The 121,896-nt window shown below is 43.1% G+C and overlaps 9 protein-coding genes and 1 non-coding gene across 14 annotated transcripts; 7 read left to right on the forward strand and 3 right to left on the reverse strand.

The window, feature by feature from the left end:
- Positions 1 to 2,442: 2,442 nt before the first annotated feature.
- ddx39ab (DEAD (Asp-Glu-Ala-Asp) box polypeptide 39Ab) lies at positions 2,443 to 8,979 on the forward strand. The gene is made up of 10 exons (XM_003443071.4): positions 2,443 to 2,598; positions 3,462 to 3,678; positions 4,019 to 4,146; positions 6,456 to 6,732; positions 6,857 to 6,975; positions 7,111 to 7,242; positions 7,399 to 7,508; positions 7,708 to 7,852; positions 7,989 to 8,136; positions 8,470 to 8,979. The coding sequence occupies exons 2-10, from the start codon at positions 3,471 to 3,473 to the stop codon at positions 8,484 to 8,486; spliced, it is 1,284 nt and encodes a 427-aa protein (XP_003443119.1). The 5' UTR covers positions 2,443 to 2,598; positions 3,462 to 3,470; the 3' UTR covers positions 8,487 to 8,979.
- Positions 8,870 to 18,409, reverse strand: si:ch211-106h11.3 (protein CYR61). The gene is made up of 5 exons (XM_003443166.4): positions 17,904 to 18,409; positions 16,391 to 16,604; positions 15,277 to 15,720; positions 14,632 to 14,810; positions 8,870 to 11,962 (listed from the first exon to the last, which is right to left on the reverse strand). The coding sequence occupies exons 1-5, from the start codon at positions 17,952 to 17,954 to the stop codon at positions 11,657 to 11,659; spliced, it is 1,194 nt and encodes a 397-aa protein (XP_003443214.1). The 5' UTR covers positions 17,955 to 18,409; the 3' UTR covers positions 8,870 to 11,656.
- An 8,616-nt stretch (positions 18,410 to 27,025) lies between these two features.
- Positions 27,026 to 32,558, forward strand: txn2 (thioredoxin 2). The gene is made up of 4 exons (XM_003443072.5): positions 27,026 to 27,180; positions 29,790 to 30,067; positions 32,043 to 32,166; positions 32,304 to 32,558. Exons 2-4 carry the CDS (start codon positions 29,790 to 29,792, stop codon positions 32,418 to 32,420), a joined length of 519 nt encoding a protein of 172 aa, XP_003443120.3. The 5' UTR covers positions 27,026 to 27,180; the 3' UTR covers positions 32,421 to 32,558.
- A 9,018-nt stretch (positions 32,559 to 41,576) lies between these two features.
- Positions 41,577 to 70,750, forward strand: LOC100707073 (myosin-9). Of its 2 annotated transcripts, XM_003443073.5 has the most exons (41): positions 41,577 to 41,733; positions 52,178 to 52,509; positions 54,354 to 54,510; positions 55,519 to 55,546; positions 55,640 to 55,733; positions 56,334 to 56,354; positions 57,520 to 57,612; positions 57,705 to 57,768; positions 57,890 to 57,988; positions 58,151 to 58,294; positions 58,399 to 58,494; positions 58,580 to 58,851; positions 59,058 to 59,231; positions 59,314 to 59,487; positions 59,584 to 59,698; positions 60,805 to 60,992; positions 61,342 to 61,463; positions 61,560 to 61,629; positions 61,722 to 61,882; positions 62,019 to 62,127; positions 62,236 to 62,367; positions 62,720 to 62,926; positions 63,020 to 63,157; positions 63,272 to 63,395; positions 63,506 to 63,677; positions 63,793 to 64,005; positions 64,107 to 64,251; positions 64,331 to 64,537; positions 64,700 to 64,804; positions 65,279 to 65,431; positions 65,581 to 65,829; positions 65,927 to 66,139; positions 66,242 to 66,454; positions 66,837 to 66,998; positions 67,083 to 67,211; positions 67,306 to 67,394; positions 67,493 to 67,616; positions 67,729 to 67,937; positions 68,134 to 68,242; positions 68,480 to 68,652; positions 69,115 to 70,750. In XM_003443073.5, the coding sequence occupies exons 2-41, from the start codon at positions 52,183 to 52,185 to the stop codon at positions 69,230 to 69,232; spliced, it is 5,892 nt and encodes a 1,963-aa protein (XP_003443121.1). In that variant the 5' UTR covers positions 41,577 to 41,733; positions 52,178 to 52,182; the 3' UTR covers positions 69,233 to 70,750. The 2 variants fall into 2 exon arrangements, with proteins under 2 accessions (XP_003443121.1, XP_005468556.1); XM_005468499.4 differs by lacking the exon at positions 56,334 to 56,354.
- A 749-nt stretch (positions 70,751 to 71,499) lies between these two features.
- On the forward strand, positions 71,500 to 76,685 carry slc25a38a (solute carrier family 25 member 38a). The gene is given in 9 exon segments (XM_003443167.5): positions 71,500 to 71,755; positions 73,167 to 73,276; positions 73,755 to 73,879; positions 74,076 to 74,160; positions 74,278 to 74,407; positions 74,410 to 74,456; positions 75,213 to 75,381; positions 75,492 to 75,652; positions 75,770 to 76,685. Coding segments are annotated over 8 exon segments (855 nt in total). The 5' UTR covers positions 71,500 to 71,755; positions 73,167 to 73,261; the 3' UTR covers positions 75,893 to 76,685.
- Positions 76,686 to 78,521: 1,836 nt separating this feature from the next.
- Positions 78,522 to 81,358, forward strand: rpsa (ribosomal protein SA). The gene is made up of 8 exons (XM_003443074.4): positions 78,522 to 78,661; positions 79,451 to 79,621; positions 79,733 to 79,851; positions 80,091 to 80,336; positions 80,594 to 80,722; positions 80,832 to 80,994; positions 81,084 to 81,119; positions 81,212 to 81,358. Exons 2-8 carry the CDS (start codon positions 79,489 to 79,491, stop codon positions 81,307 to 81,309), a joined length of 924 nt encoding a protein of 307 aa, XP_003443122.3. The 5' UTR covers positions 78,522 to 78,661; positions 79,451 to 79,488; the 3' UTR covers positions 81,310 to 81,358.
- LOC112846816 (small nucleolar RNA SNORA62/SNORA6 family) lies at positions 79,886 to 80,024 on the forward strand. Its single transcript, XR_003219988.1, has one exon. It is a non-coding gene; the product is annotated as a small nucleolar RNA SNORA62/SNORA6 family (small nucleolar RNA).
- A 3,356-nt stretch (positions 81,359 to 84,714) lies between the features above and the next one.
- Positions 84,715 to 98,697, forward strand: ubn2b (ubinuclein 2b). The gene is made up of 18 exons (XM_019358221.2): positions 84,715 to 85,748; positions 85,781 to 85,926; positions 86,511 to 86,639; positions 88,486 to 88,587; positions 89,034 to 89,165; positions 89,283 to 89,389; positions 89,898 to 90,387; positions 90,537 to 90,607; positions 90,698 to 90,827; positions 91,833 to 91,939; positions 92,021 to 92,131; positions 92,736 to 92,879; positions 93,045 to 93,095; positions 93,180 to 93,222; positions 94,243 to 95,529; positions 96,790 to 96,997; positions 97,494 to 97,562; positions 97,818 to 98,697. Exons 1-18 carry the CDS (start codon positions 85,616 to 85,618, stop codon positions 97,862 to 97,864), a joined length of 3,507 nt encoding a protein of 1,168 aa, XP_019213766.1. The 5' UTR covers positions 84,715 to 85,615; the 3' UTR covers positions 97,865 to 98,697.
- Positions 98,698 to 99,617: 920 nt separating this feature from the next.
- trir (telomerase RNA component interacting RNase) lies at positions 99,618 to 101,595 on the reverse strand. The gene is made up of 3 exons (XM_005468495.4): positions 100,654 to 101,595; positions 100,211 to 100,282; positions 99,618 to 100,136 (listed from the first exon to the last, which is right to left on the reverse strand). The coding sequence occupies exons 1-3, from the start codon at positions 100,951 to 100,953 to the stop codon at positions 100,029 to 100,031; spliced, it is 480 nt and encodes a 159-aa protein (XP_005468552.1). The 5' UTR covers positions 100,954 to 101,595; the 3' UTR covers positions 99,618 to 100,028.
- A 1,117-nt stretch (positions 101,596 to 102,712) lies between these two features.
- Positions 102,713 to 120,804, reverse strand: hook2 (hook microtubule-tethering protein 2). 4 transcript variants are annotated; one of them, XM_005468494.4, is made up of 23 exons: positions 120,581 to 120,804; positions 118,374 to 118,456; positions 117,823 to 117,895; positions 117,636 to 117,686; positions 117,416 to 117,548; positions 114,899 to 114,966; positions 114,510 to 114,575; positions 114,298 to 114,378; positions 111,124 to 111,290; positions 110,744 to 110,884; positions 109,645 to 109,846; positions 109,384 to 109,494; positions 108,830 to 108,917; positions 107,367 to 107,433; positions 106,874 to 107,011; positions 106,007 to 106,094; positions 105,564 to 105,569; positions 105,352 to 105,386; positions 105,171 to 105,253; positions 104,983 to 105,086; positions 104,695 to 104,796; positions 104,534 to 104,605; positions 102,713 to 104,426 (listed from the first exon to the last, which is right to left on the reverse strand). In XM_005468494.4, exons 1-23 carry the CDS (start codon positions 120,623 to 120,625, stop codon positions 104,298 to 104,300), a joined length of 2,133 nt encoding a protein of 710 aa, XP_005468551.1. In that variant the 5' UTR covers positions 120,626 to 120,804; the 3' UTR covers positions 102,713 to 104,297. The 4 variants fall into 4 exon arrangements, with proteins under 4 accessions (XP_005468551.1, XP_003443217.1, XP_019213764.1 ...); XM_003443169.5 differs by lacking the exon at positions 105,564 to 105,569; XM_019358219.2 differs by lacking the exons at positions 117,416 to 117,548; positions 117,636 to 117,686; positions 117,823 to 117,895; positions 118,374 to 118,456; positions 120,581 to 120,804 and adding an exon at positions 115,563 to 115,620.
- Positions 120,805 to 121,896: the final 1,092 nt, after the last annotated feature.

Consider the following 121,896-nt stretch of genomic DNA (forward strand, 5'->3'; position numbering starts at 1 on the left):
AGGATTAAAAATTATTGTATGTACAGAATGATTATTTACACAGAACTATACAGTAGTGCAGTTAAGATAAGTGAGATATGTGGATAATTTCTACAGAGGCTATATAAAGTGCTAGTGGTTGTGAGTGGTGGTTCAGTCCATGTTATTATTGTGTGTTTGAGGGTACGGTTGTCCATTGTGTGTGTGGGTGTAGGTGGTTGTGGGTGTGTGTATGTTCAGTCCATGAGTTTAACGTGGGTCAGATGTCAGGAGGCAGAGTTCAGGAGTCTGACAGCTGTGGGGAAGAAGCTGTTCCGGTACCTGGTGGTCTTAGTCCGGAGGCTCCTGTAGCGCCTCCCAGAGGGCAGGAGGGTGAAGAGTCCATGTGATGGGTGACTGGGGTCTTTGATGATCTTCCCAGCCCTTTTCAGACACCGCTTCCTGTAGATGTCCTTTATGGCAGGAAGTGGTGCTCCGGCGATGCGCTGGGCAGTTTTCACGACCCTCTGCAACACCTTCCAGTCCGAGGCAGAGCAGTTCCCGTACCAGACTGTTATACAGTTGGTCAGGATGCACTCGATGGTGCAGCAATAGAAGTTCACCAGGATGTCTGAGGACAGGTGGTTCTTCCTCAGAGGCCTCAAGAAGAAGAGGCGCTGGTGAGCCTTCTTGACCAGCTTGGAGCAGTTGGTCGTCCAGATGAGATCCTCGGAGATGTGGACACCCAGGAACTTGAAGCTGCTCACACTCTCCACAGCCGTCCCCTTAATGTGGATGGGTGGATGTGGGTCAGCATTCCTCCTGTAGTCCACGATGAGCTCCTTGGTCTTCTCAGTGTTAAGCAGCAGGTTGTTTCTGTTGCACCACTCAGCCAGACGATCCACCTCCTCCCTGTAGGCGGTCTCATCGTTGTCACTGATGAGGCCAATCACCGTGGTGTCATCTGCAAACTTAATGATGGTGTTGGAACCATCAGCAGGTCTGCAGTCATGGGTGAAGAGGGAGTAGAGGAAAGGGCTCATCACACAGCCTTGTGGTACACCGGTGTTCATTGTGATTGTTGATGAGCAGCGGTTGTCCAGCCGGACATGTTGGGGGCGGTTGGTCAGGAAGTCCAGTAACCATTTGCAGATGAGGGAACTGATGCCCAGGTCTGTCAGTTTCCTGATGAGTTGTGAGGGGTGGATTGTATTGAATGCTGAACTGAAGTCTATAAACAGCATTCTGGCGTAGGTGTTGTTGTTGTCCAGGTGTGAGAGGACAGAGTGCAGTGTGATGGAGACTGCATCCTCTGTGCTCCTGTTCTGGCGGTATGCGAATTGGTGGGGGTCCAGGGTGGGGGGGGAGACAGGATTTGAAGTGTGCTAGGACCAGCTGCTCTAAGCACTTAGTGATGATGGGGGTGAGTGCTACTGGGCGGTAGTCATTGAGGCTAGATGGGTTGGAGTTTTTGGGTATCTGGACGATGGAGGTGGATTTGAAGCAGGCCGGTACCACAGCGTGGGCAAAGGACAGGTTGAATATGTCTGTCAGGACTCCTGCAAGCTCCCCAGAACACGCTCTGAGAACACGCCCGGGGATGCCATCAGGACCTGCAGCCTTGTGGACATTGATCCTGCTCAGCACCGCTTTAAAGAACACTACTTGTCATTCTGTATCTGTAGTTTTCCTGTTAAAGAATCTGTAGTTTTCCTGTTAAAGAATGTGTGATTTTATAGACGACAGAGCAATAAAATTTATTATTTTGTAAAGATTTCTGCAGATCTGCAGATACTTCCTGATTGCTTCCTGTACAAAAGTATTTATTAAGCATTATGAAAGCTGAGACCTGATGCCAGTGTATCCATGTCTAGTTGGAAATGCTGCTACTTCTCGTTATTAATACAGTTATTATTAGTCCTTGGCTCCCCGTTTGTTATTCGTAATTATGATTTTAATAAAAGGTTATAAGCGTTAATGATGCTTCAACGACGTTAATGCTGGACCACACTGTGTCCATTGTGACCACTAGAGGGCACTAAAGCCTTTTAATTCTCAGTGTTTAATGTTTCCAGAATTAAAGCTTGATTTAGACTTGTGCAAGGAAACGTAGAAATCACAGTTACATATACTTTTATTGATGGAGTCCGAATTTCTTCACACTGTTAATATCACATCCTGGAGAGGAGTTTTGCCTCGCGCGACTTAAATTTCTACATTTCATACAATTTTAACGATTTCTGTGAAACAAAAACAAACAAAATTGAACCAATCTGAATCAATTCCAGGAAGCTGTTTTATATTTAAGGTCACAGGCCTGCATTATCATACGCAAACACATCACGGTTAATTTTATACTTATATTGCAGCAAAACGTGACTGTATTGATTTATTTCCCATGTCCCTCCCGAGCTCCCCTACGGAGAGCAGCTACAACCGTGTCCCGCTTTTTTCAACTGCGACGGACTGCGGCACACTTTCTGTCCAATCACAGGCTGCTTTTCACAGAGGTCGCCTAAACGGGCCAATGATATCGACCCGCTTTAGCCGAGGCGGAACTTCCGGTTGGTGGTATAAACCAACTGAGGCCTCTCCATGCGGTTGTGATCTATCGGGGCAGTCGAAGCTAACACTGAAACGGTAGGAATTCTTGAACTACTTCATTGTCCCGCTTGGGCGGCTTTCCGCGTCTCGTTTCACCCACAGAAGCTTGTAAATTATATTTATTTAATTTGGGCTGAAGTAGTGTTTGCTATCGCTAAAAATAACCTTTCGTTGTTTGTTTCAGGGGGCGGTGTTACTTAGCGTTTTGTAGCCTAGCATTTGATAGCCTAGCAAAGCAATCGCCACTTAGATTTCCGTATTTACACGAAATATGCCGCCTTTTTGTCGTTCATATAACACTCCCGTTACAGTTACGAAAAGATCGCCTGCCTATGCTGTTGGGAATATTTAGTTGGTCGTAGCGGATCAGTTGTTGTCGTGTAGAGGATTAGCTTGCCACGTTAGCAATGGTTATGCAACACAATGGCTTTCTAGTGTTGTATGCGCTTAGAAGCTAACCGGTTTGGTCTATTTGACATCGTCGGTTACGGTTTTGACCTTGTTTGTTATATTGAGTGTACGTGGTCGTAGAGAATAGTTTCTGTTTACAAAACACTACAGCGTATTCATATTTAGGCCCGCTTTGTTGCGTTTTCTTAATTGCTTAGCATTTCTTAATCACAGGCTTACTCTTTAAAATGGAGTTCGAGTTATACACAATAAAGCTAATGTTTGGAGTCACGTTTATCACCAACCACGATTTTCATAGTTGCACAAAGTCAAAAACGCCTTGTAATGATAGAATAAAAAACGACTTTTTAAATGTATTAAAATATGTCCAACAAGTGGGCTCGAATAAGAACCTCGCTTCATATAATCTAAGCAAAGCGCGCCTTCTCTTACAGACACAGATGAAAGATAGTGATCATTAATACTCAGCTGTATTTTCTTTGTTCCAGACAAATACAATGGCTGAGAATGACGTTGACAACGAGCTCCTTGATTATGAAGAGGATGAGGAGCCTCAAGGAGCCCCCGAGAGTGCAACCCCAGCAGGCAAGAAGGAGGTGAAAGGTTCCTATGTTTCCATCCACAGCTCTGGCTTCAGGGATTTTCTTCTGAAGCCGGAGCTTCTCCGGGCCATCATTGACTGTGGTTTTGAGCATCCATCTGAAGGTGAGACGCATTCAACTGTTCTGGTACCTTTTGTTAAATGGGACTAGCGGGGAACTGGCAATGGAGTTTGTTTATGGCATACTCTTACACTACACTGGTAGCACCAGTCAGAAGTTGTAAGTCTGCATATTTTTAAACAGTGCTCACCTTATCTTGCTTACCTACATTAAGAGTTTTTGAGTAGCTTGACTTGCTTTGTGTGTCTAAAAAAAATGCACCACTCCCAGCAGGACTGCCACTCCTCTTGTGCTCTTTATAGCAACTCAAAGTAATTGATTTGCAGGTAATAATAAGACTGTACTTAACATTAATATTTGTGTTGTGTCGTTTAAAAACACAGTGCAGCATGAATGCATCCCACAAGCTATCCTGGGCATGGACATTCTGTGCCAAGCCAAATCTGGTATGGGCAAGACGGCTGTGTTTGTGTTGGCGACCCTGCAACAGATCGAACCCGTTGACGGACAGGTTAGTATGTGTGTTTAACATGCTTTGACTGTGTAGTAAATTAATTGTTTACATGGGTTGGGTTCAATAAAAGAAACAAAGAAGTGCCTTCAATGTTGAGCTTTTCATTTATTGGCTATGAATGTTATTAGTCTGGTAATTAATGAACAAGCCAATAAAGGCTGATAGAGGTCCAAATGTTTTTGTTGTTTTGTTTTTTAACTTAGCTGAAGTCAGAGCCAGCTGTGAGACAGCACAAACAAGATTGATCAAAATCAGTCTTAGTCAAAGCTAGGGAATGCCAACAGAATCAATACCCATGGTACCATTTTGATACCAGGATTTTTGAGATGTAGTAGTGCTCGTCTTTCTTTGCTACCACAGTCAGCTTATGCAAGGAGGCAGAAATTCTTCCAAAACTGAAGGAGGCAGGATGTGGTTACAGGTATTCTATTGTCCTTATAAGAACCAGAAAAATTGAAAGCTACAGCTTAAAGAACAGGTGAAAGATGGAAACTTGTGCCTAACTGCCACAAACCTCTGCTCCGTCTCTTTTGTAAGAAAGGCAGAGTCTGCTGTGAACCTGCTTTGCATTCAGGTGGCTGCAAAATCTGAGATAATTGATTAGCAAGAGGCGATATGCAAACAATGTTTGGATTTCCAATTTAGCAAGGCACCTGAAAGACAGGTATCCAGAGCTATTCATAAAGTTCAAGTTGAGGAAGTTTAAGTTAACAATGACAACATCCAAAGTTTTGTCCTACTTATCCAGAATCACAGATTACTGCTTTTTTTGTTTGAGACTCTCCATTGTAAAATAACCTTGAAATGTTTGTGCTCACTTAATATAACTGTAACACGAGTTACAGTCACTGCTAGTAAGACTAATGGGCTACTCGGCAGCCATCCTACCATTTCAGTCTGCGTCTTGTCAGTAAAATAATGTCAACATTTAAATACATGATCAGAATTCTAAAACGTTTTAGTAACAGTTTAAGTACCTGGCATCAGCCAGTCATTTTGTTTCGCTATCCAGCTGTGTGATTCTACTGGTATTGGTACAAACTAATGAATTTCTGGGATCATGATGTTCCTTATTAAAATGCAAACAACAGATTTCATAGGTGACTTATAACCAGCAGATTTCTTTGTTGGGAGATGCAGTTTTGAGGACAACAATAAAATGTTTAAACTGTGTACCATATTGTAAGTGCAAAACAAGGAACGCACTATTGTAAAAAGCATTCTGTGTAGTGCTGTCACAAATTGATTCATAATAACTTTCAAAACTACTGGAATATGTTTTAGTATCAGCAGCGACGGGTAAATCGTTGGAAATCCAGCTTTGCATTCTGTGCCACTTAAGGAAGCAGGGAGTCGCATTCAGTTATGGGAAGTGAATAAAATTTAGTTTTGTTTTTTTGTTTGTTTAAATTTTGTTACTTTTTATTCAGTTGTGTTATTAAATTTGACAGGCCTAGAGTGCTTGGTGTTCACTGGGTTTTTCATTTCAGATTTAAGTAGATTACGTATTCACTTTCAGTGTCACACTTCCCGCCCATCTCATCTGCACAGTGCACCTCGACCCTGCTTTTATTAAAAATAGATTCAGCTTGTATTTTTAGTGCTGCAGAGCAGAGAGTTGCTTCTGCGACACTTCTGCCACGTGGTAGTGCAACATCATCTGAAGTGTGATGCCTGAATTATGCTTTAGCGGGAAATCTACGGCGTAAGAAGCAACGCTGCACCAAAACCTTCCACATAACCTCATAAGAGAAATGTTACTACATGTTGGGTTGTCTGCGTTACGTGTAGGGTTAAGAGGGGTTTCCAGTTAATATGTAAATTTTCTGTTAAAGCATAATTCAGGCATACGGGTCGATTAGCTTCGGTGTTCATGTCGGTGCTGGAACGCAGCGCAGCCGATCCTGGTGGAATTCGGGGATTTGAGAGGATAGATGCACTGAAGTTAGTTATGTAACATATCATCAGTTTATTCGATTATAAGCGATATTTTCATGTTGTGCTTGTTGTTATGTAGAAATTCTACACCAAAGAGTTGATAGATGGCTGAGTTCTGGCTTATAGAGTTGTAGAACTTCAAGTCTAAGGGGTTGTAGCTACAGTGGACTTCCACAGTGGCAGTGTGGGATGTAATTTTCTTCCAAGGACAGATGCTTCAATGATCATAAAATACTAAAAATGTAACATGAACATTAAATGCATCTTGTCGTTTGTAATGTAAAACTGTTAATTTTAAACAAATTATTCTGCCTACCTTTGACTTTTTGATAGATTTTTGGATTTAATCTGCGTTTCCTTGTCTCCAGGTGTCTGTATTAGTCATGTGTCACACACGAGAGCTGGCCTTCCAGATCAGCAAAGAGTACGAGCGTTTCTCCAAGTACATGCCCACCATAAAAGCAGCAGTATTCTTTGGTGGCCTGCCTATCAAGAAAGACGAGGACGTCCTGAAGAAGAACTGCCCTCACATCGTTGTCGGAACTCCCGGCCGTATCCTCGCCCTGATCCGGAACAAGACGCTCAGTCTGAAGAATGTCAAGCATTTTGTCCTGGATGAGTGTGACAAAATGCTGGAGCAGCTAGGTGACTTTTCTTTGTTTTTGTCTTCCCAGTTTTCACCAAGTCAGCAGTAAAACTGCAGTATTCAGTCAGAATCTTACCTTAGTCACTTTTTCACTCTTTACCTTTTTCTTTCTTCACGTGGCAGACATGAGGCGTGACGTTCAGGACATCTTCCGGATCACACCGCATGAGAAGCAGGTCATGATGTTCAGTGCAACACTGAGTAAGGAAATCCGACCAGTGTGCCGCAAGTTCATGCAAGATGTAAGTAAGCAGCGGAGGGCTGCTTCACTTCTGAATGTCTGTTCTTTTTTTATGAGACAGCGAATCTCCACCACTTTCGGTCTGTACTGAAAACTGCTGCACTGAAGTTTTACTTACCTGCTATGTCATGTACAGCCCATGGAGGTGTTTGTGGATGACGAGACCAAACTTACACTCCACGGCCTGCAACAGTACTACTGCAAGCTGAAGGACAGCGAGAAAAACCGCAAGCTATTTGACCTGCTTGATGTGTTGGAGTTCAATCAGGTGAGTGAACATGCATCTTTACATTGTTGCAAGCAAATATTTGTATTCAAAATGTCCCAAATACTCATTGAAAGTTCTAATAGAAATGGCATCAGAGGTCTAACTTGGTGTTTCCTGTTGGTGACCTGCGTGTTAATGCCTGTGTGTTGCCTCTAGGTGGTGATCTTCGTCAAGTCAGTTCAGCGCTGCGTCGCTCTGTCCCAGCTGCTGGTGGAGCAAAATTTCCCTGCCATTGCCATCCACAGGGGAATGGTTCAGGAGGAAAGGTGACTTATAAACTCTCAACTCGTAAACATGCTCTGCTGAGCTTCAAATGTGTCATGTATTTGCGAGAGCAGGAGGCCTCATCCTTCAACTCAACGCATTACTGTCTTCAAAGAGTGCTTCAGATCAGCGAATGTCTGCAGCAGCTGTGTTGATAATCCTCTTGCTGGTTCTGTCCTTCCCCTTCTTACCCTCTCTCAGGCTGTCTCGCTATCAGCAATTCAAAGACTTCCAGCGGCGGATCCTGGTGGCCACCAACCTTTTTGGCCGAGGGATGGACATTGAGCGAGTGAATATCGTCTTCAACTACGACATGCCAGAAGATTCTGACACCTATTTGCACAGGGTGAGAAATGCATTTCTGAGCCCCTCTCCTTTTTCATATGCTGGAAAGTTGGCTGTCTTATTTGCTCACCATGTGAATGCTCGTGGTAGTCCATGTTGCAGTTTGGACTTACTCTTACCTTCTCTGCGCCCCTCAGGTTGCCCGTGCTGGTAGGTTTGGGACCAAAGGCCTGGCTATAACCTTTGTGTCAGACGAGACTGATGCCAAGACTCTGAACGATGTGCAGGACCGCTTTGAAGTCAATGTGGCCGAGCTGCCAGATGAGATTGACATCTCATCTTACAGTAAGTGTTTTTCTTATTTCTGAATGCCTCATTAAAAGCATACGGGTGTCTTTAATAACATTAGAACCACTGTGATCTGTGGATTAAAGAGTTTTTCAGCACTTTATTATTAAATCATAGCGTTAATGCTGAAGCGTTCCCCACAGAAAATTGTGGTAAACCTTTACTCAGCAACAAGACGCAACAGTTGGTGCCGTCAGTTTAACTGAAGCGCTCCTCAAATCCTTCACATATTTAACCTGTTGCTGAAACGTCGGTATGCTCAGCTGTTGCTCATCGTTCTGATATTTTACATGCTCAACTCGTCTCTCCTCTTCCTCTCTCCCTCTGTAGTCGAGCAGTCCAGATGAGTCCTCCGGCCAAACGGCAGTCTGCTCTTCGTGGATCTCGTCTTGTATTTGGAAGTAGACGTACTTCACTGTTGATTTGGATGCTCTGCATTTCCTATGTTCACCAAACATTTATTTTTATTGTCAGTTTTTAGGGGGGTTTGGTTTTAATTTGTCTTTGTTTTGCTTAATGGAATTAAAACTTTTTATAAAATGTCATTTTACTGTTGTGGTCACTTATGAGGATGCGGTCTCTGCTCAGTTTTCATTGGTTTCATTTTCAGCAGAGACAGAGCTTCAGGGAAACCTTCAGAGGAACATGTGATAGGAGTCTGTGCTTTTTCTTTATGTCCAAGCAAGATTTGTATAGATGTTGTTTTCCTTCCCAGTACAAAAAAAGTGGCTGTTTGGATGGTAATCAAAAAGTTGTGAAGACACAAATTAGGCTCAAAAGGCAGCTCTTTCTATGAATTTTTAACTGAATATTCTCCAATAAATGAAGTCACCACATGAACTGGTAGTGATGAATTTGCAGATTTTGACAAGGCAAAACATGTCACTGTTTAACTGTATTTCTTGGTATTTTGTTTTAAATATTAAAAATCAAAAAGTGTTAAACAAGTGGAAATCTGCTTAGATGATTTAGCAACAATTCAATATTGGATAAACATCACTGTGCGGAGTCATGCAATTTTTATTGCTGCACAGTTGATCTCTTAAGTGCAGTTGGGCAGACCCCAATTTATTTTCCCATTAAGGTAACTTTTCTTTAGTGCTAATTAGTGACTGGTGTACATGTGTGACTGCATGAAATGCCTGCTAAATGTTAACATAGTATGGATTGTTGCAGGGCTGCTAGCATAGCTGTGAAATTGCAGATATTCTTGGCTGCTCCCTTATTCCCCAAGGGGGCGCCACAGCAGCTGGATATGTATGTTTGATCTGGCTCAATTTAAACCTTGTGCATTTATCTGCATGTTAGGTGGATGTGTTGAGCGCTACACCATAGAGTTGCTGTATAATTTGCCCTACATGATTAAAAAGAAACCCTCTAGTTTAAATGTTCAACAGTGATTGTCAGAGAAATTTATTCAAGGAAAAAAAAAAAGCAAAACGATGATGAACTCATTCCAGCTCTTAAAGTCAACTGTCTGTAAACTAACCAGATTCCAAGAAGAGTTAATCATGAGGAACACTTTTTTTTTTTAAAGCATAAGATCTTAAGCATGACCCATTACAGAAAATTACAGACTTATTAATGTACACTACTAGTTATACAGTCATCATGCTTTCAAAATTGGCACTTAATGCTCATAAAAGATCTGAACCCTGCCTCGTCCAGTGCTAAACTATACATGGACTACTTCAGTATAATGATTGGCCCTTATACAGCAGATAGAACTACAAAGGTAACAATGTGTCTGTACATAGCTGCACTATAGTTTCCCTCAATAAAACTAAAGATACAATATCAAAACCACAGCATCTTCATGGGCAAAATAGCAATGGAAAACACAAAAGACACTTCTTAGCAAATTTAAAGTTTAAAAAGAACCCCTGATAAGGTTTTGGGGCAGCAGATGTTTTGTAGTTGAGATGGTAGGGGGGAAAACGATTCACCTCAGGGCAAAAATGTGTAATTTATGGCACAAACGACTAAAGTACATTGGTGCTTCCACTGAGATGAAGTTACCACTGCATACAGTAATTTTAAAAAAAGGCAGTTTGTGATTTTAACTCATCTGTATGATCAAGGTTGCTGTAAGGTGCTCAAACGTCAACCCAAACACCAAGTCGGGTGGATAATCATAATAAAGGGCTAAGCCATCCATAACGTACAACCTGAAGATAGACTTGACAGTATTAGTGTCCTTAGAGGTAGGCTCCTGCTGACATGCAGCTGTAGACCTCAACCCCCGGAAAAAAGAAAAAAAATACATAAAGCTCTTCTCACAGTCGTGTGAAACGACTGAACAGCTTTTCAACAGCATTTCTCAGAAACAGGACGCACTTTAACACGAAGAGGCTGCTCAGTTACGAGACAGATTAGACGACAGAGCAGTTCCACCTTCAAATCACAAATAACACATTTACCGTGGCACACGCAGCTTTCCAAATTTCATTTATAAAACAAACCAGAGAGTGGACGATTGTCTCCTACTGCCATCATGAGCCAGGATTGTACCTGGCGCAAAATTAGGCGGTCGACTTGTTGGCGACAGAATCCCAGGTGTGTTCTTCTGGTGCTCGCAAAATGTCTCAGTTTCTTGTGAAGGCAAGGTGAGGGGATCAGTCCAGCTGCGTAAACAACTTTTGACATGTTTTCCCACTAATGCCTCCAACCACCAAGTTCAACTCCAACTTGAACCATTGTATATACCTAATCTCCTCCTTTATCATTCGTTGCTTGTCATTAGATATGGCTTTCTGACCACCTCTGACCCCGGGGTCAAGTCCTGGCAGTTCCTTACCCTCTCTTGGGTCTCAGCAGTTTTGTCCATCTGATATTGTTGTTCTGCCACATAGATGCTCCAAGAATAGCAGCGCCACCTTTCCCGGTGGCAGGCCGCTGTGTCATGTCTGTCTCAACAATAAATACCAGAGAATAAATACCATAAAATGACCCAAACCACATTCCCGTCAAAACATCCGAAACGAACTTCCATCTTCTACCAACGCCATTCTATCCTCATTTAGTCTACCAGTTGTCATATACTGGAGTGCGCAGACGTGATTCCAGCTGGTTTGTCAAATCCACACCGTGAATCCATCGGCAAAGGAAAATGAGTAACACGCACACACAGAAAGAGATCATGCATGTCTGTGTTTCTCAGCTGTTCCCAAACACAGTTCTAGGGAACTTTTGAAGCTGGGCACCAACATGGTGGTGCTTACACCCATGTTTTACACAAAGATTTATTCACAGTTTAAAGTCTGGAAAGTCCAGAAACAGCTTTTTATCTACACTAAAGCAGGGCCTGGTCACTTTTGCGGTTTCCACATTGTGAGGTACGCCCAGTCCGAGCCACATTCCTCTTTTCCGCATTCATCCTCAAATGTTTCGGTGTGTGCTCCGCTCATGGATCCACTAAGGACAGCTACTCTATAATAGGTACTGCTGGGGCGGGGGTGAGATGGGGGAGTTAATGTCTGTTTTTATGAAGGAATGTAGGTTTGGCAGGGTAACGCCGCTAGTCCTTGAATTTGTGCGTGTCCCCATAGAGCCACAGCTGTGGGGGCATTAAGGCCTCATTGAGATGGTTGCACTCGTCGCTGCACTTGCACGACTGGATGAACATCACGGACCTGCTGAAGCGTTCGCCGTCAGAGCAAGCAAAGGTCACGTTAGCTGTGCGGGTGCGACGTGGCGAGCAGCAGCGGCCGTCCCTGCATACTCCACAGTAGTTGGGCCGATACAGGCGAGTGCTCCTACAGCCGGCATACGACAGACGATGTGGCTCTGGGGCCTTATGGGTGCGAGAGCACTTCCTTCCTTTCTGTGGACGGAGAAAGAAGAAAGAAGCAATTCAGTTTTTCCAGTGAAAAGGCTTCACCGGGTGTCTACAGCCGTGCACGCAGGGCTGTGAGGCTGTACTGTTCACCATCCTGCTTTAGCCTGTCACAAGGGGAATGTTTTCCAGTGAAAAGTAAATGAACTGATGTTGATGGCACTGAAATAAAGTAGTGCCCAAATTTTAAACTTGATGTTGATCCTGCTATAATGTCACCAAAAAGATTATAATCACAGACTGTATATAAAAGGTGGACATGTATATAAACGATAGCAGTTAGCAAACAGAGCAAGAGGGTTCCTGGTTCAAACCCCAGTCTGCATGTTGTCTCTGTGCATCTTCACCGTCCAGGTGCAATTGCTCCAAAAATTGGCCACAGATGTGAGGAAGATAAAGTAGATAGAACATAAGCTTTTTTTAAGCACGTCTCAGTGCAATCCTAACATTTTCCACAGCTGTTCAATCACATCTCCCCCAAAAACACTTCCTTTGTTTTGTTTTGTACTTTTGCAGCATTTTTCTATGTTCTTGGTGTTTTCTTAAGTTGCACTGCATTTGACCTCTCAGGGCAACTGTACACTTGATCTCTGAGCTCCCTAAACACTTTCTTGCTGAATTTTTGGTCTTAATTACCAACTTGAGGTCTTATCGTTTTATAAATTATGATCAAAATAGCTAATAAAGAATGGTATGCTTCATTGTGGGCCTACCTTGTGATTGTCAAGTGGTTATTGTGTGAGCATGCAGTGTTTTTAGTCAGACCCTCCAATCACTAATTAATGACTAATAGAGTGATGTTCACCTTTTATATACAGTCTATGATTCTAATTTACCCTGAATGTGTACCAAACCTTACAGCAATCCAATCCAATGTTTTATCCAGAACTAAAAGAAAAACCTCATATTTCGCATGTCAGGAATAGTCAGGGGAACCTCTGGGGAACATGAATAACCGCATAAATTCACCTTACACACTACCTTTACTAGGTCTAAAGGTTGTCGGGATATTTAGAGAATTTGACTCTCTGGGTGAGCCATAAAATCTGCTAAGTGTTTCTTTGGCACAGGAGGCATGGGTGTGGTGTGTAGCCAGTTTAAAACTGTGCTTTATGGCTTCACATTTGCTTGGTGTACCACAGAGCAGCATCAAGCAACTTGTTATTCATCGCTCATGACGTGAAAAACAAAGTTAATGCTGTTAAGTGCGGAGACGGGCTGAAGCGAAATAAAAGGTCAGAACAGCAGATGAGCGCCGGAGAGAATAGCGTGCCAGAGATAGTTAAGGATTGACACTTGTTCCCATTAACACCCACAGCAGCTCTGCAAACACTGGGAGAGCTCAGAGAAACAGGTGCACAACAAGCCAATCAGCTTCATGAGTGGCTCGAGGCAGGGGGCAAAATGTTTCTGAGAGTGTTTTGTTTGAAATGTGAGAGAGCAACAGAGTGGGCGAAGTGCTCTTTAAATCACACAGCATAGTGCAGCTGTCGGCCGCGGTGTCACGTCAGTGAAGGAGACAGAGTTATTCCTCTGTCGCAGCAGCAAAAAGTTCTCCAATTCACACTTATGTAGTCAAAGTTCAAACTTGAACATGAAGCCAGTAAAAAGTGCAGCATTTTTGGTTTCTTTTACTTTGTATTTGTATAAAGAAACTGCTCTATGGGGTTTTTACACAGTTCGCTCACCTTTCCAGTCATTTCCATCTTAAATTCTGTGTTTACAATTAAAAGCCCCTGTTTTTCATATTAATACGAGAGTTAAAGTGTCTGACCTGTAGCAAAATGTTTAAAGTTGTGCCTTTTACTTTTTAGTAGTCATATTTAGTAGTAATTTAGTAGTAATTAAGCAAAATAGGCTTATTATATTTGGATAGATCAAAGTGATGACGACATGAGCTGTACCATGTACAGGATGGGGCCGTTACCAATTACTTTTTTATTATAAGTTATACGTTCCTAATGTCCTCTAATGACTCCAAAGTGTTGGTAATTAAGTATGTTGGCTGGTGCTCTGCATCTTCAGAGGTTGTGATGAAGCTACAGGATGTGTTGTAGACTACTTCTTGGCGTTGAGCACTTGCCATTTAACCAGGTGAGGCTTGCTGATCTCAGCCCTGTTGAAATTTTAGTTTTACAATTCGGTTCCAGTAAAGCAGGATTTCATTAGAGCGTTTTATGATCTTTAAACTGAGCCAGGCTGTTCTCTCTAGTTTCATTCTAGTTTTCATATTTACTGTATGAAGACATTTACTGTATTGAGAGTGTTGTGTTGTCAATCATCACAACCAGCCGTCTGGCAGGATATGTGAAATGGTATTTTCAAAACGTTCAAACTAATTAGCTACACTTTGACATACTCTGATCTACAACAGAGCTGAAGCCACAGGTCTCGTTCCACTTTGTTTTCATCCCACACAGCAACAGGACTTTGAATAGACAGAATGGATCAGAAAGGGGCTCCAGCAACAGAGGGATTTGAGGGGAGGGGGCTTTATACATGCCATGATATTAATACCAAACTGCCCCTCGAGAGATGCTTCTTTCCTGAATCTTATTTAGTGTGGTGGCTGGAAGTCTGTGGCTGGGGGTCATGAGAAGAAGGTCTGCCTTTATAAGGATCTTTAAAGCATCCAAACACACTCATGCATTCCTCACCTTGACCGGGATGGACATGGAGCTGCAGGGCCGAATGTTGCACAGGCGCGTCTCCTTGATCATCTTACAGTGAGCATTGTCATTTGTAATGCGAGAAGAAACGCCCATCCCACAGCTCCGGGAACACTCGGACCAGGAAGTGGTCTGAACCACGCACTCATCACTTGTCTGCTTCCAGGCTACGAGAGATGAAAGAAAGGACACGTGAGGGAGAGCGATGATGGGAAATATTGAGAGAGAGCCAGAGAGAAGCCAGGTCAGCAGGAGTTAAGCAGGGGGAGTGAAGTGGCTACTGGGAAGTTTGAGGGAAAAGCAGAGGTACACAGATGCACAGCACACTGGCCTTATTCACTGCACAGGCAACACTGACGCACAGAGAGGGTGATTACAGAGCGGGGAAAGCTGGGTGACGGAGGCATGTGCTGTGAGAGAGCAGTGTGTGTGCGAGAGAGCACCTCTGGTGTGCAAGGAGCCAGTGGAAAACAAGCTTCACATAAATGCCAAAACACATGCATGGACGCCGGGGAGACGGCTCACAGCGAGGCCGTTTGTGCATCAGAGGACTGAAGTGAATAAAGCGTAAACAGGACACTTTACTGTGTAGCAGAAACAGGCGCACTCCACAGCAGGTCGCCAGCTCCTCACCTGCCAGGTGCTTGTTTCCACGTGGCTTGCCCCACTTGCGTCCGGCTTCCACCAGTTCGTTGCCAAGGGTATCCTTCTCCTTTTTGTGTTTGTAAGTGTAAAACTTCCGGTAAGGCTTTGGAAAAGCCTTCGGGTAGGGATACATTGGGTAGGGAATGAACGGAGGGTACGGAGGGTAAGCGGGAGGCTGGGGTCGGCGATATACCGGGGGCATGACTGTGGTTCCCTTGTGGCAGTCGATGCTGAGGCAGCACTGGCCGGGCACCTTGACCAGCTGCGGGGCAGGGCAGGAAGGCGACGCCAGGGGCACGTGGCTGGGGCAAAGAGGCACGCACCCTACCGCTCCATCGATGCAAGTGCATTGGTGCTTGCAACCAGCTCGGAAGTTCTCGCCGTTTTGATAAATCCGACCACTGTATTCACAGGAGCGGCCCTCGGCCTTTGCTGAGAGGAAGAGAGAAGACAGGTGAGCTGGTCAGAACGCTTTTAGGAGCACACACTTAGTCTTTAGACATCAAATAGCAAGACTTTTATGTGACTGTGTATTTAATGTGTGTGGTGGACAGATAAAAGGAGAGAGGGGACAGACGCACCATCTCCACATTTAAGAAGCAAACACTATTCTTAGACCAGAAAGGGAACGTTGACTTGTTTACAACGTCCTTTCCCTTAATACTCTGAGTGGGACTCCCCACACAACACCCCGGATACCCCCGTCCCCCTTTATATAGCAACACCCCCAAATAAACACACATATAAAAATGCCACTGTCTGTGCATGTGTGTTTGTGTGTTTCATGGGCCTGTTTGTGTACACACTGCAGCGCTTATATAAATACCGGGGCTGGCCGGGTTTCAGTCACAGGCTCATGAAGGTGCTCTGTTTTTTGAAACGTGGCACAGGCTTCAAACCTCAAGCCCCTATCAAAGAGAAACCCCAGCCGCCCTGGCTCAGAAGCCAGATTCCCCACCCTGAAGTTACACATTGCCTTACTTCAACCCCCAAAGCTGTGTCTGATCTAAAGCAGGGGTAAAAAAAAATTAAAAAAAAAATCACCACTTCTCAACCCTTTCCACCCCCACCACCCCTGCTCTGCCACCTCTGTGATGCATACCCCTGCAGATGCCATGGGTTCGGCCCACATCATTGCCATAATTGCACTCCAGTCCTTTATGGTGGTCGCAAGGGCGCCCCTCATGGCAGTCTTGGTTTAGCTGGGCAGCGCACACCTTGCAGCAGCCGCATCCGTCTGGGACTGAACTTACCCCTGGGGGGCAAGATGGGGGCACTGCTGGGCACTCGCACACTACTGGACACTCAGCAGTCACCTGCAGGAAGGGACAGAGTAATTTAACCTTTTGCACCAAAAGGAATAAAGAGAAAAATCACACTGGAACCAGGCAGGACAACAGATTGACTCAAGTTACCCAGATCACAGAAACTCCTCAACGTGTATGTATGAGTGTGTGTGTGTGTGTGTGTGTGTGTGTGTGTGTGTGTGTGTGTGTGGCTTAAAACACTGCCTGAATACTCGGCACTGTCCTGAGCCCCACAGGGGTATCTGTAGCCCTCTGTCGCCTTCCGCTTGGCATTCGCCTGGCAAGAGGGGATGAAAGGTACGTTCACTGACCCCCACCTCCCAGCTTCTACATCTTTTGTTTCTGACCCCCTTCTGTGTCCACACACACACAAGCCACTCTCACCACTCCCAGCATTTATTGGGATCACACAGCCTGTGGATCACAGGGAGCTGTCAGTCTGACTGTCCGCAGTCAGATCACCTACAGTGATCCCTTCCTGACTCCGCCGCCACTCTCTTAACCCGGGCCAAATTCTGGTGTGCCAGAACCAGCACTGGCACTGCTTTCACTCAATACTGAGGTTCCTGGGAGGGTTTAAAATTACATTACACAAAGACTGAACAACAACTCGTGAATCGCCGTACATAACATGGTAAGTTAAAGCATCTCCCAGCCAAAAGTCACATAATATTCCTGGAGATATTTATAGAGTTGAACGACTTCATATCGAAGTGTATTTTTATACCCATTGGATAAAATTACTGTGGCATAATTTTAGACCTACAGTTGGATGGAAGCCGGTGTACACATAGTAGGGTTTATTACCTTTACTTGTCAGATAATTTAACTAAACTGTGAAGAGAGTGTAACCAATTACATTTATATAGTTTGCTTATATTTGTCCTTTACTTGAATATGCTTCGGACATTAGTTATAGAACAAATGATGATTTTCACATTATAAAATATATCATAAGATACGAGGCACTGTAATGGAAATAAACTGCCAAACAAATCGTAAAATAACTCAATTGACTTTACATGGGACCTCTTGAAACGCCGCTCAAAACCTCTTATTGCTCCTCAAGCCTCACTTCGGAAACCAGCCAACCAGAAAGCACAGTAGCCGCCGTATTAATAAGCGATGATGATCTTAACAGTGCTGGGAGCCACTGGGCCATTATTATTTTGGCACGCAGCGCTAACAGCAGTATGGAGGGCAGACCCTGACAGCACGAGAGCAGCTCAGATCTGCCGTTACAATACGGGCACGTGAGACCTTAGAGCTCGTGCGTTTGCATGAAGGGAGAACACTTCACGTACTCACCGAAGCGACTGTGGCCACTTGTAAGGCAGCAAATAATAACAGCGTCCCCATGCTGTCAGCGTGCTCACATGGAAGACGGGAGAGTGTTTAAAAACAGCGCTCTGTGTGACAGGAAAAGCCCAAATCCTTCAAGGGAACAATAGCTTTGGTCCACAGCAGTAAAATCCGACTCGCAAAAAATATATATATTTATATATCCTCACACGTCTTCCATCAATCTCTCAAGTTCTCACAGACCAAAAGTTTGAGCCTTGTTTTTATATCGGTCCCGTTCTTTTTATGGCAACCACGCCCACCCCCAGCCCTCCTTTAACCAATTAGGACGCAGGCGCGCGGCCAAGGTTGGAAAAAAAGAAAAACGGGGTGGGAGGGCGTTGGAAGGAGGCGGGGCTTAGAGCGCCAACACAGAACTGGGTTTGGCGGCGGGAGGGGGCGTGGCCAGCCATGAATGCACTCATTCATAAAAATTCAGAATTACTACATTCCAAAGAGGAGCTGGCTCTGTGGTGTTTATTTATTTATGTTCGAGCGAAAATAATATTTTCGATGCTTTAAAGTCCTTTTCACACGCAAGCCTCTGTCCGGCTGCCGCTTTGTGAGGAGTAAAATAAATATACGCAGCTGCTCGTCTGCGCTACATTAATACTGGGAGCAGCCATGGAAAACAGCTAGGAATTTCCTTCTGCCACTTTATAAAAATACTATTAGACAAGAGTTGGGCAGATCAAATGCAAACACATGGAGAACAGAGTGTTCCTAGGAGCTGGGTATACGTGTATAACAGAGTGTGAGGGATGCCCGAAAATCATTGAAATAATCTGTGTAATTCATCAGTTCCCATTTAGACCTCGTGTCTCTCACACACAACCACATGCACCAGCAAGTACCCATAAAAACCAGTTCTGTACCCATGAAAACCAGTTTTCATCAAAGAGTGTTAGTTAGGAGGTGATATGTGCCTGGATAATCTCCGTGTCATCTCGACAGACATACACACAGGAAAACCAGCCATTCTCAGCACCTGAACATCTGGGTAACCCACTCAGGGATTTGCACTGCTGTTGTCTTTAGAAGCACTGCAGACATTTTCCACATTAGTGCATTCTCAGACATGAAACTGTGCACTGGATACACAACTGCATGGAGTAGGTTGCTAGATGAAAGGTGTGAGAGGGGTTTGTTGTTCTCTACAATGATTGTTAAGCAAACCTGTGGTCATTTGCGCCAGCGGGAGAAGAAATTGTCCCCTTACCTCTTTGTGCTAATAGTATAAATATGATACTCAATTATCGATTGATATCTGAAACACCTTTCCAAGGAGTCAAAAGCCAAATAGATGAAAGCCAAACGTTATTATTGTGAACTGTAAATAAACGATGTACGACATCACCGTGGTTATCAAAGTCCGATTGTGATGCCTCAAGATTTCGATGTTGCTATTTTGTTGTTTTGAAACAGGACATCACAAGAAATAGGTGGAGCAATAGAACCACTGCATGCCTTTCCTCTGGACATGCTGTAGCTCAGGATGTGGAGCAGATATCTACTAATTTGAAGGAGGTTGGTTTGATTCCCAAATATACTTTTTTGCATTTTCAAGTTTTCTCGGGCAAGATGATGAACCTTGAGTTGCCTGGATGCATCTGTGTTTACAAATGTTATGCCACGTTCCAAATACATCGGAAGACAGGAATGACGTCAACTGAGGAAAAACAGGATTTGTTTTGGTTCTTAGGAAGGTGAAGCCATTTAGGTGTCACTAGCAATACAGCATAATACTTACTCTTTTTTTCCACCTAAAAAACCCTCGTGCAGCACAGTCATAGATAGATCCTGGTCAGTGCTGTGCGTACAGCTCATTTAGTCTGTCACACATACACAACAGTGACAGTACAGTAGTAGAACAGTAAAAATTTCCAGTGTTACTATTGTTTGTACTCAGTGCCGCCATCTTGGATTGTTAACTCTGTGTTGCTGGGGCTGATCCGACTTTCCAAGTGGGAAATCGAGTTGAGGGAATGTTCCAGATTCAAATTTCAATTGGGAACTTATTCAGGAATAAACTAGTAGACGAGGTGTTTAAGTATCAAAAAGGCATGAAAAAGGCAAGGTATTTATATATGTGTCTGTTTGTGTGTGATCAGATGAACAAGGCTTGTAGTAAAAATCACTCTGAGTCCTCAGGTTGAGTAGAAAAGTACTGTTTAAGTACCAGCCCATTTACTTATACTGCAGAAACTAGGCTCGCCCTAAAGTATACCCTACTTTATTATTATGTCTTTATTTTAGTCTAAAAAGGACCATAGTTCAAAAAGTTCACATCATGATGTATTCAAAAATATTTGAAAGTACCAAGTTAGAACACTTACTCATCAGGAAAGTGTTTACTGCACTTTTAGATCAAGTGCGAAGTAAGGTCATGTTTTCTATAGACTCCCACAATTTTGGACTTTTTTGCAGCCAGATGGGTTGCCCCCTGCTGGCCAGTAGAAATAATGCAGCTTCAAAGCACACGCTTGCTCTTAGCTTATCCTTTTAGACACTGTTATACACACTCTATATGATTATAAACGCATAAAACTCTCATCTAAAAAACAACATTTCAGTACTCAAGCATCAATTAAGGTAGATTTTAAATATTGCATGCACCCCCTTGTGCAAGTGTGCTTACATTTGCATGTCAGCAGCTCGTTCCACAAAGCAGGAGCGCACACCGTCATACATTAAACATATGCACAGTGTGTCCTCACTCGCACAGAGGCCTACACAGAAAACGAAAATTATGTATTCACCAAACCTCCATCCTCTTCCCACACAATCCATCTCTCTCTGTCAGGGCACGGAGGTGATGTAACAGGCCCGTGTAAACAAGCCCAGCATGGTGAGAGAAAATGAAGAGAGGAAAAAAAACACGGGATTTTGCTGAAGCTTCTGTGTGTGCACCGACCCTCACAAACACGCACACACGCACATATGCGCTGCAGTCTGAGAAACAGAGTTGTTGTCCTTAATTTTTAGGTTCCATTGACTCATCAGAGAATCTGTACTTTCCACTTTGTCTCATCTGCAGCAGATGTAATAAACAAAATTGCTGGGTCTCTTGGAGATGGAAGGTATAGTCACCAAAGCAAGTGGTGACCTTTGTATTCTGAGCTCAACGGTGAACGTCAGCCCATAAACCCACCCAAACTGCTACAAGAGTTGGCTGAAAAAGCTCCCTGTCGCTGCTATTAAAAAAGGGAAGGTGCAAAAGGACAGGAGGGTAATAAGGAAAAGAGAAAAAAAGGCAAGCCATGGCAGGTGAGAAACACATCAAACCTTCAAAAACAACTCAGTGGAAATAAATGACAGACAGGGTGTGTGTATGTGAGACAGAGAGAGAGGTGTAAGGCACATGGAAGGGGCCAAGGAAATATTAAACAGTGAGAAATAAAAGATAGAACAGGATAATAGTGTGAGGTCAGTGGAACAAAAGCAGCTCGCTTTTCACACGTGATTCTTTGCTGCAGAGAACGAAACGCCATGAGCCGGGAAGAAAAGCGGTGGTTTTAGTGGCGGGGGAGAGGGGGGACTTTCTGTGTCTGTGAGAAAGCGTGTGTTTATACACAGAGGGGAATGGAAGTGGAGGAGGAGGACGAGGAGGGAGGAAGACAGGTGTGGAGTGTTTGTTTAGGAGAGCTCCTGCCACACCTGCCACGACACTCCTCTTACTCTTTCAGTGGCGCAGCCAACTCACAGAATTGTGGACATACACACAGAGAAATTCGAGATACAGCTGGTGCTCAGGGTGTAGCCAAAGGTGTCTGATCTCAATAACACGGTAAACTGAGTATTACAGGGGCTCTTTTATGCTCTTTTCCTGCGGAATATTTTTTATTTTCATATATATCTCAAACTGGGCCTTGATGCCTTCTTTTCATCCTCAGTCTGAAACAAGCCTTTTTTTAGTGCCTCTACCTTTTAGGCTACCCTCCCTTTGCCAACTTCCTTCTGATTGGCTGTCTGTTTCAAACAGAAGGTTTAAACCACAGGTGGGTGGAGCTCCTTGCCAGCATGTCAGTTTGATACCCCGACTCTTTTACTGCAGAACATGTTGTTATTACACATGCAAAATAATGATTTGGCATAGTCTTGCTGAAATAAGCAAAGCCTTCTCTGAAAAGAGACACGCTGAATGGCAAATGGACTGATTCTATCACCTTATCCACGAGGAGTCACCAAAGCGCACAGCTCCACATATTTTATTTGGCATATTTTAAAATTGGGCACCCTTTCAGAAGTTAGAGCGGAGCTTTCCTACTCTAACCCCCTGAGACCCGAGTTCTTATTCGGGATGTTATTTGGGATCACTTGGGACTGATAAGTTTAACCCATATGAGCCCAGACCCATTTTTACTGCCCGGAAAACTATGGGAGAGTCAATTTTGAAACTTTAACAGAAACTTTCCTCAATGTGCAAAGGGGCGATGACACCTGTGTCACCATGGCTTCTTATCATATGGGGGCAATCGGTTTATTTTTCAGCATAACACATTAAAGTTATGATTTTATTTAGCAAAGTATCAAACACTTTATTGAGCATGAGTGATGTATAAGGTGCATTCAAAACACTTGCACACACTTGTGAGGACACACTGCCAGGGGATCAAACTACCAACCAGCTAGCAGACGACCTATCTACTGAGGCTGGATAGCAGCTCCAAAACCTTCTATATACTCTTCAGTGTTCACATTGTCTTCACACAACAGCAAGTTACCCATGCCAACTGAATGCGCCCTCTCCTCTTTAGCCTGTGACTGATGGACCGCTCTCAGAACTAAGCCAGTCCATTTGGCTGAACTGAGTCCAGAGTAGGCAGCAGTGCTTCTGGATCTTGCTCATATACTGTATATTAGTTTTATTAATCTTGAGAACCCTGTTTCTTTTTTAAAAACTGTAACAGAAATAGGGTTCTCTTTGGGAAAAGTCAAAGAAATTTGAATTTTTATTTGCCGTCCCTTGGTAATTTGAGGCATTTCTCTGTTGCCACAGACGGATTTAGGATAACTGACAAAAAAAAGGAAAGAAAAAAAAAGGGACCAAGGGTACAGACTGTTCCAAAACAGGAGAAAAGGGAAAGAAAAACAAGCATAGAGCGAGGTTAGGAGAGTGCCAGTTAGCAAGGATGAGAAGGGGGCAAGGAATTTAAGTCCCAAAGTTATTTTTAAACTAAGGACAGGAACTCTACTGTTGACTCCCCAAACACAGAATCATAGATCAGTATAGGAGCAGAGCTGGGAAAAGAAGACAGGGAGCTTATATACACAAACACATAGACACACACACATACACACACGCTTCATGCATCTGTCAAGTGCGTCATCCCATATGTGCGTGTACATCCAGGCACATGCATCCTCTAAGCACAGGCCTGCCACCGTTTGGCATACTTTATGGTCTCGCAGCCACACTCACACCAGGATGTGTACGCGTCGTCCCGTAAACACGGCGCACAGCTCGGTTTAAAGATAGTTGCACGCTCAAACTTTTGGTGACAAATGAGAAAGCGTTCGTTTGAACTTCTTTTGGTGCCATGTCATTGCTGCATATGTGTATACAGCACATGTACCATGCATCTGATCTAACTGACCATAATTAAGAAATGGTGTATAGGCAGAGAATCCCAATTACAGGCCGGCGGCGAGAGCGTTTAAAGTTTGATGGCTCGTCAGCTGTAGAATATGTGACTGTTCACAGAGGATACGGTCTCACACTAACTGAGATAAACAGAAGGTCATCAAGTGGAATAATCTTTGTGGTGCAATCTGCTCAATAACAGGCTTTATACTGTGTGCTTTTCCAGGCTGTTATTATCAAGTAAAGACATTGGGATTTATGGGAAGCGAGCTGGGACAAAACTCACACACAAAGGCGGGAGGGGAGCGTTCTGTGTACGCAAAGGGCACACACCCTGCCATTCATGTGTGCTTTGTCAGGGGGCTGTTATGAAAGCCCGGCTCCATCGGCGGCTGTTGTATTCCCTCGACTGCTGGCTTGTGCAGATAGGAGAGGGAATAAACAGCCACGAGAGGAGGAGAATGGTCAGGTGCACCGTCACTGGGTCCACGGCACAGTCCACTGAAGGTCACAGGAATATCACTTCCCTCCTGACCTTTAGCCCACCGAGGTCAAACTTAGCACACACTCCTGGTTTTTCTGAAGTGGAGGAGGGTATCACAGGAAACTGGGTCTCTTTTACCTGTTTGTATCGTAATGATAGCACCCATCAACTACCTAAAGCAGGGGTCACGCCCTCCACTCTGGATCCTCGCACGTGCATCCTACCCCTCACCTCCAAGGTGTCACAGAAAGCAGCCTTGTTCTGGTCGTCTCCTCCTTTCTACCAGGACCCCCTCAAAAATCCCAGCAATCCCTGCAATTTCCGGTGCAATGTTTATTTGGCAGGAAGAGAGGGCTTGTGGGGTGGGTTGGGGGGGTGAAAAAAGAGCCTCACTCACAAACAGTCTGGGTTGGTTGAGAGTAAACATGTGCAGGCGGGGTGTGTGTGTGAAACGAGCGGTAAGCAGGACTGAGGCTCATGTGTTCTGGTCCTGACACACAGAGCAACGCTCTGTTTCATGCCCCAACCGCCTCAACCTGATCAACATCCCACCCCGGCTACTACGAACAGCACCCTCTGCTGGAGAAATGGACACATGACGTTAAAAGAAAACTTGAGATCAAACAAACTAAGAGCCTAAAATGTCTTTCTCTGAATAAGATATATAGGGAAAAAAAAATCCAGATCCATACATGAGCAGGGCCTCTAGTCCAGGGGTGTCAAGCATAAGGCCCTGGGGCCAGAATCGGCCCAGCAAACACTCTAACTGACAGCTTTGAAAAATAAATAGGAAGGCATCAATTTTTAACTTTTTTACTGTATATTCATTGCTTTTACAGTTTTTCCTACTGATAAAGACTTCCTCCGTGCCCATTTATTAGAAACCAAAGTAATGAAGTAAATGATAAGCAGTTAAAACACAGAAAAGTTCCTGTTTTTTATCACTATAAATGTCTACTTTTTACAATAAGTCCATAGAGGAAATAAAAAACACACCATAACTTCCTCTGCAGTTTTATACATTTATTTATCTATGATGATAGATTTCTTTTGTTTACTACAGCACTATTTCGTTATCATATAGAAAAACTGAGACAGTACTTTTGAAACTGCACTTTATGTTTTTCTAAATGTGTACTTCAACATCTTTACTGTGACAGAGAGGGCAGTTTCACATTTTCAGCCCACTTAAGATCAAAGTGGCTTCTTGTTGGTGAGTGCTACGCAGTGATGATGTCATCCATACACACTCCACAGAGGCCTACAGTTACTATAAATATCAGAATGACCCGTATATTAAATTTTACCCTTTGAGGTTTTAACATGAGACCGAGGATGATCTCAACAAACTTAAAATTTAAACAGATTTACATTCAGTTATACACTCAGAAAGCTCTGCAGGCTGGTAACAGGAACATTTATTATCAGCAGATACATTCACCCTGGGGAAAAATGTGTGTGTGGGAGACCATCAGGGCCAAGCTGGGTCTAGATTCCTGGGTGCAGTAGTTTGTAGAAAACTTCTCCCTTTCATCACATCTGTCCTGTTCCAGATGTTCTGTTGACTCACTGAGACATCATGTCAGAAACATCTGACATTGCATGATATATTTCTGCTTCTCTCCTCTCCTCTTTCTCCTCTTTTGCTGCATCTTTCCTTTGACCGCAGGCTCCTCTGATGTCTGAAGTGGGGTCACCAGTCTGGCCCACCAGACTGGTGACCCCACTGGTTGTTGTTGTTGCAGATGGACTGTCCTGATGTGCAGTTTGTCTTTGAGGGCATTCTAAAACTAGAGAAAACATTTATGTTTAAACCCCTGATCTGTGGAGATCTGAGTGCACTTCAGGCTCAATGGCATCCAGTTGTGTGGTGCTGGACTGAACCTCTGAGCACATCGCTGTTTGCACATGGTTTCCTGGCATATGTTTGACACCTGCAACTGGCTACCTGAAGCTTCAGGGATGTGTGCATTTGCAGGCAGCACGGCTCCAGAGCTGCAGAATAAAGAGTGGAGCAGTTTGTGCAGGGCTAGGCTGGCTAAGAGCCCAGGCGGTTGATGTTGCAAAACAGCGCTGGAGATCCGAGAGCTGAAGACAGCCCGGCTTTCCTGTCAGTGCTTTTGTTCAAACAGGCCCGTAGACAGATCAGTCTACATCCTTGATCTGTCTACATCCTTGATCAGATCAGGAAAACCCTCCACTGAAAGAAAAAAAGGTGTCCACCTGGAGGAAGTGTGGCTTTTGATGTGATAAAATGTGAAAAATAAAGGAAGGTGAAGCATGGACGTGTCCGCTATATAAAACTAAAGGAATGATGATGCTTCTCAGCAGAAATGGCTCACAGGAGCAAAGCTTCTCCACAAAGGTTTTAATCTAAAACTATATTTTCCTGCTCATTGTCTCATTGTGTGGATATTTTGGGAAGCCTTGGAGAGACTTAGAGTCAGGTCTGTGTAAATAAGCCACTGGAATCTGACTGTGTACTTAGCTTAGCAGAGTGATTAGAAACAAGGGAAACCATTTGCCCATGTCTGACAGACTTCATCCAACAACACCACCATGGTGCAGTGATTTGTACTGATGTCTCACAGCAAGATGGTCTTTTTTATATGGAGTCTGCATATTCGCCCCCGGCTTACATGGGTTCTCACTGGGTACTCTAGTTTCCTCCCACAGTCCAAAGACATGCATGGATGAGGCTGGTTGGCAACTCTTGAATGGTGGCAGGGGGTGAATGGTTATCTGCCTCTCTGTGTTAGCTCTGCAATAGTACAATAGTGGAAGAAGATTGCTGGACAACACACAGTAGGGTTAGATGGGGGTTATGCACTATCTGTCTTTGAGTTCCAGCAGCAGCATTTATTTTTAAGGTCAGTAATAGACTAGCCTTTTGTTTTCATTGTACCTGTATGAATATGTAAATACATACAATACTTATATAACCTACTATAAACTACAACTAAAACTAGCTGTCAGGTTAATATAGAGTAGATAAAAGTATGCTACGCTGATAATCCAACCCTGTGCTTCCAAACCTGGCCAGCCGGTGGCGCCACTCACTGATCTCTGTCGGCTGAAAAGCCGCACGTTCCCTTTTTTTTCTGCGGCACCAAAACGGAAGCACTTCATTGGTCCGCGAGGCCAAGATCAAGACCAGCGCCGACAGAAGAAGCGAGGTAAGCTGTGAAAATGCGGGCGCGTGTTTTAATGTGTGTGACATTTGAGAACGTGTTGTTCTCAAAGTGTCCGGTTTCGGTGTTCGCGTGCTGCTTAACGCGAGGAGGCAGCGGCGGGGGAAGGTTTAGGAGGAAGAGGAGGAGAAGTAGGAGGAGGAGGACGAAGAGGGCAAACTCATACGTAACGTAGATTAATGGAGCACGCGAGCTGCCGGTAGATAAGCGGCAAACACAAGATGTTAGGCCGAGAAAACGGCTCAGAGAGCTGCAGGGGAGTGGGCCGTTCTCAGTGGGGAAATTCTGAATACTTAAAGCTTTTTATCCATCGTGGGATTAAGAAAGTGTTTCTCAACAAGGCAACATGGCTGAGTGTGTTCTGCCAATAAACTCGTTTGTTCACGTCACTCGTTATATGACGCTCACGAGCCCTAATCACGTTAATTAGCGCTGATTCTTCATTAAACAGCTCGTGCTCGAGAGCTTAAACCGTGTGAGACTAGAAGTTTTTCACTGAGTGACTCAAAACAATGTTAGCTGTGAGTGTATTATAGAGGATACTCTAAGTGATTATTTTTCCCGCACACAGCACGTGACGGTTGCAGGTTTTTTCTGCAAAAAAGGAGAAAAGATGTCATAATCATCTAAACCTGAGGTAGGGAACCCCAGGCTTCAAGGGCCGCTGTCCTGCAGGTTTTAAATGTCCTTGATCCATCACAGCTGATTTAAATGGCTAAATTACCTCCTCAACATGCCTTGAAGTTCTCCGCAGGCCTGGTAATGAATTAATCGTTTGATTCATTTGTGTTGACCCAGGGTGAGATCTAAAATCTGCAGGGGCTCTCGAGGCCTGGAGTTCCCTACCCCTGATCTAAACCCAAGTGGACCTCAGCCCTTGTTCTTGGGCCAACAGCTGAGATCCTAATGATATTTAATTAAATAATACTGAATCTAAAATCCTCCAGAAAGTAGCATTACACACGCTCTATCTACTGACTTTTTTAAAATATAATTTTCCTTAAAAGCAGTCCAAATGATTATTCCTTGACCTTTTTTCTCCAACTTGCCTGACAGATGTGTCAGTTGTGTACGAATACAAATCAGTCCAGCATTTGTTGCCTCCTATCCCATCTATCCAGACAGCTCATTTGCTTAAACCACACAGACCATTTCCAGTAGTTCCAGTTTTGGAAATGGGCAATTTGCTGACATAAGAAAAGATTACCTGGTTTAGCCCGATATTATTTATTTTATTTTTTTTACTTATGTGTTAAAAGCAAACCTATTGTGCTTTTTCTGAATTTGTTGGTGAATGCTTATATTCAACATGGCCAAAGTTTCAAATAAAAAGGTCAGTGCATATACAGGTAGTCCCCTGGGAGCCAAAACCTGAGTTCAAACAGCACTGATGACAATATGATGTCAAACAAAGCAGATCATATCACCATTCTCATGTAGAGGGGTGTGTGTGTGTGTGTGTGTGTGTGTGTGTGTGTGTGTGTGTGTGTGTGTGTGTGTGTGTGTGTGTGTGGTGGGGGGGGGGGTTAATGCAACATTGTATTGTGATATTTTGCGTGGCATTATTGCATTGATACAGGAACAGCAAATATTGATAAATGAATTAATAAATTAAAATACTATGAACAAGAAGGCTCACGTCATGAGATGATGAGCCGAGCAAACTCACATTAAATCAGCCCAGCTGATAAACTGTCAAACGCTGGTTACACTTAGCTTTACAAAGATGCCTCCTAATTCAGAGCAAGCTAATGACTCAGTCACACACGCAAAACTAGGACAGCGACCTCCTTACATCTACACCGGTGGCTTTCTGGTGATTGTACTGAATTTTTTCATGTTCTGCAACCTGGTCGTGATTAAATGGTTACCACACAACCACTTTTGATCACAAGGTGATTGCGCAGGTCACCTGATGGGAAGTAACCTTTCTGCAAACAGTTGCAGTCTGATTTGGACTGAGTGCAGTCACTTTGAGAGAGTTGAAGGTTTGGAGATAACTGTTGTCTAATATATAAATACAGATGGACTGCCAACATGTTGCAATCAGTCTGAATGAGTCTTTGTCAGCCAGCAGGGTACACCCTGGACATGTCGCCAGTCTGTCGCAGGCCTAACAAATAGACACAGACAACCATTCACGCATAAATATGATTTAGTTATTTTTTTATTACACTTTATATTTGTTTACCAGATAAACTGGGACTTTATCGACAGTTAAACACTTTATCGACAGTTTATACCAAGTGCAGCATAAGAAAAAAAGGGATCTTAAGCCTATAAAATGGATTATTTAGAATAGTAACTTATGCGAAACTACTTTTGTACAAGTCAAGAATGAAAATATGGAGCTGGAAATAAATATTGTGGGTGTCACCATGTAATTAATTTATCACTAACTATAGTCCTGGAAACTGGTGCCAGTTTGTAAAGCTCAGGCAGGGTTTAAGAGTGGATACGGGATGGGACCTATAGCGTTTTTGGATAGATTTCTTAGTATTTTTTTAAATCTTATAATCTGAAGTGTCTGAAATGCAATATTAATATTATAATAAGTAACACTTATCTTCTGTATCTTTGCCTGTTGTGCAAAGATGGCTCACAGGCTGCTGCTACGAAGACTCTGGACACTGTCTGTGAACGATATCCGCTGCCTCCCCAGGTCCACTGCCTCCGTCGCTTCCTCTTGTTATTCCACATCCCTTCAGTCCACTACAACCCGGGTGTCCTTTCTCTCCCCGTCACGAAGTCTGCCTCGCGCCCTGCCTCACACCTCCCGCCGAGAAGTCTCCTTCAATGTGCAGGACAGCGAGGACTTTACAGAGAGGGTCATCAACAGCGAACTGCCCGTGCTAGTGGACTTTCATGCACAGTGAGTACCTCAGGGACCCCAAGGAGAGTGACTGTATCGATGTATTAAATAATTAAATAAAACTAGGGATAATATAAATGGATGAAAAACAGTCCCACCCTGGCCACCTTGGTGCTAAAGCTCCATGCAGTTATGCAGATACAGATTTGCTTTGCAAATGTAGATAATATTCAGTTCAGTCAAAATATCTGTATCAATGCTGACGTGTGGCTGCCGTTTGTACACGCTTTCCTTGGAAAAGATCTTATTCCACAGCTGCCCTGCCTCTTTAAAACACTGCAGGTGTTACATACAGCATGTGCTGTTAAAAATATATACATGTACAGTGGTGACTTAAACTCTCAAGTCCTGTAAGATTACACGACAGCTGCTCAAAAGTCCACAGTGGACACAGCATGTCTCACAGATAGGAGTGCATTTTCACAGCTGTTAGGTTGTTTGTCATTAATACAGTGCAGCCCACAGGCCTTCTTCACACAAGACATTTTTACTAAATACTAGCTCTATTTCACAGCAGCTACTGAAATAACACTGGGGACTTTTTTTTTCTGCCCTACTTTTCCTTTCCCTTGTAATACGATGCTGTGCAAAGGTTTTGAGTCTCCCTTCATTTCTTTGCATGTTGTTAGGAAAGTGCAAAATGGATGCAGTGCTTTATTGAAACATGCAAATATATATGAAAATACACTATGTGAAACAAAAATAGGGCCATACCAAATACTGACTACCTTTTATACTTCAACACAGTCATCTCAAAGCTTTTCTTTGGGGGGGGCCTTGTCCAGTTATAATGGTGTCAGGGAAGTACACGATGCATTATTACTCATATTTTATCTTTAAAAGGCTGTTAGCTCGGGCTCTGCTGTGTTATTGGCACTTTTCGATTGCATGAGGGTTTTCATGGTTCTAATAACTCTTGGAGGTAGTATCGTCCTTCCTTTGTTTTTGTTTATTGGCTCCAACTACTGTGCAGATAGTAGTTGTGAGCATAAGAGGACCTCAGAGTGACGTAAATGTACGGTGACTGGTCCAGATGTAAGTGTATGTACGTAAACATTGATACAACATTATCTTTGTAATCAGACTCTTATCTTTAGCCTTAAAATGGAACAAAACACTTAGAAGTGCACAAACGGTGAAGTCCGCAGCCAGAACTAGAACAACCAAGTTACAGAAATTGCTGCAGTGAGAATGCATCGTATAGCATCAGGTTTCTGTTAAAGTCACTGAAATGACAGATCCTTCATCCTGGCAGCAGTCACACTGTACCGTACCCACACTGCTGAAAAATGCATGTGTATGTATATTATCATACCCACTGCACCTTGTGTTTTTTGGTGTATGTAGTACACAGCACTTCTACATGGTATAAATTAATCTTGTACTTAATTAATTTCTGTATTTTCAGCATTTTAGCTTTTTTTTTTGCCTTATGTTTTTTAATACTTTCTAATATGTTTGATTCACTTTTTTTTTCTTTTTTTCTGACCCTTGTGCTGCTGTAACAAGAAGGATTAACACAGTCTAGGGCTAGTCCTTCAGTAGAAAGGTCTGTTAAAACAAACTGCAGACCTCATTTAGTTTCTAGGTCATCAGATGGTGGATGTGAGGATGGCACAGTTTTGTTCTCTACCTCAGAAATTCTGAGTTTTATTTATTAATGCTGGCAAAGTGTAACTGTGTGTAAGCACTGGCCCATTTCCATCAGGTTTCCCAGCATGCCATTACAGTGAGCCAGCATGCAATATACCAAGTCCTTGAAACCTGCTCCTCCTACAAGCTTTTATGTGCATTTCTTGCCCTGTGCTTCTCCTAGTATTCAAAGTCTAACTACGCCCTTGCACTGAAATATGTTTATTGGTGTTAACGACATCTGTGCTTTTCATTCTCTGACTAGTTTAATGTGTGCTGTGAGAGAGAGCTCTATTGTTTTGTTGAAAATAATTTACTGTTTGTCTCCTTTTGTTTTTTTTAGGTGGTGTGGCCCCTGTAAGATACTCGGACCAAGGTTGGAGAAAGCTGTTGCAAAACAGAAAGGCCGCGTTGCCATGGCAAAAGTTGACATAGATGACCACACAGACTTGGCCATTGAATATGGGGTGAGACCTAGTTAAAGTATATCTTCATGGTGCTCCTGTCCTCCTGTTTGGTTAATTTCTGCTGTGCTTTATTTTGTTTTATTAATTCAAAGTGTCACTAGTTCTGTCTTACAACGCGTGGCCTTGTCTGCCCTCAGGTCTCTGCTGTTCCCACGGTCATCGCCATGCGGGGAGGTGACGTCGTCGATCACTTTGTGGGGATCAAAGATGACGATGAGCTGGACTCATTTGTCAGCAAAGTCATTGGACAATGAAATCCACCTGTCCTCACCCAGCCATACCCCCACCATCGTCGTTCTCATGCTGTTCTCTCTGATTCTGGCACGGGCGGCGAGCCCTGGGCTGCCATTTTGAGCCTGTTTAGCAATCACTATTAAGTAAACAAAACCTAACCACAGTTACAGCTGGCAGACTCTCAAATGCTCACACCCATCCCTTGACATGTTGCTTTAGCTGTGCATTGTCTCTTCGAGCTCTCTCTCTGTCTCCCTCTTGTGTTTTTTTTGTTACTAGTCAAGCGATGGGTGTGTGCTCCATTTTGCAGCAGTTCCATGTTTTCATAATGTGACTACTCTCGCTAAGCTGGTGTGTAACAGTTTTCTGTAAAAACTCTTAAGTTTGGATGGAAAATAAATGTCCTCTACTGCACTCATTGTGTACAATGTTGGATGAACATTTATAGTTTTAGCGGTGCAGGGAATTTAACTTAACCTGACAATACTGAGGTTGGTGACAAGGTTACGTGTAGTTCCTGCTCATGTCCACACGAGGGCAACGTTTCTCTAACATCACAGAGTCGCACACAGTCATTTTACAGGGTTATGCCTAATACTGTGAGAAAGGAAGGCGCATGTGCTTCTGTGTTTCTCTCCTGGTCCTGACTGTGAAACTGAAGTCGAGCGGGAATTGCGATGAAGATTTTTAGTTTATTACTAAAATGAACTCTGTGTACCAGAAACATGACCAAGTGAAGTAATAAAGGAGTAAAAAGATGTTGTGTATACGGATTGTTTGTGGTTGTGTGTGGGGTTGAGATAGAGACGAAGGCTTGGAGCTGTGCTGTCCCTAATGACACTGATGCAATATCATAGTTTCCCTCCCTCAGCTGGTTTTACAGCACCCACGGGATGCAGTTATAAGCTCCAGATGGATATTTGTGTTGTTTTTACTTAAAGGGGATTAAGTTTTCCTTACCAGGCTAATGGATGAAGTTAAAGTAGCTCTGGATCTCCTTACCTTGCCTATCTGGGAACCTTGGGGCAGTTTTCAAAAAGACGCATCCTTTAAACTCTGAAGTCCAAGTCATCATCAGTGTCTGTCTCAGAATCTTCTCCCCCACAAGTCTCCATAGACTTGACAGTTAAGGGACCAAAAACTATTAATTCTGACATGAATCAAAAACATGAAACATCCTGGATTCATCTCCAGGAGGTGAGACAACCCGAGCCACGGGGAGTCGCAAGCTACAGTTAACCTAGCACCAGTCTCAATCCCAGATAAATGGGAAGGTTGCTTCAGGAGGTGTATTGGTATGAAAATCTGTGCCAAATCAGAAAAGTGGACATGTCCGTCTGCTGCGGAAATAAGGGACCAGCCAAATGTACCTTCTTTAAAGAAGGTGACGCTAAAGTGACGAAGGGCCGGAGTGCTGGAAACAGCAGTTTCCATGGTGTAGGCAGAAGTGGAGCCTCGCTGTGTGGGAGCTGATTTTTAACATTTGTGTTGTTTTTGATCCAGTGCCTGTTTTCAATTTATGTTTCTTGTTTGAAAACAATTACACAATGCTGGAATATATTCCCGACTGGAACATTGTATTTCCTCATTGCCAGGTTCCTCCAAAAGCTTCTCGAAAAACCTACAGTTGATCCAAAACAATGCAGCAAGAGGTGCTAATGGATATTAGCACGAGAGACCACACTTCTATACTGGACTCGGAGTCTCTACACTCCATCATGTACCAATAGGGTGTGGCTTTGTTAGTCCCGTAGTTCTAGAATAGAAGGGGAGGGATGGCTTAGCTTAAAGGTTGGGATCAAGAGATGGACCCCCTCTCTTATTTCAGGATTAGTCTTAAAAGTTAGCTTTTTTGGATAAACGTGTTTTGGGCTGGATCAGGAGATTCTGCTGGGGGACCTGGTATCAGATACTGAGTACCTCTCCTCTCTTTCATTCCCTTTGCATTTATATGACATAATTAAAATCCATAATCCTTCCAATGTCTGTCCTCTGTTTCTCTCCCTTCCTTTCTGTATCTCCAGACATCCATGTTCCTGATCTGTGGATACGGATCCCACTAACCTGTGCCCTCAGGAAGTTAGGAGGATGTTGGATTTTGGGGGTTTTCTCTAATGTTACAGGGTCTTAACTTACTATATAAAGGACTGTTGTTGTGAACTGGAGGATTTCCAGTTGTATTATGCCAGCGTCATCCCCCCCAAATCTCTCTGTGCCTTCTGTCTGAACATGCAGGTGTTACTCATGTTGTTACAATCCAGTCTTTACCGAAATGCCTACACACCACCCTCTACTTAAATTACCTCCCTTCTGTCACCCCCTCAAATCAACAGTGTCTGCCTCCTCGTCTGCGTCTCTAATTCTCACCTTTGCATGTTTTCATTCTTGCACCTGGGCCAGACTACCGTACCGTGCCCAGCCACCTTTCCCTCCTCTGTTGCGGTCGAGATGTTCTCGACATGTGCTGCGACTTGGGAGACGGACTCTGACCCTCGAGCCTGTCACATTCGTGCTGTGCATAAACGATCTACCTCTCTCCAGTCCGAATAAGTGTGAGTTCAGCCTTTGCTTGCTTGTAAGTTGCTATGGTGCCAGGAAAGAAAGTAATAAATAGCTGTTTTATCACTGGATGTGGTTAATGATTAACAGCAGAGTAGTAAGATTAGGCTTGCTTTTATTTATTTATTTATTTATGTAGCATTGCACCTCACAGTGACGAGGGATAGAAAGTAAAATGTCAGTTTCTGTACTCACATAAACACTTTTATTGTGAGGGGTCTGCCCGATAAAGACTGGAGTGCAGGAGTGAGGCAAGTCTGTATCACTAATGAAACATTCAAAGAATCGAGTGCTTCGTGGAAAAGCAGACAGGAGATTACCTGGCCTGCCTAGAAAGACCCTTCTCTCATCATCGTCTCTATCTCTCCTTGTTTGCTCAGCAGAAAACATGCCCAGCCCTGCCCGCTTGCTTTCCCATCCTGGCGTGTCATTACAGAGAGCCCACAGCTGACAGAATCATGGCGAGGGCCTTCATAACTGCTCATTAAAGTCACATCATTTATCATCTGCACTTTCAGCGGGTCCTGGTTTGGATTAGGTCATTGCAAATGAAGCCCAAGGATGTGCTCACCGATAGTTACTCAGTAGCAGCCAGATCAGAGATCAAGTGATTTTCTTTGTATTATTTGAAAAGAAGGAGGGGGAGGAGGAGGGGGTGGAATTCCACTGGCTTTACGTAAGCAGGTGTGAGTAAAGCTAAAGGCCCAGATGTACAAACACAATTGTTGTAAGCTGGATGAAAGACATTCCTGCATAGTTTTTGAGATGTCTGTGAAAGAGCTACAATTTCTGCCGCTTTTTCCCCTTCTGCCTCTGATAATCAGCAACCGGGCCACATGACTTCCTATGCAGTTCCTATACTGTCAGGCTGAGGGAAAGAGGTGACTGAAGAGATGACGACAGCCACCAGAGGTTCAAGACCAACATGTAACCCTACACGTCTTCCGCCATAAACAATAGACCACACCTCCATCCTCTCTCTCTCTTTTTTGCGCTCTCTCTCACTCTCTCTCTCGCTCAACCACCTCTTGTGACCATAAAAGGCAAAAAAAGTCAGGGGAAGCCAGCGGCGGCTGCTGCTGAGTAGACGGCAAGAGGCAGAGTTGCCAGAATTCTTGCAGTGAGTCTGTCCCACTTTAGAGCCCCAAACTGCTAATGTTCGCTCTCTGTTTGTTCGAAATGGCATCGCTTGTCTCTGAGCCAAACGCTTTTGCCCTGTGTGTGCATTTGGGTGAGGTGCTTATAAGAGAAAGAGCCGATCTGGCGCAGGCCTGAGAGCATTCTGTGTTTATAGTAAATACATATCTGTATTTATATGTTAAACACACACCCTCTCCACCTTGTTAGATCTGCGTTCTGTTCCAGACAAAGCAGCCACTGTTGCTGTTTCTCTCACTCCCATCAGTTTTCATTTTCGCTCATGCAATACCTTATGGACTTAGCATGTATTAGGGATGCTGTCTTATCAGCGACGCCAAAAAAGAGGGGGGAGAGAGACGGACAAAGGAAGACGAGCTGTGCCTGTTTTCCCTTTTACTCCACATTCCCTAGTTTTGTGAGTCAACATGTGTCTTATCACTCCTTCCTGTGTACTGATTGCTAGGGAAAAAGGAGGAGGATGGAGGAGCTTGGAACCCAGGGTGAGACTAAAGGCAGAATAAATAGCCACTGGACAGACCGGTGCTTATTATTGTATTATCATAAAAGCTGAGGAAGCTCTTAATTATTCTTTGCGGTTCGTGCTATTCAAATACACACAAACAAACACTTTGTTTAACCATGTCAAGAGGCTGTGTGAACTGAAGCATGCTGGGTACATAGTCTCGGCAGACAAGTAGATGGTGACTAACAAACCACATGGGTTGTAATAAGTGTTGTTGACCGGTTAGAGCTAGAGGATGTGGCTCAGACAGTAGCAATAAAGTGACCCTATTAGAGGTTTCCCAATTTTCTGTCATATATGTGCTGTTAAAATGGCAGATGCTCCTCATAAAAATAGCCAATGAGTTCAATGTACGTGCAAGTAATCCCAGTGACTGCATGAGCGCTGAAGCCCCTCCCACCTGTTGTTCAGACCTTTTGTTTGCAAGCCGCAGCAAATAGGGAGAAAGTCGTCCTTAAAGGGAGGGTGAAAGAGACGCAAACAGCTTGTTTGAAGACATACAAAAAAAGGCATCCTTTACCTCGCCGCACACCCAACCGGTTGTGGCAGATGGCTGCCATTCCCTGAGCCTGGCTGTTGCCGGAGGCTTCTTCCTGTTAAAAGGGAGTTTTTCCTTCCCACTGTCACCAAATACTTGCTCACTGGAGGTTGTTTGATTGTTGGGGTTTTCTCTGTTTTATTTTAGGGTCTTTACATTCCAATAATACAGAGGCGGGGGTTATTGTGATGTGGTGCTATATAAATAAAACTAAGGGCCTGCGTCAACAGCCAGGATAAGTCGATAAGGATTATTTCGAACTGTGATTCTAGTATACTTCAGAAGTGAAAGAGTTGAGTAGGAAATGAGTATAAGAGGTAAATTTGTTTGCTCTATTATTTGACCTACATCTGAGCTTTTGCGTGTACAGACATGTAGGCATGTGTCTTGCTTGAGGGCACAGACACACACACACACACACACACACTGACGCTCACACACACAAATTCACGCAAGCGGTTACAAACCAAGAGTGGTCAGTGAGTTAACATGGCACCCTTTTTAACGTGCCGCCACTGAATGAGTTCCTTTCTTTCTGACTGGATGATATAATGGCCTTACACACCCTGAATTACAGACACACCCTGCTGCTGCTATTACAACCAACTGAAGGGGGGGAAAAAAGAGAGAGAGAATGAGCGAGAGAAAGGGAAGAGGGAGGGAGGGAGATGGTGAGGTCAGAGTTGTCCATATTTGGTAATTCTGCCTATGTTTTAATCCCACATTTATTTAGCTTCCCACTTCTGTTTGCTTCTCTTTTTTTCCCCTTTGGATCCAAGATTCTTATCATATGAGAAGCTGTTGTCATACTACAAAATGTGCTTTGAGCTCAGATCTGTTTGCGTGTCAGAAGCCTGACTCTCTTGCTTATTCCCCTGTTGTCTTCACCTCTGCCCCTCTCCTCTTTTGGTATCTGGTCCCTCTCAAGTAACACGTGACCTTTGACCTCTTAGCTGAAAATTCAGATATTTCCCGTCCATCCTAGTAAAGTAGGGATGTGGGGGCTTATTGATTTTTCCATGCAGACACGCTGAATCGTCAGCATTTCGCTCTCCATACATGTGATACCCAGCTGCTAAAACATATGGGAAAACAAACAGACACATTCCAGTCATAGTGACACGCGGTGAACATAAGTCACACATTGTACTGAAAATGCCATTTTCCTGTGTTTGTCAGCGGATTCTCGTCATGCCTTAGGCCCTGCTGCAATATAAGGCAACTTCTAGGCATAAATGAGCATAATAGTTTGTCTTGTGCAGCGAATGTGTAGTTCAAGTATACCTGCACTGAAATATTTCTATCAGATATGTGTTATCTCTCTTCACAACGCCATCATCTGTTTTGTTTTGCCATCTCTTATCAGGGATTACTTCCAAACAGGAAAAACAGAAAGACTTGTCTTAGTAGAAAAACTTGCTTTAAATCAAAAGTGTGCAGATTGGGTTATAATCCACAGCTCCGCCACTTTAACCTCAAGCACTTGATCATAAATAAGAATCTGTTGTGCTGATTTAGTGGCTTTGCATGAATCACGGTTCAAATAATCCTTATCTATTTTATACTGGGTGTTTGTGCAGACCCTTTAATTCAAGCTGTTTTAGCTCTTCTCCTTTTTATATAGCTTTCGTGTGATTGGTTGCCACATATGAACAGAAGGTCTGAGCACGAGGGGTGTGGCTCATGCAGTGCAGAGCTGCAGTGACACTTTTCAGTGTTTTTGACACTCAGTTTCACTTCAGCTCTTTGTATGTAATAACTTCGCTCTTCGCGGTTAGCTGACGGAGCAACAACAGCACATAGAGTGGCCCACAGACCGGTTGTACCACATACTTTGTACACTGCCTCCATCTGACAATGGAGCTCGCTGCAGGCAGACGGGCAATCCCCGGTCACTACCGCTGAAATGACCATATCAGGGTTATCCGCTCTTATCAATCTTATTATAGTTAAGTGAAACTAAACTAAAAAAATAATCTTCTGAAAAATATTAAAACTATCCATGCATTTATATTCTACTTATTCAGGGTCATGAGGAGCTGGAGTCTATCCCAGCTGTAATTAGGGTGAGAGGCAGGGTCCATCCTGGGCAGATCGCCAGTCTGTTGCAAGATTAACACAGAGACACAGGCAACCATTCACACCTATTGGCATGTTAGGCACCAGTTAACCTAACCTCACTAACTGCATGTCTTTGGACTGTGGGAGCAAGCCAGAGTACCGACGCAGAGGTGGGAAGAACATAGCATACAGAAAGGCCTCGGCCTGATGTTGGTTTCAAACCCAGGACCTTGCAGTGAGGCAACAGTGCTAACCACTGCACCACTGTGTTGCCCATTAAACCTAAATTAAACAATTTTATGAAATTTTGGAAAACTAACAAATATATATATATATATATTGAACATTTTCAAACAATAAAAACTAAACTGAGAGAAGAAACCAAACTGAAATTAAACTAAATTAAATAAAAGTCAAAATGAAATAAAAATCTGAAAGTCATTCAAAAACAGGAAACTATAATAACTCTGGCTCTCACTGACATCATACAGTCAATAATAGAAAAAAAGGGCCTGAAACCGAGTCCTTAGAAAAGTCCAACTCCTGAACTTTTGACTCGCATTACTCGAAGCTTTGGTCATTTTGAGCATCCACCAATGCAGCAGCATATACTGACAGCCAAAGCCTAATAGTCAGGGTCCACAAACAGATTGGTGATAAACTGAAGTGAAAACACAAACCCTTAAAGCAGACAGTGAAGACATCCAATGGCATTTTTATGGGAACACAGAGAAAGTGAAAAAACATTTATTTTCCACCGCTAACGTCTCCCTGCTGGTTGTGGCATGTGCGTTGGTCCTGTGCCTTCAGGGCCCGCTCAGCAAACCGGGCTCAAATCACCCAATTTGAATCCAGGAGGGCTGCTTGAAGTAAACAGGTTCATATTGTACTTTCCATTCTCCGGCGTAGACTTTGGCACTGGTACCATAGGACTTTCATCTCCACATCATTCACCCTTTCCTACCACATTCCTGCTTTCCTGTTCTCCATTCCCCCATTCTCTCTTTATCCTTCATTTCTTTCCACAAAACAACGTTAGAGCCTTTTTTTTAAACAGCGAAATGAAAACAAATGTCAACATGTATTTCTCTCCTTTCACACTAATTAGATCATCACCTGCGGCGGTTCCCATGCAGTGTTAACACGTCTGATCACGAAGCTCGGCTTACTTGTCGGGCGAGTGAAAAGTCACATAACTGTTTTTGAACTTTATCTTACACCGTGTTTGTTCTTCAGATCTAATCTCATATCTGACAGGTGTATGGCTGCATTTCAATAAACTCACTGGGAAAAAACAAAAAACAAAAACTGGAGATCTGTTGGGACTGGCCCAAAGGTGCAGGTGGAATTTTTTAAAAGGGTAATTGCGTTTTGCATCACAAAAATAAATCCACATCACCTGGTTTCTCGCATCTAAGAGCTTGGGAAAGTGTGGATAAAGTTTTTATATTTAAAAAATCCCTCTGGTGGAAGCAGGAGCCAATAAGCTGAAATTGCTTGTATGTAATGGTGACAGGATGACTGAGTTTTTGAAAATTGTTTAACAGTGAAAAATTCAAGGCCCTCTGCAACCATGCTGCCAAAGTGTGGGTCAGCCACTCAGCTGCACACTGGCCTTCCTGACCTCCTTTTAGAGTGGAGACAGCCTGTTTACAGAGAGGAGTGCTCCACTATTAATACATCTTATGTGTTTAAGCAGACAGAGGTGGGTGTAGAGTTTCAACAAACCACTGCCTGAGCTTTCGTTACACCTTAAAAAAGAAAGAGACAGACAGATTAGTAATATGAGTAGCAGGCAAGCCTGCATGTGCATGATTTGTCTGCTATCTGACAGCAGAAACGAAATCAATCACATCTGGAGCCATCTGTGCTAGTTGTTTAGCACAGCGCTCAGGGCAGACTAGACCTCGCTGACACACGAGGGGAGATCCTGAGTGATGCAGTTCATCCTGAGAGTGACTGGTACTTATATGGTCATAAAAATCCTTAGCATGCACATACCTCTCTCATTAAACACAGCTTTATCGGTAACCTCTCTAGTCTCTCCTCCCTCCTCTCAACGCTTTCAAGTTCAGTTTTTTTTTCTTTGTCCCGCCTATTCGCTGTCACCCCTCCGCACTGTTCCGTCTTTAGAAGAAGCTGATTGGACAAAAGTGTCGAGGATTAACAAAGGACGGCGGCCATTGGCCAGGGGGCGGATATGTGACAGCTGGGTCCCGCCTCATCCTGAACCCCACCCCAGGCTCCGGCGGGCCGTTCGCTGACTAAAATTACGCAAACCAAAGACCAGCCAGTGGAAGAGGGAGGGAAAAAGGAAGAGGGGGGGAGAGAGAGAAAAAAAGATAGAAAGAGCGACTGACTGAAGTGGAGGAAGCGAGCTCTGTAGTTTAGCCTGAACTCTTCGAAGCTGCTGCCGACAGGAAGATAAGTTTGTCTCACTGCGACGCTGACTGAGCCACACGGTTGTTGTTAGCCACCCTCTTAAAAAAGGCATCCTGCACCCCAAAAGCAGGTAATTTCTTTCAACTTGAACACTTTTGTCTGCCATGCTTTCTCCATGTACTCGTTTCTAACTCGTGCAATTCGCTTGTCGCCGCAGCAAGTGCAGTGAACCAGGAAGCAGGGCTTTTTTTTTTTTTCTTTTTTTGGCTAGTTCAGCGCTGCAACTAGAGCAAGCTGCTCTGGGTGGAGTGGGACCTCCGTCAGAGTTTTAACCCGAGCTTTATTTAACTTCACAGCACTTTAATATTCAAATAATATACCGACCATAAACTTTTAATACACGAGTGAGTGTGCAGTATGTGAAGCGTAGGTCTCAGTACAGCTTCAGCGTTGTGGCAGCTCGCGAGAAGCTAAAAGTCTTAACGGTAGAGGCAGGAAGTGATTCGCTTGAATGAATGGCACCGTGGAAAGAAAAAAAGAGAGAAAAAAAAGCCGGGGGAGAGTTTGAGCTCAAGAGAAGAGGTGGAAGTTCAGGCTATCCGAACACCGGCTCGGTGTAAGATATGAATGCTTAGTTTGTGGTGGTTGAACTTATCGGTGTGTAGCGGTGGGAGACAGACACAGAGTGTGGCCGGTAATATGTCTGGCTGGCAGGATGACGTCAGTGGATCGCCGAGCTGAGCGTTTCCGCCACTGACCAGCTTTACCCATACTAAACCATATCACCTGCATGTCTGTGCACTGCTACTGCCAACATGGTAGCACCAGGAAGGCTTAAACAACGCTGACAACACGAGGAACACATTTGACTGTGATTTTTGGGAGAGGCATAGAGAAGTAATTTAATGGGAAAACTCATAGGAGCTGGGCTAATATGGATGTTTCAGAAGCTTAACTTGTTCTATGTGATTGTCTGTACTATGTGAAGTACATATTTCTAGATAGATTTATTAATAAAAATATTCTAGTTCACCTGGGAGGCACTTAACATTTATTATCTCTTAAGATAAAAGTCCACTGGCTTTCCAGTAAGGCTAAGGTTTCATTCTTCATACACTCATTGATTGCCTGATATGAAAGCAGTGTTTCCAGTCAGCATTATTCCAGGCCAAGATAGTGAAGAACGAAAATAGAGATGCATGTAAAAAATGCAGTGAATGTTATCCACACAGAGGATCTAAAGTCATTAAGGGGTGAAGCAGAAGGAAGTATTTCGCAGAGGGAGATGGGCATTATGATAAAAGATGTGGTTGTTATGTAGATGAGCCAGATGTTAAGTCAGAGTGGTTCCTGCAGTGCCAGCTTAAAATGACCAGGCTTGTCTTGTAATTACAATGCGGTCCACTCTGATGAACATTAGCCGGGCAGCGTGACTTCTTCCATTTATAAGAGCTGGAAGGGCTCGGTATCAGCTCAGTCTGAGTGCATTTTTATTTGTGCAACCCAGTAACCAAAATTTACCTCAAAAGGCTTTACGATCTGTAAAACATGAGACGCCATGTAATTTTAGAGCCTCGAAAGTCATCACAGGAAACTTTGAGTTCAAGCTCGGGCAAAGTGTGCATGCGTCTGCAGTGGAAATGCTGATCTGCAAGGGCTTCATAACAGTCTTCTGATAACTTCGCAGGACAGAGATTACAAAAAAAGCATCTCTAGTTAGTTCAGGCTCAAAGAGAACATGCATGTTACGGCAACATTTGGGCCAATCACAGATTTTCAGTGTCCCATTCAAATCAGGACCAATCATGTCATACCAGTGTGCATCCTCCTGAGTGATGTGCTTTGTCAGTATCATTTGTTTGCATCCGTTAGATGACGCATAGTTGTTTGCACTCAGGGACTGTGGAACGCACCCTCTCTAGTCATTTAGGCTATGACAAGCACCAAAGTTCAGCATTTTGGGGGAAGGAATGCACAAAGTCTGCATCAAATCAGAATTGGGCATCCCAGCAGCTTTGGCACTCCTCCACCCAAACCTGCTTCTCATTGTAGAAGGTGTTCGTGGTCTCAGAGGGAGGCAGCGTGGCACCTTTTTGCTTTTGAACAGAAATGCTTATTTCATATCAGTTGGTTTCTGCCAAGAAAGTCTTAAACCACAGTGCAAGGTTACTACAGTAACTATGCTTGCAGGCTGAGCAGTGATCAGTATTAGTCATTGTAGTAGCAGAAGAATAGCCACAGCTTGTGCAGAATTCTTCTATAAATGGCATCTCAGGGTGATGTTTCTCCGGATGAGTCTCCCTGAGAGCAGCAGTCATGTGCTGCGATGCTTGAGAAATAAAGTCTGATGCTTGAAGGGTCACATGGGGTGACATGTTGTATGTCATATCCTGTTATTCACAAGAGTCATTTTGGCAAATTAATACATTGTGCAACATCTTCTCTGGAGGCCAGTTCCCCTCTCCCTTTGCCAGTTTCGGTGCTGTTATGGAGCCCCCCTGCAGAGATCGTTACATTCCATCATTCATGTGTCAGCAATGTCCATACTCGAGGCCCTCCTGGGGGGGCGGCAGTTATGTACTGTAGTCCTGACAAAATTGAATGCAGGCCTCTTTTAAAATGTGAACAGGGTGCTGGTGTGTGAGGCTGTTCAGTCTTTTCAGAGTGATACGGTCTGAGGGAACTTGCCTGTGGATGTTTAGATTTCATTGAAGAGTGGATGTCTCAGCTGGGGAAGATTACTTGCAGGCCCCTTGCTTCTGTTGCTCTGTGGAGAGGGCAGTGTGACATTATTTGGCACATCGCAATCTTTTACCCAGTCACAGTGTTCTTTGAAGAAATGTCAGGTATCCCTACTCTGCCTTTATGAACTACATTCGCATGTGCAGTAATTTAGATTGCCAAGAAAAACAGATTGGAATATGTGCTGGGCTTTTTTAGGACTGAGAGTAATGGGGCATAGTTGAATTAATTATGATACCTGTCTGTTGAAAATGATGAGAACAAAAAAAGGTTCTGACTTTTGAAAATGTGACTTTCCTTTGGTTTAGCTTTTATCTTTTCTTGAAATAGTTTCTTAATGTTCAGGAAAATGGTAATGTTGAAATTTGGGTGCGTCTTTCACACAAGATTCACAAATATAAACAAAACATTCCTGTCAGAGGAGATTGCCAAGTTTTTTTTTTGTTTGTTTTTTCATTATCCATAGCAGAGCCAATCATATCCTATGTAGCAGTGTCAGCTGTGAGCGACACTGGCTTAAACTCATTTTTGTGTATTTAAGGCAGTATCAAACATTAACACATTTGAGCCTGTGGAGTCTGAATGCAGTATATCATTAATGCTGGCCTTTAATTCAAGTCATTCAAACTGCTGCTTTCTCCTGAATGTCTCTTCTAATTTAGCTCTGCCTCAGTTAGTGGTTGACCCGACTGCTCTCAAGGATATGCAGACCGTGGGTTTTTTCTTTCTTTCTTTCTTTCTTTCTTTCTTTTTTTTTAAACCGCTCTGTATTTCCTTGTTGTCTCAGTCTTCTTATCAGACCTTTCTCTGTGACCTCTGTTCACAGTGCATGTTCTTCGTTTTACCTCCCCTGTCTCTTTTCCTCTGCTTATTACCCCCCCCCCTCTTCCTCCCTCACAGCACACACCTGTGAGGTTTCAGTAGAACCCAACAATGCCAGGAAATGACTGTGCTCTGACTTAGTCTACATAAACAAAAGACTTGTTGATATTTCAGGTCTTGAAGGACAGACCTTGACTTATGCCTCCTTGTGGCAATGGCTCAGCAGATGGTGCTTCTTTCTGTTCGGTTACACTAATTATGAAGTATTGTTTGATTAGAGATTACAGTCATACAGTTGAGCCTTCTCCAAAATCTTGTCTTGTAAAAACTTTTTCAAAGTTCTAGTTAGCATGCTTTACTTATTCATGTAAATGTACATTTTTTTCTTTAGTGTGAATCAAGAAAAAAGCTGGGTGGAGGTTAAAAGGCCTGAAACAGGGAAGGTGGCTAATCTGCTGTGACTGTAGTAAAGCTCAGTTGCCTTTCTGCATATGACCTAAATGTACTTTGTCCATGGTTGGGTGGGCGTGTGTGACCTACACACCTGGTTTTTTTTTTTTTTTTTTGTAACTGTGAGTAAAAGCAATTGATACTTGGGACGAAGTGAAAGACAGTTTTGCACTATGAACTTTGAAACTTGCTGAGTAATAGGTCTAATATTTGACTCCCGTTGGACAGTTTATTCACATGTTAATCAGAAATTTGACTACATGCCAGCTGTCCAGGTTGTCAGACTGTCATGTGGTTCTCTAAAGACTGTTAATGTGTTGTTTTATGAGATGGGGGTTTTTTTTGTAAAGAAGACAGCTTTGTATTGTCTGAATCTCTCAAAGGGAGTGACCCAAGTAGCGATAACAAGTGATAAGGCTGAGACAAACCACATGGCAATCCACAAAGTAGAAGCAGCAGACGGAGGCTGTCTGCTGGTATACTTGAATGTTTAAGAACATATGAAAAGTGAAGCAATAAAAGTAGATTTCCTTCATTGTGTCTGTCAGAAATCAAATGCGTAGCTGTTCCAGTGCAGCTTTCCTCCTAAGAAAGATTGCTGCTGACAAACAGAAATGTGTATCTTAACTCCCTTCTGCATTCTTTCACTGTCTATTAAAAGGCTTACGTAACGATCTGTGAGCTATCACATAGTCAATACTGTTGGAGTGTTTTTCTAAAAGGGCAGGCGAAGTAACCAGTCGTTTGGGCTGTGGTGTAACAGGGTGGTTGTTTCAAAGATAGCTGTGAAATTTGTTCTGTGACCCTGAAACTGTTGCAGTTGTCAGGCAGATGACCTATTTCAAACGATCTGCCCTATTTGTCATTTAAATCAACATCGAATCTTAACTATTGCTTGGATTGGGTGGAGGTGAAATGGATATATTGGAAACTGATGACTTAAAAGTATCATTGAAATGCTTGACTTGAGGCAGTATGTCGAAAGATCATGTTCCCTCTCCAATTCTTTTTTTTGCACTGTCTCCACCGTAAAAACTTGTGTTGTGATCAAGTGCAAGAAAGTTAACTTAAAGTAAAAGAAGTGCTTGAAAAGGTCAACTAGAATGATGTGTAGTTGTTGAGCTCATAGACTGTATATTAACGATGAACTTGGCAGTGTGATGGCACCTTTTGGTTAGTAAGCCTTGTAGTGTTGCGACTTTACCGTCTTGGTGTTTTAAAATTTGCAAGATTGAGTGGATCTGACTAAGAAACTGAGAGACAATAGTACCTTATCTGTCTACCTACACATGTAGGCCACACCAATAGCATACACTTCTTTATATTTTTATGCTCTATTGTGGTTGTCCATTCATAAACTAAAAAGAAAACGTAAACTACTTACTACGGTAACCAAAGGAGTTGCCCCTTTGCTGACCAGTAGAAAAGTATGTCCATCTTTGGTATACAGTCTATATGCTGAAAAGTGAAGTCACTGTGCAAGTGCATTAAATCTGTACTCTTGTGCTAATGCTCAAAAGGGCCTGACTTCGATCTGTGAAAAGAAGTGCATTAGTTTAGAAGTCTGAGAAGGCAACCTGGTTCTCATTTGACTGACAACATCAGACTTTATGGTCTTAGAAGCTGGTTTTCAGCATTATTTGATCTAGGATAATGTTCATTTTCAAACAATGGTTTAATTTTCAGTAAATATTGAGAAATCACTATTGCATGGGGATTCCACACAAATTCACCTCTCGTTCTTCATTTCTAGTTTAAAAATAATGATATTAAAAAATTGATGGCCAAAATGCACAAGCAAGATCTTTACAACAAAACCTCATAACCAGTAGGTGACATTATGGTGGCTGTGTCTGTCTCTGCATACAGTGTATGGTTGAAAAGGGCCTGCTTGGCACTAATTTAACGACGAGAGGCCTAACCAAACACTCATAGTTCAATTGTTATATCCACTATTTCGCTGTCAGTCAAATCTAATTCAGATGAACACACTTAAACATGACTGTGGTGTCGGCGAAGAAGTTCACTAGCTCATCTGAAAAGGTTGTGGGGGGTCAGACTAAAGTCTGAGGTCATATGATGTTGTAGGGGCCCCTAGCTGCAAGTGGTAGATGGCAGTGGCTAGCTTACAGTGCAGTGAAATTTGATCCTGGTTGGGGCAGGAATGTGAAAAGTAATGTGGAAAGTGATGTAGGTCTGTCATGCAGTGTGGTTATTTTTCCAGCCAGGGCTTAATTTACTCCTCAGTCCTCAGATCTGCACAGCATGGGCTCAAGAAAAGCGCCACCTTTCTTCTCGTCGAAAGACTCGCACACAACAAGTTCCTCAAATGGCAAAATAGTTTTCTCAGCTTGTCATTTCCTTTTTTCTCCTCCCCTCCCTTCTCCCTTGCCCCACCCTTGTGCCAGTTTCAGAGGAGGAGGGTGAAGGAGGTAGAGAGAGTTGACGTGTAAGCCCATAATGAATTTTGACTGACTCGGTACCTTAGCGGCTCCTGTCTGGCACACACTCATGTCATGAGAGGGCAGACTTGCAGTGATCAGCTCAAAGTGCGAGGGGGTCGAATGCAGTAAAGCCACGACAGAAGAGCCATTGATGCAGTAAAAATAGACAAAGTAGTATTTGTTGGAATGAGTAGCATAAACGGATGAAGGGTGTCAACGGGGCAAAACAATGTCCACAGCATGAGAAAGGCAACTGAGGACGAGCAGGCTTGGCTCAGGTTATGCTAGTGGGATGCTGTGATGAGATGCTGTTGGTGGGAGTACAGTGTTATTGACTTTGCTCCCTTTCTATTAATAATCCTGCCAATGTCAGCTCAGCACAGCTGGCTTTATGGGTTCCTTTCAGCTGGAGCAGGAGGGTTTGACTGTACATGGTCAAGTTGTGGTGGAGGTTGTCACGACTCCAGTTTTTATTTTTATTTTTTTTAAATCTTTAACTTGGTGAGGTGGAAAAGAAAGATGGGGTGTTTTTAACTGATGAATCGAGGGTCTCAGTTTTAAAAGGTCTTGGGTTCACCTGCTTTCTAAACGTTACGTTTCCCTTTTCCTTTCCTTGTTCCTCCTGCACTTCTTTCTAAATGTCCTGGCTCCTGCATTACTTCCTCTGTTTGGAACCACACTGGTCTTTGTGATGTAGTTTTGCACACCGGCCTTTGTTCTCGTCCTCGTGTTGTCTTGTGGTTCCTCTTCCTCTTTCAGCCAGATTGTCTAATGGGGTAGAGCTAACTAACTCTGTTGTGATTTTTTTAAATATAATTTTTGAATGGGTTTTCAGTCATTGCTCATAAAACTTTGCCGTGCTGGTTTCAGGATGACTGTCCAAGTATCTGCCACCACGTAATCACTTAATAAGTAATCTGTGTTATGAAAATCTAGATGAGTTGAAGTGGGGCTAAGCAGAATAGATGGTGTTTTCGCAGCCAAGTGTCGCTCCACAGACAGGGATTCAGAGAACGCTTGATTCTTACAGGATTATGGATGCATTGGCAGCAGGGCTTCAAGAATAGGAACCGGGGGGGTTCATGAGCTTTAATGCACAGTGTTTTATCTCAATGTCAAGTCAACATCCAAGACTTACTGTAACTGTTGAGCTCTATGGGGAAAAGCTAGGCTCTAAAATTGGCTGTTCTTTATCCCTCGTCTTCTACCTTCTATATAGAACAGCCCTTGCCAAGCTAGAATAGCTGCTGGGAGTAATTTTAGACCTCATTGCTCTCTGGAGAGCTAGTTTGAAGTATGTCACGGTTATCTGTGTCAGGCATGTGAGTCGGACTATGGCAGACGTCATTGTTAGTTTGGACTTTAGTCCTCCTCTTCTACTGCTTGGCTGATTCTTTTCTTTCTTTTTTTATAGGTGACGATAAACTGACTTTATGTGGTTAGGACAAAAACATTTTGAGTAAGTCAGACATAATGTAACTGGGAATGGACAAATAGGAAAAAAATCTGTGGATTAATTGGTAAGAAAAACAACTGCTTGCAGCAGTTTCCAAACATTAAATGTCTAAACTGCAGTTTCGTATGAAAGACTTCTGGTTAACATTAATTTAAAATGAATAAACTAGCAAGTATTTGATCCTTAAGCAACTTGACTGCAGCAACAGATGGTGTGTGTATTTGTTAAGATTATTTGATACTTTTTATAGTGGCCTGGCAAACATGTCGCCCTGTACCTTTGAATCATAGCAAGCTAAAACAAACCAGAGCGCTGGGTGTGTTCTGTTTCACTTCTTGTTTTTGCCAGACAACAAAGCTACAGGGATTATAATCAGTTATGGCTCGCATACAAACTCTGCACGGGGCCAACTGATCTGAATTTAGAGGGACAAGTAATGGCCAAAAGAAGTTTAAAGGAGTATGGGAGCACTGTCAGAGACGCACTACAAGGAATGAAGAGCTCTCAAAAGTATGGAGCAATGTTTGTGAAACCCCTAAGGGCACACTTGACATGCTAATGTGACAGGAAGAAGCCCTAGAAAATGGGTTTGAGAAAGATGTAAGGGGAGAGGTATATAGGACAGAAATTTGTGGAATGCCTTTGCATGCTGTCTGTCTCTGATAAAGAGTGAGTATGGGAGGAATGTGACCCTGAAAAGACTGGATAAACAAAAGGGGAGGGTGGGTGCTGGTGTTAGGATTGTGCACAGGGAGTCTGAAGGCAGACGAGGAAGCTTGTGGCCAGCTGAGAGAGAAAGCAGGACAAATTTGCCCCACGTTCTGTTAGAGGATGGGGTCTGTAGACCACAGATGAGCTAGTGGGCGTGGTGCGCAGTGATGGACGTCAGCTGTGGTTCAGCCTGACAGAGTGCTGATGGAGGACATGGAGCAGCAGGGGTCATGAGAAGAATGGCTCTGCCTCTGCTTTCTTTCTCAGAGCTCAGGGTTAATGTGCTGGAACAAGCAGCACTTTTGTATCTTAGTACTTTTTTTGGTTTAGGTCCTCCAGAGTCTGTCACATTGAGAACAATTTATGAATGCTTCAGAGTTTAAAGGTTGTGTCCCTCTGGCTGAGAATCTCCACTGTTGTAAAGCAAGAGCAACTATACACAAATTCACTGTACCTCTAAATTTGGGGCTTTAGGGGGAAATGTGTGAGCTGTGAAGTCTGCTGTTGAACTGCTGACAGCTGAAGGAAAATGTACATGGCTTTTTGTAAGGCTCTGGAAATGCAAGACTTGTAAATCAGTGGTGTGTACAAGCAGCATTTTATTATGCTGAGCATGAGTAATTTGAACCTTGTCCCACTGGACCTGCAGTGTGAAATTGCTCTCATCAAACACTTGACTGCCTCTATATATTCATTTAGACACAGGCATGACTACCTGCTGAGCCCGACCTCTGCTGTGTTTTTCTTGACGTTTGCATATGAGTGACGAAGCATATGCAAACTGTCTGTGTGCTCTGCTCCCCTCAGAGGTGAGGGAACACTAGAAAGGACCAAGAACCCTGGTGATGCTGGGAAAATTGGTGTGGGTCTCCCGCTGTGCTGGAATGATAATTGAGATAGTAAAGGCTGGGGTACCGGTGTCGGTGAAAGCAAACTACGTTCGGTTAATTGCTCACAGTGTCTCTGCACTCACTGTTTGGGCGGTTTGGCTGTAGCCTGCTCGCGCCTTTTTTCTTTTCTTTTCTTTTTCTTTTTTTTTGCTTGCCTGCCTTACTGGTTGTACTAGTCTAGTCACTTTCCATATGGGTTAAACCACAGCACTCCCTGTTAGCAAGCTGTTATTTATAAGCGTGTTTAGACTAGGCTGAGCAGAGATTTCAATCTATATGATTAGACCTGATGTTTATCTTTATGCGCTTGTGTGTAATGTGAACTGCAACATTCAGTGTGAATCTCATTTGTTTTGTATTCATTTATAATTCATGAGTTTTATCAAGCTTGGTAGTTCTCCTCCTACTTGATAGTTTTGCAACGCATTAGTGAGAGAGGAGGAATTTTTGGATGGGCCTCAAGGTGCCTACTCAGTATCTATTGGAAAGGGGAAAGTACGAATGACATGTATGTGGGTGGCACCACACAAACATTTAAACTTCCTCTAAATAATAAACCAAAACAATCAAGCAGGAATGTGAAAAGGGACTTTTCCTTTAGTTCCTGCAACCCCTTGATAAGCGCTATAATTCATCAACCAGTTTATCTCTCTAAAATCAAACGAGCACCATGACCAGCCAGTAAAAGACTGTGTACTGGAGCAGTTAGCCAAACTGGAGGCACCCCTGTTGGTACGGCTGTGTCTGTGATCCGGACACGTTTCTTCCCTGCCGCTCGAAATTTGATTAGGTATTCACAGCATTTAGCCTCGGAGTAACAGATCCTTGTTTGACCGGTTTCCTTTATGTCAACGCAGATCCGTATTGCTCTTGTACATTAGTGGTGACCTGTGCATTCCTCAGAGATTACACGTGTAGACAGATGGATACCAAATAGAGAAGGAGTTAAACAGGAAATTACCTTTGAAGATGTGAAACTGCTCATTAAACTCTAGTGTGACACTAATCTCCCTGCACCACTAACGACAAACATTGTTTCTTTTTCTTTCTGTAAAACAGCAACCATGTCGGATGCAGACAAGTTTCTGTATGTGGACCGTAATGTGGTCAACAACCCACTGGCACAAGCTGACTGGGCTTCCAAGAAGCTGGTATGGGTGCCCTCGGAGCGCCTGGGGTTCGAGGCCGGCTCCATCAAGGAGGAGCACGGCGACGAGTGCGTTGTGGAGCTGGCAGACTCTGGAAAGAAGATCCGAGTGAACAAGGATGACATCCAGAAGATGAACCCCCCGAAGTTCAGCAAGGTCGAGGACATGGCTGAGCTCACGTGTCTGAATGAGGCATCCGTGCTGCATAACCTGAAAGAGAGATATTACTCTGGTCTTATATATGTAAGTATGGAGCACTGACCTTCTCTTGCTCTGTTTATTCTGTCTGCTGAAATCTAACATCACAATAATCTACTAGATGTGATTTCTAATTATATTCACCCACATATATTATTAATTTTGGATTCTAGTATAGTAGCTTTGCAAGATTCAAGGCTTAAGCTGCAACTGAAAATGACATTCAATTAAATGATGCACTAATATGTTGATTTTCTAATAAAGAAAATACATTTTCTTCATGTTCACTATTTGACTGCAGACCCATTATGCTCACATCAAACTGTGTTTTAATTCTAGGACTTCTTATGAATCACAGTTCAGAATAGATTATTACACTGGGCTTTGGTGCAGCGCCTGACCTCATCCTGCATGAAGCAAGCTGTTTCAGCTCTTCTTCCTTTGAAGAAAAAAAACAAGCTTTGTTTTGATTGGCTTCCCCTCATAAACAAAAGGTCTGATCAGCAGTTGGGTGTGGCTTTTGCGCCCACAGCCAGAGCTGTGTGCATGAGATCACCATATTAGGGATGGCTGCTATCGCTGACATCATTCAGACCCAAGAGCAGGAGAAAAACCACAAACAAAACCCTCTGAAAACTTTGCTTTTAGCTCGTGGGGATTACTTCCTCATAGACTTGCCTCATAATGTCAAACGTTAACCAGGTTACTATTGTTATAGAAAACAAATGACAGGAAAAAGGAAGAGCATAGCTGTTCCCCACTGGCTTATAGAAAACAACCTACTCTTGAACCCTGTCCAACCTCCTAATTATCTTGTTAAGCTCCAGTGCAATGACAAATCATACACACTGGCTTTTCTTATAAAGAATGTGAGCAGTCTTTTAACATACTAGTGGTATTTCAGCAGTCTTCTCCCTCAGTGTTGTCCCACTTTGTCTCTCTTGTTTGATCTGTGTGTGTATGTGTGTTTCGGAGTCTTGTAAACAGGAAGCTGTAGGGAACAATACAGTCGGGAGTGTGAGAGAGATGAAAAACAGTTTTGGCAGAGATGAACATGGAATGTAAATTATGTTGTAACTGCTCTTGCTGCCCCCATAATGAATGTTATTTACTCCATCTGGGCTGGGAGTGATTTTGGCCTCTTTGACTCTGCGATGTGTGACCCGGTCATATCAACACAGCCCGTTGTACCCCTCCCTCCAGAGACCCAGGCTACGGTCGGTTTGAGTGGCTCCAGGGTCTGTAGTCATGAAATTGACCATCTCTCGGGGGAACGCGGGTGTACAACAGAGGGAAAGATGCCTGGTACAAAGAAATTGGGAGGGCAGCTCAGGAATGCGAAATATTAAAAAAAAAAAAAAAAAAAAAAAAAAAAACAACCCTTCATTTGTTATGATATGAGGAGAGATGACTCCAGATATACAAGATACATGACTTATTAGTTTTATAGAAATGAATAAACAGGGAATTTTAATGTCTGACTCTGAGAAAACATTGTTTTATTGTGTATATGACTTGGCTGGCTTGTCAAATAGCTGTACTTTTTATAATGCCAAGGTCAGTCATCAGTTTAAACTTGCAGCAGGGTGGGTTTAATATTACATAACACAGGAGGATTACAAATAAGAGTTCATGAGAATTTTTAAACTGAAGATGGGAAGTCCTTGTTATCGAGAAGCTGCGGAAGCCCTTTTACTTTAATGCGAACTGGTCATTTATATTAATTTAGTAATGCAGAGGGATGCAAATCTCTGATCACATATACACGTCCTCTCTGTTTGACTTGGACGTTGTAGAAGCAGACAGATAATGATTTTAAGTACAGATTTCTTTCTCCATTTCAGGCGAAGAGCACTTCTTTAATTGTTTAATTCTCATCCACTTTGCAGACATACTCTGGCCTCTTCTGTGTCGTCATAAACCCCTACAAGAACCTGCCCATCTACTCAGAGGAGATCGTTGACATGTACAAGGGCAAAAAGAGGCACGAAATGCCACCCCACATCTACGCCATCACTGACACGGCTTACAGAAGCATGATGCAGGGTAAGACACGGTCCCAGCTGCCTGTCGAGATGAGAATTGTATGACGGCATTTAAAGAAAAGGATGTGGTGGCGATGTGCTATCATGAAAATATATTTAGTTTGCTGTTAAATGTTTGAAACTCTAGAACATTTCCACACCAAAAAATACAGTTCCTGTCTAACATTCCCAGACAGAACATTGTCTGTGAAACTGGTGTTCTGGGTGACACAGCTTTGATCAACACTGGCTGATTGTTTGTATCATTACTTCTTTTAAAAATGAACGCAGGGTATAAGAGTACTCTGTATTTTGGCTCTGCATGGAAGACCCAGGGGACCGCTGGTTGCAGAATGTTGTTGAGACCCTCTGAGAATTGCAGTTTTCCAGCTTGTCCCATCAGAATCTCTCAGCTCAAGCTAATAACATTTCTTGCTCACTCATTGGAAGGATACACATGGGATATAAAATAAATGTTCAACATTTATGAATTGACACCATGTTTGAGCCTGTACAGTAGCTTACAGCCATTATGTTGAGCAAATTTCCTGACAAAGCTCTGCTAATGCAGATTTCCTGTGCCCCCCCCCCAACTCATGCCGTGTCACATAATTATGCAGTGTTTTTGCGACTGCGAATTGCCATCGAGACAGTTCTCGGTGTTTCCTGCATGGCAATTGTATTGTATCTTTTAATTAGTCCACCTCCTGCATGCACCACAGCAGCTGGACATTAAGGCCACTGTTGTGGATATTGTTGCTCACTCCACCCGAGCTACACTCTGTCCCTTCAATGCTTTTCATTTGAGGAGGCAATGCAGTAATTAAAAAGGTTACTTAGACCCAAGCACGTCTTCACTGTCGCAGGAAGCCGGATATTCATTTCCTCTCTGTGGTCAATGAACTTCCTGTCGTATAGACAAAAAAACTGCATGCACTGTAATGATAACGTATGTTCATTTTATAGATGCAGAATTGTTGTTCAGTGGATACATATTCAACATTTTGCACATTTTATTTTTTTTGTGCAGATCGTGAAGACCAGTCCATCCTTTGCACGTAAGTTATAGATGATGAACACATCAACAGAGATCACATTAGTGTTAAATCAGTCCACTGACTATTTTATATTTTTCCTGTTTGTCTCTGTAGAGGCGAGTCTGGTGCTGGTAAGACAGAGAACACGAAGAAGGTCATCCAGTATCTCGCTCACATCGCCTCCTCTCACAAGACCAAAAAAGATCAGGTCAGTCTTGCAGCTGATACTTGCATTCGAACCTTCAGACCTCATTGTTTATCACATTCCTTCATCTCACTTCACTCCCAGCTGTTTTACTCCTGTAAATTCAAGTAATCATCCTTTTCCTCCAAGCACCCTGGATCTACTTATTTTCATTTTAACTGTAATTAGTATGCACACATTATCTGATTGTGAATCAATCATTACATTGTTGCCTTCAAGCTGCTCATTTTCTACAGGAAACAGAGCAAAATTTCTGTGTGGTAAAGCTGCACAGAAAGACCATCAAGGGAAAATGTGTGGCAATGAAAATAACGACCCTGCAGGCACAGAAAACAGTAGTGTACATTCAGGCCCTCCTGTCACACTTCATATAGACCAGAGACCTAACTTAATCTACTATGTGTTTGGCTTTACTTCACTTTTTACTGCAACTTGTCAGTAGAAATAAAACTCTGCCAAGCAGTCAACCATTACATCACACTACTGTTATCTGGCCTGTCAGCGCTGTGATAGATGCTGCTGAAACCCACCCACTGGGGTTTAATGAAAACCGCATCTATCGTCCCTTTTTGAGGTTGTTGTATTTCTCTCTCCCATCAACAGAACAACTTGGTCCTGTCACATGTGAGTTAACCCTCCCCCTTCATTCACTCTTCCTCCCCACCTGCTTCTGTCATCACCGTCCTCCTTCTACCCCGCCCATCCTCTTCTCTCTCCCCCCTCGCTGGACCGCACTATTATGGGAGTCACTTTGTATCAAGGGCAGGGGTTACATGTCTTGCCAGCCAATAGGAAGTATGGAGGAAGTTTGTTTGCAGCTCAGCGGCAGCCGTATGTGTTCCTGTGAAAAATTCAGCCAGACAATGGCAGGATAAAGAGGGCCGGGTCTTTGCTTGAGCTACTTTTGCTATGATGGATGTATTTACATTTGTCTGGTTGAACTTTTCACAGGTTTTGTTGCTACTTTGTACGTGCCCATGATTCCAAAGTCGCTTTTCTTTTTTGCTTGGACAGATATCCTAAGCTGCATACATGTTGTGTAATGACCTCACATGCACTTGAGGAAGTTGTAGTCATTTGGCTGGGGGACACCGTTTGCTTTCATAAAAAGCTAATTGATAGTGATATAATATGAGAACTGGTTAAGATTGACTCAAAATTCAAAGGTTAAATTCAGCATTAAGCATGGTGTATGTGTGGGTTTTGGGTTTTCTTTGAAGGAAAGAGTTATTAAAGTACTGAAATAGAAACTACAACTTGTTTTGTGCTTGCGGTTCACTGGACTCCTCTGCTTTGAATAACAGGTGACGGGTTATTGACAGTCTCAGGGTTTTGGGGTCTTTGTCAGTTTAAACGCTAACATGACGTTGCGTGTTGGGATAAAATGCTTGGGTGTGATGTGTGCTGCTGGTGTATGTGTACGTATGTATGTGGTATCAATCTTATCGCTTTTTTTAAATGTCTTGTTCTCCATGTTGCCGCCTCAGATGTAAGTATGTTATGGGTATATGCAAAACGCCCGCCTCTGCTTTTTTTGTAATCATAAGTAACGTTCTAGTAAATGTCAGATTAGCATGTGATGCTCTCACAATACACAGATTAACCTCTTAAGCCCCAACGCCCTCAGATACAGGGGCAAAAGGCAGGAGATTGGTTAGGCGTTGGGGCTTAAGAGGTTAATTTTAATGATTTATGGTGGTCTTAGATATGAATCCATGGCTGAGAAATTACCTGTATGGATGTACCGGCATCTTATGTTTTGCATTGCCATTCTGTTCCTTTCCACTAGGGGGAGCTGGAGAAGCAGCTGCTGCAGGCTAACCCCATTCTAGAAGCCTTTGGAAATGCCAAGACTGTCAAAAATGACAATTCCTCCAGATTCGTAAGAATTAACTGCTACATCCTTTGTTTAGGATTTCTTCTAAATGCCAGTTTCACTTTCACTTAAACATTTTTTTCCCTCCACACCTCCAGGGAAAATTCATCAGAATCAATTTCGACGTCAATGGTTACATCGTTGGTGCCAATATTGAAACTTGTATCCTTAATGCTGTCCGGTTGTTGCCTTTTTAGGTTATTATTACTAAATAAGTCTTAAACCAGTTCAAGAGCTTTGCTGTGGTAGTATCAAAAGTTGTCCTTGACACACCGACCTCTAGACTTGTTGGAGAAATCCCGTGCCATTCGCCAGGCCAAAGAAGAGAGGACCTTTCACATCTTCTACTACTTGCTCACAGGGGCTGGAGACAAATTGCGCAGTAAGCAGCACATTAAACAAAAATCTGTTTAAAGATCGTGGAGTTTCCTCAAGCATTTGGTGACTTGATGGGGGTTTTTTTTATACTTTATCAAGGCTTTTGCTACAAAGTTTGTTTGTTTGTTTTTGTTTTTTTAACTTTTCCTTTGCTGTTTGATTTCAGGTGATCTCCTCCTGGAAAATTACAACAACTACCGTTTTCTTTCCAATGGGAACGTCACAATTCCGGGCCAGCAGGACAAGGATCTGTTCACAGAGACCATGGACGCCTTCAGGATCATGGGTATTCCAGAGGATGAGCAAATTGGTAAGACAACAGCTTCTGTTTCTCTGCATGTGTCTCTCTCTATGTATTCCCAGCTTAATGTAACTCTTGTCATGTTAATTAATTTTGCTGTTTTCCGTGTGCAGGACTGTTGAAGGTGGTGGCATCTGTTCTGCAGCTTGGAAACATGAGCTTTAAGAAGGAGCGCCACACAGACCAAGCCTCTATGCCTGATAACACAGGTAAGCGAGCACTCTGCACCTTAATCTTAAAATGTCACTCTTCCATCCTGCACTACTCATTCTCTTTCCCTCGTTTTCTCAACAGCTGCCCAGAAGGTATCCCACCTCATGGGCATGAATGTCACAGACTTCACCAGGGCCATCCTGTCACCCAGAATCAAGGTGGGTCGAGACTATGTCCAGAAGGCTCAGACTCAGGAACAAGCAGAGTTTGCTGTGGAAGCCCTCGCCAAGGCCACGTATGAGAGGATGTTCCGCTGGCTCGTCATGAGGATCAACAAAGCACTTGACAAGACCAAGAGACAGGGAGCCTCTTTCATTGGCATCTTGGATATTGCTGGCTTTGAGATCTTCGAGGTAAACGCACAAGGCAATTTTTAAATATAATTACCTCTCCATCAAGCACCGCACTCGCTGTAATAAACAGATAATTGTATAATTAATGTATATTAATTGTATATCAGCTATGTGATAGCTGAGCACTCACGTTCATGGCCGTCTGTTTTAACAACATGCAGCCCCACCAGATTTCTTAAGCATTTTCTTTCCCTCCATGTCTCCAGCTGAACTCATTTGAGCAGCTGTGCATCAACTACACCAACGAGAAGCTGCAGCAGCTCTTCAACCACACCATGTTCATCCTGGAGCAAGAGGAGTACCAGAGGGAGGGCATCGAGTGGAGTTTCATTGACTTCGGCCTCGACCTGCAGCCCTGCATCGAACTCATTGAGAAGCCAGTGAGTTTTCTGATCTGCTGTAACTATGTTGGTCCTTGGAGCGTCTTTGTTGGTTTGACTCATGTGCTCTCGTCTGTCCCAGGCCAGCCCCCCGGGTATCCTGGCTTTGCTGGATGAGGAGTGCTGGTTCCCTAAGGCCACAGACAAGAGCTTTGTGGAGAAGGTGCTCCAGGAGCAGGGAACACATCCCAAATTCTTCAAGCCCAAGAAACTGAAGGATGAAGCAGATTTCTGCATTATCCATTATGCTGGCAAGGTAAACATCACATAGTTCATTATGCTGTGTTTCTTCTATCATTTAAAAAAACAAACAAAACAAACTTGACGCTTCCTGTCTGATGTCACTCTACAGGTGGACTACAAGGCAGACGAATGGCTGCTGAAGAACATGGATCCCTTGAATGACAATGTGGCTACACTGCTCAACCAGTCCACAGACAAGTTTGTGTCTGAGCTCTGGAAGGATGGTGAGTTGAGGCAGATGCCTTGTTTTTGCCTTTAACCCAGGAATCGCTGCCCCTCTAAGATATGGGAATATAATCATGTTGCTTCATAGTGCTTTTTTTCTCTCTTACTGTCTGGTGTGTGGACCTTTGTTTTTTACCTTTTTTAAATTTATTTTTTCCTCAAATCCTGTTGGTGGTTTTCCTTCCATTCCTTCCCCTGTGTGGCCCCACTTTCTCTTATTTTTGTCTTTTACTGCATCTCAGAGGTACATAATTGTCAGAGAGCCTATTTTTATCAGCGTTTTCCTATTCTGCACTCAGATCCAGGTGAAAAAAGGTTTCTTTCATTTCTTTAGTATTTCTTCCTTCTTTTGGTCCTGCTCTCTCTCTCAAAACTGTTTTCCACCATTAATCCATCATCCACTGTGTTTTCATCCCCTCGTTCTCCCAGCTTTATCAACCAAAAGTGTATTTTGTGTTGCTCTAAAATCAGCTGTGTGTGCAGTAGCGAAATCTTCTGGTGGTCTTGCCACTTGTTGCTCTGTCATTGAACTCTCCTTTTCTCCCTCTGTGTGATAGTGTTGTTTGGGGACTCCTGGTGTTGGTCATGGGTACTGCAGCAATGGGTATATCCTGCATGGGTTTGGTGTTTTTTAATGTCACCACAAAAATACATGCCCACTGCAACCGCCAATGTTTGTCACCTTTTCAGGCACATACATATTTAAATCAGTCATCACACACATTTTCAAAAGCAACAAGCTGTCAGTTTCAGTAATGAACTCTCTCCACTCACTGCACTTCATACATGTTTTGTTCTTTAAATTTTTGGCGTGTTCTTTCCACACTTCACTGGCCTTGTGCGACTCCCTCTGTCAGCCTCCTTCCTGATTTGTTCCCCTCTCCATATGCACTTTTGTGTGTGATTGTGTGGCGTTTCACTGGTGCTGGTTTTGTGAACTACCTCTGCTCTCTCCTGGTGTGTTTACCAAGAGGAAGTGGAGAGACAATGCTCATATTCATTCTCCTTTTTGATGTGCATTTGATTTGAGTTTGCCTGGTTAAATATTCAAATCATTCCGACTTTGTACATCATGTCTTCTCCTTTCTGTTTCCCCCTCGTTCAGTGGACAGCATTGTGGGTCTAGATAAGGTGACTGGCATGTCTGAGATGCACGGCGCTTTCAAGACTCGTAAAGGGATGTTCCGCACGGTGGGCCAGCTGTACAAGGAGCAGCTGTCCAAACTGATGGCCACACTGAGGAACACAAACCCCAACTTTGTTCGCTGCATCATCCCTAACCACGAGAAGAAGGTACTACAGAAACGTGGGCATCTGATTGGGTGTTGCAACTGAAACTTTGAAAATGCTTAGCAGGAAGGGATATTCGATTGTGGAGTTTGTTAATTACATCTGCGCTAGAATACACCACTGAGCACATTTTATTTTTAGTCAGGAACCCAGGAGTTGTTGCACTCTGACCAGGTCAACCTGACATCATTTTTTATTAAACCTGTCACTGATCTACTCGGCCCAATTCTCACATCTTCATTTGCAGCTGAAACACCAGCAGGGGCTCAAATGTGTTTCCTCTTGGGAAAGGGAGAGATGTTAATATGCAGAATAGAGCATACTCTTGATCAGCAAATGTTCCTCTTCTCAGGCTGGTAAACTGGACCCCCACCTGGTTCTGGATCAGCTGAGGTGCAATGGTGTGCTTGAGGGGATCCGTATCTGCAGACAGGGCTTCCCCAACCGCATCGTCTTCCAGGAGTTCAGACAGAGGTAAGACTATAAATGTTCCCACTGGGGGTTTTTTTGTTTCAAATTTTAATTTATTTAAAAACAAACCAATATGCTCTTCACCTGCTTTTCCCTCAGGTATGAAATCCTCACCCCCAATGCTATTCCCAAGGGCTTCATGGATGGAAAGCAGGCCTGTGTGCTCATGGTAAGTAGGCTTTAAACTTCTAATCACACCCTTATAATGCCCACTTCCTCTGCCGGAGTGACTGATCATTAGTGCTTTCCCTTTCCTCTCAGATCAAAAGTCTGGAGCTGGATCCCAACCTCTACCGCATTGGCCAGAGCAAAGTTTTCTTCAGAGCAGGAGTCCTGGCTCACCTGGAGGAGGAAAGGGACATGAAGATCACGGACATCATAATCAGCTTCCAGGCCTGGTGCAGAGGCTATGTGGCCCGCAAGTAAGAAACCTTTTGTCATTATGGGTAACTGACCCTGTAGAAGCTTTACTCACATATAAAGTGTAGTTCTTGTCTTTAAGTGTGTTACTTTACACTTCTAGAGAATATGAGTTGTGACTCTGCTGTTTGCTTGTAGGGCTTTTGCCAAGAGGCAGCAGCAGCTGACTGCAATGAGGGTGATCCAGAGGAACTGCGCTGCTTATCTTAAACTCAGGAACTGGCAGTGGTGGAGGCTCTTCACCAAGGTGAGCCTCGGTGTCCTCTCTGCAACTTCATTGCACTCTTTTTGTTATTTTCCTCCTTTGTTTTGGCTTTTCTTACTCTTCACATTTCTACCATTTGTTTGTCCTCAGGTGAAGCCTCTGCTCCAAGTCAGCAGGCAGGAAGAGGAGATGCAGGCCAAGGATGAAGAGCTGAATAAGGTGAAAGAGAAGCATTTTCATGCTGAGCAGCAGCTCCGGGAAATGGAGGACAAACACCAGCAGGTAAACCTTGAACATTCGTCCCCTTTCTGGCACTGTTGCAGGGCTTCTATCAATGACCCTGGTTTATTTCTTTAGCTATAATTTACACATGTCATCAAAGAATCTCATGTGGGGAAAATCATGCCAGAAAATAATTCCTCAGCTAGTCGACTTGAAACTCAACTTATTTAGGTGGACAGCAATAAACTGGATCAGATGAACCCACAGAAAGAGACGGAGAGTTTTGGTCTATTAGAGGATTTAAATATAGGCGGTGAATTCAGTGATGAGGGATAACGTCGCTCTGAATTTTTTAGGTGACATTTTTTTTTCTGAACTTGTCTCTGAAACACCTATTTCCCGTTGCTTGTAGCTGAATGCTGAGAAGATGGCCCTGCAGGAGCAGCTTCAGGCAGAAACAGAACTCTGTGCCGAAGCTGAGGAAATGAGAGCCCGTCTCGCTGCCAAGAAGCAGGAGCTGGAAGAGATCCTCCACGACCTGGAGGCCCGAGTGGAGGAGGAGGAGGAGCGTGCCTCTCAGCTGTCAACGGAGAAGAAAAAGATGCAGCAAAATATTTCTGTAAGCAGGAAAACAAAACATGGTAATTTAAATCTTAATATGGAGGGCGTATTGCCATGTTAAACCTCCAACTTGTCATTTATCTGCACACAGGACTTGGAGCAGCAGCTGGATGAGGAGGAAGCAGCCAGACAGAAGCTCCAGCTAGAGAAGGTCACCATGGAAGCAAAGATGAAGAAGATAGAAGAGGATGTTATGGTGTTAGATGATCACAACAACAAACTAATGAAGGTCAGGATGAATGAATTGGAAACGATGGCTGTGCAATTCAAGCACAGTGGGAATTTGTTCTGAAGATAATATACTAAACTAATAGTTTCATATTGTTCACTATTGTGAGCACAGGAGAAGAAGCTTCTGGAGGAGAGGATCTCTGAGTTCACCACCAACCTGGCAGAGGAGGAGGAGAAATCCAAGAGCTTGCAGAAACTCAAGACCAAACATGAGGCTATGATCACAGACTTGGAGGGTGAGAAGAAAACCCAAAAGTAGCAGAGAGCATTGTGCAACTTGTGTGTAACACGGCATCTTTTTTTTCCCCCATCCCTGTAATTAAATGTTTAATTTCTTTTTTGCCAGACCGTCTGCGCAGGGAGGAGAAGCAGCGTCAGGAGCTGGAGAAGAACCGACGCAAGATGGAGAGTGACTTTACTGAGACAAGTGATCAGATTTCTGAGCTGCAGGCCCAGATTGCTGAGCTCCGTGCCCAGTTGGCTAAGAAGGAAGAAGAGCTCCAGGCAGCTCTGGCCAGGTCTGTGTAAACACTTCAGATGTTTGACGTGGAGATTAAAAAATATTAATTTGAAGAGTGTATTTAGGAATTCTTCACTAATTATTTTTTTTCCTGACTTCTTTCTCCCTTTAAGGATTGAGGAAGAGGCTGCACAGAAGAACCTGGCCCAGAAAAAGATCCGTGAGTTGGAAGCTCAGCTCTCCGAGCTCCAAGAGGACTTGGAGCTGGAGAAGCAGGCCCGTGCCAAGGCAGAGAAACACCGCAGGGATCTGGGAGAAGAGCTGGAGGCCCTCAAGACTGAGCTAGAGGATACTCTGGACTCAACTGCCGCTCAGCAAGAGCTCAGGTAGAGACATTAGTATAGGAGCAAGTATAACAGATAAACCTCAACACATCTGGTTGGGTGGTGTTTAGACAAGTCGACTGATCTCTCCTCTTCCTCCGTAGGAGCAAACGTGAGACTGAGGTGGCCCAGCTTAAAAAGACTCTTGAAGACGAAGGCAAAGTTCACGAACAGCAGCTTGCTGACCTGAGACAGAAACACAGTCAGGCCTTTGACGAGCTCAATGAGCAGCTGGAGCAGGCTAAGAGGGTAATTTGTCAGAGCTGGTATTCAGATTTAATTTTTCTCATTTGTCAGTTTCCTTTACAGTTTGACTGTCTGTCTACAGAACAAAGCATCTGTGGAGAAGGCCAAACAGGCCCTGGAGTCTGAGAGGAATGAGCTGTCCATCGAGCTGCAGACTCTGATGCAGGGTAAAGGAGAGTCAGAACATCGCAGGAAGAAGGCCGAAGCCCAGGTCCAGGAGCTGCAGCTCAAACACTCAGAGAGCGAGCGCCAGAGGCTGGAGCTGGCTGAGAAATTCTCAAAAGTGCAGGTAAAAATCTTAGAAGGCGCTAAGAACAGATATAGTGATTCCTTCTGAGAGCTGTCAGAATTATCCCCGTCCATTTTTATAGAAGGCCAGGGATTAACTATTCAGTGTTGAGTGATGGTGTGTCCTTGTCAGTGGTTCATTTTTTTTGGTTTTTGTCCACAGGCTGAACTGGAGAATGTTAACAGCATGCTGAGTGAGGTGGAGGGCAAGTCCATTAAGGCAGCCAAAGACTGCTCTGCTGTAGAATCCCAGCTGCAGGACGTTCAGGTACGCTGCCACACAGACGTTCAGCATGCATAACAATTAAAATGTTTAATACTTTTGTTGTTAGTTTCTTTTATAATAATCACTCTTGAGCAAACTGGCGTAGACTAAACCTGAAGACATCTTCTGTAAAGTTAAAGTTTGTTAGTTTCTGCTTAATATGTACACTCTTAAGACATGTAGGGAAAGTACAATGAATACAAGTCTTTATTTTAAATGGATAAAAAGCCCCAGACTATAAGGATGAAGTATTTGTCTTTGAAGTTTTTAAGTTGAACTGTAGTAGAGAGACTTAACTGAAGGCAGTGGCTTCACATTAAACCATGTTGTTTAAAAGTCTTAACAAAAGAAGAGTGTATGAAGAGCTTTTTAATGCAACCTTTAGCAGAAATATTTAAAAATGAAAGTATTGGCTGTTATAAACGTCTGACTCTGTGACAACATTGCTATAACTCTGCTTGTCCATCATTTCAACAGGAATTACTGCAGGAAGAGACGCGCCAGAAATTATCGCTCAACACACGGCTGCGCCAGCTCGAGGATGACCAGAACAACCTGAAAGAACAGCTGGAGGAGGAGGAAGAAGCCAAGAGGAACGTAGAGAGGCAGCTCCAAACGGTGCAGGCTCAGGTAAAACATCGACTTCTTCACGTTGCAAGACACAAACATGCTGCAAAGAATACGTGCATTTAGTTTTCTGTGGAAACTCACAGTAGACCAATCGTTTGAATCGCAAATCCATTACACAGCTGACATGACTTTATCCCTACCCCCCTCAGCTTGCTGATTTGAAGAAGAAGGCGGAGCAGGATGCTGGCTCTCTGGAAAGTGCTGAGGAGGGAAAGAAGAAGTTTCAGCGGGACCTGGAGGGAGTGAACCAGCGCCTGGAGGAGAAATGCGCCGCTTACGAGAAGTTGGATAAAACAAAGACGCGTCTCCAGCAAGAGTTGGATGACCTGCAGGTAGACCAGGACCACCTCCGGCAGATCGTGTCCAACCTCGAGAAGAAGCAGAAGAAGTTTGACCAGGTAGGCCAAGTGTACACAAGATAAGAGAGCCATTAAAATGGTGTCGTGGGAGGAAAAACAAAAATAAAAACACTGCTGCATGCTGATTTTTCTGTAGATGCTGGCAGAGGAGAAGAATATCTCTGCTCGCTATGCAGAGGAGCGTGACAGAGCTGAAGCTGAAGCCAGAGAAAAGGAGACCCGGACACTGGCTTTAACCCGGGAGCTGGAAGCTCTGACAGAGTTGAAAGAAGAGCTGGACCGCAACAACAAGCTGCTGCGGGCTGAAATGGAGGACCTCGTATCCTCCAAGGATGATGTTGGCAAGAACGTAAGTCAAGAAACGTTTCTTTTTTCTTTTTCTCTGTAGAGGTATGTTCCGCTCCAGTGCTGTCTATCCTTCGGTTTTCATCATAAATGTTCTTATATGCAGGTCCACGAGTTGGAGAAGGCCAAACGTGCAATGGAGCAGCAGCTGGAGGAGATGAAGACTCAGCTGGAGGAGCTGGAGGACGAGCTGCAGGCCACAGAGGACGCCAAGCTGCGCCTGGAGGTCAACATGCAGGCCATGAAAGCCCAGTATGAGAGAGACCTGGCAGGACGCGATGAGATGGGAGAGGAGAAGAAGAGGGCACTGGTTAAACAGGTACAAATATTCACCCGTCCAACATTTAGCTGCTACATATAGATACGGCATTGTTAAAAGCAGAGGTGTTCTGATTCTCATGACTAAAGCGAGTGCGTTTATGACCAACAATCTGGCAGTTTGTGAAATAGAAGGGAGTAAAAATTACAGTAGGTGGCTGCTGTTGCTAATTCATAACAAAATGCATGTTTTAGTTGCTCCAGGAGGAAAAAGTACCTACAACCTTGAAAATGTCCTGATTAGGTCTCGATGCAAGCTGGTTAAACTTCAGGAAGAACCAGAATGAGCACCCGGTAGCATAAAGTCAGAAATGAGTTGAAGCTGTGCTTAAAGGTGATCAGTGGAGTGGATGTGGCTTTGATCAAATAGACGTGCCTTTCAGGTGAGGGAGATGGAGATGGAGCTGGAGGATGAAAGGAAGCAGCGTTCTGCTGCCGTGGCTGGACGCAAGAAGCTGGAGCTGGACCTGAAGGAGCTTGAGGCAGCCATCGACATGGCGAACAAGAACCGCGACGAGGCCCTGAAACAGTTGAAGAAACTTCAGGTGAGTGTTACCTTTTTATATCTGATTTTTGAATGGGAAGCATGGGGTTTGGTTTTCTGACTCTTCTCGTGTTTTTGTGTTCAGGCCCAGATGAAAGATGTCATCCGGGAGCTGGAGGACACTCGCTTGTCCAGAGATGAGATCCTCACCCAGAGCAAGGAGACTGAGAAGAAGCTAAAGGGCATGGAGGCTGACATGCTCCAGATGCAGGAGGTCAGCATACACTCATTCATTCACCTCTGTGTTCTGTGCCCCTGCTCTGTGGTCTACTTTAACTCACTGCATTTTCTTATTTATTGTTATGCAGGAGCTGGCGGCTGCAGAGCGAGTAAAGAGGCAAGCCCAGCAGGAGAGAGACGAGCTGCAGGATGAGATCAATAACCAGGCCGCCAAGAAGTAAGACTTCAGTCATCAGTAAAATGAGCAGACCAGAAGTGTTCAGTATCTCTACTTGTGCCGTTTTAATCTCTGCTCTCCCTCCTTCCTCTTCTTAGCGCTCAGGTTGCAGAGGAGAGGAGGCGACTGGAGGCTCGTATTGCTCAGCTGGAGGAAGAGCTGGAGGAGGAGCAGTGCAACACTGAGTTGGTCAACGACAGGCTGAAGAAGGCAATGCTGCAGGTTTGTATGCACATGCAAACATTTTTAGAATCTGATTTGAACTTCAGATGACTAAAGATGCTTCAACATTTCATATGTGGAATGGAAATGGCTGATTCATTTTTACATTCAGACTGACCAGATGAACGTGGAGCTGACTGCAGAGCGCAGCACCTCTCAGCGTGTCGAGGGGGCTCGTGCCCAGCTCGACCGTCAGAACAAGGAGCTGAAACTGAAGCTGCAGGAGCTCGAGGGAACAGTCAAGTCCAAGTACAAGGCCAACATGGCTGCCCTCGAGGCAAAGATTGCTCAGCTGGAGGAACAGCTGGATATAGAGACCAGGTAAAAGCCACTGAAGCGGGACCACATGGACACAAAATTGTTATTTCAGACTTCCTGCCATTTAAGCCAACTTTCTTCTGATTGGCTATCTCTTGTAAATAGGTTAAACCCACAGATTAGTGGGGCCTGTGATGACTATATTAGGAAGAAAAACAGTGTGTGTGTCTTTTGTCTGACTGTTATGTTTGTGGCTCAGGGAGAGGCAGACTGCCACCAAACTTGTGAGACGCAGCGAGAAGAAACTAAAGGAAGTAATCCTGCAGGTGGACGACGAGAGGCGCAACACGGAGCAGTACAAGGACCAGGTGAGAGTTTCCATCTTTACAGTAAACTCAGAGGGTCATCTGTCTCCCTGTTGTGGCCTTTCTGAGTATTTACATGATGACTATGAATATCTATACATTATGGAACATAAGTCAAATATTTTAATGTTATGTATCCTTCATCAAAGGGAGACGTTTTTGGACTTCTAACTTTATCTGGGCTCAAACAAAAGTTTTGTTTTATTTATGTATTTACTTGTATTTTCTCTTCTCCTTCAGGTCGACAAGCTGAACTCTCGTATGAAGCAGCTCAAGCGTCAGCTGGAGGAGGCTGAGGAGGAGGCTCAGAGAGCCAACGCCAGCCGAAGAAAACTTCAGAGGGAGCTGGAGGACGCCACAGAGTCTGCTGATGCCATGAACCGTGAAGTCAACAGCCTCAAGAGCAAGCTCAGGTGAGAAAAGCACCTGTAACACAGCAGAGGCTTTCATTATTATACACTCATCTTGAGCTAGCTGCAAGTGGAGGAAGCAGGCTTGTGCCAGCCATTTGGTTTGGACACAATAGACAGGAGGATATTGACGGTTATACCCTCGTGCAATAAAGATGAGGATATATCACAAGACACGATGAGATGGTAAAACAAACTGATCTGCTAACTCTACACAAGGCGTTTTAGCAGCTGTGGCAGTTAAACAACTATAATCTCCACATTTCAACTTGCTTTGCATCATAGTGTTTTGGCTTGGACCTCAATTACAGACCATTTGCAAAATAAGCAACAATATATATATTTGTTCTTAATGTTTTCCTAATATTCCTTTGTAGACATCACACTTTAGTTTGAAAAACACATTACTTATGTATTCTTTGTTTTTTTTTTTTTCATTTATAAATTCCTTTCTCTCTCTTTCAGGCGTGGTGACCTCCCCTTCACCACACGCCGCACCATTCCTCGCAGCAGTGGCGGCGGCGGTGATAGTGAGGAGGAAAGCGAGGTGAAGAGCGAGACCCCCGAGCCCAAGCCTGAATGAACGGCGCCTCTCGACTCGTTTAAAAATGACACCATAAATAGACCCAAAAACACACATGAGCACACATTACTGTAACTCCCAAAACGGAGACGCAAACATACAATTGTTGTCCAGATTAGCCACAGGGATGCAGGCTAACATCTGATCTCGCTCTTTCTCTCTCGCAGTGATGATCTATGCATTCTCAACATGCACACCCACACACACGCACACACACCAGACGCCATTAAACTGGGACAATCATCATACTGACGAACACACACTTTTGTTTTTTGGGGGGGGCCAAATTTCTCTGTTGCTTAATTTTTCATTCTCTTGGAAAAATGAAAATATTTTTATAAGGAAACATTCCACGTGTAATAATCCCTTTAGGATCTATTTTTCTAACTGAAGAAAAAGAAGTATAGATAAATGAAGACAGATTACTGGAAGGGGGACCAAAGTAATATCTCACTCTATAGAATAGTTTGGGGTTTTTTGTATGCAGACATTTTTATAACGGTTAAGAAAGGAAGTGCTTCATGTTTGTTATGCTCTCGCCTTGGCCTATAAAGAAGGTTTATATGCTGAAATGTATTCTAGCAATTTAGCTGCAGTTAGCACTCGTGACTATGCTTTTTGGGCTTGATCATTTTGTTACACACATTTCATGTGGAAACATTAAATTTGAAGGCAGATTTCAAGCAACAAATTGGCAACTTGTGAATCTATTGAAGGTATTTGATTGCGACTGTGCTGAAATTTCCTGATATTTGTTTTTTTTTTTGTTTTTAGCACTGCATTTGGGTTGGGTTGGGTTGGGGGGGGCATTTTAGTCTAGATATTATCATAAACCACTGCATTTGTGTGTTTCATTGACACGAAAAGCTTGAAAGTTTTGAATACACGGTGCACATCCCAATTTAGTATGTGTGCGCACACAGCCAACACACACTAAAGGCCTTAAATGCAGCAGAAATCTTCTGGGCAGGGTCATTGATTTTTCTGTTTATCCCCATCAGTGTTTTGTTTATTTGCTAATGTTCAGGGTAAAGTTTAAATGGGGTGGTGGGGTAGTCTCTTTACTCACAGCACACACTGTATTCTCAGGGTACAGCTTGTTGACAGAAGTTGCTGATTTTTATCACAAACCAAAGGCACATTCATGTGATACGGATTGTAATTTATCACTTGTATGCTAAAGTCTGACTGGCCTTTAAGATGTCATATACGCCAGGTTCTGAGTAGATGTATCAGATAAACGAGCAGTCTGTGTCTAGATGATGGAGAAACCCCAACAAGCTGTGCCCGAGGTAGCTTTTGGCTCACACTGCTGGAAAGTGAGAGGAATGTGTCGTTACTTAAGACTTACAGCTCACAATTTAAACAATCACATCTTTCGCACTTAAAGGAAATCCAAAAGAGGGGGGAAAAAAAAAAAACTGAATCTTGATTATTGTCATGTTTTTCTGTCTGCACCTCTGGAATGGAAATCATGTTGTGAAATTATTACAATTAAAGATGCTTTCTAAACTGCCACATGTTGTCTGTCTGAGGGGTTTTTTTTTGTTTTTTAAGGCTTACTCCTTTGTTTACATCAGAGTTCACACTGAAAGAACAGGGTTAAGTTTGAAGGTCAGAACCAGACATCTCAGTGGTGGATCACATTTGTTATTTATAAAGTGTTGTCCCCACCAGCAGAGGGCAGCCAGGGTTTTCCATCATGGTCGTGAGGAGGAGCAAAAGCAGGTCAGAACCGGTTTAACTGAGTAAGAGTAAACGTGGGTGAAAGACTTTATTTTATTCCTAGTTTAGACATTAATAGACGGTAACTTAAAAGGAGAGACCGCCCCCCCCCTCCTGTATGTGTAAATCAGAGTCCTAAACAGTTGACTGTGAAAATGCTACAAAAGTACTGCTCTTGGCTAAATGACTGCTAGTTGTACTTTTGTGTATTTCACTTTTTAATTATACTATCTATCCTAGAATTGACTTGGTTCTAATTTAGAGGGAAAATTACCTTTCACTCATTTTTTTTAAAATTTATTTATTCATTTGGTATTATTTCATTCCAATAAAAAGCTTATTTTAAAACTCAAAACATGTTTCTTTCAGTTTAAATAAACACATGGTAATATTTTTTTTATTTAATTAATAATTAAATTTAAAATACATTTTAAAAATAATTTAATTAATATTTTTTCCTTTTTTCTTTTTACTCACCCTTGCTTCCCGGAGAGGCGCCCTTTTCTTGCGCACGTCACAGCCAGAAGCTGTTTAACCAATCAGAAGGCTGTATCGCAGGTGGGCGGTGCTTCCGCGTAGTTTCGACACGCTGCGTCTCAGAACGGGAACCGGCCGGTTTTAGCTTATCACAGAAAGATAGAGAGGCGGTTGTCGGGTTTGGTGGTACATTGCAGCACTTCAGTGGGGAGTGGTGGTGAGGTTTGTCTTCGCTCTGATTAGAGTAGTCAGTAAGAAGAATTTGCGCTCAAGCGTGACTTCGGCGGGGAGAGAAAAACAATTGGTGGAGGATAGTTAAAGGTGCGTTAGAGGGAGAGCTCAGCAGAGCCTCAATACACAACATTGCACACAATACACGATTTTCGTCAATGCGCTCTTTATGTTCTTTTTAAAATGTTTTTGAAAACGTGTTGGCTGCTAATCTGTCAGTCCTGCGGAAAGTCGAAGGAGACACCTGAAGTAGGCCCTTTATTCAATATAAAAGTCACAGTAGGAAGACTAAACCTATTTTGAACACAAAAATCAGCACATCTGGTCTTTGGCAGGATTAAAAAAAAACCTTCACGGGGCTGTTGGTGTAATTAGGTTGTTGTGTTACAGCATCTTGTTTTTGGCACTTTTATTATGCATAAAATCCACAACTTTGCACGAGAACGGGACTTAAATCATTCAAAATCGGTAAATTCGACTGGAAAGGCTGTGCTAGTTCCATGTAGATGAAATTACATTACTTATTAGGTTATTTATTATCTTCATTGCAGACCTTAGATTTTAGTCTGAAAGCCCAGTAGTACAGATGTTCCACAGGGATCCCTCCTTGGTCCTCTTTACTTCTTTTTAAAAAAAATTATTTACCATATCAAACAGTGTTATCTCTGTCTTTACACAGATTAACTTTTATTTTATATGTCTCTGGCTCTTGTCTTAAATCGGACATTGCACATTTGGAGCCTGCTTTCATCTTAAATAAGTGCTTATTATTTTCCGATCATCAAAGCAGCCTGCTTGGAAGCCCTGGATGGACAGTAAATGAAATCTTAACACACATGTGGAACACATCATAGAAATTGGAGATTTAAATTAATTGTGTGTGCAGAAATATTCCTGAGAATGAGATCACGGCACAGTCTACAGTTTGTTTGTTTCCTATTAATTTTATGCACGCTTCGCCCTCCTACCTGATGGTGCTTCATTCTCTTTATCACCGTGTGCTGTATTTCATCATCTCAACATCTTATGTTGAAAAAATGAAAACAGTGATGTAAGGGTTTTAATTCTAAGGACAGCCAGTCTTTTCTTTGCTTGTGCAGAAAAGTGCAGAATGCCAGCTCACAGGGCTGTACATAAGAGCTGTGTCTCTCATGTACACCGTGAAACTGTTTTTGGACACTGTGTTCAGAACAAGTGCGAACAGTCTTTACTTTTGACGTACTCGCTCACGCTCTTCACAGTCTCGTCAAGGACACGCAGCAGTGTGTCATGCACCGGGTCTATCCTAATTTGTAGCACGCTGATCTTTGGTCAGTTAATGAGTGGCCTTGTGTATCGGGTGGGGGCAAATAGGAAACACGGTGTTGGTCAGGCAAGCTTTATCTCTTCTGTGTGCGCGCTGTCCCCTCATTCAGACAGCAGAGCTGCGCTCTCTCACCATCTCTCCATCCCTGCTCCTGGAAGGCCAGTGTGAGTAACTCCTCTTTCTTCCTCTAATCAGAGGGAGACATTTCAGTGGACAGCAACGAGAGGGGGAAGCACAGAAGGTTTGGTGTATTGCAAAAACGTCTTGAGAAGTGACCCTCGCGAAGAAACATGGAACTTTTAGTGGTGAGTATTAGATCTCTGTTTTGTTACATCAGGAGTTCCATCCTTATCAGTCCATACATCCTTAGTAGGTAACTTGAGGTCAGGGCGTTCTGACTGATAACTTTTTGAAATACTGATTAACTAATCGACGCTCTGAGAGTCCGACGGTGGTTAAGGTGAAGAAGAGCTGCTGAGTCATTAAGCTGAGAGAGCAAACTCTGTTGTTGCATCACATGTGAATGGTACTGTGAGGTTGGACGTTGTGGGGGGAAAAGACGGTTAGAATATTGAAGTGATATTAAATTATCTATTTACAACAATATAAACATGGTTTAATAGAGTCACAGTGTTACAGTGGCGGTTACATCTTAGTTTGTTGCTGTAAGTGTGCATTAAAGAGACAGAAATATGCTCTGTAGGTATAGTCATGACAGGACTTTAACTAGAAATGCAAATGAAATTTGCCCCCCTCCCCTCAAAAATCTACCCCAACCCTCAGGTGCACCCGGCCATCAAAGCCTTCATGTGTGGCTCCCTCAGTGGAACCTGCTCCACGCTGCTGTTCCAGCCTCTCGACCTGGTCAAGACCCGTCTGCAGACTCTACAGACCGGCGTGCAGCCTGGGTGAGTCTGCATGCAGTTGTCAGTGTTGCATGCTTTCCTATCTCATAAGATCCAAAAGCTGACTTTATTTATTTATTGGCTGGGTGGACTCAAAAAGCATGACAGTGATTGACCTTTATAGGCCACACACATAGCAGCAGCGTTGACTGTTTTTGGCTTTCGGTCATCTTATCTGATGCCTGTATTGTTTCTTCAGTTCGGGCAGAGTGGGGATGGTGTCGGTGCTCCTCAGCGTGGTGCGGACAGAGAGGCTGCTGGGACTCTGGAAAGGAGTTTCACCGGTTAGAGCTTCTGTATATTCAAGTCTACCTCGTGTACAGATTTAGTCACAAATTCCTCCTGCTGCTGTGTGAGCCACAATGCATCTGACAGTCTCTCTCCTCCATCTGCTCCTTTAGTCCTTCGTCCGGACCATCCCAGGAGTTGGGATCTACTTCAGCACCTACTACTCTCTGAAGCAGCACTTCTTACAGGACAGACGCCCAGGGGCTGCGGAGGCCGTGCTGCTGGGGGGTGGAGCCCGGACGGTGGCGGGGTAGTGATGCTGCCGGTTACTGTCGTCAAGACACGTTTTGAAGTAAGCAGTGTCCAGAGGGGGTGTACTGCAAAGCGAGGTTAATTGGTTAGTGAGGTATGTCGAACTTCAAGTCGGAGATTTCAGTGTCACCTGGTGGCTCTCTAGGTCACCATGGAAACTTGGTGCTGAACATATACTCTGTCTGGAGCAGGTTATATTCAGTTTAAGTTTAAAATTGTCTTGTGGCTCCGTGTATTCACTGATTATTTTCCCATGCTTAAAGTGATTCATGGATTCCCTGCTGAGTCAGCGCGTACTAACTATAGGACTATAGATACAGCAGTGCAGATTTTCTGCTGAATATTTCTCAGTTGCTTTATTTACAGCACCACTGTTGCCTTTTTGGTGTTGTATGTGTTTTATAGCCTGTTCTTTATAGACCTCAGTCACGTGTAACTCTGATAATGACTCTGACTGAAGTAGGCGGTGAAAAAGGTGTGTCACATACCCTCTTTTCACATGAGCCAAACCCCAGAGCTTCTGCGTGTACTTACATGAAGTAATTCATGAATATAAGATTTTTTGAAAAGCCTAAAATAAATAGAATATATTTCTATAATACTGTGTTAATTCTTCTGAAGTGAAAGAAGTTCTTCAAAACAAAAATGCATCTGTGCAGCCTGCATGTGAAGAAAAAATATATGTTTTACTTCATTGATATTATTGTTTGACCTGTGCAGCGTGCTTTCACTTTAGCGGTGCATTCATATTGTGCTGTTTTATGCATGAACTGAACAGGACGTCTTTGTGTTTCAGTGTGGCAGGTACAGTTACGGGAGTGTGATAGGGGCTCTGCGCAGCGTGTGCCAAACTGAAGGTCCTGCGGCTCTGTTCTCCGGCCTCATGGCCACTCTCCTCAGAGACGTTCCTTTCTCCGGGATCTACGTCATGTTCTACAGCCAGACCAAAGCCTCACTGCCCAAAGGTAAAGGTAACTCAGAGAGACGTTTACTAGCTTAAGAACGAGAAATATTCGCGTTTGGAATTCTTCTTGGTGTTCATTTAAATACACATGCTGGCTTATCTTCCTTTTAGAGATCAGCACGTCTCCTGTGGCTCCTGTGGCTAACTTCAGCTGCGGGGTTCTGGCTGGTGTGTTGGCCTCCCTCATCACTCAGCCTGCTGATGTGGTCAAAACACATGTCCAAGTGAATCCACAACTCCAGACAGCAGAGGCCATCAGATACATCTATATGGTAGCTGTCTCAATCTTCCTTCCTGCTCTGCCGTGTTTTTAAAATGCGTTCCATATATCGTGTTGAATAAGCTGGTTTTAATCAGCTGCATGCCTCACTTTGCTCTCACTCTCTAAGGAATATGGACTCCAGGGCTTCTTCAGAGGGGCCGTTCCTCGGTCTCTGAGGAGGACCATGATGGCGGCCATGGCGTGGACCGTGTATGAACAGATGATGGCGCGCATCGGGCTGAAGTCCTGAAAGTGATTGATGTTGAAAAGGTTGCAAAAGGAAGAAGAGATGTAGATGGAGTTGCAGTGATTGTGCGCACAGGAAGCAACTGGAACTACTGCAGTGGAGTTGCTCGTAAGCATGTCAGAAGTTCGCAGTGACCGATTTCACTCAGAGGAGTCTAAGAGACATGTGGGAGGTCTCCTGTACATTTAGTGTCTTACTGGGTGTGTCTGAAGATCAGCATGTGCAATATAACTTTAAAAAGACTTTTAAGATGATACAAAAATGCTCTGATATTTTTCTACTGCACTACTAATTACACAAACTGGTGATTTTGCTCCAACTATTTGGACCGTGTTTGAGAAATCCATTCAGAGTTCTGCGTGTGCTCCTGGGGGGCTTTTTGTGACAAATGGTTTCTTCCTTCTTGTCTTAAATTCACTTCCACACATTTAGGAGTCTTCACAATCTGCAGGTTAAACTGGGCAGATCAAATGCTTTGAGTGCTGATTAACTGGGAAATGTTCACTACACACTAGCCTGGCTGTTGTAAGGCTACAAATAAGATTTGGACTGTATCCAGAAACAATGTCTGAATACTTAATAGTTTTAGTCTCTCCACTAAAACTCCTTGAATGGCAGGGAAAACCCTGGTCTGAGTGGGATTTCCAATGCTTCAGATGTTTGCATGCTGTGTGCAATGACTCAGCCCATGACTACTGCAGGCAGTGAGCCAGATTAAGCCCAGACTTATGCACTTTAACCTCAGCATATGTTCAAAATATAGAGAGCTTCTTAAAGACACGATTGTGAGTCTCCATGAGTAACAGTGTTATTTATATTCTGATACTTTATTTAAGTGCGTGCTCGCTTGCCATGTGCATTTGCCAAAAGTTCATCTGCCTTAAAATGCTTTTGCCATTTTTTGATATTTGCTAAAAGTGTGGTTTTTCATGCAGACGTTTTCACTTTTTAAACATGTCAAAGAAAATAAAGTTATTGGAAAAATTCATCTCAGTGTCAGTTTTATCAGGAGAAAATGACCAAAAGTCACTGCATCACTGCCTGAAATTTAAGCTCGAGTTTAGTACTGACCCTACCATTGGACTGCGCAGAAGAAACAGACAAATCAGACTCTTCTATTACTCATTTTGGTGAGCCCAGACATTGTACTCTGTTGCTGCCATTTGATTGGCTGATTAGATATGTTTGTGTTAACAAGCAGTGCCTGATGTAAGGACTGGTGAGTGTACATATTTTTCTTAATTTAGTGTCAGATCAAAGTTGCCAGCTTGACAAAAATAGAACTATTAACACAAGAACATGCCCCTGACATGCATGACTGTACTCTTTCATTAACTGAGGTGTATAAAAGAATAATTAGCTGTGAGAGTTCAGGTGTAAAACTATAAAGAAATAGGAGTGTTTTTAAACGATTACAAAGCTGCTGCTCAGAATATTGTCACACACTGCAGGAACATGAGGGCCAAAGACTTATCATAGTACTGTTAGAGATAAGCGCTGTACCAGTGCACAGGGAGGGGTGGCACGACATTAAATAGGACGGTACAAAGAGTGTAGCACCGTCAGTCTAAAGTAAGAAGGCTATTTAGGCTGAAATAGACAACTGAATTAATGAATTTAGAAAACTGTTGGGTTTGTGGATCAGCATCTATAAATGATATACAGAACACACTTAACAGACCTGATTTATGACTTTTCCCTTTATATTTGGGAGTGATCGATCATGTTTCAAATGCTTCATCATATTAAAAATCATTCTAACAAGCTGTATACTTCAGTCACATACAAGCTGAGAGTCGGCAACTTAGAGTGTTTGTGTTTGTGTCACAATTATGAATCCAGATGTACTGTTTGCTAAAGTTGGGAATTTTTTGGTGCTCTCAACTTACACGGCACGGTTTTCAGAGTCTGTTTTTGTTTTGTGCCTTTTTCCTTCAGCCTTTTGTTGAGGTAGGGGTTGTGAAAATTTTTTATTGCATGTGTGTTGTATTGCTTTGGTTATGAAGTTATTTAAAAAAGGAAATCCAGATGTAATTGATTGTGAGGGTTTTATTGTGACCATATGAACAGGCTCTGAATGTGTTGACATCCCACCTTTTTTACCCAGTCATTTAGGTCACATTCCCAGAAAACAGCTCCAAAACATCTCAGGCATTTGGCCCATGTCCATCACCTCTAATGCCCTTGACATGTACCCAAACCCCATTTTTGAGTGAGCCCATCAGTCCCACAGAAACTAATCAGCTGTCTCGGTGCCTGTTAAGTCTACTGCTACAATATTGCCTCGGTAATCTATTGTAACTTAATTTCAAATATAGGACCATTTCAAAGAGGGAACAACTGCAGAACTCTCTACACATAAGACACGTTTCACTAAAACAATTTCACAATTGTGTACATATTATGATCCCTTTGCCTGGAACACTTTATCTCTGGCAAATATGTTAGGAACACAGGTCAGTCTTTCACCGAGAAGTCAGCGTCTCAGCATTGTCTTAATATGGTCTTTCCATCTCCATTGTCTTAATATGGGATACCCATCCGACCCGTGAGCCCACCTCTGGTTACCTCTGCTCCTACCTTTGAGGCACGTGGAATTAAAACTCCACCTAGTGGCGAAAATGCGGAAGTTTCTCATTTTTCACCTTCTCCCCGCCTTCGGTTTAACCAGCCAATCACACGCTTGGAAATTTGGTATAAAAATAACGTCATTTCCTCCCAGCGCCCTCTTTTTCACCGTGTGGTCAGATTTCCATACGGCGTTGTTTCGTGGTGAGTTTAAACCGGCCTATTTAGTTATTTTATATCGAAAGAAATAGTCATAATTCGTAAAGTTATCACAGAGGACAAAGGAAATATACTGTAGGGTAGACAGGTGGAAACTACCGTGCCCTAATTTTCTTAATTTTCAACGAATTCATGATGCTAACCTTTGTAGCTAACCTTTGTAGCTAACATGCTAGCCGCTGACACGCGCTCTTCCTCTGTTTCTCGTGCGCCTTGCCTCCAACCAATGAACAGCAGTAGTGACGAGATTTCATATGATTGTAATTTATATCTGAATACGATGGTAACCATACACTTGAGTTACCATGACTTTTTTTTACACTTCAAGCGGCCTTCTGCATCTGAGATACCTCAACTTAATCCCCGCTTCGCTGCTTAGCTTCCTCTTAGTCATACACGAGCCTCTGCGCCTTCACCCCTTGTAGTTATGTTTTTCCCGACCTTCCTAACGAGATCTGCATATCGTTTGCGGTCCCTAAATGGTTGATGATTTAATTAGGAGGCTAAATTGACTTGACACATGCACATGTCTCCGTTGTTGCCTGCTGCAAGAGCACACACCAAAGGATCATTTTCTCTTCTTTGCTAAAAAAGCTACTCTGTTCTTGTGCTCAGCAATGGGTTTCTGCTGTTTTGTGTCTGATTAGAAATGCACTGATGTAAATTTAATTTTTTGGATGCTTCTTGGCTGGTCATGGGTGTACTGTTTTGTCTCTTTTGCAGCTTGTAGTTTTTCTAAGTCTACATTTTGTTTTTATTTTTTTTTTCCCCCAGCTCTCCCACTAACTCGTAACGCAGGGAAAGCGGTCACGATGTCCGGAGGTCTGGATGTCCTTCAGATGAAGGAGGAGGATGTGCTGAAGTTCCTGGCAGCGGGAACCCACCTGGGAGGCACCAACTTGGACTTCCAGATGGAGCAGTACGTCTACAAGAGAAAAAGCGACGGTGAGTGGTGTAGCAGTCATTTGTGCTTTGACGATGAAGCTTTTTGAGTACTTTGTCTCCTATTGTGGTTTTACATGCAAATGACAAAACTTGACGTGTTTTGCTTACTAGGTGTGTACATCATTAACCTGAAGAAGACCTGGGAGAAGCTGCTGCTGGCAGCCAGGGCCATTGTTGCCATTGAGAACCCAGCTGACGTGTGTGTCATCTCTTCCAGAAACACTGGCCAGGTAAAGTTCTGGTAAAACTCGCTCATTGTTGTGATGTGCACACTGTTAAAACCTGGCACTTGCGTTGGTGTTCAGGTGTCGGAAGTGTGCAAGAGTAATCAGGCCGGGATTCGCTAACACCATAAGGACAACTGTCCAATGAATGGGGTTTGATAGTAACCTGAGCCACACTACTTTGTTTAAATGTAAGTTAATATTTTTGTTGCGATCTCAAGTAAAACTTGTACTGTCTGTTTCAGAGAGCAGTGCTGAAGTTCGCCTCTGCCACTGGTGCCACTACCTTCCACGGTCGTTTCACCCCTGGTACATTCACCAATCAGATCCAGGCTGCTTTCAGGGAGCCCCGCCTCCTGATTGTGACAGACCCTCGTGCTGACCATCAGCCACTGACTGAGGCTTCATACGTCAACATCCCCACCATTGCCCTGTGCAACACTGACTCCCCGCTGAGATATGTGGATATTGCCATCCCATGTAACAACAAGGTAAAATTCAGTTTGTTGAAAACAATGAGTCTTTGCACACAGCTAGAGCCCTGCTGTTTTGTCTGTGCAGTGCGTGGTGTAGAATGTGTGCTAAATAAAAGTGCCTGATCGCCAACTTCTTTTCTCTGTACCACACGAGGGAATGGGAGTTGAGGTCTTGCCACAAACTTTTTTTTACAGCTTTATGCCTTTTAGAATGTAATGAATCACAGTTCAGCCCTGACAGGTTTGGATTTGACCCCATTTGTCTGTTTCAGGGTCACCACTCTGTGGGTCTGATGTGGTGGATGTTGGCTCGGGAGGTCCTCAGGATGAGGGGAACCATCTCCAGGGAGCACCCATGGGAGGTCATGCCAGATTTGTACTTCTACAGGGACCCTGAAGAGGTATGACTGGCATACTCGACTTATCTAAAAGTGCTGAAGTGGCTAGGACCAAGTGGATGAGGCATACATCCTGCTGATACACTCACTAATGCTTATTATGTTCTTGTAGATTGAGAAAGAGGAGCAGGCTGCTGCTGAGAAGGCTGGTGTTGGAAAGGAGGAGTTCCAGGGCGAATGGACCACCCCTGCACCCGAGTTTGCCCAGCCTGAGGTGGCTGACTGGTCTGAGGGCGTTGCAGTGCCATCTGTGCCCATTCAGCAGTTCCCTGCAGGTGAGATGATTTGCTGCTTTGTGTTCAACTTGTAAATGCAGTGTAAGATTTTTCCAGTGGTTTAAACTTAATTGGGATTTTTATTACAGCACCTGCCGCTGTCAAGCCTGGTGAGGTCTATACTGGTGAGTTTTTTATATGGATCTTCATTACCTTTGTGTATTATGTGTGCTGTAGTAGTCCCTGAACTTAACACTTTTTTCCTCTTCCACTCTAGGTGAGGACTGGAGTACTCAGCCTGCCACAGAGGATTGGTCCACAGCACCCACTGCTCAGGCTTCTGAGTGGGGTGGCACTGCTTCTGACTGGTCTTAAAATTGATGCTCGTGGCAACAATAAAGTGTTTTTTACACTTTGACTTTGATTTGTTGTTGTTTCATCAGATATTTACAATGAAAAGCCCAATTAAGTAATCAAAAATTGCTCTGAATAAGCAATTAAGACTCTAATGTCAGTGTTTTGATGGGATTTCCACAAAATTAATACAGCTGTGGGAAATGTGACTTCATTGAATCATAACATCGCAATACAGGTACACGGGAAATTATTTGGGTTCTTTGTCTAACTGCACCTCACTGCTTTTTATATTGGCTGTGATTTAAAATTAAAGACTAGGCTTAATTTCCAAAAATCGCTAATCAGATTATGCATTGGCATTAATCATACCAAATCTATTGCATGTTAGAAACTTAAACTTTGGAGTGGTTTGCAAATGTGGAATGGGTTGTACCAATTTTACAGCACCTTCATGTGTGAAGTAAACATTTCCTGTTTGAGACTACACCCAGGTTTTCTGCAGTGCCACCTCTAGCAATGGGTCATAATCCTTAACTAGCCAGCTGGAACCTAACCTTAGAGGATCGAGTAAAAAGGCCCCGCAGTTATTTGTCCTTGACTGTAAATTGTAGTAGGATGAAATGCACCCAGAAAAATCCAATGGGGAGTCTGTTTTTGTGGCATCATTAAAAGTCACAGCACTTTCTTTATATTTTGCTGGGGAAATGGGAACAGCAGTTTGCTGACGTATCCAACTATATATGGAAATGTTAGTTTTTCCCAAAGATGCTTTCAGCCATTATTAGTAGTCGTCATCACCCTGATTTGTGTTTAAGGGGTCTACTTTCTCATAAGTTTAATTTTGATTAAAAAGAACTTGATACTGTTCAGTGGGTGTTATGTTACGTGTTCTATAGTTCAGGCATTAACTCTGCTTCTCTGACTCCAACTGAACTGAAGGATGTTCAGACCTGCAGCTACAATTAAAACAGAATATATTGCATAATGTTAGCCCTCCCTCCTTTGAAAAAATGGCCCTTAGCGTTCCCTCCAAACGGCTTTATTTCTTGCTATCATAGCAATGGATCGCTTCGATTGGTGCCAGAGGACACATTGAAAGACCACCAGGGGCATTTCAGATTTCAACACAGACAGCTGATTGTTACCCTCTGTAAATGGCATAAGAGTAATTGTTATGAACCAAATCAATCATGAAAAAATAGGTTTATATTTTTTGAAAATTATATAATTTTGTTTATGGCAGTGAGGATTTCTGACTTTTCTGTGTAAATTTAAGCATGTAACATACTTTTGATTATACACTGCTAAGAAAAGAAAAGAAAAGGAAAACTTAAAGACACAATGTAACTCCAAGTCAATCACACTTCTGTGAAGTCAAGCTACAGGAGGCCATAGGAGAGCAACAACCCAGCAGCAGGACTGCTACCTCCTGCTGCAAGGAACAACAGGAGAACTGCCAGAGCCCTGCAAAATAACCTCCAGCAGGCTGCAAATGTGCATGTGTCTGCTCAAACGGTCAGAAACAGACTCAATAAGGGTGGCATGAGGGCCCGATGTCCACAGGTGGGGGTTGTACTTACAGCCCAACACCGTGCAGGACGTTTGGCATTTGCCAGAGAACACCAAGATTGGGAACTTTGCCACTGGTGCCCTGTGCTCTTCACAGATGAAAGCAGGACACACTGAGCATACTGTGACAGACGTGACAGTGTCTGGAGACGCGATGGAGAACATTCTGCTGCCTGCAACATCCTCCAGCATGACCGGTTTGGCAGTGGGTCAGTAACGGTTTGGGGTGGCATTTCTTTGGGGGGCTGAACAGCCCTCCATGTGCTCGCCACAGGTAGCCTGACTGCCATTAGGTACCGCGATGAGATCCTCAGACACCTTGTGAGACCATATGCTGGTGCAGTTGGGCCTGGGTTCCTCCTAATGCAGGACAATGCTAGACCTCATGTGGCTGGAGTGTGTCAGCAGTTCCTGCAAGACGAAGGCATTAATGCTATGGACCGGCCTGCCCGTTCCCCAGACCTGAATCCAGGTGAGCACATCTGGGACATCACGTCTCGCTCCATCCACCAACGCCACGTTGCACCACAGACTGTCCAGGAGTTGGCAGATGCTTTAGTCCAGGTCTGGGAAGAGATCCCTCAGGAGACCATCCACCACCTCATCAGGAGCATGCCCAGGCGTTGTAGGGAGGTCATAGAGGCACTCCGAGGCCACACACACTACTGAGCCTCATTTTGACTTGTTTTAAGGACATTACATGAAAGTTGAATCAGCCTGTAATGTGTTTTTCCACTTTAATTTTGAATGGGGCTCCAAATCCAGACCGCCCTTTGTTGTTAAATTTGATTTCCATTGATAACTTTGATGTGATTTTGTTGTAAGCACATTCAACTATGTAAAGAACAAAGTATTTAATAATAATATTTAATTCATTCAGATCTGGAATGTCTTATTTTTGTGTTCCCTTTTATTTTTTTGAGCAGTGTATTTCTGATAGATGAAGAGTGTGAAACTGAAGTTGGATCCACCTTATTATATAGTTACTGGGCTATATGGTTATTTGTTACATAGACTATGGTGCACATACAATCAAAATGCCCATTATTTTTTAACTAACTAAAATGTTTAATTACTTGGGCTAATGCCAATAATAAAGTTACAGACTATGATTATATGAAATGTGTATACTTACTGAAATTGAAGTATTTTAATGATATACAGTCCATATTAGAGAATCCTGCAAACGTGTAAAGAAATGGCATAATTAATCCTAGTGTGTTGATGCAGTCCTCTGTACATCTTACTTGATTTGAGAGAAATAATATAAAGCGTTAATATATGTTGTCCAGTGCTGAGGCAGCACCACCCAGTGACAAACAAATTTTCCTGTATGTTCACTCTTAATGCTGAATACAGATGATTTAATATTGGAGTAAATTTGTAGTAACTCCAGATTTACTTGTGAAAAAAGTACAAAAATTAAAGTACCATATTATGTACTGTCAGTGAGAACTGCCACAGTTTTACTGAGAAAGATAAAGACAAACAATCTAAAGGATAAAATAAAAAATAAAAAGGCACAATTGCATCTAAAACACAACACGGCCTCAAAACAACTAGAACATGATGTCTTTTAATTAAACACATACATGCTCTGTGCTCATTACACTGTGACATTCCATTCTATAAAATGACATCGCAGATAATCTGTGAAGCACAGTATTAGTAAATTAATAATTAATACAAACGACATACATCAATTAAAAAACGTCTCATATCAGCAAACCTGATTTCTTGCAACTCCAAAATGAGCCTGAAAAAACAAAAGAAAATGAAAGGCGTCTCATGGATGAAGTTAAACGCCTTAAAACTAAGATTTTAAAACTGGTGGAGAAACGTGGTGGAGAAACGGATGGGGCGGCCAAGTTTAAAAATGAAATAGAGATCCAACAGTCAAAAGCGGAAAAACTACAAATTCTTTTCCTCCGGACCAAATATGAATCGGAGAAGACGTTTGAGACCAACAAATATGAGGAAAAAAAAAATCTGGCTATGGAGAAGAAATGCAAAGATTTTGAAAAAAATGCGATTGAGAGAAAAACCCGGGAGCAGAAAGCTAAACACGTACTTTTGAAAGGGACTTGGATAATAAAGCGTTAAGGAAAGAGTTAAGAGAAAAAAACCCTGGACACATAAAGTCGGACAAAGGAAGAAGCTGTCTAGTGTGCAGCATCTAGAAAGAATCATTAAGATGAAATACAACAAAGTGCCTAAAGATATAACTTAAAAGTGTTATTATATTTTCTCCTTGTAGTAAACAGTGAGACATCCCGGCTGTTCAGAACAATCACCTCCTCCACGTTCGCGCTAGTCTGTCAGGTGGGCGTGTTTCTGCGCTGCCATTGGACAAACGCGGTTCCCCTTCCTCTCTGCCTTCCGCTTTCTTTTCATACGCACGCCCAGCCTCTGAATAATGATAATAATGATCAAGATGGCTACTTCAGAATCCTCCTTGCGGTAGCTAACCACCAATTTCATGGAAGCTATCAAAACTGCGATTTCCTGCAGTTTAAGTCACTCGTAGGCGACGGGGGCTGTTCCAGGGATAATACTGTATGGATTAAAACGGGCCGAGGAGCGACAAAAGTCATTGTGTTGCCCGCAGCACTCATTCCGAGGAAGCTAACTAGCTGAGCAACTAGCTAGCTCTTACTTGTCGACCATCTCCAGTTTAGCTCCCCTGCCACTGGCGGCTGAGAGGAGCGTGGCGCTCCAGGTTTTGTGTGCCCGGACGTCGGACGGAGAGCGTCAAATGGCAGAGCCGAGGAAAGTGCCGTTCGTCACCATTTCTACCCTCAACACCACCCCGCCGCCGACCCCGGAGACCAGCAAGAAACGCCGCCGCGAAGATGAGGCCGTCGACGTCACTTTTGGGAAAGATGGAGGTGGGAGTGCGGTCGGGTCAGGGGTGGCGGAGGTCTGTTTGGCAACGAGAAAGGTAGCGACGCGCAGAGGGAGGAGAAGAAGCCCACCGTCCGCCTCAACCTCACGCTGAGCGAGCCGAATGAGCGAGGGTCGTCCGAGTTCAACTACGGCGAGCTGGTCCACTCATCTCTTTCTCAGGTTAGGAGAGCAGAGGCAGACACGGTGGTGTTAGCGGGGGGCCTAACCGGGCACAACTCCGGCGGTGCTGAACCCGCGTGCATGTCGCACTTGTTGTTTTGTTGTTGTTGTTGCTGCTGAGCTTTTGGCCGACAGGATTTGCAAATAAAGTAGAGCACACTGAGCCCGTAAATACTTGATGTTCATGCTCCATATGTATTTATTTATTATGGCCTTTAGATAGATTTTGGAGAGTTTGAAGCAGTGCAGGATTAAAGAAAATTTTTTTGAGGGGGGGCACTTTAAAAACGCCGTCTGAATGCAGGCTGAAGTATTTAAAGTGTCAGGTAAACTGGGCCCTCCTGTTATTACCATCCTATCTTGTTACTTGTATGTCTACATCTTATGTTATGACCGATAGAGAGGTGTCCTACTTACTTCACACAGGACAATTCAAAGAGTTGCTATAGTGAGAACCTCCATACTTTTTCATTTATTTTTATTTTTTATGCAGGTTGCATGTATTGCCAGGTGCAATTATGACTATGATGTTGTTGTCAACCTTGCTTATTTACAATTCAAGTTGCTATCCCGGTGTTCCTCAGGTAAAGCCCGTGGGTTCTGCTGTACCCAAAGGACTCACTCCTCCGCTGGACCCCAGTGACCCTTTTGCAGATGATGAGAAGGAGAGGCGGGAGGTAGAGGAGCTTGCCAGAAAATTTGAAAGCAAATATGTAAGTAGCAAAGTAAACTCGGGCCTGTTTGCATAACACCAGTTGAGGACAACAGTCGTTCAAAGTCGCTTTATATTGTAAGGTAAAGACCATAGAGTAAAACGTGAGGAATGTTAGAGTTTCCTGCCTGACTGCTAGTCAGTCATTTGAGGAATTATTCAACCCTTCATGGTTTAAAAATCTAATTTTTGGAAGCTTAAAAAATGTAGGCTTAGTTCCAGGGTTGAGAAACAGTGTTAAAGCTATGTTATCACTGATAACAAGTCTTTTCTAATATTGGCTTTTATAAGCACGCGAATGAAGCAGGCTCGTAATAACATGCAAAGTGGTGACAATTCTGAATATTTCACAACAGCCAGAAATGAAACTAAAGCCATGTTAGGGAAATTCTAGCTATTTGAATGCTATGTTTCAAGGTATGAAGCCATATTTGAAGTTGTTGAATGGTAGGCAAATGTTTGTTCTGGATTTCCTTTCCTTCTGTTTGGCTGCCTGCTATCTAATAACCGCAGGGGTCAGTGGAGTTGAATGATAATGTGACTGAGAGACTTTCTCTGGAGTTTGAGTTATCATAGTTTAGCATTTCTGAATTGGTTCAAATTCAGCTTTAGTTGGAGTCCAGAGAGAATTTGCTCGTTTACTTTTAGTTTTTATTGTTTGAAAATTTTACTTTCAGTTTTAGTTTTTATTTGCATGAGACACATGAGAACATGGTTTTTTTTTTTTTTTTTTACATCATTATTTAATAGAGGGCACAGTGAGAGTGCTTTATGTCAGCGGTCGATTTACTGTCATAGAAATCCTAAGTCTCAATAAACAATCAGACCTTTTAATGTTGGTTGTGTTGACAAGTGTGACTGAACTTCCTAAACGTAGAAACAATTTTAATTGCACAATATTATTTTTGATTGGCCTCATTTTTGTTTTTATTTTAGTAATCTATTATTATTATTGTTATTATTATTGTTATTGTTATTGTTGTTATTATTTTACAATACCTAGTTTTAGTTCTAAGTTCAGTTTTAGTTAGTTACAGTGGCGCCATTTTTCTTCCACTGACCAACCGGCCAATCAAAAGGTGACTAAAACTCACACAGGTCGATGGTTCAGTGGCAGTTCTACAAAATGGTAACAATGTAGAATGGAAACATTTTGACGTCTTGCTGTTAAAGAGTCACTGATAGGATATGTGTGTTGTTGTGTTCGATTGTATCTTTTCTGTTTAAAATAATTTCTAAATTTTGTGACTGGTAGGATTTTGTTCTGTATACAGTTATCCTTTAAAACTAACGGGCATTTTAGAAATCTAATAAATAATCTTATAATCTTAGAGTTAAAAATAACATAATTAATGTAATTACTTGCCCCATGTGATTTCTGCAGTCAATAGGAGGTTACACACGTGTTGGTTTTTGTGTTTGGAAAGAAGAGCATACATATCATTTTTAAATGAAGTAAATATTTTTTTTGCCAGTTAATGTTTTTCTAGTTTTGCTTGACATGACAATTCTTTCAGCCTACACACGATTTAACCTTTGCCGTTTTTATTTATATTCAAGAGCTGCAAATCTTTTCTGTCAACCATAAAGACCTTCACAGGGTCCTCTGGATGATGAAGTGTCCTTTTCAAAAGTAAAAGTCTCATGTTTATGTTTATTGTGGCTCCCCGTTTGGTGCCTCCTGTACCTCCAGTACCACAGCTGGACAAGTAGTCTCCCTGTACTGAAGCACTGGTTCTACTGTCCATGTTGTGGTTACAGCTGAATCTGTGTGGGTGATGATTGTTGCGTGTTTCTGTTGTATTTTTAAACATTTTGTGATCTTTGCATTTACCGTCCATTTGCAGGGCGGCAGCTCAAAGAAGAAGAAAAAGGACAGAATGCAGGATCTCATTGATATCGGCTACGGCTACGATGAAACCGATCCTTTCATTGACAATTCAGAAGCTGTGAGTTTATTCTTTTAAAAGAATTAATGTTCTTTATTGGCGTTCAATCAGAACGTTTCAGGTCTCTTTGCCAAAGATTAAAATAAGTAACGACCTTATTATTAACGAAAGTAAAAAATAGATAAGTGTAATAATAAAGATGATAAACATTCATGTTGTATTAAAATAATAATGAGAAATTGCAGTAACTTTAATATAAAGTCATGGTTCTTTGTTTTGCTTGATTTACTTTTGTCAGTGGATGCTTTTGATCTGCAGTAGAAACAGAAGAATAAAAGAAAACTGGATGAGAGGGAAAACATTAAACAAATAATAAATATGCTTTAATACTGAGAATAATGTCAGTGAAGTTTATTATGTGTAGTCCTTTGAGAGACTGACCGTGGAAGAAGACTGTTGTGTCGTAAGCAAACAAGCAGTTAATTGTGATTCTATCCTGTCCTCAGTATGATGAGCTGGTACCGGCCTCTCTCACCACTAAACATGGAGGCTTTTACATCAACACGGGCACTCTGCAGTTCAGAGCTGCGTCTGACTCTGAGGGAGAAAACGCAGCTGCAGACGATAATCATTTTAAGGTAGGTGCTTGGCTCCCTGTGCACTCTGTATATGAACAAATAGTTAAAAAGAAAAGCTGTTGCTTTGCTCCTTGTATTATACTGTGCCTTTTTTCCCCTTTTGCATCTTATCTGCAGAAGATGAAAGACGGTGAAGAGCGAGTGATTAAAAAGCGACGGAAAAAGCAAGATGGTGGAATTTTGGAGGAAAAGAAACCCCGAAAAAACAAAGTACCAAAGTCCGGGTGAGGTTTTGACCTGTAATCCTGTATTCTAGTTATTTCCATAAGTAGCTAAGTCGTCCCTTAGATAAATTAACATGAGGTGATTGTTTAAGAATAGGCATTGCTCCTCGTTGAGCCCATCCCACCAGACAAATAAAGGAGTATCTACATTATTCATTTATTTAAAAATAGTTCACCACTACTTTTTGGCTTTTACGTGGGACTTGAACTTTAATTTCTGAGGTGAAAGTCCTCCATATAATTTATTTTGCCACCAGTTTTTCCCCAGAAGGCATAAGTAGTACTTGGCCTAAACTACTTTGTAGTACTTGTGTGTTCTGGTCTGTTATTGGCTTTAAGGAGGGTAGGAGGCTAGTTCCCTTTTATGCCACTTTAATTGGAATATACTAAACAGTTAGTAAGAATTTGTTGACCAGTGATGTCAGAAAAACACAGCTGTAACCACAGACCTTATCCCTACGCTGTGCCTTAAATTTCTTTATTCTCTGTGCTTCTTTGGTCACGGCAGCGTTTCAGCTTTAAACCGGCCAGAAAAGAAGAAGAGGAAGAAGCTGATGAAGGATTCCCTGCACCTGGCCAACATGCTGCGACGCTTTACCAGGGAGAAGGAGGAGATGCGCAAGAAGAACATGGCCGCCGCCGGTCTGCCGCGACCCAGCCCCAAAGTGCCGAACACCAACAGTGCGCTCCTGAACACCCATCCCAAGGCCGCCGGCAGCAACGACTGCAACATGGCTGACCTTTCCGCAGACCCTGCTGTGATGTCGCTGCTTGGCTCGGCCAACAACGACTTGCTGCAGGACATGATGGGTGACCTGGACTTTGGGATGCTGGACTCGCCTCAGCCTTCCAGCCCGGCTCAGGGAGAGAACGGCTCCTTTGGGATGGGACACAAAATGGGAGGTAGCCGGGCGGTGCAGAGCAGCGTGATTACCCCTCCTCCTCTGCCCTGCGGACTTCCAGACCCACTCGCGAAACGCATCGAAGACCTGAGGGCGGTATGAACTTGAGCCTTCTACCAGCTCATATTATTTATTTATTTATTTGTTTTTAATTAAATAATTGTTAGTAAGAGTGTGAATTATATGTGAAGTAGACTGCCTACATAACCAATCCTATTCACTGCTGCGATGTCTGTTTGTCACAGGCGTCCCGTCTGTTTGATGAAGAGGGCAGAAAGAAATTCTTCACACTGGACATGAATAACATCCTGCTGGAGTGAGTACATTTCCTAATTTTGAATTGGTGCGGATTAATTTGTGTAAAATCAATTAAATGTAAATTTGTGTTTCTGTCTGTGTGTGTCAGCATCGAGCTGCAGGTTCAGGAGCAGCCCACAGAGGTGCGTTCAGCTGTCTACTCTCACCTGGAGGCCTTTGTGCCCTGCAATAAAGACGCTCTGCTCAAACGACTTAAGAAGCTCAGCCTCAACATACAGGTGTGTGGAAGCAAGTGTTCTTACTGTTAGAATTAGTTTTGGTAAAAAGGGATCCCAAGAGGTCTACGATTTGCATTTGACATCACTTAAAGGTCCCATGTCCTTCCACTTAGTGCAGATATATGAGCACCATTTCTACCAGTCTCAGTGTCTGTGGCTTTAAGTCAGACTGGAACAGCTGCTGCACCTGCTCCTTTCAGGAAAAGAGTTATATGAGTGACTGGTTCTGCCTGAGGTATCTTCCTGTTAAAAGGGAGTTTTTCCTCCCCAATGTTGACAACTGCTTAATCATTCATTCACAAAGACAGATTTAGTGTGAATTTAGCTGTATCAAAATGCGATATAAGTGAGTGCAGAGAGTAGGACAGCAGCAAATGGAGCAAAAAGCTAACTGAGTTTAACTCTACTGAAGCCCAAACGCAGAGTAACACACACCCAGTACTACTCATTTTGTTCTAAATCATCTCTTAGACTTTCTTCTGTTCAGAATAACATTCTCCCCAGAGCTCTGACCTATGTGCATGCGATCAAAGCATTACATTACCTTACGTAGTGACATTAACCCTGCTAGATGCTAACATGGTGGTCCCATCTAAAACTTTTTAAGAGAGCCGCTTCAGTTCATTCACAAAGAGCAGACCGACAGCAGCTTAAGGCCCTGACTTGTTTTTTGTTGGCCAGAATATGTTTTGCTGTTGACCTCCACAGCAGTACATTTAGCATCTGTGTTGCTATGATGCTCTCCTCAGCACACTCAGCAAACATGCCCATATGCACCCACAATGGATAGCTGTGGGTGAACTGCGGGGCTGTGTAGGCAGTGCAAACCCACACTTATCCCCCGATTGGGTGTGCCCACACAGGACTGACAACAGTCAAAAAAACTGGGCTAAACCTGTTATGAGGCAACTGCTGCATTTGTGCAAAAGCTGTTGTTTTTGTGTCTGTGTCCATTATTCATTTCTGTATTGTCCTTTATGAGTGTTGATTTCTCTCGCTGTCCAGGATGACCGACTACGGACGCCCCTGCTGAAGCTGAAGTTGGCGGTGTGCAGTGTGATGCCAGAGCAGATCGCTCGATACAACATGGACTGCATCGCCAAAGTGGCAAAGTAAGGACTCGCCCTCGGCTCTTACTCTGAGCTCACATACCTTTTTCCCTTGATCTGAAATGTTTGTTTCTCTGCTCACAGGCAGCAGTCTGAGGAGGGAGAGAAAAATGGCTCGGAGGATGACGATGAGGAGAAGCCGGGGAAGAGGGTGATAGGGCCTCGGAAGAAGTTTGTGTGGGATGACAGACTCAGGTCAGTTTCCTCTCTGTGTTCACAGGATCCATCCTTTCAACTCTTACTTGTTTGCTTTAATCAGCAGTGCAGTGCATTCTGGTACCTCTGAGTTATATAAAGCTGAGATCTAGGGCGCTTTATCCATATCGAGAGCATCTGCTGTGATCCCACACCTCTGGAAACTCCAGGACACAAAAACCAGCCATCATTGATCATATATCAAGACACATCTGGTAGTTGGATCTGCACAGTTTGCATATGAAAAGCCATGTTCATCGATCATGCGAGGTGTTTGTTCAGCCAGGTCCAGCCCAGTGTTTCCAGAAGCTACTGGAGAGGGAAAGCTGCAGGCAGTCATCAAGTGTGACACTGTGTAGTGTTTCACACACCCAGTGGTGTGTGAATACATTGCAGTACATGCAAAAAATCTTTTATTTAATTTTAACAAAAATTACTGTAAAATGAACGTGATGTGGCTTTTCATTTTAAAAGATCCTCCCCAGTTTTTACCCATCAGCCCTTTATGGTATATTGTATTGTCGTCACCTTGCCAGGTGGGTGGGTGACGTGGAGATCAAGGTTTGTGAATACAGAGGTTAACTTAATGCTGTTTGCCTTCCAGGTCACTGCTGTGTAACTTGGTGCGGGTGAAGCTAACCTGCTACGAGCGTGAAGGCAAGAACACGCTGTCTCTGGAAGACTACCTCAAAGCCTTCATGGAGACTGAAGTCAAACCCCTCTGGCCTAAGGGGTGGATGCAGGCCAGGTGTGTGACTGCAGCTAATGCGATTTCTGTGGTTGTCCAGTGATTATAATAGCGGCTAGCTTTCTCGTATGTTTTCAATCATGGCTTAAATAGAATGGTAATGAAGAAGTAATTCCCTAATATTAGTGCTTGTGTATTCATATTTCTGTATTTCCCCATCTGCAGGATGCTGTTCAAAGAAAGCATCATGGCTCACGGTCATCTCACTGGCTACACGTACGTTTTTGACCTTATTATTCACCTGTTTTCTCATCACTGATTTGTTCTAATAACTCACTTATTAATTTTATTTTGTTCCAGAGCAAAGAAGAAGATGCTCCCTGCTCCCAAAGCCAAGCCAAAGGTTAGTTGAACTTTCAAGTCAATCTGCAATCCATCTGTCAGTGGGGTGACTTAATGGAAGGGCTCTTGATTATAGAAGGGGTGACTGCACACATTTTACACATTTTACACTATCCCACTTTGATCTAAAGTGGGCTGGACCAGTGAAACACTCCTTTTTGTCAGTGTAAAGAAGTTTAGTGACTAATATAACTCTCTGAGATAACTTAAAATGAGAAAAAGAAGCATAGTTTCAACCATACTTCTTAGTTTTTCTACATGATAAAGAAATGCAGCTATGGGGAAACCAAAGAAATCTGTCAGCACGACTCTTTGGACCTAATTTGTAAGAAATAAATGTAAAATTACAAAAAAGGGTTCTGGTAGTGAACTACCCAGAGTGTCCTGCTATTATCTAATTACTTTGAGGGATGTTACTTTGGTGTAGCATGAATAGCCACGGGGGAGGATTGATCAACAGGAAAAACTGTAAAACTTATTAAAATAAAGTTAAAAGTCGACATGCCCTGCTCTGCCCGGTGCACCAGATTTGAATCTTTGTTGGGTCGACTCTGGCCCCCGGGCGTTATGTTTGACACCTCTATTCTTTGTAAGGTTTCCAAATTTGTTCTCATTAGAAACTGTTAGGCAGCTGGAAGTTGTTTTATGTGCTGCAGTTTAGGAGCAGAAACTCTGCACAGTAAATTGTGAAAAACACAAGTTATGCAAATTATGTCGTCAAAGTGAAACTTTGTCAATAAGGTTAAAGTTCTCTCACGGTGCTCGGCTAACGTTATCTCATGATGCGTGAAATGAGCCCTCTTGTATTTTAATGTATTTAATATTTTAATGTGTTTGATAAAATATAAATATTTGGGTTGGTGTATTGATACAGTATCGGCATGCAGAATATTGTGATACTGTTGCTGTTTTTCACCTGCTATTCCTAGTATTTGAATGATGATTTCAGATTAACTTGAAGAAACGTGGCGGTGCTCTTAAATGTCGCTGAAAGTTTATTTGTGTCCTCTGTTTTTTCCAGGAGGCTGTGTGGGTTCGTCACACCACACCCTCAGCAGGTGCCGCTCCCTCCCCTGCTGCCCAGGTCGCCACGCGTCCGCCTCAGTCGCCGTCTGAGCCCATATGTCTCGATTCCCTCGATGAAGCTCCCTCTCTGGACTCCATCTCTCAGGCCTTGGCCATCCTTGGCAATGCAGCTAAGGGCCTGGCCCAGGGGGACAGCCCCCCGTCCCCAGATAAACCCAAGACGGTCACCACCCCCTCCAGCCTCCACGCCTCACCGGTCATCCAGCAGCAGAAAAAGAACTCTGTCAGCACTCCCAACAGCTCCAAAGCACCTCACTACATCTCTACCTCTTCGTCCTCCTCCACCTCTTTGTCTCGGGCTCCCTCCGTCACGTCCTCTCCTCTGCCCTCGGTCAGGGTGGATGGCATGGGGGTTGTTAAGGGCACTGCGCAGGCGCACAGACATTTACTTTTGAACACGCAGAGACCTTTGAGTGTGGGTGTGACTAAAGCCAACATGCCTGCCTCAGTGTCTCCACCTAAACCACGTCCACCGCCCACTGCGTCTCCACTAGTGGCACCAGGATCAAAGACCGGGGTCTCCACTGCCCCTTCTGGGCTCCTCAAAGGCAGCAATAATAACAAAGCCAACAGTGTTGACACTCTGATCATCACATCACCTCGGCTACACACCCTCTCATCGCCTTCAGTCACAGTCCAGAAAACATTTCAGACACCTCACCTGCCCCAGACCCCCCAGAGTAAATCCTCCACCTCCCTCTCGCAAACACTCCCCAGCGTACAGGCACAGCCACAACCACAGTCTAACTTCATCACCCCTATGCACGCCACTCTCACCAAGTCCACCCACAGCAGCATCCCACCCATCGTCAAACTCACTCCCCGCACCCCCAACCCCATCGTCACCGTTGCCACCTCATCCTCAGCTTCCATTTCTCAAAGTCCCAGGTCTCAGGCAACCCCGTCCCTACACCAGTACCCTAACAAAAGCCCAGCAGGTTTCCGCCCGCAGTTCTCAGGTGCCCAAGGAGGAGTGAACAAGCCGGGGCAAGGCAGTTACACTCCTTCAGGCAGCCAGAAGACCCCCAACAGCAACAGCAGCAGCACCAACACCAGCCTTATTAACACCTCATCCATAAGCAAGCATTCAGGATCCAGTGCCTCCCCCACGACGGCCTCTGCCAATCAAGGTCAGCGCCAGAGGTCCGGGGGCGGGACACCTCAGGGCGCCAAGCCAGTCACATCTGTCCCAATGTCATCCGTCTCTTCTCAGCTGCCACAGGTTTGTAGTACCAGTATGGCCACATAAGGAAACATGTAGGATGAACATCTGGAAAGTATTCACAGTGCTTCACATGCCTTATTCGAAAATGAATTAGTTTCATATTTTACCTCTGCATACAGTATAGCATAATAACAAGCAGCAATTACGCCTCAAGTCTTTTTGAGAATGACGCTACAAGCTTGGCACACCTATTTTGGGGCAATTTCTTATTATCCTTCTTTGCAGAACCTCTCAAGTGTCTTCAGATTAAATGGTTGTGCAGCGACGCTCATCTTCAGATCCAGAGATGTTCAGTCATGTTCAAGTTTGGTCTCTGGCTGGGCCACTCAAGGACACACAGTGATCTTGAAACCCCTCTTTGTTATCTTGGCTGAGGTCGTGGTTTCCTCCAGACATGACGCTTGGCATTCAGACCAAAGTGTTAAATCTTTGTTTCACGAGACCAGAGAATTTTGTTCCTCATGGTCTGAGACTCTTTAGGTGGATTTTGGCAAACATCATGTGGCCTGTCATGCCTTTAACTGAGGGTTGGTGTTCGCATTACAACAATCAGGCCTGATTGTTGTAATGATGCAGAAATGGTTGTCCTTCTGGAAGTTTCTTCTTCCTCCACAGAGCTCAGTCATAGTGACCATCGGGTTCTTTGTCACATTACTGACTAAGGTCCTTCTACCCCGATTCCCCAGATTCCATTTACAGATGATGGAGGCCACTGTGCTCACTGAGACCTTAAATGCTGCAAACATTTTTTCTGTACCCTTCCCCAGATCTGTGCCTCGATGTAATCAGAGCTCTAGAGGCGATTCCTTGGAATTCATGACAACGAAGCGATGCAAGAATTTCAAATCGATACCATAGGTGTATCTACTAAAAGAATCTCAGTGGCCTCGACCTAAAGGTCAAGTTTTCTGAAAATCTTGTGAATGTGATCACTTGAGAACAAGGCGAGGTAGGATTTTGAAATTGATACCATATGTATCTACCAGCAGGCTGAGGGGTTCCACTGGCTACTACCAGCATTTTTTCACTTGTCATTATGTGAAGAATTTTAAGGTGAAAAAATGATTTAATCATTTTGGAATAAGGCTGTAACATGACACAATGTGGACCAAGTGAAGCTCTGTGAATACTGAGTGGATACACTGTCTGCAGCACATGTACACAGCTCAGCAGGTGGATTTTTCAACCCTGAATCTGTTGAATGAAACCACTTTCTTCCTGTTGTTTTAAACACTCCTAACCTGTTTTTCTGCTCAGGTCTCCGCGGCAGGAAGCAGCAATCTGCTCAGCTCAGCCTCGTCTCTTCCGCTCGGTTTTGGGATGCTGGGGGGGCTGGTGCCTGTGTCCCTGCCCTTCCAGTTCCCTTCACTGTTAAACCTGCCTTCGCTGGGTGCAGCAGGCTCCAACACGGCACCCAGCAGCTCTGCAGCCAGTAGCAACCCGCCGTTCTCCACCCTGACGCAGAGTGAGTGATGCACACAGGTCACAAGCGCTCATTGTACTGGGGGGGCTTAGATTACGCACCAGCTGCAACTCTGACATTGATGGCAGCTGCAGATTTAACTAATAGCATTGCTTTCTTTACAATATGACATCATGCAAGCACTGTGTGTGTGTGAGGCTGTTGGGGTGTGTGTCTGCTTTTGTGTGGGTGTTTCCTGTGTAGGCCTTGTTTTGTGTTGTACTGCGTTCTCATTTATCACCATGTTTTGTGTCTAAATGTAAGCTTTGTAATTAATGTAAGACATTGCATTTTTGTTTGCTCCCCCCCATCAATTCTGTATTACATCATGCTTCCTCTCCTGTCTCACATTTGGCCTCACACTTCTGCCTTTATCCCCTCCTTTCTCCTCCTGCTCCTTCTTCTCACACGTCTCTCCTCTGACCTCCCCGTTCCGTTGGTACTTGTTCCTCCCATCTTCTCCCTCTTCGTTTCTTGTCGCCCTGTCCTGTCTCCTCAGATCTGTATAAGAGCCTCCAGTCAGGGTCTCAGGTTGCTCTGCCTCCTCACTTGCAGCTCGCTTTCTCAGGTAAAATCTGACCCCACCTCAAAAGCCTGCTCCTTTGCTCTTCTGCCTTTCCTTTCAAGTGTCTGATGTTCTCTGTCTCAGGTTGTCCCCCCCCCTCCTCCTCTTTTTATTTATTTATTTTCTGTCTGGTCCTGTTCTCATCTGTTGGTGGCAGCATGCCTTACTTTAAAAAAAAAAAAAAAAGAAGCCATTTTTTTCCTCCCCTCTTTGTAATGTTTTTGTTGACATTTCAAACACTGTGCTGTTCCTGTCTAGATGTCAGTCAAAGCCAGGGAGGTGATGTTAAGAGGAAGACTCTATGATCCAGCGGACCCAGCTGATGCAGTCCAATCAAACGAGGAAACGTTGGGACAGCCGGGACGCACAGACCGCACATAACAGGGGTCTGAATGACAGACTTTTGCTTTTAAGATCAGCTCAACTATCCACAACTACCAGTTAAAAATGACCTTTTTAAAACAATGACAACTTTTAAATCTTTGAGCTGTTAAATAAAATGGCAAATGCAGTTTGCCAATGTTTACACAATAGACCTATATCACTGTGGACAGGGAGGAATGAATGAATGGGATTTATAGTTGATTGAGGTGTGTGTGTGCGCGCTTGCTGGGACTGTGTGCCTTTTGTATGGCTCCCTTTCTGATGCATGGTCAGTGTGTCTACTTGGTGCTGTTTTTATCATAATGTAATTATCACTGATACCTGTAAGAAATGTAAACAAATTGTTGAATTTGAGCTTTTTTTTTTTTTTTTTTAAGAGAGAGCTGTACATGTTTTAATTGTACTTGAATTCCTGGATAAATTTGTTCCTGTATAGAACTCAAACGGACTTTTAATTAAAATCTTTCTCTTCAAATGACTCATTCAAGCTGCATCATGAAAGTCAAATGAAGCTGAAGCTTCTAGAACATGTTTACCCCTGGACCATAGACTGTATATAAAAGCTGGACATAAAACAGCATTTTTGGCCATTACTATCTTGGTGTTCAGGTGTGACAAATGAGGGGTGGATCTGACTGGAAGCTGAAAACAATGCAGACTTGTGCAGTGTCAGTGTACCTACTTTATCCACTGCTCTGGCTTTAATGGGGACCATCCTTTGTGAAATAAACATGTTTTATCCTGTATGACTGAAGTAGAGAGTGAGCCCATAAACTAATCAAAGTGTTTGCGGACATCATTAGAATTGATTTCGTTTTCCCAGATCTCTAACTCTCTGTTAGCATCATTAGCTATTTTTATTGCCTCCAATAGAATGATTAATGTGGCATCTCTCCCAGGTTTAATGTCCAGACATCCACAGATTAGGTTTGGTGGAGTCTGAATGTGAGCTAGCTAGGAAACACAAATTATATACTGTGCAGTGAATGGAGTTATCTTAAAAATAAAAAAAATACAACACAGCTGTAATTTTGGGCATAAAGAAAAAAGTAAATAGCAAAGTGTCTGGAAGGGTTAGGGAAATTGGTCCAATTGAGATACAATGATCGATAGATGAATGATGGATTGCTACAGGTGTGGTAATGTAAATGCATTAGTAGAGAGAACATGTCAGATGAAAGTACATATTGTGGCAAAAGCCATTTAGCGAAAAGATGATACCAAAAATAAACATCAGTCAAAACAATGCCTGAGATAACCCCACCTAATTGAAATTACAAGGCTCGCTATTCGTATATTGCCACACAATTTGGATTACCTGTAATAAAAGAAAATTTAAAAAAAGGCCTGACCTTAAGCCTCGTGTTCACACTGCAATCTTACTCAGCACAGGAGTGACTGTATGTGGTGTCTGGAACACAGGACTTTTATCAAACTCTGTTTAAACACTTGCTACCTGATTAGGGCTAATAATATGGCAAAATACTGCTATATGGTAAAAACGGCAAAAGCCCAGAAAATGTGTCCCTGGATCCTTAACAAGCAAATACAATCAGACCTGATTTTGTAAGCAGAGTCAAGAAAGAATGCAGGCTTAAAATATTTCAACATTGCCTTCTCTTTTCAGACCTGCAAACAACATCCATCTTTTACATACAGTCTCTGCTCCTCAGATGCCTATACAGTGGTATTTATGAGAATGTCAAAACACAACATAACACAATTATAGGCAGTGTAGATTTAATTGAACCCTTGATCTAGCTATTAAATCAACTTAGTCCTTAATGAAACCCCAAATAAACCAGACATGAAAAATGCAAAAGGTCCTCAACAATAATAAATGTTCAAGTGTCTGAAACATTTTTTGACATCAACTCAAATGAACAGAGTCCAACAAGTAACAAGCATGACAAAAACAATTTAAAAAAAGGGGGTGGGTAAGTCTAAGCAGTTTGTGAACGATGTAAAAATGAAGGGCAACTCGAACTGATAGTACAGGAGGCGAGGATTGGCAGGCCCTCGTTGAGGTTGTCCCAGGTAGTTCCCCCCCCACCAGCAAAGCACTTCATTTCCACCTCCTGGAGCCTACTTGACCAGAGGCCTGGTCTTGTCGTCGTCGCCACACTGGTGGGCTTTGTACTTTTTCACCTCAGCCATGTACTTAGACCAAGCATCGCTCTTGCCTGGCTCAGCCTGCAGGGGAGGAGGCAGAGGTTATCACCTGTGGGAACAACACAATCAATATTGCCACCTTCCATCCCACTTACTTCTGTGTCTTGTTTCTGCTTCTTCGCAACAATGCCGGTCTTTAGGAACACACCGCCTCGGCGCTTCCCCACCTGGGTTAGGGGATAGAAGACTGAAACCGTTATACGAGCTCTTGCACGTGGACTGCCAATGAAGGAGACTACACCAGAGCAGAAGGTCTACACTTAGTCTCGCGCCACCAGCGAAACCATCAGTGAGGATCATCCCCTACACTTTACTAAGCTACCGTTTGTTTTACACCATCACTGTGGGTGATTTTACTGAAATATCTCAGGGATAATACAATCACCGGCATATGTATGAAACACTCATAAAAATGACATGTCAGCCATTAGAGTAATAACTATGGTGCCAGTAAGCCTGTTGTATCAGTGCATAGCGCTTCACTTTGGCTGTGAGTGGAACTATTGCTATCTCATCTTACAACTGCTAAACCCCTTACAAAGCTCGTCACGGGAGGGGCCTTCTTTTCCACTGGTGTCTGTCCTTGCTCGGTGGCTCTGGCATCTCCACCTGTTTGCTGCATCTCCTTTTTCCTCCTCTCCTCTTCCATCTTCTTCTTGAACAGCTCCATGAAGCTGCCGTCGTTAGCGAACACGTTGCCCCCAGGCATCATGGGTTTGCTCGATGGCTGTGCGGGGCTGCTCGAGGGGGACGCGGGGCTCCCGCAGCTGGAGTCCTCGCTGCTGCCGCCACCGCCGCCGCTCGTTTGAGGTTTGTCGTGTGCGCGTTTTGGATCCATAGTTCCTGGGCAAGCAGACACAGTCCCGCTGTGTGTTAGCTGTGTAACACGTATGGCTTTGTTGTGTGGTTGGCCTTTGCGGAGAGCACTGCCAGCACGCCCCAAGACGAGCTGGACCCCACCCGCAGTGCAATACGAAAACCTAAAGTCTGTTTAGAAATAGATCAGCTGCACAGTCCAGTGTGGGGATATGGTGTTTGAAAAATAAGGCGAAGTGTAAAAAAAACAAAAGCCAAAAGGCTTTAAAAATGTCAGCCCTCTAGCACACAATCCCCGGGCCCCGACAAAAACAAAAGCAGGCGCTGGTTTAGCTGCTAACGTGGCTAACAGCTAATGCCCGGTTCGGTAAGGCCTCTGCAGACGAACAAACTCAACTACGACCTCCCACTTCATGTGCGGAACCTATTAAGGTATAAGAATACAGCTGCGGCTCACCTAAAGGTTCAAACACCTGCGACAAAGACAAGAAGGGTCAAAATTTTTACTAACAGTTATCGCCAACTCTCACAAACCGTCACCTTCGTTCCGCCATGTTTCATTTTCTCTGGTGACATCACGTGGCAGCTGTGTAGCGCCTCCTGCTGTGCCGGAAGTGAAACTGATACTAAAAATTACATAACAGACGGTTGTTGGCTGGAAACGGCTGGCTCTCCGGTCTGCTTCAGTTGTCACGGTACAATTTAATACACCCCGTTTAAACAGCCGAACATGAACTCTGTCCTTCACTATGACAGTGGCGTAAAGGATACTCTATGCTCTACCCCTTAAAATAAAACATCACTGTATTTATTATTTTTAGATATTGATTAGGACTGTTGGGAGCACTGTCATTAATCCATTTAACTTACACTTGTATTAAAAGGTCAAGCTGATCATTTCACATTATGCAAGCTTATTTCAAGTTTCAGTCCTGTGCAAAAGTCTTGAGCCACCCCTTATTTGTTTTTGTGTTGATTCCAAGGAGGAAATTGGGGCCTGTGCAGGGTGAACTCTCTTCCTATGGTAGCTGGGATAGGCTCCAGCACTCCACAGCCGCAACCCTAAGGATAAGTGGAAGAAAATGGATGGAGGGTGGAAGCTGGACATGTGGTGGACAAAAGACAACGTGGCAGGCTTTAACCAATAAATAAATAAATAAAATAGTGAAGACCCAACACAGGATCTGAGTTCACTGAAGCCTCGTGAGAAATGGTCTCAGTGGGTGGCTATCTTACCTTAGAGTTGAGGGTGTGTTAAAGAATAAAAACGGTCATACAAACTGACTTTCAAGTTTAATTGTAGAAACTGTTTTTAATCCTTAATGTTTAAGCTGCTCCCATTTTCCCAGAAAAATATAAAGAAATCAGGAGTGGTTCATGATAGTGACATATAGTACTATGTAACAAACAGACTTAACAAATCTCAGGTGAATCCTACAGCGCCCCCCCCAACATGCCATTCTATTGCATTGTGCTGTTGTTCATCATGTTTGAATGTGCCACCTCTCTTTAATCCGTTGAGATGTGCTTGTGGAAAAGTGGTGTGACGGATAAACAATGCCTTCACCGTTTTGACAGTTGCACAAAGGATGTGAGAAGTTTGACTAATCGGTTTGGCCTTTAGGACTGTGACGGAATGAAAGTCTACCCACAACAAGGGCCCACAGTGATAAAACCTGGGTTGGCGTGCTTTCTCAGACCTCTCCGGGTGAGTCTAAATCAGAAGGGACTGTGAAAGTGTGCCTTTGAATGCACTGAAAAGAAGAACACAAAATGCCATCTTTAACTTAAGATCCCATTTATTTGTAGTGCAAAAAGTAGAACAGAGGACTACAAATAATATAACCCTGTGTCAAGTACATTATGGTATAATCTAGTAGACCATTTCATGATGCAACCTTTCATACCATGCATATGTGGAGCAATAATTTTACGCCATAAAAACCAACTTAAAAGAAAAAAAAAAACATCAGTAGAACAAAAAAATAAAAAGTGTTTACACAACCGCAGGACTCTGGTCTTCGTAGATCATAGCACAAACTGTTAGAGGCAAGTACAAGTCACAGGACAGCGGCTCTGATATGGGACGCACAAAAACAACTTGATCAGCGGTTGTAAAGAAAGGCAGACGTAGTGTCTGATAAATGTGCCTCAGGCTTTTTAATCTGCTGTCGATTTCCTGTCACAGGAAAAATTCCAGCGCATTGAAGAACACGTTTCCTTCCAGCTCAGCCGTGAACAACACCTAGCAGCAGCAAACAGGACATCAGCTGACTCAGTTTTATATATTTTTTAGTGTTTTTATGATTAGAGACTCTCGCATAGTGTTTTCCAGTTTTTGTGTTTAAAGTGGAGAGTGCAGTTAGGTCCGACCCACAATCAGACCCCCTGATGGGGGAGGTCTTATGGATAGGAATTAAAAAAAATAAAAATTTTTTTTAGAGGCAACAGAGAGAAAAAAATTACACAAAAGTCATATCACCAGACACGGGCACGTACCTGTAGTGTGACAGAAACAGTGTTGGCGCTGCAAACATGTCAGTGTTCAGTCTCATCTAATAAAGGGCTAGCATGGGAGACTTTTGCGAGGCACTGAACAAACCCACCCTTCTAGAGAGAAAGTGCTTTGGTGTACATTGTGAAAATATTTACAGAAGACATGTTTCAGATTTAAGGCTGAGAAGGAAAAAAAAAAGGGAAGCATTCAAAGTGAATACAGAAGAAATCTAGACTAAAGCTGTTACACACCCGCTTGATTTTTTACATTTTTTTCCAAAGGTACTTCAAACTTAAACTAAAAATAAAACGCTACAAGAAGAAAAATCATCAGCAAACACATAAAACCCAAGATGTAGTTAACGTGACGATCTGTAGTGGAGGTATGAGGACAGCTTGTGCAGCTTTTGTTCTGTAGCACTCGGAGTAGTGAAACTTCTCCATCATCTATCACATTTAAACTGGCACCTGACAAAACTTGTTCCAGTTCTGTTTCACTGTGTAACATAAAAAAATTAAAAAAAAGGATTTTAAATAAATGTTCAAGAAAAAAAAACAAAAAAAAAAACTAGTGAGTCCAAGAGGCTACAGGGGAAATAAAAGTCACCTTAAAAGGTGAGGTTGCCTCTTCTTAAGGCCTATAACTCCTACTTTTTAACAGAGCAGAGAGCTTCTGCTCTGGAGCCCAACGGAGAAAAGAAATCTTCTCATATCAGTAAGAGCCAGCAGGGGGCAGCAGCAGCGTGACAAACACTGAGGCGCAGTGATCCCAGTGAAGGCATAAAAAGGCAAAAGACACTCAGAGTTCACATGGATCACCTTGTGTGCACTTTGCTTTTCATTTGAGGGTAACTGTCACGCCTCAGTGTCTCATCTCGGGTGGTGTCGTGTCAGGCCCCTCCTTGCGTTGATTAGTTGTCTCTGCTGGGCGAGGAAGGACATGGCCTGGTTGGAGGAACCCAGCCGCTCACCAGACACTTTCTGATGCAGTGCCATTCCCTGACAGGTGAAGAGGGCGAAGGAAAGAGAAAGATGAAGCAGTGAGGGATTGGGTGGTGTGGATGTAGTTCCTGTTTGAGCTTTTGTGTATTTGCTTGCTCGCTCACCATCTTGTACCAGGCACCGATGATGAGTTTCTCCTCCTGGTCGTGTCTGGCCCTGCTCTTCTCATAATCATGCTGTATAAAAGGAACACCATCATCATGCATTAGTGGGATTTACAGCGCTGGTGGAAGCACATTTGTCTCTCAGAGTTAGAGGTTCATACCTCCAGATGCTGGATTCTTCTCTCCTTCTCTGTCAGCTGGTTTTTCAGGGCCTGAACGTCAGGAGTCACTGGCTGCTGCTTAGGATCCAGGGTTTTGATCACCTGCACACAAAAAGATATTCATTTAAAGAGCTGAGAACATTATTTTGTCATGAGAGATGCTTAAAATGTATGACTTTGAAAAACAAAAAAACTGCACGCGTTTCCCTTTAATTTTTCTGATATTTAAAATGCAGAAGTCTTTAAGCAGTGTGAAATGAAAGGTGGGGTACTCCTATAACCACTGACCGTTCTCGCCTTCTCCACGTAGCGTTTGTATCGCTGCTCCATCTGCTTCATGTCCTCGTCCTTCTTCCGCAGGATCTCCTGGAGTTCATCAATCTTCTTGGCCACTAGTAGAAGGAAAAACAAATTCGCGTTTAGCAAAGGAACAAGCCTGAATTTCTTTTGAATACCATCTACATGACATTTCTTACTGTTGCTGTCCACTTTGGGCTCTAGGTCGTCAATGACCTCTTTTTTCTTTTGCAGGTCTGACTGGGCCTCGTGGAGCTTCTCCCTGGAACAGTCCACACATCGACACTTGTGTGAGTTCACTTTTGTTTGCAGCACAGAAGGCAGACAGACCTCAGTAAGCAGGAGAAAAATAATACTCACAGGTGCTCCTCAAGCTTTTTCTTCAATAAGGACGACTTCAAAGAAGAAGAAAAAGAAAGAAAGAAACTTAAAACCCATTGTACTTTTAAAATGGCACATTTAAACACACACACACACACACACACACACACACACACACTATAAGCTGTGAAAGTCAAGCTGTCACAGAGTCAAATCATAGGCCAGTTGGAGAGAGGGCGGGCCGTACTTACGATGGCCTGATTTTGGCAGAGTTGATCGGTGGGGGCAGGCGGAGAGAGACAGACACAGAGGGGCAGGCGTTACCGGTGAATCACCACAGCAAACACGGGTTAAATTCCCACACAACATGTATCAAAAGTAGGAGAACAAACAATGCGGTCCTCAAAGGCAGAGTGATTTCAGAACTAATTTTTTCAATATACTCAGTGTGCCATTTAAATACCACGCCAGCTAAAACCCTTTAATGACTTGAGCATATACATAATAAATAGCTTTATTGGTTAGAATTTAATCACGTGTCTTATATTTCACTCCTTCCAGGTAAAACTGATAAGGGAAAAAAAAGTCAGTTGCACACTGTGTATATGCTGCCAATATTCTGTCAGCTTGATTGTGTTGAGTTATGTAATAGCAGAAGTGGGCAGATGAGAAGCAAACCGGTCTTTCCACTCACGTCCTCGTTCTTGCTGTCCTGCTCCTGGAGTGCTTTCTGGAGCTCCTCGACCTGAGAACGCAGCTCTGAGATCTGCTGCTGGTTCAGCCTTGGAAAGAGGAAAACAAGGGAAACACGGGGTAAGGATAAGAGGAAAGGTTGGGAAGAGAAGGAGGAAAAAAACAAAAGGAGGGAGGTGTGTGGGGGAGGGGGCATGACTAGAGAAGGAAAAGGGTTTATAGAGAGGCAGATGGTAAAAGACGTGAAAGATGCAACACAAACTTATTAAGCTGCTGCTACTGTGGGTGGAAGATGTTTGCAAAGTATCATGTGGGTCCTTGTACATCTGCTGCAGGCACCGACTGCTCTGCTCTGCTCTACTGAGCATGCTCACTCCACTCCTCTCCTCCTGGTACTGTTGCTGAGGATGCTTCCCACACCCTGGGCCTGGTGTTGCAATGGACACACACACAAACGTACACACACACAGTCCACCCACATGTCCACATGCCCATAGGCATGTAAACACACACACACACACACACACACACACACACACACACACACACACACACACACACACACACAAAAACACACACACACACTGAGTCGAGGGACAATCTGGCTTTCTGCTTGTCTGTCCTCCAGTCCAGCCCACACAGCTCAGTTGAACACACAGTCCAGAGGGTGAGTTGACATTTAGGCAGATATCACTCCTCCTATCAGCCAAACAACCAGCTTAATGTCCAGGAACGCACAGTATGGTGGCCTAGAAGCAGACTGGTTATTTAACACTGCTGAAAGAAGAGTGCGCGCGCACGCACACACACACACACACACACACACACACACACACACACACACACACACACACACACACACACCTACCTGTTCTGAGTTTCTAGCCCATTCTTGCTGCGTTGAGCCTCCTCCAGCTCAGCCTGAACTTCCACAAGTTTCTGTCGGTAGGTCTCCTCCTGGACGCACAGCATCTTGTTTTCACTTTGGAGGCGAACAACTGTCTCCCTGTCAAAGCCGCAATGATAAGAGCGGGGCGACAGGAGGTGAAGGGAAAAAGAGGGGTGGGGATAAAATGGGTTAGAGAATGGCGGCTGCAAATGGAAGCATGAACGAAACTTCTATCCACCAACGCCCAGGCCAAACGCGCCATGTGTCGCCATTTGGCACGCAACGTCCAGTTTCTAAAAATAAACTTTTGTGGTTGTGTTAGCAAGAATGTACACATGGCACGAGTGAGTACGTGAGTGAAAGTTACACCGAGGCATGTTTGTGTAGACTTAAAACAAAACGCGCTTCTTTTTATGGTTAAAAAACACCAAACAAAACAAAAGCAAACATTGAAATGTGCAAACAGACATACTTGATCTCAGTTGGCATGATCTCTGCAGCCAGGTTTTCAACCGTGTCACCGCTGTCACACAAGCCTCCTGCAGAGAGAAAGACAGTCTGAGGTAAGATAAACAAATCATTGAAAAAGGTCGAGTAATTCCTGTTACCCCCCCCAAAAATAAAAAATTATAAAAACAAACAAACAAACAAACAAACAAACAAACAAACAAACAAACAAACAAACAAACAAACAAACAAACAAAATACCCCAACCCCAAACAACCTAAAACAAATCAGTTTGATAAAGTGAAACAGCAAAAACAACAATGGGAAAAACAAACAAACCCCCCCTTAAAATAAAACAGTTGCATAAAAAAAAAAAAAAAAAAAAATCACACTGAAGATCCCAAATTAAATAGAACTGAACTACATTTAAATCGATTAATAGAATAAAATGAGGAGCTCAAAAAAATCTAAAAATTAATACGGGTATGAGGAAGGAACGTTTCCTGGGGGTTTGTTTGACGTCTTCTATGTATTATCGTAGGGTCTTGATCTTAGGATATAAAGCACTTTGAGGCGACTGTTGCTGTGACAGAGAAATAAAACTGTATTAAATTGAATTATGGCTGTGGAGCTGAATCACTCTTTAGAGAAGGTTCTTGGCTTCTTTTCTAGTAAGCAGTGCAGAGGATGACGACCTCTCAACCTCTGACTGCATCTGGATGGGGGACTCGCACACTGTCAGCTGGACACTTGTCTAAGTTTACTAAAAATTTCAGCCTGAGAACTTTTTTCACTGTAAATGTTTACAATTCCCCAAACAAACAAACAAACAAAAAAAAAACAACACACACAAAAAAAAGTTACACTCTTTAGTATTACAATTACACTCACCAGCCACTTTATTAGGTACACCTGTTCAACTGCTCATTTACAAAAATATCTAATCAGCCAATAACATGACAGCAACGAAAAGCATCTATGTATGTAGATGTGGTCAAGACTGAACATCTGAATGGGAAAGAAAAGTGATTTTAGTTTAATTAGGAGTGATCTGTGTAGTCTCCTCGTGTCTCACTGACCACGTCCACCCCTTTATGACCACAGTGTGACCATCTTCTGACGGCTGCTTACAGCAGGATGACACACCATTCTTAAACACCGAGTTTACTGTACTTAAGTAGTGTCCACAGTCACCAGATCTAGAGCACCTTCAGGATTTGGTGGAACGGGAGATTAACATCATGGATGTGCAGCTGACAAATCTGCAGTAGCTGTGTGATGCTATCAGGTCAAATCTCTGAGGAATGTTTCCAACACTTTCTTGAATCTGCGCCATGGAGATTAAAGGCTGTTCTGAAGGAAGAAGGGGGTCCAACTTCCATGTTTCCTTACGTTTTATTTTTTTTTTTTTCAACAGTGTGCGACATATTTCTCAGTAAAGCCCATTGTTTTAGGTGCTTTCTCGCCATACCTATGCTTTCAACTCACCTGCTCCACTGAGATACCTCTGCTGGACTTGTGCACACCTGAGCTCATCGTTTGTCTCCCGCAGTGTGTCTCTTTCTGCGATCAGACGCTGAAAAACAAAGCACAGCAAAACATCTTAAGTGGCCTTAAGATCCATGTAGCGTCAGGTTTTCTATATCTGGACTTGGATGCGATGCAGTCCAGACAGAGACAGAGCAAATGCAAGTATCCACGTCATATTAGCACGTTTCCTAATTACACCCACAAGTAAGCGAGAAAATTAATCACTCCTTGACTGCAGAAGCTACTAGAATTGACACAGGATGTGGGAGTCCGCTGAAGAATAGTACAGTATCTGCCAGGCAACAATTCTCCATGTAGGGAAGTGGGTTCTGTAATGATCACAACAAACGCCAGTCTATACATCATTTGTCATCACTGAAATCAAAACTATTACTAGACCGAGAGGGAAATGAGAGGGCCTCAGTGTACAAATACACTCTGTAGACGATGTGCACATTTCCCCCCCCATATAAAAACTGTTTTTTATTTCTCGAAAATGCTCTCTGACTCACTTCTTTCTCCTTCAGCAGTGCGTCGTACTTGTCGTGAAGGTTCTTGTACTCAAACTGCCACTTCTCAGCTTTCATGGCCTCTGCTGAGTGCTTGGTGTGAAGCTCATGAGCCTGCAAGTCAGAGAGCATACAGTCAGCCAGAGTGCTCTATTTTAAAATAAATAAATAAATGAAAAGGGTTTCCAAACACATGTATGAGCCAGAATGTGTTTCACATCACTTGGATGTCCCAACACAGGGACAGGCACAAACACAGCTTGCCTGTCTCTTGTAGGTGTCCAGCTGACTGCGGACAGCGTTGGCCCTGCGAAGCTCCTCCTCCAGCTCGCACGTGCGCTGCATGTACACGGTGTTGCGCTCTTCCAGGAGGCGCACCTGCCTGCGCAGGTCTCCCAGGTCCTCCAGCTTCCTCTTGTACGTCTCCACCATCGCCTCGAGCTGGTTCACCCGGTCAGACGAGTGCCTGAGGGGGAAGGAAAGGAGAGCGTGGGAGGCATTGAGTACCGGCAGAGGAATATGAGTTATACTTAACACAATGCGTCCATGTAGATGTGTACTCTGACGCAAGCCTGTGTCAATGCATGAAAATTTGTATTATCAACACAGATGTCAGAGAGAGGAGCTGAATGGACATCTGTGTGTGGGCAGCATGGGGGTTGCTTCTGTGAGTTCATCTATTATCAGTTTGCACTACTACTTAAAGGAAAAGGCTCGCCATTATCAACATTCTTGATATTGAAAGTTTATCAACAATGTATTAGTTTGTGTCTCGATACTTTTGGACTCAGGATCAAACCTGTTTGAAGTTTTTGCGTCTTCAACAGAGATCAATCTTCAAATATGCCAAGAAACCTCAACTCATCCACTGTTTTTTGCAACTACTACTCAAACAGTAGGAAACACTGAATTTGTTGGACAGAAGCAAATATATTTAGAACAATCCTTGTATAATAAAAGGAGCATTGCATCCTGTACTACACATACAATATTTGCTAGCAGGACCTTTTGATTGTTGGCTTTAGCAGTTGTTTTATTCACAGTTCCTGAAGTAGTAGCTCAGCAGACGTTGTTAGCCAATGTTTACAATTTCCCGTTTTGACACATGGAAAACCTTTATATGTAAAACACTTGTAAACTGTGAATGTAATGCATTCCAAAAAACCTGCAAAGCATGAACACAAACACTTAAGTGTCCATGTGACCAAACGCCCACAAAGCGCAACTTTCTGCAGTTTCTTTCACTACAAACTTGTGAGCTTGCAAAAAGGCCTGCACCACTCCTTACATAATAACCATTGTATAACTGGCTTGTTTACATTTTCATGATGAACTGAACTCGATCTGTTTGAGCTGCTCTCACCTGAGGATGTCCATCTCATCTTTGAGGGCCTGGGCCTCCTGCGCCAGGCTGGTCAGCTCTTCGTTCCGTAGTTGCAGCTCGGCCACCTCGCGCTCCAGTATCTCTGCCCGCACACGCATGTCGTCTCTGCCGTTCTCCAGTCTGAGATATACAGTGGTTTATATAACTGGATGGGCTCTTTGAAGGACACTCGAAGGAACAGCTGACTCAACAGCATCTGATTTGCATGTCTTTATAAATTTGACTCATATGTTATGAACGAGGGCTGAAATTTTACACTACCACTACTACTACTACTACATCTTTTTAAAGAGTTAATGACTTAGACACTCATTATAAACCCAGTGTTGTTTTCCTAAGTACTTATGTACCACTTGTACCTGTAGTTTTCCTCCTGAAGCTGCTCCATCTGACTCTGCAGCAGCAGCAGCTTCTTGCCAGTGATGGCAGTGGTGGAGGCATCCAGAGATTCGCTGAGGCTGAGCTTCTCTTTCAGGGAGCGTGTCTCTGCCTGCAGGGACATCTTCTCCTCCAGAGCCACTGACAGCTGTCGGAGGGGGGTGGGAGAGAGAAACGGAGCACAAACATTGCAAAAAGAGGTGTAAAGACTGAGTGTGCAGTGGACTGCTAAGAGAGAAGAGATGGAAGGTGAGCTACAGCTTTAAAAAGGGGTGGAAAAACAGGACAAGGAGACAAAATAGAGGAAAGGTCCTGATTGAAGCATAACAAAAAGAAGCAAAAAAAACCAGACTCTTTCCACAAATATATATAAAAAAAAACAAACAAAAAAAAACCACAGTGCAAGGACACGACAGATTCAGGAAGGAAAACAAGATAAATAGCGATAACTCACCACTTTCAGTGCAAAGAGGACCTTAAACACATGCTTTGCTGTAATATCGCAAGCTCTTTTGTAAAATGTGTGTTAGTCAGCTGGTGTGCAATGATCTCAAGCAGATGGAACATTCTCAGTAGTGCAGTTGTTAGCTTTACCCCCAGGGTTCAAAGCAGATCCTCATGATATGAGCAGATGAGTATGCAGAGCTCATTGAGGACCGTAAGTAATACATGTGTAACATTAATAGTAGGCAGGAGAAAAGATCTAAATCCAGGGCAATGACGGTGGTTGGTTTGAGGAAAGGGCCGGCTGTAGTTTAGAGCTGCATTACTTTTAAATGTTTGTGTCAGACTGAACGGCGCTCATAGTTAAACAAGCTTGCATTCCAATATTAAGAGAGGGGAGCGCATACTTACCTGCAGGATATCTTTCCAGTCTGAATACAGCAAAACCCTACACTGAACTTTAAGGACAGATTGCATGCTTTAGCACCAAACCAGTAACAGTAAATAGCTTTCAAAACAACACAAATGACTAATCCCTAACGCGTGGGCCGAGTAAGTAAACAAACAGGTGGGCTGGGAGCAGTACAAATTATAGTTGGCTACTGCTCCATCCCAAGGCAACGTGTCAGTTTTATCTTGATGTTATGCAACTATCGACTGGGATCCTCTTTTTAAAAAAAAAAGAAAAAAAGTCTGAATTAGTCCGCTCACATTCAGTGGTGCAAAAACAAGTCAAGGGAACACAAACAAAGCCTTTGGCTGGCTAATCAATAAAAGGCCAGAGCACAAAAGTTGCAGGCACAGACACACAACATGCTTCTCTAAAAAAAAATACAGCAAAACTAGACCTCTGAGAGTCTGTAAATCTGGTAGGCAGAGATGAAATGGCGTTATTTTTTTCATATTTCTAAGTCAGCAGCTCAAAGATTGATAAAACAAACCTGAGACGCATCTTAAAGTTATAATCCTCAAGATTTCCATGCAATCAAACCATTTCTCCCCAGCAATACCTATTCTGCTATCCACTCTATATATTTTTACACACTGAGATCAAAATCTTATTTACAAGTGAGAACTGAGGGGTGTCCTATGAGGCAAGTCAAATATAGCCCGGCTTTCTGTTCAAGCCTAAACCTAAAACCCCAGAAAGTGACAAACTTTCTTTGTTAAGCCACACTTTCTCTTGTCTGACATGCCATGTTATACTACTTCTACTACTACGATTAAACACATTATTGTTCATATTACAAACTCTATATCATCACAAGCATGCAACGTAGTAAATATATCATCTTGAAGTAAATTCATATTTACTGAATTTATTCTACAGCTGCGTTCCGCTGTTTATTTCTAATGTGAGAGCTGCACACAACTCTAAATGTATAAGGTTTACGGTTTCAAACAGTAAAGGTTTCTCAGAGTGGTCACTTCTGACTTTGGTTTGCAGTCTAACAAGTAAGATGTGGAAACCGTTTTAATTTATCGCCAGATCAAAGTGAAATTAATTGTACTGACCGATCTGATATTGGCGATAAACAGCATACAAATGCAACTCTTCGGTTTTCTAGTAGCTGCAAGATTAGTAGTATGCATAAAAACAGCTATACACTTTCTACGTCACCATCCGACTACATTTACATTCTAGGGACAATGCAGCATACAGTTTGCAATGCTATAGTTGTAGCGCTGTGCTTCATTCAGTGGTGTTAGGGCAGGCTTGGCCAACTCCAGGCCTCGAGGGCCAGCTTCCTGCAGGTTTTACATCTCACCCTGGGTCAACACACCTAAATCAAATGATCAGTTCATTAGCAGGCCTCGGGAGAACTTCAAGACATGTTGAGGAGGTAATTTAGCCATTTAAATCAGCTGTGATGATTAAGGACACATCTAAAACCTGCAGGACACCGGTCCTTGAGGCCTGGGTTTGGACACCCCTGTGTTAGGGTTTATAAACGCAATTTGTCAACCTGTAACTTACCATTTTCTATCCCACTTAAAGTATGCTGGAAAAATGTGGCACTTTAAGCTGGGAACATAATGTGCTCTGGACTAGGTTGTATGTTTAAAATAAGTTACCAGAGTAATGTAGCCAGGGAAAAGGGAGCCACTTTCATGACACTAAAAACGCTGATTTTAACCTGAATAATCCAATAATCTTGCTTTATAGTACACCCCTCCGGCCAAGGTGGGAACCATACAAACTTGGTACACCCATCAAATTTAACCAATAAATATAGGCCAACATGTATAGGTGGACTGCAACATTAGTGTTATATGGTTTTTGTCTCAGTGTTTTTATAGCGGACATCTGTACTCAATCATGCTTATTGTTCCAAATCCTGTTAAACGAGTTCCACTAAACAAAAGTGGAATTTATACTCAAGTACTCACAGGAAAAAGACGTGAAGGACCAAAATGATAGATTTAAAGCACTTTTAGCAGGGTGGCACAGAACATCCACCTTAAACTTGCCAGCACTGCTGACATACTGCTGTAATTCTACTGTGTCTTGTGTGAAAAACACTGGCCTTAATCAGATGACGCTTGTGCAACAAAACCATTTGTTGAACCAATGTGTGCTCAAAGAGTTTCTCTTCAGTTTCCACCGACTTGATTGCCAAATTGACCTGAAGTGAAATCTTAGGATTATATCTTTAAAGTCTTAGGAAATGTTTGCCAAGTATGATCAAAACCATGTTTAGTAAACCAACCTGATGTTCAAGGTCTCGACAGCGCTGGCTCAGGTCGTCCTTCTCGTCTGCCTCCTCACTCAGAAAATAATACTTCCTGGACTGCAAATAAAAGATGTGCAGACAGAGGATATTTGACACTGATCAAAGCAGTGGGGAGTAAACACAAACAGAGGATGTAGCAAATCTAAGTAAAAAACAAGTAGAGGAATGAATATGTTGTGGGTTTTTACCTGATAGTCAAAATCCCCGTAGGTCTCTGGGCTTCCCGGTTCAGATGACGGCTCCTTTGATAAGAGCTAAAACAAAACAGGAAAGTGAGTCAATGAATGCAACCACAGGGAAAATAAAATAACAGTCTTTTGCCAAAGGCAGATTTATCTGGTTCTTTGAATAGCCTTGTTTGGTAAAAACCCCGGAAGATGATCCAGGTTTTTAACAGTCCCTTTGGTGCTGATAAACACTAAACGCATCTTTGTAAATAGCACAGAGTAGGGGTCTGTGGGATGCTCTTTAGTCTTATGTTTATCCAGACTTCTTTGATTTTGAATTAACCGTGACTAAGAATTGGATTAATGCAAATCAGGGTAAACCAAGAGGAAAGGAAAAGAGGCTCACTCACTTCCTGAATGGCAGTCATCACAACATGCTGGACAGATTCCTCGAGTGTCATTATCTGCTGGATTTGCTCTGCGTTTAGGAGAAGACAACAAAGACCAGTGAAGTCTCAGCCAAATACAGATTAACACACACGCACGCACCCATGAAAGTCAAACCACTGCTGTAAAAATCGACTCAGCTTTACAGTCAATTTTCTATTAAACTGACCTGATCATTTTTTGTCTCATGAGCTGTTATCAGTAACGGGAAAACAGCTTGTCCACAAATTATCAATTTGTAATGATCAGGCCATAACTGAGAGCAAAACAACTGTTCCAACTTTTTCTGTGTCAAGCCACCAACATTTACCTCTCCAAAGAAGAAAAAGAGCACCGCATACCTCGCCCAGTGGTGAAAATTCCCACCACTAAGCATGAATGAATCCAGATTAGATTTTGAGGGGTTTTTTTGAGAATGCCAACATGTCTCCCTCGTTATCACCAATTTAATAAACGTGTATTTCTGTATGCAAGACGCAAATTGTCCAACACTGCTTATTTTACAGGAAGAACTCAGGAAGGAAGTAAAAAGAGTGCATATCTGGATGGGTCGATCATTCTGCCATTTGTGAAATGAGTAACAAAAAATTATTATTTTCAAAGGAAAGTTGATAACTAATGAACCACCTTAAGCCAACTATCCAGTATACTAGGGGTTGGGAACTCCAGGCCTCGAGGGCCGGTGTCCTGCAGGTTTTAGATGTCACCCTGGGTCAACACACCTGAATCAAATGATTAGTTCATTACCAGGCCTCTGGAGAACTTTAAGACATGATGAGGAGGTCATTTAGCCATTTAAATCAGCTGTGTTGGATCAAGGACAGATCTAGAATTTGCCCTGCAGTATATGCATGTATGATTAAATGAGTCTTCTTATGTTAGTACTCTATGCAGCAGTCTATGCCAAACACTTAATACAATCCATCCTGCAGTAGCTTGAATAGCCTTTAACATCAATAATTTGAAGCAATCAGTTCTGGTATGACTTTCTCACTCTCTCACATCACTGTGGAGGAATTTTGTCCTACTCTACTTTACAGTGTTGCTTCAGTTCATTGAGTTTATGCACAGCTCTTAAGGTCCTGCCACAGAATTTCAATCAGGTTGAACTCTGGACTTTGGATCATTGCAGCACCTTGATTTTTTTTTTTTGTTGTTGCCTTTTTCAGTCGTTCTGTTGTAGATTGTCTGGGATCAGAGTCCTGTTGCATGACCTAATTTCAGCTAAGCTTTAGCTGTCAAACAGCTTCACATTTGACTCTAGAATATTTTGGTATACAGAGGAGTTCATGGTCAGCTCAATGACTGAGTTAACCACGTCTTGTGGCTGTAAAACACGTGCTAACAGCTGGTATGAGGCGGTTGTGAGAGGCTGTTGTTGCTATTCGCCAAATGTGGTGTTGTGCATTATAGCCAAACATTTCCACTTTGGTCTCATCTGTCCAAAGGACATTGTTATGGCTTGTTCAGATGCAGCTTTGGAAACCTGGAGCTGTGTTGCTATGTTCTTTTTAGATGGAGGAGGCTCTCTGCTGCAACCCTTGCAAACAAGCCATACTCCTTCAGTCTTTCTCTCATTGCGCTGTCTTGAACATCAACATTTAACATGTTGACTGAGTTCTGTAGAGTCTGAGATGTAGATCTTGGGTTATTTACTGTTTCTCTGAGTGCTGAACGGTCTGTCCTTGGGATGAATTTGATAGGATGTTCACACTGGAAAGACTGTGGTATTTTGTTAACACACATCTGAATCCAGACCAGAAAACTTTCAGGAGGTGCTCACACTTGCACACTCTGTGCCAATTATAGTTGCGCAGCAATTCATTTCCACATTTGAAAAATTTATTTCCCCCTCCCTTCTTCTAGATCTCATAGCAGTTTAGTCATTGCCTTCCCCAGCTATTAAAAAGCAAACCCACAAGTGTGAGACATCATCTTTGCTTCTACCACTCAGCAGAATAAAATATATTTACTATGATAACAAGAATGCTGATTCTAGCACCTTTTAATCTTGTGCTTCAGCACAGTTGCCATATATAGCAGTCAACCAGAAGCCACGTCTCCTAATGTTGCTCCTAATCCCCTAATGAATGTTTATGTTGGCAAGAGGTCAGTCCATTTTTTTTTAAACATTTGCAAAAAAATATTTTTAAAAAAATCCAGCAAAAGTGTCTATTCAAGGATGGAGGAGGAAAACAAGGCCATCTGGCCACCATGATAATATGTCATGTCATATTATGCTTTGCCAGCAGTTGGGTATAAAGTGAGTGGCCAGCTGCTAAATAGAGCTCTTGTCCAAATAAAGTTGGAAAATGAAACAAGAAAAGCTTGTATGCCCTCCATGTGAGCATTTGTAAATGACTTGAGATCACTGAATTGCGTTTTTGTGTTTTCATGCTGACAAATATCTTCTCAGCAGTGAATATGAGGCATTTATTTCTAAATGAAAGCAGGAGAAATGTACTTGTGTACAGGCCTACCTTGTTTCTTCTCGCAGCTGACTGCACAACCCAACACGAGCTGTACCAGCTTTCCCAGTTCTGTGACATCTCCCATCTCTCCTATCAGGTTCACGTCTGGCATATGCTCATCAGACACCTGGTGACCGAGCACCTGTTCACGGAACAGAAAAGTGAGACGTTAGGCTCGAGTCAAGCAGCGCATGAAAAATGAAGGTGCAAATCAGCAAAAGTTTCTTACATCGTGATAATATTCCATCATGCTTTTCAGAATCTTTTTCAAGTTGCTGACCTGAAAGAATGAAACAGTGTTGCAATCGTAACACTTTCATTAATCAAGCAGAAGAATTTAAAAAAAAGATCTTTGATTTTAGTCATTCTAGATAACTACAGGGTGTTCTGTCATATCATGCTGTTTCACAAATTACCTTGAGGCGCCAGTTGGCCCCGCTCTCCTCCTTGATCCTGCCTAGCCATGTCTCATTAAACCAAGAAGGGTCTCTGTTAATGAGAGCACAAGAGAATTGTAACGACGACACATCTCTGGACACTGAGATTAATAACACAAGACCACAGGGCAGTGAGACCCTGTGCTTCTGTCCCTTCAGGGACAATGACAGAGTAAAACTATTCATTAAAAGCTACACAGCATGGGAATAATGATAAAGAAGCAGCTACAGCTAAAATAGGTTGATTAAAAATCAGTTTTCCAAATGTGTATTTTCCAATAATTGGCTGATGTGATTAAGCCTGCACAGGTCACCTTATTCATTTAAAAACAAAATCACACCGATGCCTGAGGTATTCAGGGCCATGTCTGGGTAACATTTACTGTTTAACTGGCTACATTTTGCATAGATAATGGACTAAATGGCAATCAAAAATTATACAGATAAGCAAATTTCAGTGAGTAAGTTCTGAATGAAGACAATTGTGCAGTTAGTCGAAACAACACTGGGGACATACTGCTTGTGCTTACATTCTGTGCAGTACGTGTGCAATGGCCACTCCGCTTGTCAGGTCATGCTTGCTGTTGCACGATGGCACCTGAAATGTCTGTAACTGAGAGTGAAGACATTAAAGAGTTGGTCATTAAAGAAAGAAACCTTTCAATGTTTTGACATTTAATGTACAGCAACATTACATTGAACTAAACTAGGGTGAAAACATTACTATGTTAAATAAATGAATGCAATATCCCCATTATAAACAGCACTGTGCAAAAATCTTGAATCATTAGGAAAATGGGAAATAGGTGCAGTGATTTATTGAAACATCGACAAACATAAATGTAAAAAAGGGAAAATGTGATTTGTACAATTCTAACAAACTTGAAAATACATATTTGGTATGACCACATTTATTCTTCAACATAGCCTGAACTTTATTAGACAACTTTTTTCTAATTTCTTTAAGTAGTCTCCAGGAACACTTCTCCATTCCTCCTGAAGGACATTCTGCCTTTTGTTCTGTTCAAGATGATTTCACAGTGCTTTAATAATGCTTGGTGATTGGACTCTGGGGAAGCCAATCCATGACTGATGGTGTTGTATTGTGTGTTTTTCCATTTGGGTATGCTTTCATTGGATTGCCAGGGTGTTTGAGATCACTGTCATACTGATAAATAAAATGATTGCCAATTAGATGGTATTACACTTTTCTGCATTCATAGTTCCATCAATTTTGAAAAGATCCCAAAAATATTGATAGAAAGCTAGCACCATACCATACAGAGCCTTCCCTGTGTTTTACAGATGGCTGTAGAGTCTCACTGTTGTACTCTCTCCTGACCTCCTCTATAGAGCAGCCTAAATCTGAACAAAATTTTCAAATTTGGATTCATCACTCCACCAGATCTGTTACCACCCATTTTAAATTCAGTTCTTATGCACTTTGGCATAGCTCAGCCTTCTGTCCTTGCCTTCTTCCCTTAAGACTGGCTTCTTGACCTTCACATTTCCACTGAGACCATTTCTGATCAGTAAACAGTAGATGGGTCAACTGAGGAGCTTGATGCATCTAATTTTTCCTATTGCTTAAGGCCACGATTTTATATTCTGCTCCTCTGCTTTATATAGTCTTTGAGCCTTGGTACGTCTTTCATCCGTGACCTGTTCAGTTTCCTTACATTTTTTTTTAAGGACACACTGCACGCCATGCTGAGATGTGACAAGTTTTCAGCCAACAGCTCTTTGTGAATCACCTTATTTATATAAATACCATTTTATGCCTGTCAACCTGTGTTATCATTGGGAAGAGGAACAAGTTATATTGCTGCTAGTAAAGCCTAAAGATACAATTTAAAACTGGTTCTCTATGATGTCTGTGTAGACAACACTAGCTCATCCGTTGAGTTGGGTGTCTTTTTATGCTTGAATAATTCATAGGTCAGTGTTGAGTGGCTTAAAAACACAAAAACATTCCTTTGAGAATGGTCAGATATGAGGACTGGACTGGACAATGAGTAAAAAAGTAGCTGATGTTAAAAGACACTTTGAAAGACCTTCAGAAAGTCTAAAGAACAATTGCTCAAGATCATTTTTAAAAACTTCCAAGAAAGCCTGGCTCCTTGGAACCAAAATTTAAAGAAAGAAGGGGGATTTATGTATATGGGGATTTTGTGTAAAGCCGCTCAATCTTTCTAAACATAACTTAAATTAAAAAAAAAAAAATACTAAGCAGCAATGGGGGATTACAGCCCTGCTTAGCATGCTATTATTAGTTGGTGTCTTAGTTCAGTCCAAGTCTTCACACCTCTTTGTAGAAAGGAGCCAAACAGGTGGATTTGCTCTGAGCTTTGAAAATAACGTGGCTGTGTTGGATAGCCTAACATTACTCCTTAGGCCTCTCAGCTTACACTAAGCTATTTGGGTTTGTTTTTCTGGCAGTTAATTTGCTGACAACGCAGTCAGTTTGCTAACATGGATAACAGATAAAGCAGACCACCAGGAGCAAACTTCCAATGTGTTCACCAAGCCAATTAGCTCGGCTGGCTAGCGACAGTTAGCTTACAACTTAAAACACCAAGCGTTTAATTGACCAAGTCGGTAAAGATGCCACTTATCGATTATGTGAACACACAACTTCCAAAGGTAAAGCCGTAATTCTCCACATTTGCTAACACCTGCTGACACCTCTTAGCCGGCGGTTAGCCTTGCTCGAAAATGTCGCTACTGTCAAACTTACCCAGGTTAACAGTGAATCACACAGCTTCGCCTTATCCAGACTCATTGTGCTGTCCTCTGTGAAACTCGCAGGAGCTTACAGAGAACTGTGGGGATTTTGTTCTCGAGGCTTGTTTTGGCCCGAAGTTTCTTACTCAGTGCTGACACTTTCCACGTCAGACACTGTCCAGCCGTGGCCTCCTCCTGCTGCTCCTGACAACCTTCGCGTTTCGGCTCCTATGGGCCTCGCGAGCTTCCGTATTAGAGCGTTTCCAAGGCGATGGATTATGCTTTGGGTCATCTTGTCTGGTCACAGTCAAAAATAGTAATTATCGCGATAATACTCTGTTTTTCTTTTAATCTGCCATAATGATGTTGCTTAAATGCTGACCATCTCCGAGTGTAATTTATCTACCCTTTATTCTGCCGGGGGATGCATACGAGTACCTTCAAACTTACTTACTTAATTTGTTAGAATTTACTTATTATGCTCTCCATTTAGATTTACTTCGTTGATTTTTTTTTACACTGTTTTCTATATTACCAAACTTCTATTTTTCTAAATGTTTACCTTTTTGAGCGTTTTCTCCTTTCTTTCTGATAATAGTGTGTATCTTAACATGAAAGCTATCTCTGAAACATTTTAAAGATAGAAAGAGATCACCCCTTTACTACTTGGACTGAGATTCACAAGCATTTAAGGGCAAGAATGCATTTTTAGAAATAACTATTTATGCATATTATTTGAATTATTTTATTTACAAGCACCAAAATGTGTTTGTCCTTCTTGAGCTTTTAATTTCAGAAATTCCATTAACCACTTCCATTTTCAATTGCTTTCCACTTCCAGCACATGGAAAACTGTGTTGGATGCCATCAAACTGCTATAGAAGGGATCTCAAATTTAAAATTTAGGGCCATAGATGGCCACAATGTCTTCAGATCCTTTCCATGACGCCTCTTTATCCTTTGCTTGGCACTCACATGCTAGCACGCCTTGTAATTTCAGGCACTGCTATTTAACTATATAAATAAATTAGTTGTCCCATATAATCAACATAACCATGTTCTTTCGTCTAATACATAGACCCCAGAGTCTTAGTGCTTTATTCTCAACTAGTTTAACTTGTGATCCAACCAGTGCATCCCAGCTATGGCTACTGCTGTTGGCAAGCAGCTTTTAAAAGCCAAGGCAAAGAGTTTGTTTAGAAGTGAGGATGGGTGGCAGGAGTCCATCCAAGGACTGAAGCTGATACAAAAGCACTACATCTCCTACTACTTCTGTAAGTTAACACATTGGTCTTACATGTGAAAGATCCCCAATTCAAGAAAAGCTAA

Source organism: Oreochromis niloticus, linkage group LG4, assembly GCF_001858045.2.
Source record: "Oreochromis niloticus isolate F11D_XX linkage group LG4, O_niloticus_UMD_NMBU, whole genome shotgun sequence".
In the NCBI taxonomy this organism is placed as follows: Eukaryota; Metazoa; Chordata; class Actinopteri; order Cichliformes; family Cichlidae; genus Oreochromis; species Oreochromis niloticus.

What these genes read in the sequence shown, in the direction of transcription:
- ddx39ab (XM_003443071.4), top strand. Translation starts at nt 3,471, where the DNA reads ATGGCTGAGAATGACGTTGACAACGAGCTCCTTGATTATGAAGAGGAT. An exon ending in TTTTGAGCATCCATCTGAAG is followed by an intron (nt 3,679 to 4,018) that starts GTGAGACGCATT and finishes TTAAAAACACAG; the next exon opens with TGCAGCATGAATGCATCCCA. An exon ending in ATGTGTTGGAGTTCAATCAG is followed by an intron (nt 7,243 to 7,398) that starts GTGAGTGAACAT and finishes TGTTGCCTCTAG; the next exon opens with GTGGTGATCTTCGTCAAGTC.
- si:ch211-106h11.3 (XM_003443166.4), bottom strand. Translation starts at nt 17,954, where the DNA reads ATGGGGACGCTGTTATTATTTGCTGCCTTACAAGTGGCCACAGTCGCT. An exon ending in AAGTGGCCACAGTCGCTTCG is followed by an intron (nt 16,605 to 17,903) that starts GTGAGTACGTGA and finishes CCCTTCCTGCAG; the next exon opens with GTGACTGCTGAGTGTCCAGT. An exon ending in AACCCATGGCATCTGCAGGG is followed by an intron (nt 15,721 to 16,390) that starts GTATGCATCACA and finishes TCTTCCTCTCAG; the next exon opens with CAAAGGCCGAGGGCCGCTCC.
- txn2 (XM_003443072.5), top strand. Translation starts at nt 29,790, where the DNA reads ATGGCTCACAGGCTGCTGCTACGAAGACTCTGGACACTGTCTGTGAAC. An exon ending in CTAGTGGACTTTCATGCACA is followed by an intron (nt 30,068 to 32,042) that starts GTGAGTACCTCA and finishes TGTTTTTTTTAG; the next exon opens with GTGGTGTGGCCCCTGTAAGA. An exon ending in ACTTGGCCATTGAATATGGG is followed by an intron (nt 32,167 to 32,303) that starts GTGAGACCTAGT and finishes GTCTGCCCTCAG; the next exon opens with GTCTCTGCTGTTCCCACGGT.
- LOC100707073 (XM_003443073.5), top strand. Translation starts at nt 52,183, where the DNA reads ATGTCGGATGCAGACAAGTTTCTGTATGTGGACCGTAATGTGGTCAAC. An exon ending in AGAGGCTATGTGGCCCGCAA is followed by an intron (nt 61,883 to 62,018) that starts GTAAGAAACCTT and finishes GTTTGCTTGTAG; the next exon opens with GGCTTTTGCCAAGAGGCAGC. An exon ending in AGGATGATGTTGGCAAGAAC is followed by an intron (nt 66,140 to 66,241) that starts GTAAGTCAAGAA and finishes TCTTATATGCAG; the next exon opens with GTCCACGAGTTGGAGAAGGC.
- rpsa (XM_003443074.4), top strand. Translation starts at nt 79,489, where the DNA reads ATGTCCGGAGGTCTGGATGTCCTTCAGATGAAGGAGGAGGATGTGCTG. An exon ending in CTACAAGAGAAAAAGCGACG is followed by an intron (nt 79,622 to 79,732) that starts GTGAGTGGTGTA and finishes TTTGCTTACTAG; the next exon opens with GTGTGTACATCATTAACCTG. An exon ending in CCATCCCATGTAACAACAAG is followed by an intron (nt 80,337 to 80,593) that starts GTAAAATTCAGT and finishes TGTCTGTTTCAG; the next exon opens with GGTCACCACTCTGTGGGTCT.
- ubn2b (XM_019358221.2), top strand. Translation starts at nt 85,616, where the DNA reads ATGGCAGAGCCGAGGAAAGTGCCGTTCGTCACCATTTCTACCCTCAAC. An exon ending in CAGACGATAATCATTTTAAG is followed by an intron (nt 89,166 to 89,282) that starts GTAGGTGCTTGG and finishes TCTTATCTGCAG; the next exon opens with AAGATGAAAGACGGTGAAGA. An exon ending in TCTCTTCTCAGCTGCCACAG is followed by an intron (nt 95,530 to 96,789) that starts GTTTGTAGTACC and finishes TTTTCTGCTCAG; the next exon opens with GTCTCCGCGGCAGGAAGCAG.
- trir (XM_005468495.4), bottom strand. Translation starts at nt 100,953, where the DNA reads ATGGATCCAAAACGCGCACACGACAAACCTCAAACGAGCGGCGGCGGT. An exon ending in CCCCTCCCGTGACGAGCTTT is followed by an intron (nt 100,283 to 100,653) that starts GTAAGGGGTTTA and finishes CCCCTAACCCAG; the next exon opens with GTGGGGAAGCGCCGAGGCGG. An exon ending in AGCAGAAACAAGACACAGAA is followed by an intron (nt 100,137 to 100,210) that starts GTAAGTGGGATG and finishes CCTCCCCTGCAG; the next exon opens with GCTGAGCCAGGCAAGAGCGA.
- hook2 (XM_005468494.4), bottom strand. Translation starts at nt 120,625, where the DNA reads ATGAGTCTGGATAAGGCGAAGCTGTGTGATTCACTGTTAACCTGG. An exon ending in GTGATTCACTGTTAACCTGG is followed by an intron (nt 118,457 to 120,580) that starts GTAAGTTTGACA and finishes CTTCACTCTCAG; the next exon opens with TTACAGACATTTCAGGTGCC. An exon ending in GGGCTAGAAACTCAGAACAG is followed by an intron (nt 106,095 to 106,873) that starts GTAGGTGTGTGT and finishes CCTCTTTCCAAG; the next exon opens with GCTGAACCAGCAGCAGATCT.